The sequence below is a fragment of the Cervus canadensis genome, chromosome 26 (assembly GCF_019320065.1).
Source record: "Cervus canadensis isolate Bull #8, Minnesota chromosome 26, ASM1932006v1, whole genome shotgun sequence".
NCBI classification, from domain to species: Eukaryota; Metazoa; Chordata; class Mammalia; order Artiodactyla; family Cervidae; genus Cervus; species Cervus canadensis.
In genome coordinates, this window is record NC_057411.1 from 46,499,898 (window position 1) to 46,618,051 (window position 118,154).

At 43.7% G+C, this 118,154-nt stretch overlaps 2 protein-coding genes across 3 annotated transcripts; both read left to right on the forward strand.

Moving 5' to 3' along the window:
- The first annotated feature begins 17,866 nt into the window (after positions 1-17,866).
- On the forward strand, positions 17,867-25,607 carry FAM200B (family with sequence similarity 200 member B). Its single transcript, XM_043448263.1, is given in 4 exon segments — positions 17,867-18,096; positions 21,302-24,780; positions 24,782-25,383; positions 25,386-25,607. Coding segments are annotated over 3 exon segments (1,971 nt in total). The 5' UTR covers positions 17,867-18,096; positions 21,302-23,491; the 3' UTR covers positions 25,466-25,607.
- Positions 25,608-37,970: 12,363 nt separating this feature from the next.
- BST1 (bone marrow stromal cell antigen 1) lies at positions 37,971-68,522 on the forward strand. Of its 2 annotated transcripts, none has more exons than XM_043448285.1 (9): positions 37,971-38,317; positions 39,636-39,762; positions 42,494-42,629; positions 48,108-48,190; positions 52,323-52,399; positions 52,933-53,025; positions 54,751-54,837; positions 58,972-59,031; positions 67,359-68,522. In XM_043448285.1, exons 1-9 carry the CDS (start codon positions 38,124-38,126, stop codon positions 67,456-67,458), a joined length of 957 nt encoding a protein of 318 aa, XP_043304220.1. In that variant the 5' UTR covers positions 37,971-38,123; the 3' UTR covers positions 67,459-68,522. The 2 variants fall into 2 exon arrangements, with proteins under 2 accessions (XP_043304220.1, XP_043304219.1); XM_043448284.1 differs by lacking the exon at positions 67,359-68,522 and adding an exon at positions 63,873-64,012 and having other exon boundaries at positions 38,071-38,317.
- Positions 68,523-118,154: the final 49,632 nt, after the last annotated feature.

The following is a 118,154-nucleotide window of genomic DNA, read 5'->3' on the forward strand; positions in this document are numbered from 1 at the left end:
GAATTCAGCTGTTGCTAAGACTATAGTCATCAGTATACATGCATCTATGTTCTCCAGAGGAATCTTCTGAAGAAATCTGGGTCACAAGTGAATTAATTGTTCACAACCACACGCCACATCCTTTGGTCTGAAGAAAGAAGTTGACTCACTTTCCTTATGGCCAATTGCAGTCAGAATTGCATCAATTTCCTGTTGACACACTCTTTTCTTTAAAAAAAAAAAAAAAAAGAAAGAAACCATTTAACTATCTTGTTTCTGTATTGCAAATCGCTTTGGTTGATTTGACTTTTCAGATTTTAAATGTATGAGATTTGTTGTTGTTGCTCTGATGACACTGCGGCCTGTTAGGCAACGTGGTATTAATGGAGAAAATTCACCCAGTTCGTAACTAGATTAGGGTTTTAAACATTGGTAGTGTTTTCAGCTTATTAAAGCTGAACATTTTAATGTGAACATTTCAACAATACTAGTACCATTACAAATTGCAACTATTAATCCTGAAAATCTCATCTTAGCCTTAATGGTTAGAATCATGGTGTCATGCAAAGGGCACTTGACTACATTTCATAGTTCTTTGTCTCTTTCACTAAACAACTACAATGATCATGGACAAACTCGATAACTTTTATGACAATCTATGAGAAAACAATGTAAAAGTGCCTAGCATAACACTTGGCATATTGCATAGGCATTCAATATCTGTTAAAGTGAAAGGTTTAACAGACATTAAACAACTTAGTCTTCATAAATTACGCACTAAGTATATATTTGACCCTCCTGTTTGACATGTAGAGCTTTCCGTGGTAGCTTAGCTGGTAAAGAATGCACCTGGAACGCAGAAGACCCTGGTTCTACTCCTGGGTTGGGAAGATCCCCTGGAGAAGGGATAGTCTACCCACTCCAGTATTCTTGGACTTCCCTGGTGGCTCAGATGGTAAAGAATCCACCTGCAATGCGGGAGACCTGGGTTTGATCCCTGGGTTGGGAAGATCTCCTGGAGAAGGAAATGGCAACCCACTCCAGTATTCTTGCCTGGAGAATCCACCTGGACAGAGGAGCCTGGCGGGCTACAGTCCATGGGATCGCAAAGAGTCAGACATGACTAAGCGACTAAGCACATTTGACATGTAGATGTGGAAAGACTCATCATTACATTCATATGAGCCTAAGCAAAGTCTCATATTGCCTCTAAATACAAGTCAAAAGTCATAATATAGTGCTTTAAAAAACAACAGTTCACAAGCTAATTGTGGACTGAAACCAGCAAATCTTTTTCATAGAAGATGCCAGAGAAATTTACTCAGAGTCTGAGCAAGGAATATACCTATTGCCACAAGCACCATACTCAACAGTGGCCACTGTTATGAGAAAAAAAATTAATGAAGAGGATGTGATAAATAAAACAAGAATTGGTCAGGATATTTTGATTGCTGTCTTCTCATTAATTCCTGGTATAAGATGGTCAACTTAAATACACATTTGTCAGAAAATATATAGTATGGTATTTTTGAATTTGTAACTTGTAATATTTTAATCAAATGAATACAAATTGAACTTACGTCATATTTTTTAAGCAATAAGAATAAAGAATGATAAAGTGAAAACTGTTCAACTGCTGGATCTGGGGTGTAAAAACAATAAGGAAAAAAATAGTTATTTTAAACAGCAAATTTTGACCTCATTCACGACACCTTCTAAAGCAGAAAAAAAGTACAATACAAAAGATTATAATAAAGTTTTTTTTCTCTTTTTGGCTACTCCATGTGGCTTGTGGGGTCTTAGTTCCTTAACCAGGAATTGAACTTGGCCCTTGGCAGTGAAAGTATGGGGTCCTAACCACTGAACCACTAGGGAACTCCCATAATGAAGATAATTTAATATGTAGGTTTATTAAATTGTCAAAGATATTTTTAAAATAGAAGCTTAAAATCTTCAAAACTAAAAATCTCCTTGGATGCAACATGCTGAATTTATTGATAAGGAAAGGGGAAAAATACATCAAGATCCCATCTAAGCATTGTTAGTGATTAAGCCTTACTACTGTCATTAAAGCACACTGAGAGACAGAAACTAATTCACATGTTTTCTTACAGCATGTTTGGATATGGTGTGTATAAATTAAAATGTAATAAAAAATGCAGAGTGCTAACACAGTAGCTCATTTGTTTTACTACTGTGAAACACTTAGAAGCAATACTTACCACAAGTCCATAAAAATTTCAAAATCCAATTTGATGAAAATAAGCTGCATAACATTTTTAGTTTATTGGATATATACAGTAAGATCAGTTCAAACAGGATATGTTATGTTGTTAAAATATAACATCATACAAAATTGAATTAGATATATTTATTTTAGATAATATATTACTGGTAATATAAGTTTTAAAATATTTTTTATTGAAAATTTCAAATGAAAACAAGAATAGAAACAGTGGTATAATGAACATTGTCAGGCACCAATAATTATTAGCTTCAATAATTATCGACTAACATACAATATAACAAAATTCTGTTATCTGAATATGATTTTGGTAATTTCATTGAGGTGTTAAAGAACACAAGGATAGTTATTTTGATTAAATATTTAGTACTATTTGGTTGACTATTTTTTTCTAGTTGAAAAATAATTGTGATTTTGCAAACATTTCTGAAGACTATCTAAGTAATAACATGACACACATAAATGATATTTTCAGCATTCTCAATGAACTTTGTTTACAACTACAAGGATTTATTTCAACATATAAATGTGTTTAAAGGTTCCAAAAGGCATTACTGTCATGGCAGTAATCACACAAGATATTAGTACTCCCCAGTTTTTCACAACATATGGAAAACAATAAGATATGTTGAAAGAAAGATATATTTAGTGGGGGGAATCAAACTATTTTATTGTGGGACTTTAGGGGAAGGGTCAAAAGGCTGGGAAGATGAGATCCAATATCCTTCTCCAGGCCATCTGCCCAGCTTCTCAGCTGCTGAAATTGAAAAAAAAGATATTAAAAAAAATATTTATGTATTTGACTGTGCTGGGTCTTAGTTGCAGCATGTGGAGTCTTTAGTTGGCATGTGGGAATCTACTTCCCCATCTAGAGACTGAAACATCACTGCCGGAATTGGGAGTGTGGAGTCTTAGCCACTGGACAACCAGGCACATACATGAAGGAAAGATATTGTATATCTAATATTTCTGGCACAAAATTTTGTAACAGGTTTATGGAGGTATCACTGACATACAGTGAACCACACATATTTAAAATGTACAGTTTGAGGTCTTGGCAGAAGTATAAACACAAGAAGCTGTCACCTGAATAAAAATAATGAAAATCTTCCCCATCCCCAAGTCTCATGGTATCTTGGGTAAGCCCTCCTTCCTGCTCTTTCCCCTGCCCCTCCACTCCTGTCCCCACACCCCAGGCAATTAATGCTCTTTTTGTCTCTATCTCTTTAGTTTGCATTTCTGAGAATTTTATATAAACGGAATCATTTGTCTGACTTCTTTCACTCAGCATAATTATTTTTTAAACCCATCTATGTCATGGTTTGCTTCAATAGGTGATTCCTTTTTATTGCTGTGTAGTATTCCATTGTATGTTTTCTATTGGATACCAGTTTATTCACCTGTTATGGACACTTTGGTTATTTCCAAGTTTTGTTATTATAAAATGATAAAGCTACTGTGAACATTTCTATACAAGTTTTTGCATGGACAAATATTTTCTTTTGGGTAAATATCTAAGAACAGAATGGCTAAATCATTTGGGAGATGCTTCACTTTACAAGAAACTGCCAAAGTATTTTCCAAAGCGGTTGTACCATTTTACATTCTTTGTTGTTGTTGTGTTCTTCAGTCACTAAGTCGTGTCTGACTCATTGCGATCCCGTAGACTGTAGCATGCCAGGTTCTTCTGTCCTCCACTATCTCCTGGAATTTGCTTATTTCGTCTATTGAGTCAGTGGTGCTATTTAACAATCTAATCCTCTGCTGGCCCCTTCTCCTTTTGTCTTCAGTCTTTCCCAGCATCGGTATTTTCCAATGAGTTGGCTCCTCACATCAGATGGCCAAAGTATTGGAGCTTCAGTTTCAGCAAAAGTCCTTCCAATGAATATTTAGGGTTGATTTCCTTTAGGATTGACTTGTTTGATCTTCTTGCTGTCCAGGGGACTCCCAAGAGTCTTCTCCAGCACCACAGTTTGAAAGCATCAATTCTTCCATGCTCAGCCTTCTTTGTGGTCCAACTCTCACATCTGAATGACAACTGGAAAAACCATAGCTTTGACCATACGGACATTTGTCGGTAAAGTGATGTCTCTACTTTTTAATATGCTGTCTAGGTTTGTCATAGCTTTTCTTCCAAGGAGGAGCATGTTGGAATTTCATAGCTGCAGTCACCATCTGCAGTGATTTTGGAGCCCCCATAAAAGAAAATCTGTCACTGCTTTTACATGCTTTACTCCTGGCAATATTCTTTGTTCTGAAATCTACTTTGTCTAGTAACAATAGATATTTTAAATTTCTTTTAATTAGTGTTGCCATCATATATTCTGCAAAAGGACGTTGCAACCGATTCCAGCATTCTTGCTGGAAAATCCCATGGACAGAGGAAACTGGCAGGTTACAGTCCAAAGGGTTGCAGAGTCAGACATGACTGAAGCGACTTAGCATGCATGCAAACACTATCACATCTCTTTTTGCCTCCTTTTTAACCTACATGTGTCATATAAGCAGCATATAATTAGGTCTTGCTCTTTTATCCAATCCAACAATCTCTGCATTATAACAAAGGTATAGAGCCAGTGGTTCTCAGCCGGAGGCAGTTTTGCAGCCCCAGAAGAATTTGACGATCTCTGGAAATATTTTTTTATTTTTTTTTAAATATTTTTTTATGGAAATATTTTTTTAATATAGTACACTAACGCATATATATGGAATTTAGAAAGACGGTAACGATAACCCTGTATGTGAGACAGCAAAGGAGACACGGATGTATAGAACAGTCTTCTGGACTCTGTGGGAGAGGGCGAGGGCAGGATGATATGGGAGAATGGCATTGAAACATAGAAATTATCATATGTGAAACGAATCGCCAGTCCAAGTTTGATGCACGAGACAGGGTGCTCAGGGCTGGTGCACTGGGATGACCCAGAGGGATGGGATGGGAGGGAGGTGGGAGGGGAGTTCAGGATGGGGAACACATGTACACCAATGGCGGATTCAAGTCAATGTATGGCAGAACCAATACAATGTTGTAAAGTAAAAAAGTAAATAAAATAAATAAATGAATAAATAAAAATAAAAAACCAAACTAAACCTTCTAACTCCACCCAACAATGGGAAATCCTCTCATATCTCATTACTTTTGCTGGATGATCTATGTACTCCACAATGGGGAGTGAAACAGTAAAGCAGCTTAATGACTATGAACTGAAACAGTTATCTGTTGTGAAAGGAAAATATGAACTATTTGGAAATAAAGCTAATTGGTGACTTGTGAAAAAGATAGTAAGTAACATTTTTAAAATGTAAACGCCATTATTAGATGCAGGCAGTAAACTAGCAAGGCTGCAGATCAGTTTGCCAGAGTCTAGTGTGTTTTCTTTTGCCTGAAAGACTGGATTTGCTTTGACATTTCTTGCCTTACTCACAGATCTGCTAGTGATGAATTCTTTCAGCTTTTGCTGGAAAAAACTATTTTGCTTGTTTCTGAAGTATTTTCTCTGGGCATAGAATTTTAGATTGACAGGTTTCTTTCTAGTGCATTAGATAAGTTTGTCTACTGACTTCTCAACTGAATTATTTTCTAAATCTGATCTCACTGTCATGTTGGAAACAGTGCCCTTTTTCCCATTTTTTTTCTTTTTTTAAAAGATTGTATCTTAATCCTTGGTTTTAGGCAATTTGATTATGATGTGCCTTGGGGTAGTTGTTTTCCTGCTTCACATACTTGGGATTCATCAATCGCCTTAGATCTGTGGTTTTATAATTTCTGTCATTAAAAAAAAATGTTTAGTTATTTCTGTAAATAAATCCTTCAGGTTTCTTCCACATCTCTTCGTCTCCTGTTACAGGCATATTAGGCAGTGGTTCACAGCTCACTTGTTGGTCTTCTGCTTCTGGGCTTTATTTTGGATAGTTTTTATTGTAACATCTTCAGACTCATAAATCTTTTCTATAGTGTCAAACCTGCCATTAATCCACCCAGTGTTTTATATCCCACACACTATAGTTTTCATTTCTAGACGTTTGGTCTATCTCACATGTCTCTACTTAACTTTTTTAACATAGGGAATAGTTACAGTATGCTGTGCTTAGTCATTCGTTGTGTCTGACTCTTTGTGACCCCATGGACTGTAGCCCACCAGGCTCTTCTGTCCATGGGGATTCTCCAGGCAAGAATACCAGAGTGGGTTGCCATTTCCTTTGCGACCCCATGGACTGTAGCCTACCAAGCTTCTACAGGCAAGAATACTGGATTGGGTTGCCATTTCCTTCTCCAGGGGATCTTGCCAATCCAGGGATCGAAGCGAGATCTCCTGCACTGCAGGTAGATTGTTTACCATCTGAGCCACCAGGGAAGCCCCCCCAAAATAGAGGCAAAGTGTGTGCTCAGTTGCTCAGTCGTGTCTGACTCTTTGTGACCCCATGGACTGTAGCCCGCCAGGGTCCTCTGTCCTGTCCATAGGAATTTCCAGGCACGAATCCTGGAGTGGGTTGCCATTTCCTTCTCCAGGGGATCTTCCCGACCGAGGGATGGAACATGTCTCTGAGTCTCCTACTTGGGCAGGCAGATTCTTTACCTCTGCACCACTTGAGAGGTTACAGTATAATGCCTGCAAATTTTAACATCTATATCAGTTTCAATCGATTTGTCTCCTTACTGTGGGTCCTATTTTCCCACTTATTTGCATCTTTGGTAATTTTTGAGTGGATGCCAAGCAATGAAAGATTTACCTTTCTAGATGCTAGATATTTTTGCATTCCTTTTGCTCTGGCACATTAACTTGGAAACCATTTGGTATTTTTAGGTCTTGTTTTAAATACAAGGCTGAACAGTGCTCAGCCTAGGGCTAATAATTCCCTATAACTTGGCAAGACCCTTCTATGTACTCCATCCATTGCTCTGTGAGTGAGGTTTTTCCATTGTGTCTTGTGGGAACAGCCATTATTCCCAGCCCTCTTAGAGCTGGGGTCTATTGCTTGTAATACCTTCAGGTGGCCCTTTTCTTAGCCTCAGGTAAGTTCCTCACCTTTGTGCACTGATCAGTACTCATCTGAAAACTCAAGAGAGCAAGCATCTTTCCAGATTTCTAGAGTTATGTTTCTGTGCTGCTGACTCCTATTAGTCTGTGCTGCAAACTCTAGCCACTGTGGTTTCACCAGACTCTCAGCTCTCTCTCATACAACCTAGGGTCCCACCAAACTCTTCCTCTGTCCCCACAGCCGTGCTGAGCCTGGAGATTCTCTCAAGGCAGTAAGAGGGAGCAACCATAGAACTCACCTTGTTCATTTCCTCTCACTCAGGGTTCACATCCCTTATTGCCTGTTCTTCATTGCCTGGTGTCCAGTGTGTTTAACAACATTTTTTGATATATGTTGCCTATTTTTTTTCTCTTTTACTGTTTCTGGCATGGTTCAAATTTTTAACCGTTGTATCCCAGAAAAAAAAAAATTTTGATGCATTCAAGAAAACTATCCGGTTAGATTCATTTGCCTTCTAAAACTCTGGATCAGAAATTGAGTTGTATATACTTGGTAATTAAAGAACATGAAATATTACAGCTTAATTTTCATAGACACAAAAGATTAGGAGACATTAAATGTATGATTCTTTTTGATGAAATAAGACTGTCCACAGACTTCCCTGGTGGTACAGTGGTGAAGAATCCACCTGCCAATGCAGGGGATGCAGGTTCAATCCCTAGTCTGGGAAGATTCAGATGCCTCGGAGCAAGTGACCTGTGCCCAGTAACTGCTGAGCCTGTGGTCCAGAGCCCAGGAGCCGTACCTACCGAGCCCTTGTGCTGCAAACACTGTAGTCCATACACCCTAGAGCTGGTGCCCCACGAGAGAAAACCCTGCTCACTGCAAGTGGAGAAAGTCCGTGAGCAGCAACAAAGGCCCAGCACAACCAGAAAACAAATAAATTTTAAAAAATGACTGTTCATTGAAAAGCGGAATTACTGTAATACTATTCACTTTCAATATTTAATTCAATCAAAACAAAGCAGACAGAGTTAACCAGATATGTGGAATTGTTCTTCTGCATCTCAGACTGGAATGAACGTACAGTGTACTCATCACATTAAATAAAATATTCCTGATTTTTATCTGTATTGTGTTTATTTGGGATTATTTTTCTATGCTGCATTTAAATATTAGTGAAAATATGTTTAATCATAACATTTCTCCCCTACAAAGTAAAGGCATCATTTCATGAAACTTTTACTCATAAATCTTCCTTCCTCTTTATCAGCTCATTTCTACTATATTAGAAAATGATCAAAGTAATGGCTTAAATGATAAATTTGTCATGTACCTATAGTCACTGTTTTTGCAAATTCCCGTCAGTTCACTGAGAGTTATTGAAAAAGAAAGCGGTGAGCTTGCCACTGTCATCCACTTCTACTCATCAGAAAGATGAAGCAACTCAAGATATTTCAGTGAAGTGTAACCAGGCTTGTAGAAGATTTTTCGCATCACTAACTTCACAGCATCTGTTCGGTTATGTAAGCTTTAGAGGAATGTAACTTCCCTCTAGTTTTCACTTCCTATATTTTGTTACATAACTCATTTTCTTCACATTGGGGTGAACTTGCAGATATTTATTAGACAAGTGAAAACAAAAATGGAAAACAAAGTATATCGGTACAAAAAGAAAGAAAGTGAACACACACAAATTACTTAGGACTAAATAACCAGTGACTATTTTAGGCTATGGGCTTCCCAGGTGGTGCAATGAACGGTAAAGACTCTACCTGCCAGTGCAGGAGAGCTAAGAGACAGGAGTTTGACCTCTGGGCTGGGAAGACCCCCTGGCAGGAAATGGCAACCTGTGCCAGTACTCTTGCCTGGAGAATCCCATGGACAGAGGAGCCTGGCAGGCTACAGTCCATACGGTGGCAAAGAGTTGGATGTGACTGAGTGACTGTGTACGCACACAAACACACAGGCACACATTTTAGGCTATAAAGATTTTCTTACGTTCTTCCTATCCTGGGTTTACCAGGTTTTCAGGCTTAGGTTCCTGTTTAAGGCCCCTCTGACTATTGCTTTCACTCTCAAGTCTTAGCTATCACACTGGCAGCGAAAAAAAACAGAACCACTCACAAGAGTTGAAAGTTTACTACTGTGTATACTTTATACAGTTAGACATGTACTGTGACTTATCTTCTTAGTCACAAAATCTCTACTTGGAACAGGCAGAAACGCCATCCTGACCACTTCTGACTTTTTTCTGATGCATGAAAATCTTCAGATGAAGGTCTGCATACCTGAGGCGAACAAGTGAAAGGGAGTATTAAGTGGAAAAAAGCTCTACTTCTATTAAGTTAGTTGTTTGGCCTTTAGCAAATATTTAACTCTCTAGGATTTAGTTTCAGTTCAGTTCAGTTCACTCACTCAGTCGTGTCCAACTCTTTGTGACCGCATGGACTGCAGCAAGCCAGGCTCCCCTGTCCATCACCAACTCCCGGAGCTTACTCAAACTCATGTCCATTGAGTTGGTGATGCCATCATCCTCTGTCGTCCCCTTCTCCTCCTGCCCTCAATCTTTCCCAGCATCAGGGTCTTTTCCAGTGAGTCAGCTCTTTGCATCAGGTGGCCAAAGTATTGGAGTTTCAGCTTCAGCATCAGTCCTTCCAATGAATATTCAGGACTGATTTCCTTCAGGATTGACTGGTTTGATCCCCTTGCAGTCCAAGGGACTCTCAAAAGAGTCTTCTCCAACACCACAGTTCAGAAACATCAATTCTTCAGTGCTCAGCTTTCTTTATAGTCCAACTCTCACATCCATACGTGACTACTGGAAAAACCATAGCTTTGACTAGATGGACCTTTGTTGGCAAAGTAATGTCTCTGCTTTTTAATATCCTGTCTAGGTTGGCCTTAGTTTCCCCACGTGTAAAAACAGGAATATTAGAAATGAAAAGACCACAGAGGAACACATTTATAATCCTTAATCATATACATTAGGACACTGTTTTCACCTCCTGATATGAATGCAATAGAATGTTTACATGTTGTACTCAGTCATGTCTGACCACTTGCAGCCCCATAGACTGTAGCCCGCCAGGCTCCTTAGCCCATAGAATTTCCCAGGCAAGAATATTGGAGTGGGGGTGCCATTCCCTTCTCCAGGAGATCTTCGCAATCCAGGGATCAAACTCACATCTCTTATGACTCTTGCATTGGCAGACAGATTCTTTACCACTAGCACCACCTGAGAAACCCCAATAAAATGTTTATAAAACACCACATAAGTATTTTACCCCGATTCCTGAAAAAGAAAAAATTTTATTCTAGTCAATAATCTACCCTTAAATAGCAGTTCATGGGAAATATACTTGAAATGTACAGGCTGCGTGATACTATGAGGATGAAATCAGCTGCCAGGGTCCAGCCTCGGCAGGATCCAGGGGATACCCTCAGGATGAATGGCGTCAGCGAGAGAGAGAAGACATGTGAGACTAGCCTTGATAGGGCCAAGTCTGCGAGGGAGAGAGAGAGAGAGAGAGAGAGAATGACCAGACGGGGGTGTTTGCGGGGTCTGGCAGAGTCTGGCAATGCTTTATTTTTTACCGTGGCTTTTATACCCTAAATTAGTACATTACTAAGGGGAAGATAGTTTAACATTACATCAGCCTGTTCTTCACAAAACCAGGGTGTTTTCTGCATACTTCTTTGAGAGAGTCTTATAAATTTCTTCTGGCCTTGGGGCCTATTGACATTTTGTGACCTAGGTGAAAGCAAAGCTGTTTTCTGTAATCTATTCTTTAATGAACACAAAGGTCAGTCCTTTTGCAGAAGTTATCAGTTAAATTTATCTAAAAGGTTTATCACACAAAGACTCTGCAGCTCCGGTGAGGCAGCCCCTGTTTAGCATTCCTGGTTAAGATGAACAATTCTAAACTCTTATTTTTCTGAATCTTTAACTATAACCACTTGTAGAATAATATTTTTATGTTTTCTAATAGGGCTTCCTCACCCCCAAAGGGCTCTGTGCCTTATTAGGGCCTTTATGTAATCAGGTTCTTTATGCTGTTTTATGATTAGGGTATTATAAGCAATCATGCATATTAGTACCAAGGGCATAAGCGCATTTGCCAAACAAACTAAAATACCAGCAAAGGAGTTTAAATTAAAACACTCCTTTCACCCTGGATAATCTCATAAAATACCACCACCCGGGAAACTTATTGATTAAAGTTCTACATTGATTCTTATTTGGAAAGAGATCGGGGAAGGCCTTCTGCCTGTGTCACAGAAGTCTATTGAAGCAAGCATCAGAAAGACAGATATCATCTTTAAGGTGAGCACCGGGGGCAGCTTTTCTGAATCCCTGAAAACCTGATCCGCCTTGCCCGTCAGGTTTTCTCCCTCATGACCTTGTCATGGGTGGGATCTCGTGTGTCGGCTCCCGGCAATCAGCCAAATCCAGAATATGGGAAATTCACCTAGACAAATGACCCAATCTCTACCACAAATAAATGTCAATGAAAGAGAGGGGAAGAGAGCCTGTTATGTATTAAAAGAGACATAAGAAGTAGCAAATGAAATATACAGATAGTTTAGATCATAATTCAAAGAAACTGGTGTGAAACATAATTTTTTTTTTAGAAAATTAGAAAAATCTGAACACTGGAGCATAGATGAAATGAGAGCTAAGATTTGCTTTAAACTAAATCTAACTGAGTGGAGCGTGATATGTGAAATGTGTTCATGTGGCCTGGGTTGTGGGAAGAGAGAAGGAAGAGAAACAAAACTGGTCTCATACTAACAGTGGTTAAAGCTAGGTGTTGGGTTGTTAGGCTCATTTCACTATTCTCTTTGAAAATTTTCATAATATTAAAAATACATATGATTTTCACATCTATCAACTTTATGTTTATTTACCTAATACATCACTAGGCCTTGTTGAAGATATGGAATGCTCTGAACTAAGTGCAAAATCCTAAGAACACAAAAAGACCAAAAAAAGTAGTCATTAAAAACCCAACTGAGGGACTTCCCTGGTGGTTCAGTGACAGAGACGCCTCACTTCCAGTGCAGGGGGCCTGGGTTCGATCCCTGGTCAGGGAATTAGATCCCACATGCTGCCACTAAAAGTTCACGTCTTGAATAAAGATCCTGCATGCCACAACTAAGACCTGGAACAGTCAAATAAATCTTTTTAAAAACCCAATTGAACTAGCTAACAAGTGATAATTCTATAAATGTTAAGAAAATAAGGCACTGATACCTACAAAATTAATACACCTAATTAGCCTGAAGAATGATCTACCCATGGACCATCTTTTTTCACCTAAACTCCATCCATAATACCCCCAAATCCCTGGTCTCATATTAGAAATGGCTTTTTAAAAGGTTCATTAGTTTGAGTTGCCTTCAAAAGAATTTTTTTAAGTCTTTGGGGCAAAAACCATTTCCTATGCTTAAACACACCTAGCTCGATTCTCCACATTTGACAACTTCAAGAACATACACATATCAGTTGTTAAACAATTTAATTATGGGTGAGTGGGAGAGTGAAAGTCACTCAGTCGTGTCTGATTCTTTGCGGCCCCATGGACTATAGCTTGCCAGTCTCCCCCGTCCATGGAATTCTCCAGGCAAGAACACTGGAATGGGTAACCACTCACTTATTCCAGGGGATCTTCCCAACCCAGGGATTGAATCCAGGTCTCCTGCATTACAGGCAGATTCTCTACCATCTGAGCCACCAGGAAAGCCAATTTTATTATATATATATATATTTACTATCTTATATATATACATAATTTAAAACAAAAAATCCACTTACTGTGTGTGTGTGTGAGTTGCTCAGTTCTGTTAGACTCTGCAACCCCATGGGCTGTGGCCCACCAGTTTCCTCTGTCCATGGGATTCTCAGGCAAGAATACTGGAGTGGATTGCCATTTCCTTCTCTGGGGGATCTTCCCAACCCAGGGATTGAACCTGGGTCTCCCACACTGCAGCCAGATTCTTTACCAACGGAGCCACCAGAGAATCCCAAATATATATATATATATATATATATATATATATATAAAATTTGAAACAAGAAATCCAATTACTACAAGATATTAAGATTTGTTATAAAGCCATAATAATTAAGGGGTTTCCCAGGTGGTTCAGTGGTAAAGGATCTCCCTATCAATGCAGGAGCAGCAGGAGATGCAGGTTAGATGTAGAGTCAGGAAGATCCCCTGAGAGAGGAAATAGCAACCCACTCCCGTATTCTTGCCTGGAAAATTCCATGGACAGAGAGAAGCCTGGCGGGCTACAGTCCATGCGGTCGCAAGAGTTGGACATGACTGAGCACCAATGCACGTAGTATTAATAATTAAGACAATGTAATAATGGTCTAGAGATAGAGAAAAATCATAATTAGAATAGAGACCAGAAAGAGAACTGCATCGTAGGCAGACTTGATGTATGCCAGAGCTGCCAAAGACTATTCAATAAATAGGGCTAGGACAACTGTTATTAGTGAAGGGAAAAATGAAACTCTACATCCACCTCAAATCAAACATTAAAGAGAAAAATCAATTCCAGGTACATTAAGGATTGAAATGAAAAACATTCAGAAAAAAAGAATATATTCTTTTACTCTGGAGGTTAGGAAAAATTTCTTAAATAAGACATAAGACATGCCATTAAAGAATAAGTCTTACTTTCATTAAAATTAACTCCTACCCATCAGTAAGAAAAAAAACAGATAGCATAACAGAAAGGTGGACAAAGATATAACAAAAATTTTATTGATATAGAAATTTTAAAAATACATGAATATATTCAACTCTCCTTAGTTTTCAGGATAGTGCAACTAACATAAAAGTAACATTCCCTCTTATTCCAAGAGACTGGAGAAAGTCAAGTCTGACAAAACCAGGTTTGGGCAAGGATGTAGAATAAGAATTCTCACACATGCCAATAGGATTGTAAGTTGGTCCAAGCACTTGAAAATAATATTGGCATTACTAACTAAACTGAACTTATGCATAATCCCATCTAGCAATTCTAACTGTATTCATTTGCTAGGGTAGCTGTAACAAAAATGCTAAGACTGGGTGGTTTATTTATTTATTTTTTTGAGACTGAGTGGTTTAAAAACTGATTGATTTCCTCAGTTTTGGAGGCTAGAAGTCCAAAATCAGTTTGGTTTCTTCCCAGGCCCCTCTTCTTGCATTGCAGATGTCTTCTTCAAGTGTCTTCACTGGCCTTTCTTCTTTGCATGCCCATGTCAAGTGTCTCTCTGTATGTCCAATCTCATCTTCTTTTTTTTTTAATTAATTTATTTTAATTGGAGGCTAATTACTTTACAATATTGTAGTGGTTTCTGCCATACATTGACATGAATCAGCCTTGGGTGCACATGTATCCCCCATCCTGAACCCCGCTCCCCAATCTCGTCTTCTTACAAGAACAACAATCAGACTAGACTAGAGCACTCTCCACCAAAGGTCTCATTTTAATTAACTATCTCTTTAAAGACTCTATCTCCAAAGGCAGGCAATTCCTTAGATAATGGGAGATGTTGAGACTCAGGGCCTCAATCAAGAATTTTGGAGAATCCCAATTCAGCCCATAACACCACCTCTAGGAATATCAGCCAGAAAAACTTTTGTACATGTTTGAGAATGTTGATAGCATTTAGTTCATAATAGTAAACAACATAGCAGATAATTCAAATGTGTTGTCTTTCTAAAGCAAAATACTATATAGTAGTGAAAAGGAAAAGACTATAATTACATACAAGGGCTTCCCAGGTGGCACAATGGTAAAGGATCTACCTGCCAAATGCAGGAGCTGCGGGTTCAACCCCTGGGTTGGCAAAATCTCCTGGAGGAGGGCATGGCAACCCACTCCAGTATTCTTGCCAGGATAATCCCATGGACAGAGGAGCCTGGTGGGCTACAGTCCATGGGGGCACGAAGAGTCAGACACAACTGAGTGACTGAGCACACATAGCAACATGCATAAATCTGGATCATTCTTAGAAACAGTGTTAAATGGAAAAAAATTCCTTACAAAAGAATACATGCAAAATAGCTACATTTATAATAAGGTTAAAAAAAGCAAAGACACATTGCATATCTGGGGGATACAGTAGGTAACCTTATAATAAACTCTAAAGAAAAGCAAAGTAATGAATAACAGAAAATTCAGGATAGTGGTTTCCTCTGGGAAGGAAGGAGGGGGAGCACATTAAGAAAGAGACATGTGTGTGTGTGTTAGTCGCTCAGTCATGCCTGACTCTTTGCAACTCCATGGACTGTAGTCCACCAGGCTCTGCTGTCCATGGAATTCTGCAGGCAATACTGGAGTGGGTAGCCATTCCCTTGTCCAGGGGATCTTCCCGACTCAGGGACTGAACCCACGTTGCCTGCAATGCAGGTGGATTTTTTACTGCTGAGCCACCAGGGAAGCCCAAGATTACCTTGGTATTCTATCTATTAGTTAGATGTTCACTGATCATTGGAGGCCAACTGAGACCACTATGTTACCAACAGAAGCGATACTAACTTTGGCAGCTTTCAAGATTCTTTCTCTCCGCATGGAAATACTGGACCCAAGCAAATTCAACTCGCACACTGGGCATTTCATTCACCCTGATCAAAACACTTAAAATTGCATCCGGTTTCACACTAAGCTTTTGGGATACTTTAGAACACACTTGCTGATTCATGAAATAAACGGAGATGCAGCCTAGATGCTCACAGAGATAGCCCCAAGCCCTGAACCTGAGGTGCCCAGTGTAGTTGCAGGGAGAGGAGCTTGGCAGGGTCACTGCCCCTGTAAAGGCTCCACATGAAACAGACTCTGAAGGCTAAGCATACCAACTATTGTTGCTCTTTGCTTTTTTTTTTTTTTTTTGGTAAAGGTGAAAACCCTTCTAGATGTCCTTCAACTATCAACCCTGGTGCTCTGTGGCAACCTAGAGGGGCAAGATGGTGTGGGGTATGGGAAGGGGGTTCAAGAGGGAGGGAACACCTACCACTGATTCATGTTGATGTATGGCAGAAACCAACACTATATTATAAAAACAATTATCCTCCAATAAAAAAAAAAACAACAAACAAACAGGTACTAATACAATACAGGTCTTTCCTAAAAGCGAAGTGGCCTAAAGCAAACTTTTAAAAGTGGGGGAGACCTGTATTATCAACCTGAAAAATAGTTGTCTGGTAACAAAATGAACTCTTCTTTGCACTGACTTTTTTTGTGCCTAAAAACGTGTTCTGTTAAACTATTCACAGGACAGAAATGAAAAATATTTATTTGTATACATTTTCTATCTATTTGATGAAATGCAGATTTATCTTAAAAATCAGTGAACTGCTAACCTAGAGACACAAACCTAAAATGATTATTAAAATAAGTCTTCCTAAATAAGTAAACTCCTTGGAAGGAAAGGACCAACCTAGATAGCATATTAAAAAGCAGAGACATTACTTTGCCAACAAAGGGCCGTCTAGTTAAGGCTATGGTTTTTCCAGTGGTCATGTATTGATGTGAGAGTTGGACTGTGAAGAAAGCTGAGCCCCAAAGAATTGATGCTTTTTAACTGTGGCGTTGGAGAAGACTCTTGAGAGTCCCTTGGACTGCAAGGAGATCCAACCAGTCCATCCTAAAGGAGATCAGTCCTGGGTGTTCATTGGAAGGACTGATGTTGAAGCTGAAACCAATACTTTGGCCACTTCATGCAAAGAGTGACTCATTGGAAAAGACCCTGATGCTGGGAGGGATTGGGGGCAGGAGGAGAAATGGACGACAGAGGATGAGATGGCTGGATAGCATCACCGACTCAATGGACATGAGTTTGGGTAGACTCCGGGCGTTGGTGGTAGACAGGGAGGCCTGGCGTGCTGCGATTCATGGGGTTGCAAAGACTCGGACACGACTGAGCGACTGAACTGAACTGAAATAAGTAAACAAAGTAAATGATAGCTGTTGCTGTTCGGTCGCTCAGACCTGTCTGACTCTTTGCGACCCCATGGACTGCAGCACGCCAGGCTTCCCTGTCCATCACCAACTCCCAGAGTTTGCTCAAACTCATGTCCATCGAGTCGGTGATGCCATTCAGCCATCTCATCCTCTGTCGTCCCCTTCTCCTGCCTTCAATCTTTTCCAGCATCAGGGTCTTTTCCAATGACTCGGCAATTTAGAAAATCTCTATAATTCTCTTACAGAGACTGACAAAATTAGCATGCTCGCGTGTGGCCGAGTGGGGCGACCCGGCCGGAGGCGGCGGTTCAGCATCACCAGTCACCAACATCATCAATCACCAGCATCATCAACATCAATCTCGGTTCCGGAGCGGCTGCTGGGCCAGCTGGAAGGTCTGCTTGATTGGTACCAGCCTCTTCTCCGCTCCCATGGCGCAGGACCGGGTCGAGGCGAAGCCCGTCCGCGCTTGACAACAGCCAGAGACTGACCACCATCGGGGTCTCATTAGACGCTCGGGACTCTGGTCAGTCAGCCGCAGACAGCCGACCGTTCTGTTACCGCCGGAGCCTTCAAATATCTCCCGCGAGAAAAGGAACCACCGCGAGACAACCGCGAGAACAGGGCCGCCTCCTGGCTTCGCGCGTGCGCAGAGGGCCGAGCCGGTCCTCTGCCCGTTGCGGGTTGGATTTCTCTGGATGCAGAGGCGAGGCCGGAAGTGGTGTTTAGTAGGGAATGGGGGGCGAGGTACACTGGCGGTCGGCAGGTTCGGCGGGAGGCTCGCGGCGCTGGGTTGGAGGTGAGAAGGAAGAAAGGCGAACTCTGGTGGGAGTGATCCGGATTCGGCTGAAGGGAGACATTGCGGGGTTCGTTGGCGGGGGGCACGTTTCGGTTTTGCTCACAGGACGGATGGACGTCCACTGGAGGTAGGGAGCTGCGATCCGGGATCCAGGGGCAGTTGCTCTCCGGTCGGCTGAAGGGGTCAGACTGGGGTTCGTAGACCTTGTTAGCTCCCTTGAGATCTGGAGGAAACGGGAGTCTCCTGGGAAGAGGATTACATTCTAATCTACTTAAAGCTCATACCTGCAAAGTCCTCCTCTTAAGGTGAAATTGCTAATGAGTGCACGACAACAATACAGGAAACAAAAGGAGACTATCAGACAGAGACAGAGGGTAATTTTAAGTTACTGGTTATGAGACAAGCAGGCAGTGCCTTCAGGAAAGAATCACGCCTTAACCATCCTTTTAAAAAATAGGATGTTTTTTGACTGACACAGAGTAGAAGTAAAACTATAACCAATACGTGTGTACTCAACATCCAAGTGGAAAAATTATTATTATATATTTGAAGCCCTTGGTCTGCTCCATCCAATTCCATTCTCTTGTCTCTTGACCAAGGTCCCTCCCCTTTAAAGCACCTTTATGTTTTATTTTTTAATTACATGTATAGTGCTGTTTTGCATAGTTTTCACAGTCAGAAATGTGTATATCCTTTGGCAGGTTTCTTTAACTTAATGTAAGATTTGACAGTGTTGTGTAACTCTAGCTTATTCATTGTTAACATCTGAACAGGTGTGTTCCCTTGTATGAATATATCCACTATCCATTTTCTTGCTTTGTATTCCCAGCGCCTGGCACATTGTAAATCCTTACATGTTAGTTGAGTGGATAAATGCTGTGGCATTTGAGCTAAATCATAAAGAACAAATAGAAAGAAAAAAAAAAAGAACAAATAGGATTTTAAATGACTTAAGGCAAGAGAAGTATTCCAGGCACAGGGAATACCAGTCAGTATGAAAGCAGAAGTGTGAAAGTGTCCGAGGTATTTCAGGAACTCACGGCAGGCCCTGTAGGATTGTATGGAGATACCCGTTTAAATGATGTTATCCTGAAGAGATTGCACTGGTTCATAGCCAGTAGAGGTTTTTGAATTAGGAGCAATCTGATCAGAGCTGTATTTTTAGAAGATAGTACTCAGAGCACTATGGACATATGTCTAATAGGTAAAAATTCATGGCAGGTCATTAAAGACCACACCTGTCAGGCATCATCATAATGATCATTGCGTTAAGCGTGTAAGGCAATCATGCAGACCTGCTTAAAACCTTAGAACATTCTCCTGGTCCATTCACAGCACTTTGTAGAGGGTTATTTCATACCTTCTGTCAAGCTTGCAACATTTTCTACTTCAGACTCCCATTTAGTTGTTACCTTGTATCCTCTTTCGGTTAACAAAGGACTTCCACATGCTTTCTTCCTCACATTTATCAGGTCTGTACACTAATATACTATGTCTGCTGTTACTGTAGGTGAATTGTCTGAAGAGAGTGGGTAAGCCCTCTAGGAATACTTTTTGAATACAGCAGTATACACTGTTGCTCTGAAGCACAGCCGAATGGACTCCTAAAGAGGCTTTCCAGGTGGCACTAGTGGTAAAGAACCCTCCTGCTGATGCAAGAGAAGTGGGTTTGATCACTGTGTAGGGAAGATCCTCTGGAGGAGGGTATGGCACTTCACTGCAGTATTCATGCCTGGAGAATCCCATGGACGGAGGAGCCCAGCAGGTGGGCTACAGTCCATGGGGTCGACTGAAGCTCATATCATTCTGTAATCTCTTTGGGTCTTCCCTGGTGGTTCAGACAGTAAAGAATCCGCCTGCAAGGCAGGAGACCCAGGTTCAATCCCTGGGTCGGGAAGATCCTCTGGAGGAGGGAATGACAGCTCACTCCAGAAATCTTGCCTGGAGAATTCCATGAGCAGAGGAGCCTGGTGGGCTACAATCCATGAGAGTCACAAAGAGTTGTACACAACCGAGCAACTAACACTTTGATTTTCAAAGAGGATTGGGTTGAAATGAGAATGGTAAAAATATAAAAGAACAGAATGATTTAAAGACAGTAGTTTTTGTCTAAAAGAATTACTCATACCCATAATAATATAAATGAGAGATTCGTTTTTTAAAAATCTGTTTCTTATTTTCAGGTAGAGTGACGTGTTTGACTTTTTAAGATGAATCTAAATATAGTTTACATTTATGTTTTTATAAGCAATTTATTTTGAAATAGAATATTGTCAATCCAGTTTTAAAGGTCTCACTAATCTTTGTCTTACATATCACCAAATTGTTCAAATATAGTTTGGTAACTTATTTTTCACTGACTAATAAAAATAGAATGTCCATGGTACAGTTTACTACAGGTGTCATTCATTCTCTGATTTAACCTTTCAAATGCATTTATTGAGAACCTACCATGTGACAAACACTGTTCTAGGAACAGGTAGATAAAAAGATTCATTAGTGGAAAGTCACTAACCTGAAACTGTATCCCATGCCTCTATTAGTACACTGTGGTATATAAGATACTTTCAGCTACAAGTATTTGGTCACCTTAACTCTTGAAAGCCTCTCCTAAAGAATGGCTAAGCTAAATGCACAGCCGATTAAAGAGCATTATTGCTCTTCTTATTCATCAAAGAGATCCAGATGCAGTTGCTTTTCCAGCAGTTTAGTTCTGGTTTAACATGGTGATGCTGTCCCCCATACTTTGCCTCCATCTGGGAGGCATCTGCCAGAAACTCATTCCTCCTCCAAAGAAAAGCTTTGCCTCTTTCTCAGAGGAGGGTAAGATATTTTGAACATGTCATCTTTGGGGAGACATCTAAGGAAGACTAAGTCAGAAGCATCTACCAGACCCTGAATTCTCTCTCCCGTAGGTTGCTAAGTCGTGTCGGACACTGCAACCCCATGGACTGCAGCACACCAGGCTCCCCTGTCCTTCACTATCTCCCTGAGTTTGCTCAAACTCATGTCCATTGAGTCAGTAGTGCCATCCAACCATCTCATCCTCTCCTGCCCTGTTCTCCTACCCTCAGTCTTTCCCAACATCAGGGTCTTTTCCAATGGCTGACTTTTTAAAAATGAGCATCCTTGTTAAAAATGCATGTTTACAAACAGTGCAGCAGTCAGGTTCCTTAGTGTTTACCCAAAGGAGTGGAAAACTGTTGTACACAAAAATACTGGCAGCCCATGTTTATAGCAGCTTTATTCACAAATTGCCAAAATTTGGGAGCAGCTAAGCTGTCTTTCAGTAGGTGAATGTATAAATAAACTTATAACCAAATATTTTTCAGTGCTAAGAAGACATGAGCTATTAAGTCATGAAACTACCTGGAGGACCTTTAAATGAATATTACCAAGTGAAAGAAGCCAACCTGAGAAGTCTGTATACATGTAATTCCGACAGTATGGCATCCTGGAAAAAGCAAAACTGTGAAGCTGAGCTGGTTAAAAAAATCAGTGACTACTAGAGATCAGTGGGGGTAGGAAGGAAGGGAAGGATAAATAGACAGAGACACAGGGTTTTTAGGGCAGTGAAAATACTCTGTGTGATGCCATGTGATGGATACATGCCATTATTCATTTGTCATAACTCATAGGATGTACAACCCCAAGAGTGAGCCTTAATGTAAGTGATGGACTTTGGGTGATGGCGATGTGTTGGTGTGGCTTTATCACCTATAACATGTACCACTACTCTGGTGAGGGATGTCGATAATGGGGAAGACTGTGGATGTGGGGGCAGGGCTATGTGGGAAAAAATCTCTACCTTTTGCTCAGTTTTGCTGTGAACCTAAAGTTGCTAAGTTTATTACATTAAAAAAAATGTATTATACATGATATACTATAAGTCCCCTTCAAGTTTACTGTTAAATACAATTTAATGAAGTCTTACAGAAGACTGTCGCCAAGGCCGCCTCCCTCTGGCAGCATCTTTCTTGTTTCAAGGTCAAAACATGATGCCTCTTTCAAATATGGCATGATTTTTAAAAGATTAGACCGGAATAAATGCAGTGGTGACAGGCTGATGAAAACTGATGGCATGCAGATCATTCGTGGGCTTCCCTGATGGCTCAGCAGTAAAGAATCCACCTGCCAATTCAGAAGACCTCGGTTCAAACCCTGGGTTCGGAAGATCCCCTGGAGGAGGAAATGGCAACCCACTCCAGTGTTCTTGCCTGGAAAATGCCATTGACAGAGGAAGTTGATGGGCTACAGTCCTGGGATTGCAAAGAGGCAGACGTGACTGAGCACGAATGGAAGACTTTACCCTTCTTCCATTCCATTCTTATCCCCACCCCAAACACACACACAAAGTGGCATCACTTAATGGAGAGGTTTGTAAGGAAGTGCTGTATTATGCTGATAAGACCCAAATATCCCAAGTTGAAGAAAGCAACGCAGTAAGTACTTTGTAGATGGGCACAGTCAAAGTGAGCCAAGAGGAAATAACAGTTAGTGAATGAGCTGTGCTTCTCCATGGTCTGCTGTGTTCGGCTTTGGCAGTGTACTCTGCATCTGCTGGTACTGACCCCCAGGTCTCACATCATTTTTTCTCTCTCCCAGTCTTGGTTGAAGTGTTCTGCCTTTTAGAAATGGGCCTAAACCTGTATAACATGGTGGTGAGGAGAACTATAGCTTTTTGCTTCAACATTCATGACCTTGGATCTTGTAAAGGTCACTAGAGCCGGGAACAGTACTCCTCTGTCTTGTAATGTTTAATGTCATATTTCTGGTCTTATTCCCAGGTCAAGGGTGCATTCCAAGAAAGCTCTAAAGATATATCACCAGCTCCAGCCATATAGTTGACCTAGCCATGGAAAACCTTGTTGGAACCTTACTAGATCAAAGCATAATTTGCCATCTTAAAAAATATGCTTCCCATCAGAAAGTATCAGGAATAAAAATCTGAGATATATACCCACCACTTCAAGGAAGTTCCAGTGTCAGCCAACAGTTGAGCAGATCAGCTAGTTTCTTTGATCATCAAGCAGACGTAGTCAGGCTGCCAACACAACAGAAGAAAATGTCTCTGTGTCAGTATTTTTCATGTTATGTGTGGGACCCAAGGAAATCAATTTTGTGAGTCATGATGAACATTTAAAAAAAATGAAATATCAGAGTGCTTTGCATAAATCCTTTTGCCAGAATTGTGCACCTTGCAGGGAATACTAAGGTCAGTTTCAATATGTGAAAAGATATTTGTTGGAGGGGATATGATGAATATAGTGTCCATTGATTGCTTAAGAAACCGTTTTTCAATAATTTGTCCATTGATGTTTGGTTTTCATAACAAAACGGCTGATGTGCAGCATAGTTGTATATTATAACTTGCAACTGGATATAAAATCTGAGATGTTCAACTGAGATTCAGTTGTGAATTAAATGTTTTGGAAAGATGTTATCTAGGCTATAAATAGGTATACACACATACATACATATTTGAGTTAGTGGCAATTGTAACATTCAAAATTGCTTTTAAAATGGATCATTTCTTTTTTAAAAGAAAGAGGAATAATGAAGCAAAATATGCAAAAGCATGTTCAAGTTCTACCTCTGGATCTGGAAGTGTGACCAGTGACAATTATGAGAAAAATATTGACTCTAATCTGCAAACATCAACTGCATTTGAACCACATTTCAAAAGGAAAAAAGTCAGTGTAAGATGTTATAATGAAGATTATTTAAAATATGGTTTTATCAAATGTGAAAAACCCTTTGAAAGTGACAGACCTCAGTGTGTTATTTGCAGTAATATTGTTGCAAACGAAAGCTTAAAACCTTCAAAATTAAAAAGGCACTTAGAAACACAGCATGCTGAACTTATTGATAAGCCTCTTGAATATTTTCAAAGGAAGAAAAAAGATGTAAAGTCACCAACACCATTTTGTAGCTATTCTGCTGTCAGTGAGAAAGCCTTATTATCATCGTACTTGGTTGCATATCGTGTAGCAAAAGAGAAAATGGCTTACACAGCTGCAGAAAAAATTATTCTTCCAGCATGCCTGGATATGGTGTGTACAATTTTTGATGATAAATCTGCAGATAAATTAAAAACTATTCCTAATGATAGCAGGATAGCTCTTCGCATTTGTACAATTGCTGAGCATTTAGAGGCCACGCTTACTACTCGAGTACACTCAGGAATAGACTTTGCAGTTCAGTTTGATGAAAGCACTGATATTGGAAGCTGCACAGAACTTTTAGTCTATGTGAGATACACATGGCAAGGTGATTTCATGGAGGATTTTTTGTGTTGTTTAAACTTAACCTCATGCCTAAGTGAATTAGATATTTTCACAGAATTGGAAAAGTGCATTGTTGGTCACTATAACTTAAACTGGAAAAACTGCAAAGGAATCACAAGTGACGGAACAGCAAACATAACTGGGAAACAGAGCAGAGTAATTAAAAAGTTGCTCGAGGTGAGTAGTGCCACGTGGAATCACTGTTTTATACATTGTGAAGTGTTAGTGTCCAGAGAGATCCCACAAAATCTCATGGAAGTATTGAAAAATGCGGTGAAAGTTGTTAATTTTATTAAAGGAAGCTCACTAAACAGCCGACTGCTTGAAACCTTCTGTTCAGAGATTGGAGCTAACTATACCCACTTACTGTATCACACCAAAGTCCGCTGGTTATCTCAAGGGAAAGTACTAAGCAGGGTTTATGAACTCAGGAACGAGATCCACATTTTTCTCACTGAAAAGAAATCTCATTTGGCAACTATTTTTGAGGATGATATTTGGGTAATGAAACTGGCATATTTAACATATTTTTGGCATCCTTAATGAACTCAGTTTAAAACTACAGTGGAAAAACAATGATGTATTCCAACAGATGGAACGGATCCAAGGATTCCGAAAGACATTATTGTTGTGGCAAGCGAGACTGAAAAGCAACCATCCTAGCTATTACATGTTTCCAAGATTTTTGCAGCACATTGAAGAGAATGTTATTAATGAGAACATTTTGGAGGAAATAAAACTAGAGATACTGTTGCGTCTCACTTCTCTCTCTCAAACTTTTAACGATTTCTTCCCAGAAGAGAAATTTGAAACACTAAGACAAAATTGTTGGGTAAAAGATCCATTTGCTTTTCGAAACCCAGAATCAATAACTGAGTTAGACCTGGTGCATGAAGAAGAGAATGAATTATTGCAGCTCAGTTCTTCATTCACAATGAAGAATGATTATGAAGCATTAAGTTTATCAGCATTTTGGATTAAGATAAAGGAAGACTTTCCTTTGCTAAGTTGAAAGAGTGTCCTGCTACTATTACCATTCACGACAACTAGTTTGTGTGAACTGGGGTTTTCGGTCTTAACCCAGTTAAAAACAAAGGAAAGGAATGGATTCAGTGGTGCAGCAGAAATGTGGTAGCACTCTCCTCCTGTGTTCCAGACTGGAACGAGCTGATGTGCAGGCAGGACACTCCCCACGTTAAATCGTTTTGACCCGGTTTTTGTTTGCGTTTCATATATTGTGATCCTTTCCTGTGTTGTATTTAAATGTTAATATAGCAGTGTATGTGGTAACCTATGTTTTATTTTTGTTATATTTAAATACTAATAAAATCATAATTTTATGTCCATTGAACAGAAATCTAATGAATTTTGATTAGTGGACATGCACTCTTGTAGAGACATTTGGGATATGAAATGAAGAAAACAAAAGATCATTCTCCAGTGGAGCTTTAGTTCTGGCAAGGAGAGAAAGATGATAAATGTAATAAATACAACCTTTATAATATTTAGCAGATAATAAGTGCTATAGGAATGGACTTCCTCAGTGGCTCAATGGTAAAAAATCCCCCTGCAATGCAGGAGACAAAGAGACATGGGTTTGATCCCTGGGGTGGGAAGATGCCCTGGAGGAGGGCATGGCAACACACTCCAGTATTCTTGCCTAGAGAATTACATGGACAGAGGAAGCTGATGGGTTACAGTCCCTGGGGTCACAAAGAGTTGGGACATGACTAAGCACATGTGCAGTGCAACAAGTGCTATAGAAAGTAATAAGAAAGGTCAGGGAAGTATTTGAGAAGCAAATCATGAAGGACTGGACCATTATAGGGCCTCTGGGTTTTGTCAGTGACATGGAGAGCAATTGAAGGGTTCTGTGCAGGAGAGACGTGGTGTGAATTAGGTTTTCAAAAACTCCCTCTGACTTCTGTTTTGAGAATAGATTGAATTTAAAGATTGCCTCTTTAAAGAAGTCCTTCCTAATCACCTTAGTTTGGAACATTTTTTTATTATTCTTCCTTCTATTTCTTTGCTTTCTTGGTGGTATGTAATTTTTAATATTTGTATTTATTTGATTACTGGTTCTGTCAGTCTGCCACCTTGGAATGCATGCTCCATAGGAGCAGAAATTGTGTCCCATCTTGCATGATACATAGTAAGTAGATATTCCATTTACATCAGCTGAGGCACAAATGAATCCGTGATACCTATCACTTGTAACTTGAGGTCATATTCCCTGGAATAACTAATGTATGGCAAATTTCTTTGTCCTTTTTTACATTTAAATATCTGATTTGGGGGGACCTACCTGGTGATCCAGTGGTTAAGACTTCACCTTCCAGTGCAGGGGGTTCTGGTTCAACCCCTGGTCAGGGGACTAACCTTGTGGTTCAGCATCTGCCTGCAATGTGGGAGACCTGGGTTTGATCCCTGGGTTGGGAAGATCCCCTGGAGAAGGGAAAGGCTACCCACTCCAGTATTCTGGCCTGGAGAATTCCATGGACTGTATAGTCCATGGGGTCTCAAAGAGTCAGACACAACTGAGTGACTTTCACTTCACTTCAGGGGACTAAGGTCCCAAATGCCGCAAGGTGTGACCAAAATTTTTTGTAAAATTGGAGCTTTGTCGGATTAGAAGTGTTCCCAAGCAGCACTGATTTGATGTTGCTTCCTCACATCGTTGCTGAAAATGAAGCAACTTAATTGCTTAACAGGTCTTCCTCAAACTGCTTTCAACTTCTGCCCCTCGTATTTCCTGACTCCCCTCCCCACCTGTTTCTTTGCAGCCTCTCCTAGCATTGTTGTAATCTTTGGAGATTTTTTAGATTTTTCTATTCTGTTAAAAGTAATAGACATATCCCTTTTGGGTGCTTTAAGTTGGAAGACAATTCTCCATGAATAGTTCACATTTCTGCACAATCTGAATCCTCTGAATAGAAGTATTTGGATTTAAATTAAGAATATGCGTGTAAGGGAATATTCCAGGATGGTGAGACTAGAAACATCCTTCTTCCCAAGGAACATCCCTGGGAAGTAAAGGTCAAGTCTTCTTACTTCCCTGGAGACATTTGCTTGCCTTCCAAGAGTAATAATGAGTAATCTCTTTGTGGAGAAGGGTAGGAAGATGTACCAGTAGCCCCTTCAAACCCGTTTCCTGTGGTGCAAGCACTGCATGAAAAGCTAACACCTACTTCCCTGATGGCTCAGACGGTAAAGCGTCTGTCTACAATGAGGGAGACCTGGGTTCAATCCCTCCGTCAGGAAGATACCCTGGAGAAGGAAATGGCAACCCACTCCAGTACTATTGTCTGGAAAATCCCAGGGACCGAGGACCCTGAAAAGCTAACACCTGCAGGAACTGGAGCATAGGCAGCGACCCCACAGCGCTGATCTGGCTCCCCGCCCCCCCCCCCTTTTTTTTTTCTTGCTATAAGTAATAAGTTGTATCTCTGACCCAAAGGTCTTTTATCTTTATGACCAACATGTCACCTCTGCAGTTCACGGGGTCACAAAGAGCCAGACACAACTTAGCGACGGAACAACAATGTCACTTCTACAAAATCCCTTTTACCGTGTGTGACAACATACTCACAGGTTTCAAGGATTAAGACTTGGCCATCTTTAGTGGGAACCATTATTCAGCCTATCACAGTCCACCCCCAGTCCTCACAGACTCTTATACGTCCCACATGAAAAATACGTTCACCTATTACAGGGGCTTCCCAAAATCTCAGCCCATTACAGCATCAACTCAAATCTCATATCTCATCATCTAAATTATGTATGGGTGCACTTCTGGGTATAACCTATCCTGGAGCAAAATCTGTGGACCTGTGAAATTAGAAAGTAAGTTTGTGTTCCAAAAATAGAATGGTGGGACAGGCATAGGGTAACAGATCCTTCCTCATTCAATAAGGGAGAGAATGAAAGAAAAGAGTCAGTTGATCACCTGTAAAGTCCACCTAGGCAAACTCCATTAGAAGCATAGAAATAACTTCATGGCTCACGCCTCTGCCCCCTGGACTCCTGATTCCACTCTCTGGAGCTCTCCACCCTTGAAATCATCTTATGAAGAGTAATACAGCTCTGTTGTCCACTGCCTGTTTTCTGTCTGTAGAATTTTGGGAATCTGGCAGCATTTACAACTTTGTCCCTTGGCCCTTTTCATCCAACCTGACTATATTTCTGTTGGTACAGCAGTCTCATAAATGTTGTGGGTGATAAACTCACTCTGTCAGAAGAGGCTACTCCACAGATATTTCCTGAACCACTTCATTTTTGTTTCTGGCTTCTGAGTCATAGAACCCTTCAAAGAACCCTCTATGGACTTGAATCTGCTAACCTTCTGTACTTCCCAGTTCAGTTCAGTTCAGTCGCTCAGTCGTGTCTGACTCTTTGCGACCCCATGAATTGCAGCACACCAGGCCTCCCTGTCCATCACCAACTCCCAGAGTTTACTCAAACTCATGTCCATCGACTCGGTGATGCCATCCAGCCATCTCATCCTCTGTCGTCCCCATCTTCTCCTGCCCCCAATCCCTCCCAGCATGAGGGGCTTTTCCAATGAGTCAACCCTTCGCATGAGGTGGCCAAAGTACTGGAGTTTCAGCTTCAGCATCAGTCCTTCCAATGAACACCCAGGACTGATCTCCTTTAGGATGGACTGGTTGGATCTCCTTGCAGGCCAAGGGACTCTCAAGAGTCTTCTCCAACACCACAGTTCAAAAGCATCAATTTTTCAGCGCTCAACTTTCTTCACATTCCAACTTTCACATCCATGCATGACCACTGGAAAAACCATAGCCTTGACTAGATGGAATTTTGTTGGCAAAGTAATGTCTCTGCTTTTTAATATGCTATCTAGGTTGGTCATAACTTTCCTTCTAAGGAGTAAGCGTCTTTTAATTTCATGGCTGCAATCACCATCTGCAGTGATTTGGGAGCCCCAAAAAATAAAGTCAGCCACTGTTTCCACTGTTTCCCCATCTATTTCCCATGAAGTGATGGGACCAGATGCCATGATCTTAGTTTTTTGAATGTTGAGCTTTAAGTCAACTTTTTCACTCTCATCTTTCACTTTCAGCAAGAGGCTTTTTAGTTCCTCTTCACTCTCTGCCATAAGGGTGGTGTCATCCGCATATCTGAGGTTACTGATGTTTCTCCTGGCAATCTTGATTCCAGCTTGTGCTTTTTCCAGCCCAGCACTTCTCATGGTGTACTCTGCATATAAGTTAAATAAGCAGGGTGACAATATACAGCCTTGATATACTCCTTTTCTATTGGAACTAGTCTGTTGGTCCATGTCAAGTTCTAACTGTTGCTTCCTGACCTGCATATAGGTTTCTCAAGAGGCAGGTAAGGTGGTCTGGTATTCCCATCTCTTTCAGAATTTTCCACAGTTTATTGTGATCCACACAGTCAAAGGCTTTGGCATAGTTAATAAAGCAGAAATAGATGTTTTTCTGGAACTCTCTTGCTTTTTCAATGATCCAGCAGATGTTGGCAATTTGATCTCTGGTTCCTCTGCCTTTTCTAAAACCAGCTTGAACATCTGGAAGTTCACGGTTCATGTATTGCTGAGGCCTGGCTTGGAGAATTTTGAGCATTACTTTACCTAGCGTGTGAGATGAGTGCAATTATGCAGTAGTTTGAGTATTCTTTGGCATTGCCTTTCTTTGGAATTGGAATGAACACTGACATTTTCCAGTCCTGTGGCCACTGCTGACTTTTCCAAATTTGCTGACATATTGAGTGCAGCACTTCCACATCATCATCTTTCAGGATTTGAAATAGCTCAACTGGAATTCCATCACCTCTACTAGCTTTGTTCATAGTGATGCTTTCTAAGGCCCACTTGACTTCACATTCCAGGATGTCTGGCTTCTAGGTGAGTGATCTCACCATCGTGATTATCTGGGTCGTGAAGATCTTTTTTTTTTACGGTTCTTCTGTGTATTCTTGCCACCTCTTCTTAATATTTTCTGCTTCTGTTAGGTCCATACCATTTCCGTCCTTTATTGTGCCCATCTTTGCATGAAATATTCCCTTGGTATCTCTAATTTTCTTGAAGAGATCTCTAGTCTTTCCCATTCTGTTGTTTTCCTCTATTTCTTTGCATTGATCTCTGAGGAAGGCTTTCTTATCTCTCCTTGCTATTCTTTAGAACTCTGCATTCAAATGGGAAAATCTCTCCTTTTCTCCTTTGCTTTTCCCTTCTCTTCTTTTCACAGGTATTTGTAAGGCCTCCTCAGACAACCATTTTGCCTTTTTGCATTTCTTTTCCATGGGGATGGTCTTGATCCCTGTCTCCTGTACAATGTACTTCCCAAGCACTAGCAAAAGTCTATCCACACTTAAAATGGTTAAGATGATAACTTTAATGTGTATTTTACCACAGTTAAATTTTGAATTAAAAAAAAAAAAAAGACAATACCTCACCAACCACATCATTGGCTAACTCTCCAGAGCATCCTTTCCTAACAGTGAATCTCTTAACTCCAGCATTATTTGCAATCTGCATAGTCTAAGACTTTCCCAAATAAAATTCTGCTAACTTTTTGTAACAGTTCTCTCCACCTTTTTCTTTCACATTTTACCAAAGGCAACAAGGAGAAACCAGGTCACACCTTCAAAACTTCTCTGGGAAATCTCAACCAAATACCCAAATTTGTTGCTTACAAGTTCTGTTTTCTGTATAATTTATAGGACACAGTATTACTATTATATAAAAGAACCCCCTTGCTTCCAATTTCCAAAAACATATTCCTCTTTTCCTCCTGAGACTTTATCAGCAGACACTGATATTTCTTTTTTTTTTTTTTTTGGCTGTGTCACATGGCATACGGGATCTTAGTTCCCTGAGCAGGGTTCAAACTCATGCCTCTGCAGTGGCAGCTTGAGGTCTTAACCACTGGACCACCAGGGAAGTCCCCCAAACCCACATTTCTACTAACTGTGTGTTAACGGCAATCTAGGATTTTCTATCATGTTCCTCAAAATTCTTCCAGCTTCTACCTGTTACCCACTTCCGAACCACTTTCATATTTTTAGCATTTGTTACAGTAGAGTTGGCAGAGTTTGGAGCCAGAAAAAAATCTTTCTTCCAATGATTGAACTCACCACACTCCTTCTCCAATTCCACTTCTTCTTTGGGGAATGCTCCTGGCAGACTCTGGCCAAGATTATCCAGAGGTAAATGCTCATGATGTCCCTCCCAAGCTTAGTCTTGGATCTGAAGACAAAGGGAGGCAGAAAGACAGACACTTCAGAGACCAAAACCTCTACTCACTTCCTCTTGCTGCGGTAACAAATGACCACCATCTGAATGGCTTAAAACGACATGGATTTATTATCTTTTGGAGACAGAAGTCCAATGATCATCTCATTGGACTAAAGTCAAGGTGTCAGCAGAGTTTGTTCCTTCTGGAGACCCCAGGGAAGAATCTGTTTCCTTGAGTTTTCAAGCTTTTAGGGTCTTCCTTCATTTGCTGTCTCACAGCACCTTCCTACATCTTCAAAGCCAGCAGCAAAGCACCTTCAAATATCTCTCTGCTTCCATCACCACATTGCCTTCTCTCTACGATTGTCTTCACTTATGAATCTATTGGACCCATCCAGATGATCCATTATAATCCCTCCATCTCAGGATCCCTAATTTAACCACATCTGCAAAGTCCCTTTTACCATGTAAGCTGATGTAGTCATAGGTTCCACAGGACTAAGACAGGGACATCTCTGTGGGACCATTACTCAGTTGACCACAACTGAAAATATACACAAGGAACAAATAAGACAATGATAAGCATTTAAAGGGGCTTCCCAGGTGGCACTGGTGGTAGAGAATCTGCTGGCCAATGGAGGAGACAGAAGAGACATGACTTCCATCCCAACTCTTAGATCAGGAAGATCCCCTGGAGTAGGAAATGGCAACCAGCTTCAGTATTCTTGCCTGGGAAATTCCATGGACAGAGGGGCCTGGCAGGCTACAGTTTATGGGGTCACAAAAGAGCTGGATGTGACTGAATGACTGAGGACAAGTATTTAAAACATTCATTGAAAAAAAAAATTCATTGAGAGGACATTATGAAACATTCAAACCTTCAAATCCATTCTCTCTCTTGCTTCATCCTCCAGCAACCAAAAACTTCAACCAGCAAAAAAGACAAAATTTTCAATAGGGAAGTTCAGGAATTACTGAAAGCATTTGTTGTTCAAGAGGACAAAGTTCAAATTAGTACTGTGTCCAAGATCTTTAAGATATAAAATATGATCCTGGAAAGTCCCTGGTGGTCCAGTGGTTAGGACTCCATGCTTTCACTTCTAAGGGCACGGGGCCAATTCCTGGTCAGGGAAATAGATTCTGCAAGCCTTAAGGTAGGGCCAAAAAAAAAAAAAAAAAAATATGACCCTAACTTTTTTAGTCAGATCTCAACCTGCACACTACTTATCAGTGAAAATAAAATCTCACCTTTTCTAGAGAAGCCCCATGCTTTCCCATTGTTCTGCCTTTGCTCAGGCAATTGGTTCCATCTGAAATCTCTTTTCTCCCAATTCTGTATATCAGCATTCTCTTCTTTCTTCTAGAACTTCATATAAGGAGAATGATAAAGTATGTATTCTGTTATGTTTAGCTTCTTTCATTAAGCATATGTATATTTTTAGATTCTTCATTGTTTGCTCCTTTGTGTCATTTAGTTGTATTTTATTGTAGACTACATCACAATTTGCTTATTCTTTTCTCGTTGGGTATCTGTGGTGTTTAGGGACTACTATGAATTAAGCTGCTATGCATATTTCATGTATAAATCTTTCAGTTCAGTTCAGTCGCTCAGTCGTGTCTGACTGCGACCCCATGGCTGCGGCAAACCAGGCCTCCCTGTCCATCACCAACTCCTGGAACCTACTCAAACTCATGTTCATTGAGTCGGTGATGCCATCCAACCGTCTCATCCTCTTTCATCCCCTTCTCCTCCTGCCCTCAATCCCTCCCACCATCAGGGTCTTTTCCAATGAGTTGGCTCTTCGCATCAGGGGGCCAAAGTATTGAAGTTTCAGCTTCAACATCAGTCTTTCCAATGAACACCCAGGACTGATCTCCTTTAGGATGGACTGGTTGGATCTCTTTGTTGTCCAAGGGACTCGCAAGTGTCTTCTCTAACACCACAGTTCAAAAGCGTCAATTCTTCAGTGCTCAACTTTCTTTATAGTCCAACTCTCACATCCATACATGACTATTGGAAAAACCATAGCTTTGACCAGATGGACTTTTGTTGCCAAAGTAGTGTCTCAGCTTTTTAATACACTGTCTAGGTTGGTCATAACTTTGCTTCCAAGGAGCAGGCGTCTTTTATTTTCATGGCTGCAATCACCATCTGCAGTGATTTTGAAGCCCAAAAAATAAAGTCTGACACTGTTTCCACTGTTTCCCCATCTATTTCCCATGAAGTGATGGGACCAGATGCCATGATCTTAGTTTTTTGAATGTTGAGCTTTAAACCAACTTTTTCCACTCTCCTCCTTCACTTTCATCAAGAGGCTTTTTAGTTCCTCTTCACTTTCTGCCATAAGGGTGGTGTCATCCACATATCTGAGGTTATTGATATTTCTCCTGGCAATCTTGATTCCAGCTTGTGCTTCTGATGTACTCTGCATATAAGTTAAGTAAGCAAGGTGACAATATACAGCCTTGACATACTCCTTTCCCAATTTGGAACCAGTCTGTTGTTACATGTCCAGTTCTAACTGTTGCTTCTTAACCTGCATACAGATTTTTCAGGCGGCAGGTCACATGGTCTGATATTCCCATCTCTTGAAGAATTTCCCACAGTTTATTGTGATCCACACAGTCAGAGGCTTTGGCGTAGTCAATAAAGCAGAAATAGATGTTTTTCTGGAACCCTCTTGCTTTTTTGATGATCCAGTGCATGTTGGCAATTTGATCTCTGGTTCCTCTGCCTTTTCTAAAACCAGCTTGAACATCTGGAAGTTCATGGTTCACATACTGTTGAAACCTGGCTTGGAGACTTTTGAGCGTTACTTTGCTAGCATGTGAGATGAGTACAATTGTATGTTTGTTTGAACATTCTTTGGCATTGCCTTTCTTTGGGATTGGAATGAACACTGATCTTTTCCAGTCCTGTGGCCACTGCTAACTTTTCAAAATTTGCTGACATATTGAGTGCAGCACTTCCACATCATCATCTTTTAGGATTTGAAATAGCTCAGCTGGAATTCTATCACCTCCACTAGCTTTGTTCATAGTGATTCTTCCTTAGGCCCACTTGACTTCACATTCCAGGATGTCTGGTTCTAGATGAGTGATCACACTATTGTGGTTTTCTGGCTCATGAAGATCTTTTTTGCATAGTTCTTCTGTGTATTCTTGCCACCTCTTCTTAATATCTTTTGCTTCTTTTATATCCATACCATTTCTGTCCTTTATTGAGCCCATCTTTGCATGAAATGTTCCCTTGGTATCTCTAATTTTCTTGAAGAGATCTCTAGTTTTTCTCATTCTAGTGTTTTCTTTTATTTCTTTGCATTGATCACTGAGTAAGGCTTTCTTATCTCTCCTTGCTATTCTTTGGAACTCTGCATTCAAATGGGTATATATTTCCTTATCTCCCTTGCCTTTAGCTTCTCTTCTTTTCTCAACTATTTGTAAGGCCTCCTCAGACAACCACTTTTCCTTTTTACATTTTTTTTTTCTTGAGGCTGGTCTTGATCACTGCCTCGTGTATCATGTCAGGAACTTCCATCCATAGTTCATCAGGCACTCTTGTCTATCAGATCTAATCCTTTGAATCTATTTGTCACTTCCACTGTATAATCATAAGGGATTTGATTTAGGTCATACCTGAATGGTCTAGTGGTTTTCCCTGCTTTCTTCAATTTAAGTCTGAATTTTGGAATAAGGAGTTCATAATCTGAGCCACAGTCAGCTCCTGGTCTTGTTTTTCCTGACTTTATAGAGTTTCTCCATCTTTGGCTTCAAAGAATACAATCAATCTGATTTTGACATCTGGTGGTGTCCATGCACAGAGTCTTCTCTTGTGTTGTTGGGAGAGGGTGTTTGCTATGACCAGTGCATTCTCTTGGTAAAACCCTGTTAGCCTTTGCCCTGCTTCACTTTGTACTTCATGGCCAAATTTGCCTGTTACTCCAGACATATTTTCATTTTTTTCTTTGGCAAATACCTAGTAGTAGAATATCTTCCTTGGTGAGCTGTCTGCTCATATTTTAAAAGCAGATACCATTTTAAAATTTGGGTGGTTTTTATTATTTTTGAGTTGTTGAATTCTTTCTAATTTCTGGATGTAAGTGTTAAAGCAGTAGTCAGCATTTACATTATTGTGTCTCATGAATATTATTCATAGCTGAGCTTAGAGTATTCTGTGATTATGTTTTTTTCTTGTAAACTTACTTAACTGAGAGATAATAATTGTCTCCCTTCTCCCAAGTTTATTTGGTTCGTATTCTGTTAACACATACATTTGTAATCATGGTTAAATTATCTGCAAGATGTATAAATCTCTCAATGCATTCAGAAGCATTAGTCAATACTTCAGGTGATTTCTTTCGCACTGTCTGTCGTTTTCTCTGTTTTTGTTTTTTTTTTTTTTCTTGGAAACATCCTTCCTAGAGCTGTCAGCACAATGAATGGAAATGGCTTGCTCTCAAGTTCATCTCTGAAATTTCATACTCTTGAGATTTATCCTAAAGACTTCCAGAGAGAAAGTCAAATAAACAGGATTAGGAAAATGGCCTTGGCTCTTTCAACAATAATATAGACATCAGAAAACAATGGCGCACTACCTTCAAAATTTTGAGGGAAAATGATTTTCAACTTAAAATTCTCTCCAACCAAACTCTCAGTGAAGTGTGAGGGTAGAATAATGCCATTTTACATTATTATGCAAAAGTCAAAAAATTTAGCCCCTATGGCATCTTCTGAAGATGCTATTGGAAGATGCGATCTAAAAAACAAGAAAGAAGACAGGAGATCTAGGAAACAGGACATCAACTCAAGACAGAGGAGAACCAGCATCTTCCTGGACCACTGCAAGACAACTATGCAGCAACTTGAGAGCAGTGAGCTCAGATTGGGACAGTAAACTGGACAAGAAAGGATGTTTCCAAGAAGCAAAAAGAAAGAGAGCATGAGACACCTGAAATATTGACTGATGCTTTAAAATGCATTGAGGGATTTAAGAGTCTGGTAGAGAATTTGACCATAATCATAAGTGTACATATTACACCAAGTAAACAAATAAGCCAGTGGTGGGGAATGGTGGGAGAAAGACTGCAGGCAGCAACCAAGACCCAGTGTAGCCGTAACAGTAGTAAGTGTTAGTCGCTCAGTCGTGCCCGACTCTTTGCAACCCCATGGACTACAGCCCACCAGGTTCCTGTGTCCATGAGATTTTCTAGGCAAGGATGCTGGGGTGGGTTGCCATTTCCTTCTCCAAGGATTGAACCTGGGTTTCCTGCACTGCAGGCAGATTCTTTACCGACTGAGCTACAAGGGAAGCCATAATAAAAATAAATAAATCTTAAAAATAAAAAAAAAAAAAGACTTGCCTAAAGAAAGATACAGAAGGCTGTATTTTTCCTCCCAGTGTATTTGGCTGCAGTAGGTCTTTATTGCAGCATGAGAGATCTTTAGTTGCAGCGTGGGAGATCTTTAGCTGTGGCATGCAAACTTTTAGTTGCAGCTTGTGGGATCTAGTTCCCTGACCAGGGATCAAACCCAGGTTCCCTGCATTGGGAGCATGAAGTCTTAGCTGCTGAACCTCCAGGGAAGTCCTAAGGCTGCCTTTTGAGGATATGTGGAGTTAAAGTTCAAATTTCCTTTTCCACAGTGGGAAGTCAAAGATACTATCCAAGACGGAAACATCAAGAACAGCATATAGGTTTATTATTTGGAAATGTGGAAGTCAATACCAGGGGAATAAAAAAAAACCTGCTGAAAAAATTTTAAATGCTTATTTCTGGAAAGTGGAGTTCAGTTAGGAAGGGACTGGACAGGAGAATGAGGGTTTTGATTAAAACTTCAAAAACAAAAAAAAGAGATTAAAATAAAACTTTAATAATGTAAATGCTGTAAATTATTAAATGTAAATTTAATAATGTAAATTATTTACATTAAAAGTTAAATTTATTAAATCTAAATTTAATAATGTAAATTCTAGAATCCTCCCACCCTACCTCTCACAGACCTCCCACGTTTATTACATGTCTGCCAGACACTCCGTTCAAAGCTATCATCACCGAGGGACTGAGGACTTGGCCCTCCACGTGGAGTTCTGCTAATCTTAGCTCCCTGCACTGATATCTCAGGAATTCTGCACCTATCTGGAAAGGAGTCTGTAACATTGGACAAGTTACTTAATTTCCCTGAAGCTACTCACCTGTGAATGGGAGTGATAAATATAGCCCAGAGAGGCATTGTGATAAGGCAATGAAAAATATGCACTCAGAGGGCTTGGCACTTTGTAATAAATAATAATTATTTCCTGAAAGCAAATATCATTCACTTATTATTGGGCCGTCGAGAAAGAGGACGTCTTTGAAAGCTGTCGGTGTGAAACTTGGAAAAATCTTCCCTTGGGGGACTGAACTCGTCCCACCCCTTCTCCAACCTGCTTGCTTCCTGGGAGCTCCCTCCCGGTGGACTCCGGCCACGGTTAGCTGAGGGCAGTAGTCCTGCCCGGGGTGATGTCCCAACTCGGTCCCGGAGCTGAAGCAGAAAGGGGGGGGACAGGAAGTGAGCGCGGGTGCCGATTGGGCTAAGAGCGCGGCGCGGGGGCCGCTCAACCGGGCTGGGAGGGGAGGGGCGGGTCCCGGAGCAGAGTCGCCCGAAGAGCCAGCGATGGCTGGCCCGGGGAGCGCACGCGGGGGCCGCCCGCGGCCGGCGCTGCTGCTGCTGCTGCTGCATCTGCGGTGGCCCCCGGTCGCCGGCGCCGCGGGCGCGCGTTGGAGCGGGCCGGGTACCACCCCGCACCTGCAGAGCATCTTCCTGGGCCGCTGCGCCGAGCAGACCGTGCTGCAGAACCCGGAGCTGCGGTGAGCGCGGCAGGGGGCTGGGGAACCGGAGGGGGAGGGGGGTGGGGGAAAGGGGTAGGGGGTGGGACACAGGGGGAGGGGTGGGATAAAGGGGGGAGGGGTGGGATAAAGGGGCAGGGGTGGGATAAAGGGGGGAGGGGTGGGACACAGGGGGGAGGGGTGGGATACAGGGGGGAGGGGTGGGACAAAGGGGGGAGGGGGTGAGACAAATGGGGAGGGGTGTGGGGTGAAGAGGGAGGAGGTGGGGAATCTACTGGGTGCCTGAGTGCGCTGTTGGGGTCTGGAGGTGAGTCGTGTGTGTGTGTGTGTGTGTGTGTGTGTGTGTGTGTGCGTGTGTGTGTGTGTGTGTAAAGATGAAGAGGAGGGTGTGTTTGGGGGCTGGTGGATGAGGATGAGGCAGCGGTGTGTTTGGATCGCAACCAGCTTAAAATTTAAGCAGAATGCTCAGACCCAGGAACGTGGTCTCCAGCTGGAATTCCCGGAGCCCGACTCCTTTGGGAGTTCACATTTCACATCTCCTCATTTACAGGCCGTTTAAAAGTCTGAGTCTCTCTTGCCAGCACTGTGGTTCGTAGTAATTTTTGTTCCTTCTTGGGAGACACCTTTTCAGTTTTCACAAGGCCCCTTTCTTGTGCCATTTGTTTTTATTGAGACGCATTTTAGGCAAATAAAAAAGAACAGAGAGTAACACAGGGAACACCCATGTTATTCACTGCCCAGCATGAGAAATACCAAGGTAGGAAAAGGGTGGAAAGTGTTTTTGGAAAGCCAGGCGGGACTTAGGAGTTGCTGCACGCTCTGTAGGTCATGCTTCCTGCCTTAGTGGGAGGTGGAATTTTTCCACACTTGGTCCTCACTCCTGATTTTATTAACACGAGGTCCTGCCTGTCCGCCTGATCTCACCTGGCCTCCAAGCGCAAGATGGACCTGTGTCTAAGTGAAGGGGCACCTAAAGCCAGGAGCCCATGTGATTTATCAGAATTGTCTCCTTCTAGCTACCTGCATTTTCTGCCATCTCTGTGAGCCTGTTCTAAGTTCCACGAGATGTATGTGGCACCTCTGAAAGACACTTCCACTGTCAGATTTCTAAATCCATCACCAAAGTTATTTTTCTTCCTCTTCTGAACTGGGGTCAACGCATGAGTCATGGCAATTTCCTGTCTTTTTTGTATGCCCACTTCTGCAGTGCTGATATTTGACAAAATCGCTCATAAAAAAACTTGGAGAGAGAAGAGGAAATGTATCACACTGGAATGTAGTCTTTAAAAAAAAAAACAAAAACCAAAAAAACCCCAAACAAACATGTGCTTTTCTGCAGGGACAAGAACTGCACAGCCATCTGGGAAGCCTTTAAAGTGGTGCTGGATAAGGATCCCTGTTCTGTGCGCCCCTCGGATTATGACCTTTTTATTAACCTCTCCAGACACTCCATTCCCAGAGACAAGGTAACCCTGCCTTCGGACTCTGCTCTGCTTCATCAAGCAGCCAACTCCCAAGGAGTGCCAGTCGGCTGGTGGGAAGGCGACTCTGTCTTCACTCGTGCCCCTGCGTCCCCTCCCTGTCGTGGGCAGAAGGAGCTTTCTTAAGTCAAGAATTCAGTGTAGGAACCACTAGAACATCAGGGTGTCACCACACATTTCCTGCGGGACCGCTACACCTGGCCAGTTCTGAATAGTCTCCATCCTAATCTACCCCAGAGGCTTGAACCTTGAAGACTTCAGAAACACCCCCTCTCAATATTCTTCCAGGAGACCAGTCCCTCCTCTCATCAGGCCTTAAGATGATGTCCATTCAGGACCAGTTTCTTTAAGAAACTGGTTAACATGTACACAAGTGGTTTACATGTGTGCATCCTGTCTGCACTTGAATCCCTAATACAGTGGAAGTAAATGAAAACATCCTTGTAAACTGCTTGTTTAGAACAACTCCTTGAATTTAGAGAATGCTAGATACCATTTTTATTTCTCTGACATAAATTCTTTTTTTCTTAATGAAGGGCATATTTATTTTTGACATAAAAACTTGATTTTTTTCATTGTAAAGTCATGTAGTACTGATGTTTACAAATGAAAACATCTGACTGTTTTTTTGTTTTTTTTTTTTTTTAGGTAGAGTCAGGTGAATGGAACTGGGAGGTTCAAATGTATAATAGGCTGAAAACATGCTTTTTGAATATATGCTGCCATTTGAATCTTGCAGTCATTCTGTCAGTGAAAAGAGGAGCTGTTACTGTTTTTTCTTTCTTTTTGGCTGCACTGTGCAGCATGAAGGGTCTCAGTTCCCTGACTAGGAATCAAACCTGCAACCCCTGCAATGGAAGTGCAGCGTCGTAGCCATGGGACGGCCAGAAAAGTGCCTGCATGCATGCGTGCTAAGTCGCTTCGGTCATGGCTGACTCTTTGTGACCCCATGGACTGTAGCCCACCAGCTTCCTCTGTCCATGGGATTCTCCAGGCAAGAACACTGGAGTGGGTTGTCATGCCTTCTCTAGGGGATCTTCCTGACCCAGGGATGGAGCCTGCATCTCTTAGGTGCATTGGCAGCTGGGTTCTTTACCACTAGCATCACCTGGGAAGGCTCAGGGGAGTGCCTGGGAGCAGCTATATTTGTTCTCCTTTCTCATAGACTTTGAGACTCATGAACACTGAGCTACTCTTATGTACCAGGCATTGTTCTCAGGGTTTCAGATGCAATAGGGAACACAGTCTGCCCTTGGGTACCATCCAGTCTAGACCGAGACCCTGGTTGGGATACTAAGGATATGATGGCGTGATGAGGGGAATATTGTCATTTGTGTTATTAGTGTCTGAAAACACTGTAACTTTATAGGAGAAAACTATAAAGTATAATCTAAAAGCAATGTGTTTTTGAGGCACCTTACCCTTTAGGAATCCATCTGTGATTATACGTCATCTTAGTCACAGCTGTGAGAGAAGAGAAAGGGTTCATACTCCCCATTTTCCATGTGTGGAAACTGAGGCACAGGGAGATGACTTAGCGTGTTCATGATCACACATTTAGGGTGTTACAGACCCAAGATTCAAACCCAGGTCCCTTGATTTTAAAAAAATCTATCATTTTTTAAGTATTAGAAAATGTAAGTACGTGTGTGTGTGTGTGTGTGCGCGCACGCTTAGTCACTAAGTCATGTCCAAATCTTTGTGACCCCATGGACTGTAGCCCACCAGGCTCCTCTGTCCATGGGATTTCCCAGGCAAGAATATTGGAGTGGGTTACCATTTCCTCCTCCAGGGGAATCTTCCCAACCCAGGGATTGAACTGTGTCTTTTGCATTGGCAGGCGGATTCTTTACCACTGGCCCACCAGGGAAGCCTATATATATGTATCTACTTATCTACTTTGTTTTTACTGCTGGGAAAATATTTCTTAACATTTACATGTTACCCTTGCAATAAAGGGAAGAGAGCTGGTGTGCATTAATCACTCAGCCACGTCCAACTCTTTGCGACCCCATGGACTATAGCCCACCAGGCTCCTCTGTCCACGGGTTCTCCAGTCAAGAATACTAGAGTAGGTAGCCAATCACTTCTCCAGGGGATCTTCCTGACCCAGGGATTGAACCCAGATCTCTTGCATTACCATCGTCTGAGCCACCATCTAAGCCATCAGGGAATACCTATCTACTTTTTGTCACTGCTGGGAAAATATTTCATTAGCATTTGCATGATACCCTTGCAATAAAGATGTTTGCTGGTGGCTCAGATGGTAAAGAATCTGCCTGCCATGTGGAAGACCCAGATTTGATCCCTGGGTTGGGCTTCCCACGTAGCTCAGTCGGTAAAGTATCTGCCTGCAGTGTGGGGGACCTGGATTCAATTCCTGGATAGGGAAATTCCCCTGGAGAAAGAAATGGCAATCCACTACAGTATTCTTGCCTGGAGAATCCGATGGACAGAGGAGCCTGGTGGGCTACAGCCCATAGGGTCACGAAGAGTCAGACACGACCAAGCAACTAACACGCACCTGCAATAAACAGAAGAGAGTGGGCAGCCCTCCCCAAGGGGGTCAGTAAAGACAAAGACAATATTTGCCTGTCATAAGGCAAGTCTCAGTTGAATGAGAACTGATTGTCCTGAGTTGTCTTCATGATGCTGTGCCTGAAGGAATCTGTTGTGATTTTTTTAATGTTTTCATTTTGTGTTGATTTTTCCTCAGTCCCTGTTCTGGGAAAACAACCACCTCCTCGTCACCAGCTACGCAGAGAACGGCCACCGCGTTGTGCCGCTCTGCAACGTTCTGTACGGCAGGCTCGGAGATTTCTTGAACTGGTGTCGACAGACAAATGCCTCAGGTGAGACTTCTGCATGTATCACAGGAAAAGTCAGTGTTCCTATCTACTGTGGGGCTTCCCTGGTGGCTCAGCTGGTAAAGAAACTGCCTGTAATGCAGGGGACCCTGGTTCTATTCCTGGGTTGGGAAGATCTGCTGGAGAAGGGACAGGCTGCCCACGCCAGTATTCTTGGGCTTCCCTGGTGGCTCAGCTGGTAAAGAATGCACCTGTCGTGCAGGAGACCTGGGTTTGATCCCTGGGTCAGGAAGATCCCCTGGAGAAGGGAAAGGCTACCCACTCCAGTATTCTGGCCTGGAGAATTCCATGGACTGTATAATCCATGAGATTGCAAAGAGTCGGATACGACTGAGTGACTTTCAATGCACTTGCCGTTTTTGTTAAATGCTTTCATATGCATTTATCTCATCTGATTGCCCTCAAATCCTCCCTCCCAGGTAAAGTGGTCGTCATCATCATAATAATTAATAACAGTAATAGAGAGCATCCATCTTTGCTAGGTGCTGTTCTAAGCACTTTACATATGCAGTATGTTCCCTACATATGAACGAGTTGCATTTCAAGAGTGTGTTCGTAAGTCCAATAAGGTAAGCTAGGTACCCGACTAACACAATCAGCTACATAGCACTGTACTTTTCACACAAACAATACATAAAAAACAAACACAAGAATAAAGAAAACATTTTTAACCTTATACTACAGTACCTTGAAAAGTACAGGACAACAGCTGGCATACAGGGGCTGGCATCCAGTGAACAGGCAAGAAGAGTTACTGACCAGAGGAGGGGGAGGAAGTGGGAGATGGTAGAGCTGAAAGGTTGTCAACAGTCGGAGACAGAGGGCGAGCTGAGATTCACTCGCGCCCGTTGTTGACGGTGCAGGTTCTGGCTCCTTGCTGGAACCAGATGCACACCCACATCTTTGAAAGTTCGCAACTTGAAGCTTTGTAGTAGGGGAGTTACTGTATTAACTCATTGAATCCCTGCAATGGCCCCGTGGGATAGTCCTCTCCTGATTCCTGTTCTGACAAACGAGGAGACTGAGGCACAGCAAGGCTGAGACGCTAGCTCGGGAGTGCGCAGCATTGTTAGCAGCAAAGTTAGACCGTCTGATTTCAGTCCTGCGTGACTCTATCTCACTATCCTCAGAGAGGTAAACTGAAGCTGAAGGCAGTTAAATGACTTGAGGAACTGGGGCCAAGATTCACCCCTCTTCCCACTGGTTCTGAAACCACTCCAGACCACTAGCAGATATTTTGAGATTCAAATTGTCAACTGAAAAAGAAAATGCACAGTGTTAGAGCGGCAAGTCAGTTTCCTGTAGGGCAGCATGAAGACTATAGTCTGGGAGACAGCATTTCAGATAGCGCTGAGAAACTGCTCTAAAGAGGCAGTGGGGAAGGTCAGTGTTACATATGATTTTGGTGAAGGGGGTGTGTACAGTCAGGCACTCACTTTAGCAAAGACTGGCTGCTAGTCACAAGGAGCAGACATCACCACAAAGGATTTTAGTGCTTTTCTAGGTACGAGGAGATGCAAGAATTGGGTTCGTAAAATCTCTTGAAAATATCTGTCTGAGGACCTGTTCTGCCAGTTTTTCCCAGAGCACAGAGCGCCTCATTTTTGATCTCCACCCTAAACTCTTTTCAAGAGGTGTTGAAGGGCAGCAACTGCAGTGGCTCATGATTTATCCTTGTAGAGGTGGATGGCAAGTGCCAACTTGTAGTTGGAGAAATCGCAATGAAAGTTAAAGTCACAGAAGCCAACCTGATGGTAATGCAGATACTTCTTATTCATTGACTCCTGCTGGCAATAGAGTGGTCTCTGCCCTCAGGGAGCTTGTAGCCTTGGTGGTCGGTGGGAGGTTGTAGCCTTGGTGGTACGCAGGGGCGGGGCATTTAGTCCAGAGAGATGTGCTCTGAGGCAGGAAGGACTGGCCACTCAGGAGTAAGCAGAGAGAGACACCAGCATGGATCAGAGACTCCAAAAGCTTCCCAGAGGCTCTTAGCTCTCTGTGAATCTTATACACTGAGCAGGACCAAGGCCAGCAAGGAAGTGGGTGCAGGGAGGTGGTCCCTTCGTGAAGACTGGAGATTCTTCCTCCCTGGGTATTGGAGTCACTTTAAAAGTTAACTTCAGTTCAGTTCAGTTGCTTAGTCATGCCTGACTCTTCACGACCCCATGGACTACATCACCCCAGGCCTCCCTGTCTGTCACCAGCTCCCAGAGCTTGCTCAAACTCATGTCCATCGAGTTGGTGATGCCATCCAACCATCTCATCCTCTGTCGTCCCCTTCTCCTCTCGCCTTCAGTCTTTCCCAGCATCAGGGTTTTTTTTCCAAGGAGTCAGTTCTTCACATCAGGTGGCCAAAGTATTTGAGTTTCAGCTTCAGCATCAGTCCTTACTGATGGGTTAACTTACTGTGTATAACTTATGGGTTAACTTACTATATATAAGAGTTAGCTTACTGTGTATAAAATAGACAACTAACGGGAACATACTGTATAGCTCAGGGACCTCTGCTCAGTGCTCTCTGGTGACCCCAATGGAACGAAATCCAAGAGCGTAGATATATGTATACATGTAGCTGATTTAGTAAAGAATTCACCTGCAATGTAGGAGGCCCAGGTTCAATTCCTGGGTTGGGAACATTCCCTAGAGAAGGAAACAGCAACCCACTCCAGTATTCTTGCCTGGGAAATCCCATGGACAGAGGAGCCTACTTCCTACAGTCCTTGGGGTCACAAAGAGTCAGACGCGACTGAGCCACTCACACACACATAGCTGGTTCACTTTGCTGCAGAAACTAACACAACATCGTTAAGGAAACTATACGCCAATAAGATTTCTCAAGAAAATTTAAAAGAAATGTTAACCTAAGCTCAGTTCTGTTTGTCCTCCATTCATTCATCCATCCATGAAGTTCGTAGAGTACTTGCTCCACGCCAGTGTTTGCTCTTCTAAGCACTAGGAACACAAGACAGAATAAAACCAGCAAAATAACACCTCACCCTTACAGGGGTGAAGATAAGATCATAAATAGGCAAGTGATAATTTATAGTCTGCCAAACGATTGAAGGCTATGGAGAGAAATGAAACAGGGAAAAGAGGGTAGGGAGTGCTGGCTGGTGGGGAAAGGGACATGCAGTTTTACTTGGGCCCAGAAAAGGCCTCACTGAGAGGCTGGTATTTGAGTAGAGGCCTGAAGGAGATGAAGAACATTTCCTCATGCAGGGAACTGTAAGTGCAAAGGCCCTGAGATGGGAGTCTGTCTGGCAGATTCAAGGAACAGAAAGGCAGGCAGTGAGTGAAGAGGCAAGTCGTCAGCTACTAGGCTAGGGGAATAAAGGGCATGATGGCTCAGGACACTGGCTTTCACTTTGAGTGAAATGGGAAGCATGGCAGGGTACAGATCAAATGTCTGTGGCCATTCTTCCAGTGGACTGTGATCAGGAGGCTGCAGTTTGATTATCCTGCAGAGGGTGGGGGAGGCTGAAGGGGGAGCGTGATGGAAACACTGAAGAGAGGGAGCTGTTACTGAGTCACTCAGTCGTGTCCTATTCTTTTGGACCCCATGGACTGCAGCACGTCAGGCTTCCCTGTCCTTCGCCATCTCCCGGAGTTTGCTCAAATTCATGTCCATTGAGTCAGTGATGCCATCCAACCATCTCATCCTCTGCTGCTCTCTCCTCCTTCTGCCTTCGATCTTTCCCAGCATCAGGTTCTTTTCTAATGAGTTGGCTCTTTGCATCAGGTGGCTAAGGTATTGGAGCTTCAGCTTCAGCATCAGTCCTTCCAATGAATATTCGGGGTTAATTTTCTTTAGGATTGACTGGTGTGATCTCCTTGCAGTCCAAGGGACTCTCAAGAGTCTTCTCCAGCACCACAGTTTGAAAGCATCAATTCTTCGGCACTCAGCCTTCTTTATGGTCTAACTCTCTCATCTGTACATGACGACTGGAAAAGCCATAGCTTTGACTAGATGGAAGAGAGGGAGACTGTGGTATAATAGAAATGAATATTTGGTCTTGGTCCCCTGGTTTCTGGCAAGGCTCTTGAAAACCTTGGCTTCAGGAGTGATGAGTGTCTTGTATGGTAATGCGATGACAGTGGTTGGGAGCTGCTAAGTAACTTTTGCTGGGGGCTGCTTGCCAAAAACACAGAGGCATCATTAGAAAGCTGGAACTTTCAACCCCATCCTCTGTCCTCTGGGAAGGGGAGCAGGACTGGAGATTGGGCTAATCACCCACGATTGACTCAGTGACACCTACATCATGAAATCTCCATAAAGACCCCTGTCTGATGGGGTTCGGGAAGCCTCCAAATTGGTGAGCACCTTAAGATGCTGGTGCACCCAGAGGGGATGAGGAAGCGCCGTGCCTTTCCCTTCAAGATGTTCACACGGTGCCCTGCTTGGTTCTCCCTGGAATGAATTGTCAGTGAGCACTTTCTCCTTTTTTTTTTTTTAATAGAGTAAATGGGGGACAAATCCCATTTTATAGCTGCTGAATTTCACACTTAAAATTTTTAAATGCGGTACATTTTAACATTTTGAATATTTTAAATGTTATAAAATTTCTGCTTTCTGGCTAAGGACTGTTATTTTCTTGGTCTGTTTTTCTTGTATTTACTTCCAAGACTTGTGCTACTTGCAGAAGACATTTCTCCCAATAAAGCAAAAAAAAAAATATATATATATATATATATATATACATGTTATGCATATACATTTAAAATATTTATAATTTTAGTATGTGTATAATTTATAATATAATATTATATAACTTTTGGATATATATATATATATATATATATATATATGTTGGAGTAGGAAATGGTAACACACTCTAGTATTCTTGCCTGGAAAATTCCATGGACAAAGGAGACTGGCAGGCTACAATCCATGGGGTCACAAAGAGTCAGACACCACTGAGTGACTGAGCACACACACCCACATCAGTATATGCACCACTGACTAGAGCTCCAGCAGAGAAATACCCCAACTGTTCAATTCTCCACCTTCTTCACATTTGTGTGGAGCAGAATGACAAATATCTTCTTATCAGGGGTTGGATGTTCCTCACCAGGCTTCTTGTGGTCTAGGTAGACAGAGCTATGAATTGTAAGCCCATACACATTCTATAGAAAGCAGTTCAATATATTTTGTGGAGGGACTTCCCTGGTGGCCCAGTGGTTAAGATTTTACCTTCCAATGCAGGGGATGTGGGCTTGAGCCCTGGCTGGGGAAGGCTCAAGATCCCACGTGCCTTTTGGCCGTAAAGCCAAAATGTAAACCAGAAGCAATAGTGTAACAAATTCAATAAAGATTAAAAAAAAATCCACATTAAAAAAAATCTTTATATGTGTACCTATAGTGGACCCAGCAAATATTTTCAATAAATCCCTTCCTGTTTTTTTTTTTTTTTTCCCCTTCCTGTTATAATCCTTGAAATGAAATGTGTCTGTCTGTTTTCCCTGTAGGACTCGACTACCAATCCTGTCCAACATCAGAAGATTGTGAAAACAACCCTGTGGATTCTTTCTGGAGAAGCGCATCCGTCCAGGTAATCCTAGGATGCGCGGCTGGGTGGCAGAGCAGGTGTGGAACCTGGGAAGAGGGGGCCGGAGTGTTCAGAGGCATCACTGAGGAGGAATGGGCCATCGCCTCATTCCTTAATTTCCACGAGTCTCACTTTCTGCCACGTTCTGATTCAGCCTCTCTGCTCCATAAAGGCGTGAGGATTTAAGAAGCTGAAATGCTTAATGCAGTGCCTGGGGCAGAGAAAATATTCTGAATGGTAGCTTCAGATGGGGATCTTAAACAGTCGTTATTATTACTGTTGTGTCGCGGTTGTTAGTATTTCAAACCAATGTGATGTTGGTTGTGATGTGAAGTGGTGTAACCCCTGCTTTATGGGAGAACCTGGGATGCCTGAGATTTATATGTGGGGTCAGAAGCATCCAGAAGGCTGATATTCTTGGGGAAGGAGATGATAGGAGACCAGAGATAAACTCGAGGCGCAGAAAGTGAAAGTGAAGTCGCTCAGTCATGTCCGACTCTTTGCGACCCCATGGACTGTAGCCTATTAGGCTCCTCCACCCATGGGATTTTCCAGGCAAGAGTACTGGAGTGGGTTGCCATTTCCTTCTACAGCAGATCTTCCCGACCCAGGGATCGAACCCGGGTCTCCCACATTGTAGGCAGACACTTTACCGTCTGAATCACCAGGGAGGTCCCATGGTCCCCTAAAGGCCAGTCTGTTTCTTAGAGAATATCATAAGCAGATTTAATAGTGATCAATAGCTAGAAAACACCAGTGACTGCAGCTTACATTTGCTGTCACCAGCATTAGACCAAAGATTCCAAATAAGAGGGTGACATTTTTAGATCAATGCCCGACAAAGATCAGTCAACTGTTAGCTGCATTGGCTAGGAGTCTGGTGATGTCCGGTCCTGCCACCGAGCCCCTTTCAGGATTATCTATGTCCCTTTTGGTCTCATTTCCTATCCTGGATCACCAGGTGTCTACCAGGGCCACTGTTAATCAGGGCAAGAGGCACTTTGGTCAAATCTTCCGCTACAGGGAGAGTTTGGAACTAAGCAGAGGGTGGCTCCCGACAAAGGAGTTCTTCTTCCTCTCTCTCCTGCCAGCTTCGGGGAGCCCTCGGTCTGTGCTCACTCCCCACAGGTTCTGCCTGGAGTGCATACTCCAAGGGGTGGGCTGCCTGAGCCCCTCATTGAGGAGTGGGGGACTGCGTGTGGCCACATCATCACCTGAACGTGGGGTCCTAATGACCACGCAGGGGTGACGTCAGCATCGTATGCAGAGAAACCCACGTGCTACCCAGTGGACCTTCCCCATTTCAAAGTGTGCTCCAAGCCACCTCTGATTTAAAATGGGAGTCTCATAACCATGCTCACCCTTTATGGCTGGAGAAGGAATTGGCAACCCTAGTGTTCTTGCCTGGAGAATCCCATGGACAGAGGAGCCTGGCGGGCTGCCGTCCACGGGGTTGCAAAGAGTGGGACATGACTGAGTGACTAACACACACACAGACATTTTACAATTATCCTCAGATAATCCTCACATTATCCTCAGAACATGCTGGGGAGTCTGAACATGAAAAGAGATAGTATAACATTGATATACTGATGAGGAGAGGATCTGAACCATGGCAGAGAAATATGCCATAAATAGTAATATCATTTTAAATAATTTGATCATCACAGCACTCCTATGAGTAGAGACTCTTACTACCCTTGTTTTACAGATAGGGAAACGAGGCCAAGAAACTTAATCAGACTAATTACTGAGCTAATAAGTGCAGCAACCGGAGACCATGACTTCATACAGCCTCACTGTATCTGCCTTTTTCTTTTTTTTTGACTGTGTCATGCGGCATTCAGGACCCTAGTTCCCCGACCAGGTATTGAACCTGTGCCCCCTGCAATGGAAGAATGCTGTCTTAACCACTGGACCACCAAGGAAGTCCTGGCATGCTTTGTTTTAATGAAAAAAAAATTATCACTAGTTTAATAGCTGCTCATGATAAAGAATGACAAATTATAAAATATATAAAGAAAAAAACTAATCATTCACATTCCTGCTACCTAAGAGCAAATCGTTGGTCGTCAGACCTTGGCATCTGCAGGTTTAACCTCGAATGTTCGCATATTTGGAAGCAGTCTGAGACAGGCGTGGTGGCATGGAGCAGTGTTGTGGCCGGTATTGGGCGGCCAGGCTCTCCTGGTGGCTCAGACGGTAAAGAATCCACCTGTGATGCAGGAGACCAGGGTTCGACCCCCGAGTCAGGAAGATCCCCTGGAGAAGGAAATGGCAACCCACTCCAGTGTTCTTGCCTGGAGAGTTCCATGGACAGAGCAGCCGGGCAGGCTACAGTCCATGGAATCACAGAGTTGACACGGCTGAGCAACCAACGCTTACAACTTAACACTGCCAGAGAACAAGCCCAGCCTTGCGTATCTCAGATCTGCGCGACAGCCCCGCCCTGCTCCACCTTCATCTGGAAGAAGCATTTTATCAGGGAAATCATATGCTCCAGTAGTGTGCTGAGCAGCAGATTGGGGAATTTCTCTGGCCCTGTCTCTGCCTTCGGAATTTCGGGGGTTGACTCATTCCCACACTTCTGCCCATTCATCTTCGTGTTTTTCTTTATTTATTTGACTCCCCTGAGTCTCAGTTGTGACAGGCAGGATATTTTCAAGTTGCAGCACACGGGAGCCAGGTCCCGGACCCGGGATCGAACCCTGGCCCCCTGCACTGACGGCGCAAGAGGCTTAGCCGCTGGACCACCAGGGAAATCCCCGCCCATTCATTTTGAACGGAGTTGAGCGCAAGCCATGCCCTGTCCATCTGTCTCACACTTTGCTCTGGGTGTAAGCGCTTCTGGGGCTATGGCCAACCTTCTGTAGGCTTTTACTGGCGGCTGGGTCGTATTTCAGACGTGTGAGCGCCATGATGAACTTACCCTTCCCTCTGGCTGACTGTTTCAGATTGGTTACAAACCGTGCTGTGGAATAACTCTCTGTGCTCCAGGGGATCCTTCCTGATGTTTCCTGAGTATTTCTGGCTCATCTTCCGGGCATGTGTTTTGCATTCATTCTGTCTCTTGAAGTTACTTCTGTGAGACTTGCACTGGCTAATAGGATGTGAGTAGGAGTGACTGCGTGACTTCTGGGTGCCTGGGTGCGTGCCAAGTCTCTTCAGCTGTGTCCGATTTTTTGCGACCCCACGGACTGTACCCGCTAGGCTCTTCTGTCCATGGGATTCTCCAGGCAAGGATACTGGAGTGGGTTGCCATTTCCTCCTCCAGGGCATCTTCCCGCCTCCAGGATCAAACATGAATCTTCTGTGGCTTCCCCATTACAGGCAGATTCTTTATCACTGAGCCACTGGGCAAGGCTTGAAGAACTGGTCTGTGGCTTGCCACTTTTTCTCTCCCTTCACTGATAAACTATCCACATCTGCAGATATGGAGACTTCAAGTTGGGTCCCAGAGCAGGAGCATATGTAGGAAAACCCAAACCCCAAATCCGAAAACCGGTGATACACATGTAGCATATGCATGAAATAAACCTTTCTTGTTTAAAGCCACTGGGATTTGTGAGGCTGTTTGTAATGGCAGCAGCATAAGATAGTGTACACTGGTTGATCCAGGGTTGGAATCTGATAGTGTTTTTGCATTATTTTATTTTTTAAAAAATAGTTCTTTATTTATTTTGACTCTGCTGGGTCTTTGTTGCTGCTTGAAGGGGCTTTTCTTTAGTGGCGGTGTGGGAGTTCTCTTTGCAGTGGTTTCTCTTACTGCAGAGCCCAGGCTCTAGAGCGTGGGTTCAGTAGTTGGGGCTCATGGACTTAGTTGCTCGGTGGCCTGTGGGATCTTCCCAGACCAGGACCCATGTCCCCTGTATCTGCAGGCAGATTCTTAACACTGGACCAGCAGGGAAGTCCTGTATTGTTTTATGATGGTAGATCACAGGCATGAGGTTTGCACATTTCAAAGCAATTTGCTTCCCAAGATATGCCCATTTACATCCCTTCTAGCTCTGTGGAATACCATATTTATCACACCCTTGTCAGTATTGAGGATTGTCAATTGAAAAAAACGGTTGACTATTTCATAGGTGAAAAATGGTGTCTTGGCTAACTCAAAATGTTTGTTTCTTTTTTGCAGTATGCAAGAGATAGTTCTGGGGTGATCAACATCATGCTAAATGGCTCAGAGCCAGCAGGAGCCTATCCTGTAAAAGGGTAAGAATTCGAGCCCTAGCATATATGACAAAGATGCCAAGATGTCTTTTAATTGAGGCTTAAGAGGATCATCCCCATATTCCAACCTAGTGCTTTTGTAAGTTCAGCTGGAGCACAACCATTGAATGACCTGGACATCAGAGCCATGTCCATACCTTTATACCACTAACAGCTGAATGCACGAATGCAATAAGTAACCTAAAAATTAAAGCTAAAAAGTAACCCCCAAAGGGCTTCCTTAGCGGCTCTGTGGTAAAAAAATCCACCTGCCAATGAAGGAGACGCAGGTTTGATCCTTGAGTCAGGAAGATCCTCTGGAGAAGGAAATGGCAATCCACTCCAGTATTCTTGCCTGGAGAATCCCATGGACACAGGAGCCTGGTGGGCTACAGTGCATGAGGTTGCAAGATGTAGCAACAAAATCACCACCAACAACAACCCCCAAGAGTGTTAAAAGTAATGTGTAAATCAACTAACAATGATATAGGAACAGTGTCATATTGCTTTAGGACTTGACAAAACATGTTTCTCAGTTTTTTTGCAGATTTTGAAATTCCCTACCTACAGAAGGATAAAATCACACGAATTGAGATCTGGGTGATGCATGAAATCAGAGGACCCAAGGTGTAAGTTATAGTGCTACCGGTGATGGTCATGGTACAAACATGCTTTTCTTGGATGTGATATGATCTGGTCTGAGTTACATGTATGTTTCTGGGGAAGCCACTGTCTTCTCTGTTTATAGTGTGGTGGGCAGAGAAAGGCAAAGGCTTGACTTTCTGGAAATGCCACGAGTCAGTCCGGAGCCCAGAGAGAAAGCCTCCTTTATCCAGAGACTCCTCTTAGGCTTTCTGAGTGACCAGGGCAGTGTCGGATAGGAGAGGGCCTCATGCATTGGTGTGAGACAAAGCCAGTTTTTTCTCTCTGTCATTGGAAGTCCGAAAACCTCACCAGGAGTTCTCAGAATGGACTCATGGACTATGTAATGAAGACATTCTTTTCAGAGAACAACCAATTTCATAACTGGGTCTCAGATAACTGGCTGAGAAAGCTTTTAAGATCCATACTTTTCTGGGAAACCACTGGCTCAATGGTTGCATCAGCTCAGATATCAGTGCAAGCTTGAAGTCATCCTTTTTTTTTTTAAACTTTTTATTTTGTATTGGGGTACATAGCCGATTACGTGTTGTGATAGTTTCAGCTGAACAGCGAAGGGGCTCAGCCATACATGTACATGTATCCATGTAGTGTCAATGACACTGAAATGTCGGGCTGAACCTTTAACAACAGGGGACTGCTTTTTATGAATTATGGTCCGACTGTAAAAAGGAGCCCAAGCAGGAATTTAAAAAAATAATGGCAAAGAGGTACATACGTGGACACACAGACCTGGGCAAACTCAGATTAAACACGCATTGAGCAGCAGAAATGGATTGTTCCGTTTTCAGTCTCATCGGAATAAATAGGTTTAAAAAGTCTAAAGTGATGTACATCATCATGTTAGCAGCGGTTATCGCCAGTGATGTGAGATTTAGGCCCCCCTTTTGTTTATTTGAGTTTTCTAATATTTTTTGACTTTGTATGTATTTTCTATTTCCATCTGAAGATTGACTTAATTCACTGTGGGTTGGATAAGGGGGCAGTCAGCTTGCTCGGAGCCCGAGCCCAGCGCGGCGTGTACGCTGCGGCTGGGCTGCGCCCTGCAGTCCACCGCGCATGCGCTGGCGCGGGCCTGGGGATGGATGTGCGTGAGTCGCAGGCTTTGGAAGAAAGCTGAGCACCGAAAAATGGATGCTTTTGAACTGTGGTGTTGGAGAAGACTCTTGAGAGTCCCTTGGACTGCAAGGAGATCCAACCAGTCCATCCTGAAGGACCTGGTGTCCATTGGAAGGGCTGATGCTGAAGCTGAAACTCCAATACTTTGGCCACCTCGTGCGAAGAGTTGACACATTGGAAAAGACCCTGATGCTGGGAGGGATTGGGGGCAGGAGGAGAAGGGGACGACAGAGGATGAGATGGCTGGATGGCATCACCGACTCGATGGGCATGAGTTTGAGTAAACGCCGGGAGTTTGTGATGGACAGGGAGGTCTGGCGTGCTGCGATTCATGGGATCGCAAAGAATCGGACACGACTGAGCGACTGAACTGAACTGAACTGAACTGAACTGAAGGTTCAGAGCATCTCCACGTGGGAGCGGCGGCTCGAGTGCCCGCAACACTGCTGGGTTCAGAGAATCTGCCACGTATTTCTCCAGGGAGGAGTAGATCTCAGTAGCGCGTGGCCAGGATAACTTTTCATTAACACGGAAACAGCTTCTTTTATGTGTGTGTGTCTGTGTTTGCGTTTCAGGGAATCCTGTGGAGAAGGCAGCGTGAAGCTCCTGGAAGAGAGGCTGGACAAGATGGGTTTCCAGTACAGCTGTATCAATGACTACCCGTAGGTGGCGGATTGTAATCCGTTGTTCGGTCACTCAGTCGTGTCAGACGCTTTGCAGCCCCATGGACTGACTGCAGCAGGCCAGGCTTCCGTGTCCTTCACTGTCTCCTGGAGCTTGTTCAGATGCACGCCCCTCAAGTCTGTGGCACTGTCTAACCCTCTCATCCTCTGCCGCACCCTTCTCTGTTTGCCTTCCATCTTTCCCAGCATCAGGGTCTTTTCCAAAGAGTCGGCTCTTCACATCAGGTGGCCAGAGTATTGGAGCTTCACCTTCGGCAACGGTTATCAGTGCGTAGATTGAAAGAAGAAGCAGGGGGCTGTTGGAAAAGTGTTTCAGAGGTCAGCCCCAGAGGCCACGGAACTGTGCCTTCCTGTTGTCGCTGGATCTGGGTGCTGGTGGTGCTTTCCGGCTAGAGTTCCCCCTGACCCGCCCCCCGCCCCACCCCACTGTCCACAGCCGTTTTTAAGGATGCTTACAGGATGGACCGCAGCCCTTTATCATTTGTGAGTGTCTGGTTTCCTCCTCACTCGCTTCCCTGCATGGGGAGTCACCTCCCCCCGGGACTGTGACCCTTGCTTCTCTGGATGCCACACTACCTGTGATTTGTGTTAAGGGGAGTTTGAGATACTTACAGAGAGATGCTTGGTGGCTGTGGACCAACTGAAAAGTCATCATAGCTACCATTTATCACGGACTTTATGGGCCAGGTACTTCATATACATGTAGTCAGAGATCATTTCAAGGTACTCCTGATTCTTGGAAATGTAAGTAAGTTTGGCTCAAATTCTGGGACGACTGAAAGCCCTCACCCGGCCTGGGAATTCCTTACCTATTGCTTCCTGCTTCTCCTATGTATCAGCACCTGAGTTTGCAGTCCTGTTTGTTTCCCCAGGGGTTGGAGTCCAACACTTCAGTGACTCAGGGGCTTTCCCGAAGGTTTGTGAGTGCGGCAGGGTGCGCGTTACATCTGCAGCCTTTACCAGCGCCGGTGACTGTCCAGCTGGCCCTGCCGCCCTCTGGCCTTCTCAAAAGGGACCTGGTGACCTTCCCACCTGAGCAAAGCCCCCAGAAGTGTGGGTCTCCCCCTCCTCAGGCCTCCCCCCAGGAGAACAGGCCTATTCTTTTCCCACAGCTTGAAGCTGGACTGTTTTCCTCGTCTATTATTGCTAACGCTCTCAGAAGACTCTGAAGTTAATTAGGTGTTGTCATCACCCTGTTTTGAACACAATGCAAAGCACATACTCTTGTTTTGGAAATATAATCTGTGTTCAGAAAAAAGCAGAAACTGTAAGGATCCAGTTGGATGAATTTTCCCCAGGTCACTGTACACGTGTACCGGGATTAAGAGGCAGAGCGTTACCAGCATCTCCGGTCTCTCCTTGGTCTCCCTTTCAGGCTCCCCATCTGCCTGTAGTAGGAACCACTCTGGACTTGTAAGATCATAGATTCGTTTTGTCTGTTTTATATAAATACATATCTGCTTTCTATAAATATCCCCTTTTCATGAATGGGTAAATGAAAGATCAGAGAGGTTAAGCGAGTTTCCCAAGGTCACCACTCCCTGACACAGCTGAGTTTTGAACCCATCACTGTGTGACCCTGAAGCTTCCCCCTTTTCTTTCTACTCTAATATTCCTCCTTTCTTACAGCATCAGCTTTTTGTAAATTAAATAAAAGGCAATTCTGATTTAAAATAGCTCAGGGATAGGGGAAAAAAAAAGCATGGCTAAAAATCCCACAGTTATGACCTTTTGCTTTGGCCCAGGGACTTCCCCGAGGAGGCTGTCTTTTTACAAGTCATCAGGTCAAGTAGGGGCCCAGGGTTGCCTTCCAACTCACAGCTGTGAGCCTCAAGGTCTCAACCTGCTTTTCCTGAGTCACGTTGCCCCACCAAAGCTGGCCCCAGGCTCTGCCCTTGCATGCCTGGCTTAGCATTTCTGTACCACCCGTGGGCTGTCTGTGTTTTGGGGTTTTATTGCTCCTGGGAGCTCGGAGGAGATAACAACAGGCTTAACACAGGGTGAACAACCAGGGTTAACAGATCAGACTCAAGCTCAGATGTAAGTGAGAATCCCCTGCCCGTTAAATTTCAGGGGACACTGACCTCTGTGCCACGGTGGTCGAACTTTCTCCCCAAGTCTTGCAGATTTCGGCAAGGTCTTTGTTCACAGCCTCTCGTCTCCTGTTTTCTGCTTTGCACTGTATTGACCCACACTCCGTGAAACTCAGTGCATTCTGGTGGGAGAAGCGGGGAGGCATGACAGCAATACCAAGCTACTTTTTAAAAATTATTAATTATTTTTTGGCAGTGCTGGATCTTTGCTGCTGTGAGGCGGCTTTCTCTCGTTGCAGCCAGCAGGGCATTGCTCTCTAGTTGCGGTGCTGGGGCTTCCTTTGTCAAACACGGGCTCCAGAGCGCAGGCTCAGCAGTTGGGGTGCTCGGGCTTAGTAGCCCTGCACCATGTGGAATCTTCTGAGACCAGGGATCGAACCCATGCCCCCTGCATTGGCAGGCGGATTTGCAACCAGTGGCCTGCCAGGGAAATCCAATAATAGACTACTCTTGTTTAAAAAGTAAAATGTATCTGAACGGTGTCCACTGAGGCCTAGAGAGTCCTGGGGTGGGTCACGTAGCATGCCATAGACAGAATGCATTCCTGTTCTTCCCAAGTGCCGTCCAGGCGCCCTGTGATGGCTGACAGCCTCTCCTCGCTGCCTCTCACTGCCACCAGGCTCCCGTCTTCACCGCTACTGTTCCCTTCCTCCTGGCTCTCCTGGAACCCACATCCTCTCGCCTGGTGGTAGCCACGCGGTCTGGGAAACAAACTCACTCAGGAGGACGGTGCAGACGGTGGAGTGCAGTTATTACACCGCGGGCCCCAGGCAGGGTCTCCTCTCAGCCAGGGACCCCGACCAGTTCTGTGAAAACCTTACACACCCTAAGTGTACGTGCACAGACCCACCTCCCCAAATTCCCTGAAGCTCGTCTGAACAAAGGAAAAGAAAGATACAATCAAAGTTAACCCGTGATTCATGTGCCTTAAGTCTAGTTAGTTAACAGTGGACAATTATCTATAGGCCTGTGGTCATACCCAATAAGCATAATAGAATGTATGGTTCTATTCCGTTAGGCAGACAATCAGGGTATTCTTCTAGGTGACGGAGAGCCCTGGGGCTCTTCCTTCTGGGGGCCTGGTTTTCCAGTTGGTCTCTCATTTCCATAGATTCAGGGCATAGAGCTCCAAGTCCACAGTCCGGCCCAGGATGGAGTCCTGCTTTCAAGATAGAGCCTGTTCTGTTTCCTCCTTCAGCCATACGGTGCAAGCAGTTAGCTTTCTTCCCTGAAGCTGAGGCACGAGCCATCACCCACATGCTTCAAGTTCAACCTTCTGCCTAAAGTTCTTATCGACAGATTTTCCAAGCAAAGTTGTACGTCTTTACAGAAGTGGTCCATGCCCAGGCTTTGGAGGGGAGGTTCAAGTTCAGCTCCTCAACTCACACTGTGAGAAGAACTTGGGCACGTTCCCCTGGACGGCCTTCTCGGCTGTAGATCGCAGATAACAATTTGTTGCAGTCCAGCTGCTCAGGTGTGTTGGACTCTTTGCAGCCCCACGGACTGCACCACGCCAGGCTTCCCTGTCCATCACCATCTCCCAAAGTTCGCACAAATTCATATCCCCTGAGTCTGTGATGCTGTCTAACTATCTCATCCCCTGCCACCCTGTTCTCCTCCTGCCTGCAGTCTTTCCCAGCATCAGGGTCTTTTCCAATGAGTTGGCTCTTCGTATCAGGTGGTCAAAGCATTGGAGCTTCAGCTTCAGCATCAGTCCTTCCAGTGAATATTCAGGATTAATTTGCTTTAGGATTGATTGGTTTGATCTCCTTAGTACCTGCTTTGGTCAGTTGTTGTAAGGAGGGAATGACATCATCTATGTGAGATATTTAATACATAATCAGATTTTCTGGTACATAGTAAGTGCTCAACAAATGCCAGCTAATATTTTTGAAAAGAAACTGTGTCCTTCAAGGTCAGAGACTTTGTATCTCCAGTACGTTGCAGGTTCCTCATAAACGTATGATGAAGGAAAGTCACTTGACTCATCCCTTAAATATTACTTCTTTTCATTTTGCAGACCAGTGAAGCTCTTACAGTGTCTGGAACACAGCACTCATCCTGACTGTGCCTTAAGTTCGTAAGTAAATGTTTAACCTAACTTCCTTGCTTCCTGAAGATAGCCAGCCCTTGCTATTCAAAGGACGCTGGTGGATCACAGTGTCATTTTATGCCCACTCCCTGAAATGCCCGGCTGCAGAGTAAGGTTGGAACTTGTGCACTGCCCTGCTGTCCATCTCTGCGCTGCTGGGTCAGTGAAGGTTTGCTGAGCATCCGTGCAGCTCAGCTGACCCCCGCATGTCCCATGGGAGCAAGTCCAGTCCGGCTGCACCAGCTGCAGCACGAAGGCTGGACCTGGGGTGGCAGGACCACCTTTTAATATTTACTTCTGTGGACCTCAGAAATGAAAGCTATTTTACCAGCAAAAGTGGGTTTATTTGGGGGGACCTCCCTGGTGGTCCAGTGGTTAAGACTTTGGCTTCCAATGCAAAAGGTGTGGGTTCGATCCTTGGCTGGGGGGTTAAGAGTCCCCCCTTGCTTCGTGGCTTAAAAACCAAAACGTGCAACCGAAGCAATGTTATAACAAATTCAATAAAGACTTGAAAAATGGTCCACACCAAAAAAACCTTTTTTTTTTTTTAAAGAAAGTGCATTTATTTGGGACTAGTAGAAGAATTGCAGTTTGGGACAAGCAAGCTATAGCAAAAACTACAGGCAATACTAGAGTGGTAGCCTTTCCCTTCTCCAGGGGATCTTCCCAACCCAGGGATCGAACCCAGGTCTCCCACATTGCAGGCGGATTCTTTACCAGCTGAGCCGCAAGGGAGGCCCAGCAAATGAAGGAGAGGGGTGTTATTTTATAGAGAAGGAGGAAGCTGGGAAGGGGTGTTTTGAATGAGGGTCCGTCAGAGAAAAGGTGATGACAGTCTCTCTTTGGCTGAGTTGCCGGGGTAGTCAGTTCCTTACAGAAGACGGTGTGCACGTCTTTCCTGCTGTGGCCTCTAACTGTTTTGCTCCTGTCCATGGTTCTTCTTTTGAGGTCTGTAGTTGACAATTCTTCTGTAATTGTTGTGCCTGGCCCTGCCTGAGAGCGCCCCCTTCTGGCCTCCTGACTCCATTTTAGGGGTGAGGTTTCCCTTGACGAAGTTTCACGTTTCTTAATCCTGATATGTTTTAAAATCATATTGATTCATGTCAATGTATGGCAAAAACCACTACAATTTGTAAAGTAATTAGCCTTCAACTAATAAAAATAAATGAAAAAATTAAAAAAAAATACACACACACAAAAAATATTAGACTTTTTGAAACGATGATGCATGTGCATAGGATGAAATTCAAAATTACAAAAGGGCAGAAAAAGTGAAAACTCTTTCTTCCTCTGTTTCTAGTTACTCAGTTTCTGTGTGTGGGTGTGTGTGCTCAGTTGGGTCCGACTCTTCACGACTCTATGTAGCCCACCAGGCTCCTCTGTCCATGGGATTTCCCAGGCAAGAATACTGGAGTGGGTTGCTATTTCCTTCTCCAGGGGAGCTTCCTGACCCAGGCATGGAACCCGCATCGCTTGCGTCTCTTGCATCGGCAGCCGGATTCTTTACCACTGCGCCAGCTGGGAAGCCCAATTTCCTTACCCAGAGGCAACTACTGTTTCTAGTTTCTTTTGTGCCCTTCTAGAATATTCTGTGTTTGTTAGAACACACAAACACACAGATACAGACACGTTTCTCTTTTTCATTTCATACAAATGATGGTAGACACAGGACCCTGCAGCTTGCTGTTTTCACATATTGGTATCTTAATGTCATCCCCCTTCCTGTAGTATTCTATTGTATGTATGTCATGATTCTTTTTTTTCTTTTTAACACGGGAGATACTCTCTCTTTGTTTGGAGTATAGCCTATTAACAACGTTGTGATAGTTTCGGGGGGACACCAAAGGGACTCGACCTCACAGATGCATGTATCCATTCTCCCCCAAGCCCCCCTCCCATCCCGGCTGCCACATAAAGCTGAGTAGAGTTCCATGTGCTATTCAGCAGGTCTTTGTTGGTTCCACTTTTTTTTTTTTTGGTTCCACTTTAAATATAGCAGTGGCACATATCATGATTTAGCCCATTACCCATGGGTGGCCAAGTAGACCGCTTCCAAAAGTGAAAGTGAAGTCGCTCTGTCGTGTCCGACTCTTTGCAACCCCATGGATTGCAGTCTGAGAGGCCCCTCTGTCCATGGGATTTCCCAGGCAAGAATACTGGAGTGGGTTGCCATTTCCTTCTCCAGGAGATCTTCCCGACCTAGGGATCGAACCCGGATCTCCCGCTTTACCGTCTGAGCCACCAGGGAAGTCTATTATTAACAGTGAAGATGATGATTTCTTTTTTTAAAATTAATTTATTTTCAGTTCAGTTCAGTTGCTTAGTCGTGTCTGACTCTTTCCAACCCCATGAATCGCAGCACGCCAGGCCTCCCTGTCCATCACCAACTCCCGGAGTCTACCCAAACTCATGTCCATTGAGTCGGTGATGCCATCCAGCCATCTCATCCTGTGTCATCTCCTTCTCCTCCTGCCCCCAATCCCTCCCAGCATCAGGGTCTTTTTCAATGAGTCAACTCTTCGCATGAGGTGGCCAAAGTATTGGAGTTTCAGCCTCAGCATCAGTCTTTCCAGTGAACACCCAGGACTGATTTCCTTTAGGATGGACTGGTTGGATCTCCTTGCAGTCCAAGAGACTCTCAAGAGTCATCTCCAACACCACAGTTCAAAAGCATCAATTCTTTGGCGCTCAGCATTCTTCACAGTCCAACTATCACAATTTATTTTAATTGGAGGCTAATTACAATATTGTGGTCATTTTGCCATACATCAACATGAATCAGCCGTGGGTGTACAGGTGTCCTGACCTGCCTCCCACCTCCCTCCGCACCCCATCCCTCTGGGTTGTCCCAGAGCACCAGCTTTGAGTGCCCTCCTTCATGCCATGAACTTGCACTGGGCATCTATTTTACATATGGTAATACACATGTTTCAGTGCTCTTCTCCCATATTGTCCCACCCTCGCCTTCTCCCAGAGTCCAAAAGTCTGTTCTTTACATCTGTGTCTCTTGCTGTCTTGAATACAGGGTTGTCGTTGCCGTCTTTCTAAATTCCATATGTATGCATTAATATATTGTATTGGTGTTTCTCTTTCTGACTTACTTCACTCTGTATAATAGGCTCCAGTTTCATCCACCTCACTGGAACTGACTCAAATGCATTCTTTTTTTATAGCTGAGTAATATTCCATTGTGTATATGTACCACAACTTCCTTATCCATTCATCTGCTAATGGACAAGATGATTTCTTTTCCTCTACTCCCATTTCCTCTAAGTAATTTCTGTCAGCATTTTGGTCCATTTCTGCCCAAACATCTCAGTACACACCTATGTTACCAGACACAGATGTGAGTTTGTTCATCTGTTTGTTTTTTATTCGGTCTTATTTTCATTTATTTACTTGCCTTTTCAGAAAAGTTACTTATTTTTAATTGGAAGATAATTGCTTTACAATATTGCGTTGATTCCTGCCGTACGTCAGTGTGAATCAGCCATAGATATACGTATGTCCCCGCCCTCTTGAGCCTCCGTCCCACCTCCCACCCCATCGCACACCTCCAGGTGGTCGCAGAGCCCCGGATGTGAGCTCCTCATATAGTAAGTTCCTGCTGGCTGTCTGTCTTACCTCTGCTGATGCATCTGTTTCCGTGCCACCCTCCCAGTTCGTCCCCCCTCCCCTTCCCTGCTGTGTCCACAAGTCTCTTTTTTTTTTTTTTCTTCCTTTTTTTTTTTTAATTTATAGTCTTTATTTATTTATTTATTTTTTCAGTGGGTTTTGTCATACCACAAGTCTCTTCACTGTGTCTGCATATCCATGCTGTCCTGCAAATAGGTTCCTCAGTACCATCTTTCTAAATTTCATACATATGTGTTAATATATGATAGTCATTTTTCTCTTTCTGACTTACTTCACTCTGTGTAATAGGCTCTAGGTTCATCCACCTCATTAGAACTGACTCAAATGCCTTCTTTTTCATGACTGAGTAATATTTTATTGTATATATGTAACAGAACTTCTTTTTCTATTCATCTGTCAATGGGTGTCTAGGTTGCTTCCATGGCCTAGCTATTGTAAATAGTGCTGTAGTGACCATTGGGTTGCATGTGTCTTTTAGAATTGTGGTATGTGCCCAATAGTGGGCTTGCTGGATCATCTGGTAGTTTTATTCCTAGTTTTTAAAGGAATCTTCATACCATCTTCCATAGTGGCTGTACTCGTTTGCATTCCCACCAACAGTGCAAGAGGGTTCCCTTTTCTCCACACCCTTGCCAGCATTTATTGTTTGTAGGTTTTTTGATGATGGCCCTTCTGACTGGTGTGAAGTGATACCTCATTGTAGTTTTGATCTGCATTTCTCTAACAATCAGTGATGTTGAGCATGTTTTCATGTACTTCTTGACCATAAGTCAAAAAGAGAAAAACAAATATCGTATTTTAGTGCATATATTGTGGAATCTAGAAAAACAGTACAGATGAACCCCTTTGCAGGGCAGGATTAGAGACACAGATGCAGAGAATGGACGTGTGTGGACATGGTGGGGGAAGGCGGGGGGAATGAATTGGGAAATTGGGATTGACTTGTATACACACTACCGTGAATGGAATGGCAATGAAGGAAACAAGAGTTTCACATGATCAGTACCTGCACGTGTCCCTGGAGTGGCTGGCGAGGTTAAGGCCCTCCCTGCAGTGCTCTGCTCGTCACTCCCTGTGAATTAGGCATGCGTGTTTTTGAGGCCTCTCACAGGAAGGGAAAGAATAAACGAGGGCCTGGGTCTTCACTTTCCTCTCCTGAGAATGAAATCCACCCTCCTTTCTCTGCTTAATAGATATCTCAAAGGCAGCACATCCCAAACTGGACTCCTGAATCTACGCACTGTGTTGGGCCGAGTCATGCATCTAAAGATGTGTAGGTCCTAATCCCTGGAATGAGTGGATTTTACTTTATGTTACAAAAGGGGCTTTGCAGATGTAAGAACGTAAGGATCTGGAGATGGGGAGATAGTTCTGAACTGTCCCGGTGGGCCTTGTGTGTAATGTAAGTGTCCTGACAAGAGGGAGTCAGAGGAGGCTTGGTTCAAGAGGAGCCGAAGGCCTTGTGGTCACGGAAGCAGAGACTGGAATCCTAGCACAGACAGCCCGTGTCCAGCTGTCCTCAGCCCCATGGACTGTAGCCCACCAGGCTTCTCTGTCCTTGGGATTTCCCAGGCAAGAGTGCTGGAGTGGGTTACCATTTCCTTCTCCAGGGGATCTTCCCAGTGGTGCACTTTAAAAATATATTTTTAATTAATTAACCAGCTTCTTGGCTGCACTGGGTCTTTGTCACTGCGCCTGGGCTGCTCTGGTTGCGGCGAGCAGGACTTGCTGTGGGGCTCTTCTTGCCGAGGAGCACGCGCCCTGGGCGCATGGGCGCAGTAGATGTGCTGCAGCAAAGTCTGTAACACACACGGGCGTCTGTTTAAAAAACAAGTTAGAGAAAGAGTAGATGGTTTATGTCAGTTATACCTCCATAAAGCTGGGGGTGGTGGAAAACCGTGTAACAATACGGAAAAATTCTCACAAACAACTAAAGTAAGAAATGTGGAGTAAACAATCTTATTGACTTATAAGTTAATGGCCAAAAATTCAGTGGATAGTGGATAATCTGCAGGATTGGTGAGGCTACGAGGAAGCAGACATATTCGTGTTACTGACATAAGGGCGTGCTGTGTCAGGCAGGGTTTGAAGGAGAAAATCAGATTTCTCATCTTGGCCCCAGTTTACTGTTCAAAATGTATTCCCCTACTCTGGCCTGGCCCTAGGTCACAGAGGTAGGAGAGCAAATTTCACTTGCTTAGGAATAGTGGAGAAAAGGACTTTTCATCTGAAGAAATTCAGAATCTAACGAGCAGTTGTTGATATAAAGCCAACTTATATTACTTTTGTGGTAAGTTTAGTAACAATCTGTATTTTTCTGATATTTAACTTATTTATAACATTTTAGAGGATTTGGCATGTAAGAATAACTCTTGGAATAGCCCTGCGATATCAATATAAATTTAACTTTTAAATAACTGATTTTTTTTTCCCTTTTTTTTCATTTATTTTTATTAGTTGGAGGCTAATTACTTTACAATATTGTAGTGGTTTTTGCCATACACTGACATGAATCAGCCATGGATTTACATGTGTTCCCCATCCTGATCCCCCCTCCCACCTCCCTCCCCATCCCATCCCTCTGGGTCTTCCCAGTGCACCAGCCCTGAGCACTTGTCTCATGCATCCCACCTGGGCGTAGACCTAGGATTTTTAGTTGAAAGTTATAAGAGACTTTTACTTTTTTAAATCAGTCGTTGTTTCTTTTCATTTGCTAAGTTGTCTCTGACTCTTTGTGGCCCCATGGACTGCAGCATGCCAGGCTCCCCCGTTCTTTAAATCAGTACTGGAATGTTTAAGAGAATTAAGATTAAAGTTTATACATTTGTTAAATTTACTAGCATCAAGTATTTGAGAAGATTATGCTCACTTGAAGTCACTTAACAATATTTTATAAAGAAAATGTAATATTTTAAAATGTAAGTTTAAAATAATCTAACCTAAAATAACTTGAGCTTAAAATGTCCTGGGAATTAGAATAATTTTTGAAGTCCCCTTAGAAGTTATTATCAGAGTTCATTTGGCTTTTAAATTAGAACAAGACTATTCATAAATTAAATAGAAAAAGTGTATGGGAAAGTCAAGATTTTGAATTTATTAATTTAATAGCTAGAATTAATTTTTAAAACCAAAGTAACTGCAAGTAATGTGTTTTTCCCTCTGCATAAATGCTGTCCTCAAGCACAACCCCACTTTGGCCTGAAAAGCTTAAGCTAAACGTGTGACAAGTCAGTGCGGAGAACGTGGACCCAAACATGTAAAGTGAAAGAAAACAAAACTATATTTCTGTTTGTGCATGATATAGAATGTAAATGGTAGAAATGGATCTGAGATGATAAACTAACAGTGATTATTCCTTCTAGGGAAGGGAGTGAGAACTGGGAAAAGGTGACAGGAGACCCACTACTACTGTGCTTAGTTCTGTATTATTTTATTTTCTTAAAAAGTAAGAATAAGTTTATCTCTGTCTTAATAGGTTAATTATTTAAAAGCAAAAACTAATCAGTTTTGAATGAACGAAGTCTAGAAGAGGAACTGAATCAGGTTGCAGTTATAGAAAATGTCCAGCAGGCGGAGCCATAGTACACTTTTGTGGACTGCTGGAGATTCCTTCAGCGGAAAAAGGGGTGGTCAGCCCTCACGTGGAGTAAGCAACAGTAAGCCACTAGTAGTAGAGCCAGGGAATAAAGACGTCAGATTGTCTCATAATTTTAAAAACGTTATCTTTGATTGCTTTCAAGGAATTCATTAGTTCTGTTTTTAAAAATCTGGAGGTCAGATCCTAATCACTATGGCCACAATCCTGATTTTGGCCAGAGCCTCTCTCAATGTCTTTACGTCATAACTGGTTTTTCATCACCAGTTAAACTCTAATGGAGTAATACCCATCAGTAGATATTACTGAACTTGGGTAACTTTATGGTGCATCCGTACAGTCAGAATTCACCCAGGAGGAAGGATGAGTACTTCCATAGGTACCAGTATGGAAGCATGTCCAAGATGTCGTGTTGGGTGAAGAAGCAAACTGTAGATTCCATTTGTGCTTAGATGAAAGGATGTGTTAATATATGTGCATGCATGTGGGAGTGTCCTGAGAGGACAGCTCAAACTATCAAGAATTATCTCTATGCAAAGTGGGAATAGGGAGGCCTGGGTGGGGAAGATCCCCTGGAGGAGGGCATGGCAACCCACTCCAGGATTCTTGCCTGGAGAATCCGCTGGACAGAGGAGCCTGGCGGGCCCCAGTCCATGGGGTCGCAAAGAGTCGGACATGACTTAGGGACTGAACAACAAAGGAGCTTTTACTTTTCACTTTGTGAATTTCTGTGCTATTTATTTATCTTGAATTTGTTTATTATTTTTGGCTCTGCTGGGTCTTCCTGCTGTGCGTGGGCTTTCCCTAGTTGTGGAGAAGGGGGATCACTCTCCAGCTGTGGCGCTCAGGCTTCAGTGGTTGTGGCTCACGGTCATAGCTGCCCCACGGCATGTGGGATCTTCCCGGAGCAGGGATCCAACCTGTGTCCCCTGCGTTGGCAGGCGGATTCTTAACCACTGGACCACCGGGGCAGTCCCTTTCTGTACTATTTAGAGTTTCCTGTAGGGTGCACGTGTATTTTCAAAAGTAGGTGTCACCCATCAATACTGACTTTTTTTTTTTCTGTTTTCTTTTTAATTTGCAGGGCAGCAGCATCTACTCAAAGGGAAGCCTTTTATGCAGAACAAGGTGCCTACTTCATCTTTCCTCTCTTAGCAGTGTTCACTTCAGTTGCTCAGATGTAACTAGAAACTCAGTTTTGCTGCCCTAAGTGGCCCGCAGACCTGCCCTTGCCCAGTCATCCTTGTTCTGTATACATCAAGTGGTTCCGTTGTCTAAAGAAGCTTCCTGCTGGGAGAGCAATGTTCTGAAATGATTGTGAGTGATATACATGCTCAGGATTTCAGCAATATCTAGTTCTATTTAGCTGGTTAAAAACAACTGCATTAGAACAAAGTTAGTTATTATTTTCTTATTTTCATAATACAACGCACTGAGACACAGACTGTCTTTTACGTAAGCAAACATTTTAAGAAAATTTTAGTACAACTGTGTACATATTTTCATATATTCTTATACCACCAGCAGGGCATACTGCCTGTTTGTTGAATCTTCATATTCAAAGATGTTTGGCAGGCAAAGAGCTATGTATGAAGATGTCCATTTAATGGTTATTTATAATGAGGGGGAACTAAAAATTCTAATAATAGGGAACTCTTTGCATATGGTTTACTATATCTGTAGGATGGGCTATCATTCAAATAAGAAAAGTTACACTTATCAGTCCAGCTGTCCTTCATCCAGTGAATGGAGGTGCTAACCTTGGTACGGTGGAATACTACGCAGCAGTAAAAGTGACCAGCTATGGATAAATGAAGCTGTGTGAGTGAGTCTCAATTGCATTGTGCCAAGCGAAAGAAGCCAGACCAAAAGGCTACGTACTATATAATTCTATTTACAGGACATTCTGAAAAAACCAAAATTATAGGAATGGAGTACTTTTCAGCCTCAGCGTTAAGACCTGAGAGGGCACTAACTAAAAAGGAGCCCTGCAGGGGCTTTAGTGGGAGTGACAGATGGTTCTGGGTCTTCCCTGTGGTGGTGGTAACAGGAATCTATGTGTTTGTCAACTCTCCTTCCAGTTTTTTTCAGAATTGCCTGCAAAGGAGTCATTTCATTGTATATAAATTATTTTCAAAGAACATTTCATGCCATATAAAAAATGTCAATGATAAGTGTAAGACGTAGGACATAAAATTGTTTCTCATATGATCCATTTGTCAAATAAAATACAAATGTAACACATCAATGTCTGTGTATTACCTATTCATACTTAAATGAGTGAATCAGACCAATCAATCCTGAATATTCACTAGAAGGACTGATGCAGAAGCTGAAGCTCCAATACTTTGGCCACCTGATGCAAAGAGCCGACTCACTGGAAAAGACCCTGATGCTGGGAAAGATTGAAGGCAGGAGGAGAAGGGGGCGACGGAGGATGAGATGGTTGGATGGCGTCACCGCCTCGACATGAATTTGAGCAAACTCCTGGAGATGGTGAGAGGCAGGGGAGCCTGGTGTCTGCAGTCCGTGGTCACAAATAGGCACGACTTAGGAACCGAACAGCAAGATGAACGAAAGGAAGCGTTAGTCGCTCAGTCGTGTCTGACTCTTTGCAACCCCATGGACTGTAGCCTGTCAGGCTCCTCTGTCCGTGGAATTCTCCACGCAAGAACACTGGAGTGGGTTGCCATTTCCTTCTCCAGAGGATCTTCCCGACCCAAGGATCGAAAAGAAGCCCAAATGCAGAGCAGTAACCGCTGCAGAATGGTCTTTTCAGTGATTCCTATTCTTGACCTTTGACCTTTTGTGTTTTCCAAATTTTCTCTAATAAGCTCACATCCCTTTTCTAATCAGGAAAAGAAAAATAAACCCGCTTCTGTGTCTGGTCATTTAACGCAAAACACATTTCCAGAAGAGGAAAACAAAACCAGAAGTTGTCACGAACACTTCTCTGTTCTTGCTCCTTATTTTTTTCGCAGAGATCGGGTGTGGGAGGTTCAGATGTGAGAACCAGCGTAATTTGATGCCCCGGTGCCCGCAAGTGGTAACGGGAGCTTTCACTTTCTGTCATTTCCTGTAACCCTGCGGAGAGAAAAAGAACTGCCCATCGCAGGCAGAGCTGGTCCTCGAATGTGCTCATCTGAGAGCAGGGCTCACTCTTCCTCCTGACTCCACTCCAGTTTTTTGTAAACCCTTGCCCAGAGTCTGACGGTCATGGTGTATAACATGTGTTTACAGTTCAACCTCGTGCGTCTCTAGAGAGCAGCTGAGATGCTGCCCCGGGCCTGTCTCACTGGCAATGATCGCAGGTCTCCTAGTCAGCTCCCTGTGCTGCCCGTCTCTTTCTCCCCTGGCTCCTCCTCATCGCCCACCACTACCCCTCTCTCGTGGGGTCCACACCCTCATCCACCCCTCCCCATTGTGCTCTCTCCAGGGTTCAGGAGAGGCCAGGTTCCTTGACGATCAATATCAGTCAGCTTTATCACCATCATCATCACCGTCTTCGTAAGCTTCAATATCATCACCATCACCATGCCCAGTATTTCTTGAATTCTTACCAAAAACCAGTCATTGTTGTTCTGCCCGTAGTCCGAGTCCCCGGTCGGGAAAGAAGACTCCTCGAAACAATGCAACTCGCAATAGGGGAATTTATTACTGACTCGAGCCAGGGCCTCCCGCCCTCACCAGGTGTGTGAGGACGAAAGGCCAAGAGCCCCAGTTCTCTCCGGTATTTATTAGCTCAAAATAAGCAGCAGGTAGTTGGTGCAATCGGATTGGTTACACAGTGGGTAGTTGGCGCAAGCTGATTGGTTACACAGTTGCAAGGTGATTTTTGTTGGCCCAACGTGGGGCTTTCAGCTTTCCCCTGATAGGTTCCCTTTTCTCTGGCTAGGCATATGTTGATTGGCTGGCTCCAGGAGGCCTGATTATTATGTTACCCTGGGAAACCAGGCCTACTCCTAATCTAGGCTGCCTGCCATGGCATTAGCTGTGATAGCCTCACAATTGTTATCTACTTTAATAATTCATATAATTCTCACTACTCTCCTCATTACTCTCTCATAGTATCTCATCCCCATTACTGTCTAATCTTTGCAGATGGAAAAATCAAGGCTTGATAAGGTTAAATCACTTTTTTCAAGGTCGCCCAGCTAGTCATGGAGGGGAAGTGTTACAGCTAGGTGGACTGACTCCAGTTGGTGCGCCTTCCCATCTGCTGCACTAAATGAGTCCCCAGGAATGTTAAAAAGCAAAACAAACAAACCAAAATCTTGGATTCTGTTCCAGAAACCTCTGAACTCACTCTCCCTTCTTGTTTCCACTTTCTTAGTCTTCTTAGATCTCCAGCCCTACATTCCACCTACTGTTTATGTTTTTGCTTCTCCCTTATACTTTGACACGAGAAATAATCTCTCTTGTCTTAAACTGGGCTCCCCTTTTTTCTACACTTGCATCTGTCCTCCTCACCTCAGCACACTTAAGGACACTTTTCAGGGTAACACGCCTTCTATCACTCCTTCCCAGAGCAGACATTGTTGGACCACTATTCAGACCACCTGAGCCCTGTAGGTGGGAATTAGACTTACAGCTCGAATCCTTCCAGGTTTGCAGGTGAGCGTGTGGAATTACCAGCATCAAGGTGTTTTCTTGCTTTCCATAGCTGAGGCTCCGTGGGTTTTGGAGAAGCCTGGTATGGATGGTTGAATCTTGGGGTGTTTTTTTCTTTTTATAGAAATGTTGAATGCATGTATCCTTTGTCATGAAATACCAGGTTATGGATGTCTTACTTTAGCTCCAGAGAATACATCTGACCAAAGTTTTATAGAAGAAAGAGACAAAAGGAAAGAAAGAAAGAAGGAAGAAAGAAAACCTTCTGTGTAGTGTTTCACACTTCTGTCCCAGTTCACTCACCATAACAACCCACATCCCGTGACAAGAAGTACAGCATTATGAAGAGAGCAAGCTTGCCAAAGCGACTTTTGTTCCTAGTTCAGCTTTGGCATTCATCCTTTGTCCTTCTTTGTGTAGGTCCCTGAATTTTATGATACCTCGCTTCCCTACCCAATGAGCTCTGGTAGGTTTCCAGATGGAACCAGACCTTACCAGTTATCTTAGTACTGAGGATTATCACTTGAGTTACCACCTCTTCTCACCATGTCCAGCAACAGTAGGTTAGACAAGTGTCCAAACAACATAAATCTGGTCAACCAGAAGGAAAGACAGACATTGTGATCCACGCAGTTACACAAGGACGCATGCTCAGAGAGGCCCATGCTTAGTCTAACGGCTCTGTCTTTAAATCCTTAATTTTTGGATAAGGAACTCAGCACTTTAATTTTTCACTGGGACCTGCGAATTATGTAGCTGGTCCTGAGTGGAAGGAAAGCATTCCGAGACAGAGCGGGTCTTGGTCTGTCTAAAGTGGCCCTGTTAATATGTAAGAAACAGGTGATAGAGGCTCTGACCGTATTCAGTCTTGGAAAGCAAAGCAGACTTGGCTACAGGCTTCCAGGGCTTGGAGTAGAAAATGGCAACCCACTGCAGCATTCTTGCCTGGAGAATCCATGGACAGAGGAGCCTGGCAGGCTACAGTCCATGAGGTTGCAAAGAGTCGGACACGACTGAGTGACTGAACATATACATTCCAGTGTTTAATGGGAGCTGAAAACACCCCTGTTGGCACCTCCTGATCATATTTCATGTGCCTGGGAAATTTTTTACCTTCTAAGTCCCACGTCCCCAAGAAAGAAGCTAGTAGCAGGGTTTCCCAGTCTCCCTTGAAGCCAGGGTGCAGACACGTGACTTGTACTCACTGGCCAGGTACTCATGCATGAGACTGCTCTTCAGGGGACAGAGAGGTGAACGTGGAGATGTGGCTGGAGATTTAGCCTGATTAGAGGGGAAAGGCATCAAGGGTGGGGCGATACTGGTGTCTCAGGTGATGCAGGTTGCTGTGACTGAGCTCAATGGCTCTGCTGGAGGGATAGACATTGCTAATTTGGGTGTGGCTCCAGGTTGCTTCCATGGTAGTTCAGTTGGGAAAGAATCTGCCTGCAATGCAGGAGACCTGGGTTTGATTCCTGGGTCGGGAAGATCCCCTGGAGAGGGAATTGGCAACCCACTCCAGTATTCTTGCCTGGAGAATCCCATGGACAGAGGAGCCTGGCAAGCTACAGTCCTTGGAGTCTCAAAGAGTCGGACACTACCTAGCGGCCAAACCATCACCACCACCAGGGTGGCATAGTCTGGAAGCTCCATTCCCTGGCTTTCCTGGAGACTCTATTAATATGAGTGCTTTCTGCTTAAGCTGGAGTGGATTCTGTTGTTTGCACCTGAGAATCCTGACTGACAAGCTCCCAACTCTAACTGAAGCCCTCTCCAGCCAAAGGCGAAGGGGAGGGATGCCTTGGCTCACCACGTCTGCACATTTGGGAAGCTTATGAGGTTGTTATTGTTGTTATTTTTTAACCTTTTATTTTGAATTGGGGTACAGCTGGTTAACAATGTTATGATAGTTTCAGGTAAACAGTGTAGGGACTTAGACATTCATATACCTGTATCCTTTCTCCTCTAGAATCCCCTCCTTATGAGGTGTCTCGGTGATGAAGGAGGGGATTCTCATGTGAAACGGCAGCTCTCGCCAACATGGTCGGTGTTGGATGGACTGCCTTGTCTGGCCTAGGCAACTTCCTGCTGCCTCTTGCTGTACGCTTTCTTTCTAACCTGAGGTGGTGGACCACAGTGTTAAATCCATCACTTTACACTTCATCTGCTTGTGCTTTGAACCACCATCTCTTCTTAAGTGAATCTCACTAACTCTCCTGTCCCTCCTCTGTTGAAAATAAAGGTTACTGCCTTAGTCCATTTGGGCTGCTGCTATAGCTAAATACTACAGACTGGGTACACGCCAAGTCGCTTCAGTCGTACCCAACTCTTTGCGGCCCCATGGACTGTAGCCCACCAGGCTCCTCTGTCTGTGGGATTCTCCAGGCAAGAATACTGGAGTGGGCTGCCATTTCCTCCTCCAGTGGATCTTCCTGACCCAGGGATTGAAGCTGCATCTCTTAGGTCTCCTGCATTGGCAGGTGGGTTCTTTACCACAGGCACCGCACCAGGTAACTTAAAAACTGCAGAAATTTACTTCTTATAGTGCTGGAGGCTGAGCAGCCCAAGATCAAGGTAGCAGAAAAGTGTTCTGGTGAGGGTCCTCAACCTGGTAGATAAGCCAGAGCATTCCTGCTGTGTCCTCACATGGAAGGGGGAGCTAGGGCTCTCTCTGGAGCCTCTAAGACACTAATCCCGTGTGTTGGGGCTCCACCTTCAAGGCTTACATGTCCCCAAACCATCACTTCAGGTGTTAGGATTTTAATGTTTTGGGAATGAGTCTGGGGGTGGGGGGACAAAAACATTTAGAACACAGCAGGCACTAATGCCCAAGTCCACTCAGAACACGTCACAGCTCATCAATCCTGCATTTTACCCCTTCTCCTTAGAAGAGTCAACTCCACCCACAAAGCAGTCTGGCTGTCCCTCTGTGCTCAGAATGCTCTGACCCTCTGCTCCACACCTACGTCTTTGCCGTTTATCTCCTGCCCACCGTTTGGATCTCAGCTTAAGGCTCGCTTCCTCCCCGAAGCTTTCCCTGACCTCCGTTCCCCGTCTAGGTCAAGTTCCAAGTTCTTTTCCTTATTTTACTTTGTAATTATACATTTGTCAATATCAATATTGATTAACATCTGTATCTGCCCTCTCAAAAGCCCAGGGACCTGTGCTGTGCTTAGTCGCTGAGTTGTGTCCGACTCTTTGTGACCCCATGGACTGTAGCTCACCAGCCTCCTCTGTCCATGGGGATTCTCCAGGCAAGAATATTAGAGTGGGTTGCCATGCCCTCCTCCAGGGAATCTTCCCTGCCCAGAAATAGAATCCAGGTCTCCCACATTGCAGGCGGATTCTTTACCAGCTGAGCCAACAGGGACTAGAGGTGGCATGAAAAGTAATTAACCATCACTGTGTCACACGGCCTGACCAATCAGAGCAGACACCAGATGTCCTAATCAGGAAAGTCACTAGCATTAGCAGCAGCAGCCATTCAGGGATGGGGTTAACTCTGCTCATTGTATCTTCAGCCTCTGGCCCAGTGCTTGACACCTAAAAGATGCTCAGTATGATTTCCCTGGTGGTACAGTGGATTGCAGCCACGAAATTAAAAGACACTTACTCCTTGGAAGAAAAGTTATGACCAACCTAGACAGCATATTAAAAAGCAGAGACATTACTTTGCCAACAAAGGTCCCTCTAGTCAAGGCTATGGTTTTTCCAGTAGTCATGTATGGATGTGAGAGTTGGACTGTGAAGAATGCTGAGCGCCAAAAAATTGATGCTTTTGAACTTTGGTGTTGGAGAAGACTCTTGAGAGTCCCTTGGACTGCAAGGAGATCCAACCAGTCCATCCTAAAGGAGATCAGTCCTGGGTGTTCATTGGAAGGACTGAGCTGAAGCTGAGACTCCAATACTTTGGCCACCTGATGTGAAGAACTGACTCACTTGAAAAGACCCTGATGCTGAGGAAGATTGAGGGCAGGAGGAGAAGGGGACAACAGAAGATGAGATGGCTGGATGGCATCACCGACTCGATGGACATGGGTTTGGGTGAACCTTGGGAGTTGGTGATGGACAGGGAGGCCTGGCATGCTGCTGTTCATGGGGTCGCAAAGAGTCGGACATGACTGAGTGACTGAACTGAACTGAACAGTGGATAAGAACAGCCTGCCAATGCAGGGACATGATGAGTTCAATCTGTGTTCAACTACTGAGCCCAAATACTGCAACTACTGAAGCCCAGGAGCTTAGAGCCTGTGCTCCACAACCAAAGAAGCCAGCACAACGAGAAGCCTGTGCACTGCGGGGAAGAGTCGCCCCCATCCTGTGCAGCTAGAGAAAACACTCATAGCAATGAAGACCTAGAGCAACCAGAAAGAATGAGACGATAAATTTTAAAAAGATGCTCAGTAGCAATCCCCGTGAGTAAATGATTGTTCTCTGTTCTTCATCCTAGATTTGCTCCACAGCTTTTTCGGACCTAAGGTGTTGGACCCGTTGTGACTTCCTAGCCTGCCCTGACTCAGGACACGGACTCCAGTGAGCCTGGCCTCCTGAAGCTCCTGGTCATGCTTTCCAACTTCCAGGCCCAACAGACACTCGGGCACCTGGTGGAAGAGTGAATGCCTTCCTTCAATCCAGGACACTCTGGGGGCCATGGTGTGATGGGACACCTGCTCGAGAGGGAGCAGAGGGGGCTGGGAACACGGTCAAGCTCAGGATGGGTTAAGTAAGCAGAGTATGGCAAGAAAGATGGCAGAGAAACAAAACCAAAGAAGACCTGGAATGATGTAGAATGTTTACGGTGCGGCCACGGCTATGAATCGTAAGAGTGATATCAGTGTCTTAGAGAGGCTGTGCCCAGCTGGGCTTCCCTCTTGGCTCAGCGGGTAAAGAATTGGCCTGCAGTGCAGGAGACCTGGGTTCAATCCCTGGGTTGGGAAGATCCCCTGATGAAGGGAAAGGCTACCCGCTCCAGTGTTCTGGCTTGGAGAATTCCATGGACTGTACAGTCCATGGGTTGCAAACAGTTGGACATGACTGAGCGACTTTCTCTTTCACCCATTGGGCACCATCAGACCAAGGACTTGCCATAAGCCAGACGTGTCCTGCTGGCTCACTCCTTATGTCTCGAATGGGTTGGTCTCTCTGTGCTGATATCCCTTCCTGCTGATATCCCCTTAGGCCTCAGGGCTTCCCAGATGACTCGGTGGTAAAGAATCTGCCTACCAACGCAGGCGACTGGGGTTCAATCCCTGGGTCAGGTAGATCCTCTGGAGAAGGGACTGGCAACCCACTCCAGTCTTCTCGCCTGGAAAGTCCCATGGAAGGAGGAGCCTGGTGGACTATGGTCCATGGGATCACAGTCAGACACAGCTGAGTGACTGAGCATGCACGCATACGCCTTAAGCATTACCTTGTGGGGGAGCAAAATTTTCCTCCCTGAAATGTCTCTTTAGCATGTGGATTATTTTGAGCCGAAAAGAATCAAGACCCAAAAAGTCAGGAAGAAACCTTGAAATTCCTCCTAACTGCCTAAAAGAATTTAGATGGAGGGGGTTCTCTAGAATAGAGCTATCACCAGAGATATCCACAAAGATCTGGGCTCAGTGTGGGTAGGGGAACTCGACAGGGCTTAGAGATCAGAGCCCACTCTGTGACCCACTGTCTCTGCGTGACCCACTGTCTCTGCGTGACCCACTGTCTCTGCATGACCCAGCAAATACGCATTTACCAGACATTTGCTTGGCTATTTCCTGTGAATTGCATTTTTACCCTTTGAGGTTCCCAACCACTACCCCGCACATCCTCTTTCATCTTTAGCTGAAGATTTTATTTAAAGTGAAGGCTTCAATTCCTTTGGTGAGTGCCTTAGTTTATCTGGGCCTCTCCCATGTATACTAAAGAAAGTGAAGTTGCTCAGTCGTGTCCAACTCTTTGCGACCCCATGGACTGTAACCTATCAGGTTCCTTTGACCATGGGATTCTCCAGGCAAGGATACTGGAGTGGGTTGCCATTTCCATCTCCAGGGGATCTTCCTGACCCAGGGATCGAACCCGGGTCTCCTACATTGCAGGCAGATGCTTTAACCTCTGAGCCACCAAGGATATATACTAAACTTCTGTTTGATTGTCTCCCGTTACTCCGTCTCGCATTGATTCAGTTCTTAGTCTGACCAGAAGCATCTAGAAGGGTAGAGGAAAATTTCTTCCTACCGACAACCTCCTGAGTCCTCTGGTTCCTCTGCCACCAGGGCCTTGGTTGTTCTTTGCTGCCCCAGCCCCTGTGAATTTTCCTGACATGGTCCATCTGCTCTGTCTTGTCATCACTGGGACTGTGGTTTTTTCTGAAGACTTACGCATCATTTCCTCCCTGGCTCAGCCTCGACTGGGTAAAGTGGACGCTTCATGTGTGGCTTTAATGAGAAAGTAGACTTGTGAATGAACTGGCTTCAGAGAAGAAAACACAGGGTGGGTGACTCTTTGATTTTCTTTTAATGTAAATTTTGTTGGAGGAGATCAGGGATGGTACAAGGGAAGATTAAAAGCATCGTGTATCACTTTTCTTTCTTTTTTTAAAAAAACCTTTTTATTTTGCATCAGAGTATAAGCCGATGCCCTGGTGGCCCGGGGTAAAGAATCTGCCTGCAATGCGGGAGAGGCGAGTTCGATCCCTGAGTCGGGAAGATCCCCTGGAGGAGGAAATGGCAGCCACACTAGTGTTCCTGGAGACTCATGGACAGCCTGGGAAAACTCACGGACAGAGGAGCCTGGCAGACTGCGGTCCATGGGGTCGCAAAGAGTCAGACACGACTGAAGCGGCTGAGTATGCAGGCAAAGCCAATTAACAACGTTGTGATAGTTTCGGGCGGACAGCGAAGGGACTCAGCCATACACACATATACACACACGTATACATACACACACACACACACATATATACACACACACACACATGCATATACATATACACTCAGCCATACATACATATACACTCAGCCACACACACATATACACTCAGCCATACATACATATACACTCAGCCACACACACATATACACTCAGCCATACATACATATACACTCAGCCACACACACATATACACTCAGCCACACACACATATACACTCAGCCATACATACATATACACTCAGCCACACACACATATACACTCAGCCATACATACATATACACTCAGCCATACATACATATACACTCACACACGCACACACATACATATACACACACATAATACACATACACTCAGCCATACACACATATACACTCAGCCACACACACATATACACTCAGCCACACACACATATACACTCAGCCATACATACATACACACACACACACACACACACACACACATACACACATATAATACACATAATACACAGATGCTTACACACATACACATACATACATACACACATAAACACACACATACATGCATACACATACATATACACTCAGCCATACACACATATACACTCAGCCATACACACACACACACACATGTGCACACACACAAACACACACACACAGACACACATACATACATATACACTCAGCCACACACACATATACACTCAGCCATACACACATACACTCAGCCACACACACACACACACACACACACACATACACACACACACATACATGAGCATAAACACACACACATATACACACATATAATACACATAATACACAGATGCATACACACATACACATACATACACACATACACACATGTGTACATGCTCCCCCCCACCCAGGCCACCGTGTAACACGTACATACACACACACAAATACACACACGTGTGTGCATGCTCCCCCCATCCAGGCCGCCGTGTAACACGTACACACATACACACATACATACACACATACACACACACGTGTGTGCATTCTCCCCCCATCCAGGCCGCCGTGTAACGCTGAGCAGAGGCCCCTGAGCTGCACAGTAGACTCTGGCTGGTTATCCATTTTAAATAGAGAAATATCATATGACATCCCTTATATGCGGAATCTAAAAAGAACAATAGGAAGGAAATTATTTACAAAATGAAAACAGATTCACATACTTAGAGAACACACTTATGCTTGGGGGGCGGGGGGATGGGGAGAAGGGATAGTGAGGGAGTTGGGGTTGACATGTACACACTGCTGTATTTGCAATGCATATTTATGCTCTACTTTAGTGAAACGTGAAATGTGTGATATACTCTAGTGTGGGTGAGGGGAGCAGGAGGGAGCATGACAAGAGGTGTAAGAACTTGGGGTTCCTAGAAAGGAAAAGAAAGACCCCTCCTGACTTCCAATTCAGCTTGTCTCAGGGCCAGCCGGTTCCTCAGGCTAATCCCACGGAAGCCGGGCCAAGGGCATCTATTAGGCCGGGCTTGGAGAACACAGCGTCCACTGCCTTTGGGTTGCCTGGGTAACCAGTGGGTTCGCACAGTCTCTCACAGCACGCTGATCTGTGACTCCATTACATGCTGTCATTTTGAGCTCCGTGGAAAAGAAAGGGATTTATTTTTTTAAAAAAATAACATTACTTTTTCTGAGTACAAAAAGGACAACGGCTCCCTTGAAAAACTTTGAACGATACAGAAAGATTAATGTAAAAGGCAATATGTGCCTTCTGTCATATTATATGCAACATAACAGATTTTTCTCTATGTGTATTCAGACACATTTGTTGGCCTGGTTGCTAAGTAGTGTCTGACTCTTTGTGACCCCATGGACTGCAGCCTGCCAGGCTCCCCTGTCCTTCACTGTCTCCCAGAGTTTGCTCAAATTCATGTCCATGGAGTTGCTGATGCCATCCAACCATCCCATCCTCTGTCATCCCCTTCTCAATCCTGCCCTCAATCTTTCTCAGCATCAGGGTCTTTTCCAATGAGTTGGCTCTTTGCAACAGGTGGCCAAAATACTGGAGCTTCAGCTTCAGCATCAGTCTTTCCAATGAAAGTTTAGGGTTGATTTCCTTTAGGATTGACTGGTTTGATCTCTTTGCAGTCCAAGGGACACATGCTCCTGTTTCTTGGCTGTTATTTGACAACTGAGAGCAGGACCATTTGACTGCAGATTCTAGGCTTTTGACATGTTAAAATGCTGATTTCAAACAACTGCTGATCCACTTCCCCCCAGCCTAACTTGTACAGAGGTGCCAGAGAAAGCATCCTAAGAGAGGATCCCGATTTCATGATCCCCTAATTAAGATATTACAGGAAACTGGGACCCAGAGGATGGTCATGTCTCAGATCTCAGGTGAGTCCTTGGGGTGGGCCGCCAAATGTGGATACTTGGTTTCATGCACAAAATAATTCCAAAGTGAGCCAAAGTAAAGTTAAAGCAGATCTAAAGCAGATTTATTCAAGGAGAAACACATTCCATAGACAGTGTGGACCATCTTAGAAGGCGAGAGGCTCTGAAATATGGCATGGTCTGTACCTCACCAGGCTCCTCTGTCGCTGGAATTTTCCAGGAAAGAATACTGGAATGAGTAGCCATTCCCTTATCCAGCGGATCTTTCTGACCCAGGGATTGAACCCAGGTGTTCTGCATTGCAGGCATATTCTGAACTGTCTTAACCACCAGGAAAGTCCCAGTTTTTATGGGCAGGATTATTTCCTTGGAAGGAGAGCTATAACAAACCTAGAGAGCATATTAAAAAGAAGAGGCATAATTTTGCCAATAAAGGTCTGTACAGTCAAAGCTGTGGTTTTTCCAGTAGTCCTGTATGGATGAGAGAGTTGGACCATAAAGAAGGTTGAGCACTGAAGAATTGATGCTTTTGAACTGTGGTGCTGGAGAAGACTCCTGAGAGTCCCTTGGACTGCAAGGAGATCAAACTTGCAAGGAAATTAACCCTGAATATTCACTGAAGGACTGATGCTGAAGCTGAAGCTCCAATACTTTGGCCACTTGATGTGAAGAGCTGACACATTGGAAAAGACCCCGATGCTGGGAAAGATTGAGGGCAGGAGGAGAAGGGGACGACAGAGGATGAGATGATTGAATAGCCTCACCGACACAATGAACACGAGTTTGAGCAAACCCCGGGAGATACTGAGATAGTGAAGGACAGGGATGCCTGGCATGCTGCAGTCCATGGGGTCGCAAAGAGTCAGACGTGATTGAGCGACTGAACAACCACAATGCACACAGAACACTTCTGGTTGTCAAATATGTGGATTTTTTCCCACACCAAGCAATTCACTGACACCAGCCGTGTGTCCTACAATTCAACTCAATTCAGATGCTACCTACCTGCATACAGCCTCAGATTCCACAGGTTATGGGCTCAGTCCCACAAGACTGCCCTCCACTTAGTCCCCTTCAGAGGCCTGTCCATGGCCCAGGTTTGTTTCTGAACCAAAGTTGGGTCTGCTCACCCACCGGCAGTGAAGACAATCTACTGACACCAAGTTGTGAAGGAAAGTGCAGCATTGGTTGTAATATGCCAGACAAAGAGTCCAGGACAGGTAGTGCTCAAAAACCCAGAACTCCCCATGGGTTTGAGCAAAGTAGTCTTACAGGCCTGGTTGGGGCGGGGGGGGGGGCGGGGTCACAGAGTATGTGGCCAGCTCGTGCACAATTCTCTGATCCGTTGATGGTGACATAACAGATCAGGGTCATAATGATAATTCACATTATCAGTCTTCAGGCTCCAGGAGGCCTGGGGGCTATGCGCTCAGGGTCATCAATTAATTAACATCTTCCTCTGTTAGGAAGGGGGTTTTAGGATCTGAAAAAACAACTCAGAAAATGTGCATCAGATACTGTCACCATGAACTTCAGTTCAGTCGCTCAGTCGTGTCCAACTCTTTGCCACCCCATGAACCACAGCATGCCAGGCCTCCCTGTCCATCACCAACTCCTGGAGTTTACTCAAACTCACGTCCACTGAGTCGGTGATGCTATCCAACCATCTCATCCTCTGTCGTCCCCTTCTCCTCCTGCCTTCAATCTTTCCCAGCAGCAAGGTCTTTTCAAGTGAGTCAGCTCTTCACATCAGGTGGCCAAAGTATTGGAGTTTCAGCTTCAACATCAGTCCTTCCAATGAACATTCAGGGCTGATCTCCTTTAGGATGGACTGGTTAGATCTCCTTGCAGTCCAAGGGACTCTCAAGAGTCTCCTCCAACACCACAGTTCAAAAGCATCAATTCTTTGGCATCCAGCTTTCTTTATAGTCCAACTCTCACATCCATACATGACCACTGGAAAAACCGTAGCCTTGACTAGACGGACCTTTGTTGGCAAAGTAATGTCTTTGATTTTTAATATGCTGTCTAGGTTGGTCATAACTTTCCTTCCAAGAAGTAAGTGTCTTTTAATTTCATGGCTGCAGTCACCATCTGCAGTGATTTTGGAGCCCCCCAAAATAAAGTCTGCCACTGTTTCCACTGTTTCTCCATCTATTTGCCATGAAGTGATGGGACTGGATGCCATGATCTTAGTTTTCTGAATGTTGAGCTTTAAGCCAACTTTTTCACTATTCCGTTTCATTTTCATCAAGAGGCTCTTTAGTTCTTCTTCACTTTCTGCCATAAGGGTGGTGTCATCTGCATATCTGAGGTTATTGATATTTCTCCTGGCAAGCTTGATTCCAGCTTGTGTGGTGGGGGTTTTAGCATCTGAAAAAACAGCTCAGAAAATGTGCAGCAGATACTGTCACCATGTCCTTCAGAGAGGAATGAAAGCAGAGGGTATGGGAGGGGGAGTCTGTCCCGGGAAGGCCCACCAGGTCCTGCCGAGGTTGTCACCTGTGCTTCTGTTGCCGTTGTTCAGTAGCTCAGCCACGTCCGACTCTTTGTGACCCCATGGACTGCAGAAGCATGGACTGTGCTTCTGACTGACCCCATGGACGGCAGAAGCATGGACTGTGCTTCTGACTGTGGCTGTAGGCCAGAGTTTCCCACGACCTCCTCTTTGTAAAGCCGATTCTGGCCTCTGTACCCCGACACTGAATTAAACCTTGGGGATGGTTTTGGGTGAAGTAGAAAAGAATGGCTTTATTGCTTTGACAAGTAAAGGGGGCTACAGTGTGCTAATGCCCTCAAAACCGTATGTCCCAAGTTGGAGAAATTTTATGGTAATTATCCAAAGAGGGCGTGATCAGCTCATGGACATTCTTCTGATGGATTGGTGGTGAGGTAAGTAGGAGTCCGCATCATCAACCTTCAGGTTCCAACTGGTCTGGGGTCTACATGCTTGTGCGTAGCATCTGTGGTTAGTCATTCACTTCTCCTACCTGGAGGGAGTTTCAGTATCTGCAAAATAAGTCAAAGATACTGATTATTGTGTGTACTGATGGAGAAGCAGGACCTTACCCCAAGGCTGCCCTATTGTTTCTCTTGAGTGTTTGTTTTTCCTGGTCTCACATCCCCTTCCTTTCCTAATGAATAACTGCTTTAATCTGTCCAGTGGAACTCAGGGAAGGTCATAGAAGCTGAATGAAGCCTATTTCCCATGATAAAAGAAATGAAGGTCCCAGGAAGGCTGTGTGCCCATGAGCTCCACAAGGCCCAAGCCCCACAAAGCTTGGTATCATTTGTGATTAGTTTGCCAAAGTGGGTCACATAACTCAGGAAACCTGCTCACAGATGATCATTTAATAAAAAGGCTGTGACTCAGGAGGGCCCCCCCAGTGGCCCAGTGGTAAAGAATCTGCCTGCCAATGCAGGCAACGAAGGTGACGCAGGTTCAATCCCTGGGTCAGGAAGATCCCCTGGAGAAGGAAACAGCAACCCACTCCAGTACTCTTGCCTGGGAAATCCCATGGACAGAGGAGCCTCGTGGGCTACAGTCCATGGGGTTGCAGAGTTGGACACGACTTAGCAACTAAACAACAGCAATAAAACTCAGGGACAGCCAGATGGAAGAGCTGCAGAGACAGGGGACAGGGGAAGGGCATAGAGCTTCCAAGCTCTCTGCAAGCCCCACTCTTCCCACACCTCCACGGGTTCAACAACCTGGAAGCTCTCCTTTGAGGTTTTTATGGAGCCTTCCTTACCTCGGCATGATTGATTAAATCGTTGGCCATCAGTGATTGAACTTAAACTCCAGCTGCTCCCCTTTCCCCCTGAGGTCACCAGTCCTCCAGTCCTGGGGTTAGTTCCCCTGGCAAGCAGCTCCCACTCTCACCTAGGGTCTTTCTAAAATTCAACTATTAACATAACAAAAAACACCTTTACTGCCCTCCTCACTTAGGAAATTCTGAGGGTTTCAGGAGTGCTGTTGCAAGAACAGGGATGAAGACCAACTATATATTTCTTATCAGAAATCACAGTATGACAGGGAGCCGAGTGGGGTCGCTGCCCAGCACCATGGCTAAGAGCAGATCCTGTGAGGTGTAAATGAAGAATTGCCAGCCATCAGTAAACAAAGGATGTTGCAGCCATCAAACCATCACATTATAGCCATCCTGTCTGTGAGGAAGCTCACAGAAACAGGATGTTTGCCATCAGCCCCCGCAGCCACTCCCCCACCCCACCCCTCACCCCAGGGTTGTACCCCGAGGAGACTCGAGATGAGAGTTACAGGATGCTGGCCTCAGATAGCTGGGGTGTCTACCAAAGGAATGAGTTCTGTGAGCCCAGACTTTTGCGTCTTCCTATACATAGAAAATTGCTAATTTCCTTAACTTGAGGTCACTGGACTTTTTAATTAATAGTAAACTTTTGATGTTTGGACTACCTGGTTTTTGTTGCAGAAACTCCCATATAGCCTGGCTCCTCCCTTACCTCTTTGGAGCAGCCCCTTAGAGCTATCTGAGATCATGTGTCCCAGGCTGAAGACCTCAGTTTTCTTTGCCAAATAAAACATAATTCTCAACTTTTAGGTTGTGCTTTTGTTTTTTTTTCGTTCAACATCAGTTCAGTTTAGTCACTCAGTCATGTCTGACTCTTTGCGACTCCATGAACCGCAACACACCAGGCCTCCCTGTCCATCACCAACTCCCGGAGTCCACCCAAACTCATGTCCATTGAGTCGGTGATGCCATCCAACCATCTCATCCTCTGTCGTCCCCTTCTCCTCCTGCCCTCAATCTTTCCCAGCATCAGGGTCTTTTCAAATGAGTCAGCTCTTCACATTAGGTGGCCAAAGTATTGGAATTTCAGCTTCAGCATCAGTCTTTCCAATGAATATTCAGGACTGATTTCCTTTAGGATGGACTGGTTGGATCTCCTTGCAGTCCAAGGACTCTCAAGAGTCTTCTCCAACACCACAGTTCAAAAGCATCAACTCTTCAGCACTCAGCTTTCTTTATAGTCCAACTCTCATATCCATACATGATACGGGAAAAACCATAGCCTTGACTAGATGGACCTTTGTTGACAAAGTAATGTCTCTGCTTTTTAATATGCTGTCTAGGTTGGTCACAACTTTCCTTCCAAGGAGCAAGCATCTTTTAATTTCATGACTGCAGTCACCATCAGTCAACATAGGTCTGGCTAATCCTGCCTTTATCACTTGCTCGCTGTGTGGCCCTGGGCAGATCATGTACATCTCTGGGTTGCATCACCTTGCTGTAGACAGAGGTTATAGGTACTCAGAATGAAATGAATCCATGTGCGTAAGAACCCAAGACAGTGCCAGGCATGTCGTAGGTAAGCACTGTGGAAGTGTTAGCTGCTAGTGTTGTTATTGAGACCGGAGGGAAGAGGGCAGGGCACAACTGTTAGAATGACACAGTCATTGCAGATACCACATAAACTGGCTGGAACCAATGAGGTCCAAGATGGCGGAAGATTCAGCTTCCATAGACCTTGAGCCTCCTTATACGTTCATTGTGATGCCTCAGCTTGCTAAATGACACACCCACAGGCACCATGACAGTTTCAAGGCCAAGGCTAAAAGGCCAAAAAGTGGGCTGTGATCCAGTTCCTGAAAATCCCTGCCTCTTCCCCAAATAGTTGGGATAATCTTCCCATATAATAGCTTATGGAATGGCCCAGCCCATTAAAAACTAACCACCCCATGTTTTGGGGCTTTTTGCCTTCTGAGATAGTCCACACTCTGTCTTATGGAGTGTGTATTTCCCTAAATAAACCTGCTTTCCCACATAACTCTGGGGGCAGAGCCACCCCCATGCCTGCCCACTTATACCCCTGACAAGCATCCTATATTAATAAATCTACTTCTTGCCTATCATGTTGCCTCTTGCTAAATTCCTTCTGTACTGAGACATTAAGAACCTGAGCTTCAGTACATCCTGGCACCAAGTAAGTGGTTCTAATTAAAAGACAGAGGGTTAGAGTCCCACCCATGTGTTCAAGTGCCAATCTGAGTTTTGGCTGGTTTCAAGTCCCAGTCTGAGGTGTGCACTTTTGTTATTACTACTAGAGATGTTAGATAATTATTTAAACACTCTCTACCAAGACAGTACTTTCTAGTGCAGTCCAGGAATTACTATGCATCAGGCACTGTGCCAAGCATTTTCATAGATGCCCCATTTAGTCTTCACCTGCCCCATGAGATCAGTTCTTTACATCCTGTTTTGCAGAGGCGAAACTGTAGAAGCAGAGAGTTTCCATTACAAGGCTAAGACCTCTGAGAGTTCCTCCTGCCCTGGGCAGGGAGGGTGGCAGCCAGTCTATTCAGAAGTGTGACGCACCAGCTCTGCTTCTTCATGAACTGACATATCCAGTGCCAGCATCACACCTGGCGCTTAGTACATGCTTAGTCCGTATCTGCTGAATGAGTGAATGAAGACTGGCATTAAACCACAAATGAAATGCTCGTGAACAGCCCCAGAGCACAAGACTGGGCAGGCACGTGTAGGGACTGAGTATTTGTCTTTCCTGTTCGGCTCTGGGTCTCCATGGTAACCACCCCCAAAACTGGTTGTTTTCTCTCTAGTGTGACATACTTGATACCAAGCGACTTTTGGAACCTGAAGAGGACTAGTAGAAACTATGATGGTGAAGATTGTTAACCACAGACAATAAAACAGGCAGTTACTCTATCAGCAAAATGGGTTTGGGGGGTGGGGTGGGGAGCAGCAGAGAATTACAAGTTGGGACCGGCAACTACAGTAACCCTATGGAAATCCAGTAAAGCGAAGGAGAGGAAGCTCTCTGGTGGAGGAGAAGGGGAAGCTGGGAGGGACTGTTATAAACAAAAAGTCCATTGGAGGAAATTTGGAGTTCGAAGTATGGTGGCTTTTCATTGGCTGGGTTGTTGCTAGGCAAAAAGGAAAAACTTTTCTTTCTTCTGCTGGTGGTAGTCAAGTAGTGTCATTTGCTGCGGGAGATGCAAACTACAGTTTCTTCCTGTTGGGATCGGTGTGGACTCAAAGTGGTACTGGTGTGAGAATGCCCCGCTTCAGCCCTCCTGACTCCATTTTAGTGAGATTCCTGTTTATTAATTTTCACAAGATACTGACAGCTTATGCGTGCATGCTAAGTCACTTCAGTCATGGCCGACTCTCTGCGACCCCATGGACTCCAGCCTGCCAGGCTTCTCTGTCCATGGGATCCTCCAGACAAGAATACTGGAGTGGGTTGACGTGTCCTCCTCCAGGGGATCTTCCAGACCCAGGGATCGAACCCAAGTCTCCCGGATCTCCTGTACTGGCAGGCGGGTTCTTTACCAGTAGCGCTTCCTGGGAAGTCCTCAGCAAGTCCAGAGGCACAAATGCCTTTGACTTCCACAGAAAGGAGACCAAAATCTCCAGGGGCCCTGGCTGAGTTCGGTCTGTGTCAACGTCCCTCAAAAACTTAAGAAGCAACAGGACAAAATAGAAGCCCAATTTGAAAAGGAATTTCCGAACTTTGAGATAAAACGGAATGTTTATGAGCCCTTCCTCGCTAGGATACTAAATCTATATGGTGCATGTATCACTATTAATGTCACGGAGGGACGTGCCCAAAGGTGAGGAAATAAGATGTAAAACAGAGAGGACCTGAATTCTGAAGCATGTGATGATGCTGGTAAATAAAAAAGGAGGAAAGAGAATGGGAAAAAAAATCCCAAAAAATCTCTGAATATTGGTTGATTCTTCCCTGGTGGTCCAGTGGGTAAGACTCTGCCTGCCAGTGCAGGGGACACGGGTTCAATCCCTGGTGCAGGAAGATCTCACATACCATGGAGTGACTAAACCCTTGGGCCACTACTACTGAGCCTGCTCTCTAGAGCCCACGAGCTGCAACTACTGAAGCACCCTAGAGCCCGTGCGCCTCAGACAGAGAAGCCACTTGCAGTGCAATGAGAAGCCTGTGCATTGCAACAAAAAGTAGCCTCCACTCGATGCAACTAGAGAGCCCGCGTGCAACAATGAAGACCCAGTGCGACATAAATAAATAATTTACAAAAACCCCAATATATTGGAAGGCAAAAAGACTTTGATTGAAAACCACAACGATCCTCTTCGAATGATCTTCAAAGATGTGAAGTAAGAGTGACTACATCTTGGCCGGCTGATTGGTTGCCTGTCTGAAATTCTCCTTGAACACAAACTTTACGGACTAAACTGGCTTCCTCCCCCACTTTGTGCTTCTTTATTCCAGCCCAGAAAACCAATCAACAGTGAGTATTTCAAAATGAAGTTATAGAAGCAGATTGCTGAAGAGAAAACCAGCTTTCTGGACTCCTTGCTTCTTGAGATAATGACAATTGAGGTTTACAAGGGTGCCAAGGGGATATGATGAATAAAGAGTGTCACCTAGATGAGAATTCAGGGCCCCACTCCACATTGGACAGTCCAAAGCAGGGCTGAACCAGCCCTGAATGCTATTCTTCCTTTTTTTTGACGTCTTTCCAAAATTCCTCCGTGCCCCAAAGTGGAACTCGTGAAAATGAAACTTCACTGAAGAACTTGTGGTTGCTTGAACTTACTTAATAGGCTTTGGAAACATAGAGTTCAGCTTTACACTTATACAAGGAGACTTGTGGCGCTAAAGACAAGGGCAAACTCAGACACTGAACGGGCAAGCAGGACTTAACTATTGTGGAGACTGGGAACCTGTCTGTTTAAAACCTGGCCAGGATTCTGAACCTCCACTTAACAACCAGTGAAGCGGGTGGCAGGATCAGCATGATGCTAATTTCAACACAACTATTCCTTACTTATAGCCTTATGTTTCTGTGACTTTTTGGTAGAGTCTATCTCAAAATATTCCCCAACGATGAGAAAGGTGTATGTATTCAATCACCTTACTTGGAATTTCAGGCAGGTCATTTTTCCCCCCCAAAATATGGATTGAAGCAGGTTCTCAAAAGCATATTGATTTGTTGCTCTGTTACTTTGGTCCTTTAGAATTCCCCATTGTCATGTGGCTATTCAAGGGTAGCTGTCAAAATTACCCAAACGCTTCACTGAAATGACTTACTTGTTTGAGAAAAGTACATGCTGAAAAGTCAGTCTGAGTGTGTGTGTTTCTGCTCTGTGCAGAAATAGATAGGGGTTAACTTGACTTCTACCTACTGCACCTGCATGATTTTATGATAGAAATGCGACATGATATCTCTAAGATGGTACCTTGTAAAGCTTTACTATTTGGGAATAGTTGCTTCACAGTTAAAAGCTCTTGGAAGAACACATTATGCTTCTTTGGATTGGGTTCTGGGTGACACAGTGACCTGCACAGAATTATAATCAGAATGAAGTTCTTGTTTACCACCGCTGCTGTTAATAGAATTTAGGAAGGATGGCAGGAGGCAGGGAGGGAGAAAGACTCTCCTGACCCTGATAATTAAACTGGGAATTGCTCTCTCTCTTTCTATATATGTGGTGGAGACACAGGGTGTTTTGGGATTGCAGAGTCAGGACCTAACCCAGTGTAGCATCAGGAAAGGAAGGCTTCCTGGAGGAAGAGACTTGTAAGTTGAGATGGGAAAGATAAGGGCTATTCAGCCAGATGAGAGCTGGGAGCATGAGGAGATGCATTGGAAGCATTTCTAGGCATGGAGACTAATATATACAGGTGTTTATGTCCTCACCTTATTGAGTCTGTCTTAAATGTTTGCAGTTAATTTAACAAATTTATACTACTCAGCCAATTTGTTGTTTAGCACGTGCTAAGTCATGTCTGACTGTTTTGCATCCCCATGGACTACAGCCTGCCAGACTCCTCTGTCCATGAGATTTCCCAGCCAAGAATACTGGAGTGGATTGCCGTTTTCTTATCCAAGGTATCTTCCCAACTTAGGCTCAAACCTGCGTCTTCTGCATTGGCAGGTGGGTTCTTTACCACTGAGCCCCAGGGAATCCCATTAATCAGTTCAGGTCAGTTGCTCAGTCGTGTCCAACTCTTTGTGACCCCATGGACTGTAGCCCACCAGGTTCCTCTGTCCGTGGGATTCTCCAGGCAAGAATAGTGGAGTGGGTTGCTGCACCCTCTTCCAGAGGATCTTCCCGACCCAGGAATTGAACCTGAGTCTCTTTTGTCTCCTGCATTGGCAGGGGGGTTCCTAGCCACTAGTGCCACCTGGGAAGCAGGCAAAGAGGTGAGGCTAGGCAAATTAGGCAGGGAAGAGTGCTGAAACGTTCTGTCTGCACCCTTGATAACCTTCATGAAAAGTCACAGTGGTACACATGGAAGCAAACCTAAATGTTCATCCAATGGTTGCTTCCTCCGATGGATGAAGATGTGGTACATATATACAATAATGAAATGTTACTTGGCCATCACGAAGAATGAAATAATACCTTTTGCATGAACATGGATGGATCTAGAGAGTGTCATACTAAGTGAATTAAGTCAAAGACAAATATCATATGATACCACTTATATGTGAAATCTAAAAAAAAAAAAAGATACAAATGAGCTTGTTTACAAAGCATAAACAGACTCATGGACTTCACAAACAAACTTATGGCTACCAAAGGGGAAAGGTAAGGAGGGATAAATTAGGAGTTTGAGAGTCACATTTAAGCGCTACTGCTGATATATATAAAATAGATAATCAGCAAGGACCTTCTGGATAGTGCGGAGAACTCTACCCAGTATTCTGTAGTAACCCACGTGAGAAAAGCATCTGGAGAAGAATGTCTGACTGAATTACTCTGCAGTACACCTGAGACTAACACAACATTGTAAAACAACTGTACTCTAGTATAGAATAAAAACTTAAAAAGTCACTGTGATAGATGCCCAGGATCTCTCAAACTTAGAAAGGGCTCACACCATAGTGTGGGTGGGGGCAGGTAAAAACTGACGACATTATGGAGAGTCTGGGTGTCAATGGCCCATGGGGGTCACATTTGACCCAACACTTGCCCTTATGCAACCCAAAAGCCACAAGGAGGTTTTACATTTTTAAATAGTTGAAAAAAAGCCAAAGAAGAACAATATTTCATGACAGGTGGAAATAACATGAAGTTCAAATTTCAATGTCCGGAAGTAAAGCTTTAGTGAAACCCAGCCAAGCTCGGTTGTTTATGCACTATGGGCGGCTGTTCCTGGGCTGCTGCAGCAGAGCTGATTAGTTGCAACAGAGACTGTATGACCAGCAAAGCCGAAAGCACTTATTACTGGGCCCTTCGCAGAAAAATGGGCTTCCCTTGTGGCTCAGCTGGTAAAGAATCTGCCTGCAATGTGGGAGACCTGGGTTCAATCCCTGAGTTGGGAAGCTCCCCTGGGGAAGGGAAAGGCTATCCACTCCATTATTCTGGCCTGGAGAATTCCATGGACTGTATAGTCCACGGGGTGGCAAAGAGTCAAACATGACTGAGCGACTTTCACTTCACTTTGCACAAAATACTTTCTGGGACTTCCCTGGTGCTCCAGTGGTTAAGAATCTGCCTTCCAATGTGGGAAGGCACAGGTTCAATCCCTGGTTGGGGAACTAAGATCCCACATGCCAAGGGGTTGCTACACCCCAGTGCTGCAACTAGGGAAGCATACACATAGCAGTGAAGACCCAGCACAGACAAAAATGAAAAAGAAAATCCTCGCCGACCTATGACCTGAAAGTCTGAGGATGTCAGTAGCCCTCATCCCCGCACTACGCTGGGAGAAGTACAGGCGGTCTGGTTGGTACACGTTGGCTACACCCTCTCCTTCCTTCAGACACATGATGCAAACATGATATCACATTTCCTTCCAACACCTTCAGCTCTGCCGTCTTCCACAGCTGAGACAATTCTGGAACAAGCAGTTTCTCAAGGAGGAGAGAAAGAAGGTCTTTCTTTGCTAGGCTTTTGTTCAGTTGTCTTCCCTCGAGAACTTGAGAATCAGGGAATCCCTTTTATTACTTGTGCCCAGTTAAGTTGTTTTATGCTTAAGTTAAGCTGATGCTTTTGAACTGTGGTGCTAGAGAAGACTCTTGAGAGTCCCTTTGAGCTACAAGGAGATCCAATCAGTCCATCCTAAAGGAGATCATTCCTGAATATTCATTGGAAGGACTGATGCTGAAGCTCCAATACTTTGACCACCTGATGCGAAGAACTGACTCATTGGAAAAGACCCTGATGCTGGGAAAGATTGAAGGTGGGAGGAGAAGGGGATGACAGAGGATGAGATGGTTGGATGGCTTTACCGACTCAATGGACATGAGTTTGAGTAAGCTCCGGGAGTTGGTGATGGACAGGGAGGCCTGGCGTGCTGCGGTCCATGGGGTTGCAAAAAGTCAGACACGACTGAGCGACTGAACTGAACTGAACTGCGGTTAAGTTGTTGACTGACTTAACAATGTAGTCAGAAGTTGCTCTGACTTTCCTTAAAAGCAGACCCAGTGACAGAAACTAAGTCCAGGGTGAGTCCCAAGTCAATTTGGGAGGGGCTGGCAGGAAACACTGGTGAGGAAGTGGGACGTGAGTCTGTGAGTGCAGGAAACCAAACCAGGTTATCAGGGGAGTGGCTGCGGACAGCGTAGATGATACTTCAGAGTTTCTGCACCTGAGGTAGGAGGAAGGTGAGACGTTTTTCTGCCGGTCAGTCATGAGTGGCGGACTGCTCCCAAGAGCATGTCTGCTCTATGCTGCGGTGGCCAGTGGTGGCAGGAACGGGGCTGGGACAGAGATGCTGGCAGTGCTACGCCCTTTGCCCTTTTGTTCCCAAGCCTGTGCTTGGGCAGTGGCACAAATACTAACTCTCTGGCCTGAGACCTGTGACAGAAGCTGCCAGTGGTAAATTATATTGGTGCATTATTACAAAACCAAAGTGTACATGTGGACAGCAAAACAAACTTATCAGGGAATTATTGGAATTTTTTGAAGAATTTAGACCCACTGGTTTTGAAAACTGCTGCAACAATCCAAAGCAAATAGCCACAGGCTTAGAGCTAAATTTAAAGATTGCTACAGTGGACAGAAAAAGACCAATGTGCTCATGGGGGAGAATGGATACATGTATATGTATGGTTGAGTCCCCTCCCTGTTTATCTGAAACTACCATAATATTGTTAATCGGCTACACCCTAATACAAAATAAAAAGCTTCAAGTTTGAAAACAATAAATTAGAAAAAAAAAAAGCGAACAATTTGTTTATATGAAGTTTCAGATGAAACAATGTAAGAAACAGTTTTAAAGCTTATTTTTCCTTATAATTTAAGATACAATGGCATGCTGCAGTTCAAGGGATCGCAAAGACTCAGACAAGACTGAGCGACTGAACTGAACTGAACAGTGAAAGATTGAATGGAGGAGCATTTAGACTTAGGTTCAAACCTTGAAGCCACTTCTGGTTTGTTGCATATTTGCTACAAGTTATGGAAAGGTCCATCTAGTCAAGGCTATGGTTTTTCCAGTGGTCATGTATGGATGTGAGAGTTGGACTGTGAAGAAAGCTGAGTGCTGAAGAGTTGATGCTTTTGAACTGTGGTGTTGGAGAAGACTCTTGAGAGTCCCTTGGACTGCAGGGAGATCCAACCAGTCCATCCTAAAGGAGATCAGTCCTGGGTGTTCATTGGAAGGACTGATGCTGAAGCTGAAACTCCAGTACTTTGGCCACCTCACGTGAAGAGTTGACTCATTGGAAAAGACCCTGATGCTGGGAGGGATTGGGGGCAGGAGGAGAAGGGGACGACAGAGGATGAGATGGTTGGATGGCATCACCAACTCGATGGGCATGAGTTTGAGTAAACTCCGGGAGTTGGTGATGGACAGGGAGGCCTGGTGTGCTGCGATTCATTGGGTTGCAAAGAGTCGGACATGACTGAGCAACTGAACTGAACTGACTGAACTGATAAACATATCTATTTGCTACTGAAGATTAAAACAGCACATCAAAAATTTTTATTATAATTCAACACACTGTTCTAACAGTGCTCTGGTCAAGCCACTCCATGTTTTCTTTATATTCTTTCCACAAGTTTGTTTGTTTCATTTGTTTCAAATTCTTGATGTTGGGTTTCATCTTACAGGGAACTTCAGGCTTGTGAAACAGGCATTACCTGAGACTTATTAGTACTTCTTTGTGTCAAATCAAAGTGGAACTAAAGCATATTCAAATCATTTCAAGCGCAAGCTGCATAGATTCCTCATAAGTTAACTGTGTGTGAAAAAATGTTAGTCGGTCACTCTTGTCCAACTCTTTGTAATCCCATGGACTGTAGCCCACCAGGCTCCTCTGTCCATAGTATTCTCCAGGCAAGAACACTAGAGTGGTTGCCATGCCCTCCTTCAGGGGATCTTCGCAAGCGAGAGATCAAACCCACATCTCTTATGATTTCTGCATTGGCAGCCAGGTTCTCTACCACTGGGAAGCCCTTTCTGTTTTCTAACTGTTGACTAAAAAATATATATACAACTTGAGAGTTTTGAGTTAAGTTTTATTTGGGGCAAAATGAGGACTGCAGCCTGGGAGGCAGCATCTCAGATAGCTCTGAGAGGCTGCTCCAAAGTGGCAGTGGGGGAAAGTCAATATATAAGGTTTTGGTGAAGGGGGAGTTCAGTGCCATGAAGCACTCATTCTACAAAAGGTTTTTGAGGATCCGATGTGAAGGGATTTAGTGCTTCTCTAAATATGAGGAGATGCAAGGATTGAGATCATAAAATCTGTTCCTAAAAACATCCAACTATCTAAAGACCTCTCCCACCAGATTCCCTGGAGCACAGAGGGCCTCACTCCACTCTGAACTCCCTCAGGGGGTGTTGAAGGTCAACAGCTCTAGCAGCATGGGGTTCAATCTCCGTTGAGGCAGATGGCAAATGCCTTTGTTGTTCAATTCTTGGCAATGCTCTTGGTAAGTGACAATTTGTAGTTGACATAACTAAGTTCATTTGTACCCCTTCTTTTAGATTCCACATACAAGCACTATTATATGATATTTGTTAAAGTGTATTATTTTTACTATTTGACAAACTCTTTGCCACAAATTTTAGGTAAACATTTGGCCATCTGAGTGAGTAACCTTAACATAGTCCATTTCCCAGAAACACAATTTGGATCCAACTGTTCTTTTATTCAGTTTTATTCCGTTGTTCCTTCGCCATTATCTTTAATACCTCCACTATAGTTGGCTTCAGGTCAAACAACAGGGAGGGAACACAGCCCTGCCCTTCAACAGAAAATTGGATAAAGATAGACTGAGCATGGCCCCACCCTTCAGAACAAGACCCAGTTTCCCCCTCAGTCAGTCTCTCTCATCAGGAAGCTTCCATAAGCCTCTTCTCCTTACCCATCAGAGGGCAGACAGAATGAAAACCACAGTCACAGAAAACTAACCAATCTGTTCACATGGACCACAGCCTTGTCTAACTCAATGAAACTATGAGCCAGGCCATGTGGGGCCACCCAAGACAGATGGGTCATGGTGGAGAGTCCTGACAAAACGTGGTCCACTGGAGAAGGGAATGGCAAACTGCTTCAGTATTCTTGCCTTAGAACTCCATGAACAGTATGAAAAGGCAAAAAGACAGGACACTGAAAGATGAACTCCCCAGGTCAGTAGGTGCCCAATATTGCTACTGGAGATCAGTGGAGAAGTAACTCCAGAAAGAATGAAAAGATGGAGCCAAAGCAAAAACAACACCCAGTTGTGGATGTGACTGCTAATGGAAGTAAAGTCTGATGCTGTAAAGAGCAATATTGCATACAAACCTAAAATGTTAGGTCCATGAATCAAGGCAAATTGGAAGTGGTCAAACAGGAGATGGCAAGAGTGAACATTGACATTTTAGGAATCAGCGAACTAAAATGGATTGGAATGGGTGAATTTAACTCAGATGAACATTATATCTACTACTGTGGGCAAGAATCCCTTAGAAGAAATGGAGTAGTCATCATAGTCAACAAGAGTCTGAAATGCAGTACTTGGATGCAACCTCAAAAGCAACAGAATGATCTCTGTTCACTTCCAAGGCAAACCATTCAATATCATGGTAATCCAAGTCTATGCCCCAACCTGTAATGCTGAAGAAGCTGAAGTTGAATGGTTCTATGAAGGCCTACAAGCCCTTCTAGAACTAACACCCAAAAAGATGTCCTTCTCATTATAGGGGACTGGAATAAAAAAGTAGGAAGTCAAGAAACACCTGGAGTAACAGGCAAATTTGGCCTTGGAGTACAGCATGAAGCAGGGCAAAGGGTAACAGAGTTTTGCCAAGAGAATGCACTGGTCATAGCAAACACCCTCTTCCAGCAACACAAGAGACGACTCTACACATGGACACCACCAGATGGTCAACACCGAAATCAGATTGATTATATTCTTGGCAGCCAAAGATGGAGAAGTGTCAGGGAATGTTTGACGGGAGGATTCCTACGTGCTGTCTCTCATGAGTCCTTTGTCCCTCTTCAAGCGGAACAGCACGCTGCTCCCAGGGACTGAGGTCATTGTGTGAGGCAAGCATGAGTCTCCTTTAGCAAACATTCTCCTTAGGACAAAATGGCTTAATCTCCTTCCCCTTACTTGAGATATAGATTGTCTCCTGACCTTGTGACTAACGTTACCCCTTGTTCCCTTGGTAACGGTTGCTGTACATTTGGTTTTCTGATCTCTATCATTCCCGAAAGAAGTTTCTTGTACTGCAGCCTATATATACTCATAGAAAAATCATTTAAGCACCTTTGCTCCATCAGAGCTTAGGTCCCCGGGTCTTTTTTGTCTCTCTCTCTCTCTCTTTCTCTCTTTCACTTTCTTATCGTCGACTCCGCACCACAAGGTTCCGGTCCATTAAAGGACCCCAACAAATGGCGCCCGAACAGGGACTTGAACCCTGGACCCTCAGATATCATTAATATCATTCTAGGTTATGAAGTCCTTCCTTTACGTATGGGCCCAGCAGAATTATGTATAAACGTTAGTCGACAAACTTGGGCTTTCGTCCTGCCTCCAGAAAAGGATTTTCAGACACTACTTAGATTATTTACTGCCCTTTCTTTGTCAGTAAACCATGTTTATACTACTGAAACTTTAGAGAAAGAATTAGGGAAAGAACAAAGAACAACATGCCAACGGTTTACTAATAAGAACTTTAAATATATTCCTGTTCACTGGGACAAATGTCAGGCCAAACCAGGAAAATTAATGTTTATAGCTAATCATATAATTGTCAATTGGGGACCCCATAGTATGTGGTTATTGAACTGCTCAGATGATATTAACAATACTATGTATGATTATATTACTCAAGTAACATGGAAGGTTACTAATACTACAATAGAACATTACCATGACAGAGGACTTCTTGGCTAGCTTGATGATGGAATGGCCCCCGCCTCGTCCTCGAATCATCCTTGATAAACAGATTGGGCCTAAACAATGGGACATCTGAAAACTTGCTGCATACACTGAAGAACTTGGGACTTGGACCAGACATTCCACGGGGACCAATCATAGCTATAGCAATTATTTCTTTCACTATAATCAATCATATTTTATACAAGCCTATGTTCCACTTCCTTTTGTTGTAGCTATAAAAAATTTACAATTCAATAAGACTATACGTTTTGTAACTTGCATAAATTGCAGATTATATACTTGTCTTAACTCCTCTATTTCCTTAAGATATGATTCTCTTTTAATTCTTTGATCTCGATGTAGTCTATGGTTACCAATAAATCTCCAATGGCCCTGGGAAGAAGGTCCCATGGCTGGATTTGCTTCCCGGTTGCTTACTAAATTGCTCTAGCGATGTAAACGATTCATTGGATGGCTGATTTTTGGCATTATAGGATTAATAACTATTTGCACCATTGCTGTCATCACTAGCGTTACTTTACAAACCTCAATTCAAACACATAATTTTATCCAAAATTGGACTAAAAATGCTTATAATATGTGGGCCACTCAGTCTCAAATAGATGAAGATATTCAAAAAGAAATACAGGAACTGAAAACAGCCATCGAATGGGTTGGAGATCAATTAACAGATGTACAAAAACAGGTGATGCTAAAATGTGACTGGAATTCTACTCAATTTTGTGTTACTCCTGTTCATTTTAATAATAGTACCTACAACTGGGAACAAATCAAGTTTCACTTACAAAACATACATGATAATGCCTCTCTGAATGTACAATTATTACAAAAAGAAATATGTAAAACCTTTTCTAATAATCTTCCCTCTTCCACTAGTATGAGAACTTTAGCTATACAATTGGCTAATCAATTATCTGGGCTAGACCCACCTAGATGGTTTCAAAGCCTTACTCATAGCATTGGGTCTAGAACTATAATTTTGGTGATTGTCTTAACAATTATATTTGTTGTCTACTGTTGCCTTCATGCAAAGATTGTCAAAACTAAACAAACTCTGATGGTCAGAACTCTTCTTACAAATATTATAAATAAATAAGGGGGAATTGTCAGGGAATGTTTGACGGGAGGATTCCTACGTGCTGTCTCTCATGAGTCCTTTGTCCCTCTTCAAGCGGAACAGCACGCTGCTCCCAGGGACTGAGGTCATTGTGTGAGGCAAGCAAGCATGAGTCTCCTTTAGTAAACATTCTCCTTAGGACAAAACAGCTTAATCTCCTTCCCCTTACTTGAGATATAGATTGTCTCCTGACCTTGTGACTAACGTTACCCCTTGTTCCCTTGGTAACAGTTGCTGTACATTTGGTTTTCTGATCTCCATCATTCCCGAAAGAAGTTTCTTGTACTGCAGCCTATATATACTCATAGAAAAATCATTAAAGCACCTTTGCTCCATCAGAGCTTAGGTCCCCGGGTCTTTTTTGTCTCTCTCTCTCTCTCTTTCTCTCTTTCACTTTCTTATCGTTGACTCCGCACCACAAGGTTCCGGTCCATTAAAGGACCCCAACAGAGAAGCTCTATACAGTCAACAAAAACAAGACCAAGAGCTGACTGTGGCTCAGATTATGAGCTCTGTATTGCCAAACTCAGACTTATATTGAAGAAAGTAAGGAAAACCACTAGACCATTCAGGTATGACCTATATCAAATCCCTTATGACTATACAGTGGAAGTGACAAATAGATTCAATGGACTATATCTGATAGAGTGTCTGATGAACTATGGACTGAGATTCATGACATTGTACAAGAGACAGAGATCAAGACTATCCCCAAGAAAAAGAAATACAAAAAAGCAAAATGACTGTCTGAGGAGGCCTTACAAATAGCTGTGAAAAGAAAAGAAGCCAAAAGCAAAGGAGAAAAGGAAAGATATACCCATATGAATGCAGCGTTCCAAAGAATAGCAATGAGAGATAAAAAAAAAAACTTTCCTCAGTGATCATTGCAAAGAAATAGAGGAAAATAGTAGAATGGGAAAGACTAGAGATCTCTTCAATAAAAGAGATACCAAGGGAATATTTCATGCAAAGATGGGCTCAATAAAGGATAGAAATGGTATAGACATAACAGAACCAGAAGATATTAAGAAGAGGTGGCAAGAATACACAGAAGAACTGTAGAAAATAGATCTTCATGACCCAGATAATCACGATGGTGTGATCACTCACCTAGAGCCAGACATCCTGGAATGTGAAGTCAAGTGGGCCTTAGGAAGCATCACTGCAAACAAAGCTAGTGGAGGTGATGGAATTCCAGTTGAGCTATTTCAAATCCTAAAAGATGATGCTGTGAAAGTGCTGCACTCAATATGTCAGCAAATTTGGAAAACTCAGCAGTGACCACGGGATTGGAAAAGGCCATCCCTAAGAAAGGCAATGCCAAAGAATGCTCAAACTACCGCACAATTGCACTCATCTCACACACTAGCAAAGTAATGCTCAAAATTCTCCAAGCCAGGCTTTAGTGATATGTGAACTGTGAACTTTCAGATGTTCAAGCTGGATTTAGAAAAGGCAGAGGAACCAGAGACCAAATTACCAACATCCATTGGATATTGGAAAAGCAAGAGAGTTCCAGAAAAGCATCTACTTTTGCTTTACTGACTATGCTTAAAGCCTTTGACTGTGTGGATCATAACAAACTGTGGAAAATTCTGAAAGAGATGGGAATACCAGACCACCTGACCTGCCTCCTGAGAAATCTGTATGCAGGTCGAGAAACAACAGTTAGAACTGGACATGGAACAACAGACTGATTCCAAATGGGGAAAGGAGTACATCAAGCCTGTATATTGTGACCCTGCTTATTCAACTTATATGCAGAGTATATCATGAGAAACACTGGGCTGGATGAAGCACAAACTGGAATCAAGATTGCCGGGAGAAATATCAATAACCTCAGATATGCATATGACACTACCCTAATGGCAGAAAGTGAAGAAGAACTAAAGAGCCTCTAGATGAAAGTGAAAGAGGAGAGTGAAAAAGTTGGCCTAAAACTCAACATTCAGAAAACTAACATCATGGCATCTGGTTCCATCACATCATGGCAAATAGGTGGGGAAACAGTGACAGAATTTATTTTTTTGGGCTCCAAAATCATTGCAGATGGTGACTGCAGTCATGAAATTACAAGATGCTTGCTCCTTGGAAGAAAAGTTATCACCAACCTAGATAGCATATTAAAAAGCAGAGACATTCCTTTGCCAACAAAGATCCGTCTAGTCAAAGCTATGGCTTTTCTAGTAGTCATGCATGGATGTGAGAGTTGGACTATAAAGAAAGCTGAGTGCTGAAGAATTGATGCTTTTGAATTGTGGTGTTGGAGAAGACTCTTGAGAGTCCCTTGGACTGCAAGGAGATCCAACCAGTCCATCCTAAAGGAAGTCAGTCCTGGGTGTTCATTGGAAGGACTGTTGTTGAAGCTGAAACTCCAATACTTTGGCCACCTGATGCAAAGAGTTGACTCATTTGAAAAGACCCTGACATTGGGAAAGATTGAAGGTGGGAGGAGAAGGGGATGACAGAGGATGAGATGGTTGGATGGCATCACCGACTCGATCAACATGAGTTTGAGCAAGCTCCGGGAGTTGGTGATGGACAGCGAAGACTGGTGTGCTGCAGTCCATGGGGTCGCAAAGAGTCAGACATGACTGAGCGACTGAGCTAAACTGTTCTTTTATAAATCAATGACTTTTGTATCATCATATCTGTCTCATGGACCTGTCCAAAATTTTAGAATGAACGTTGTAAGATCTCTATGTCTGTCTTTGCTTAAGGATGTCTTTGGATGTATGTTAGAAATGCATGCATTTTTTGTTACCTCCAGATGATGTTGCTGGTTCTTTAATGTTTTGTTTTCCAGATTTAAGGAAATATTTTTTCTTTTCTCTTAAGCTGGTGGTCATTTTCCACCCACTGACCTCCTCTTTATGCCTTGACTGTCAGTCCCCACTTGTCCATGCTCTGTTCAGTTTGGAGTCAGCTCTATATCAAGGTCTCTTTCCCCCTATTATAATTGTTCTTGATTAAAATTTGCCATCTCCATTTTAACTTCTGTTACATTAACTTGGCAAATTGTACCTTTGTAAAAAGAAACAGAAAGTAGAAAAGGGATTGCCAGGGGTTAGGGGGAGGGAAAAAACAAGAAGAGGTTGGTAAAAGGGGTACAAATTTTCACTTTTAAGAGGACTACTGTCTGAGATGACTATGGTTGAGAACACTATATTGAGTAATTAAAATTTATCAAGAGAACAGAACTTTAATGTTCTCACTAGGAAAAAAAAAGGTAAATTTGTGAGGTAATGGTATGTTAATTAACACAAAGGGGGGAATTCCTTTACAATGCATATGTATATCAAATTATCAAGTATGTCAAATTATCACTTTAAGTAAGCAACAATTTGTCAAGTATACCTTAATATAGCTGAAAACAAAATCACAGGAGAATCTTACCAATGGAGAAGGCATTGACTCAAATCTGCACACCTAGCCTTGCCCTTGTTTACTGTTTTCCCTAATAATCTCCTAGAACTATCTCCTCCACACCTTTCCCTATTCAGGTGGAATTTAATCCTGAATGCCTAATCCTCTCAGGGAGTTACTCAGTCTTCCCCTGTGTATCTGTAAAGTGTGCATGAGGTATGTGCTGTGTGTGTGCTAAGTTGCTCTGTCTTGTCTGACCCTTTGTGATGCTATGGACTGTAGCCCGCTAGGCTCCTCTTTCCATGGGATTCTCCAGGCAAGGATTCTGGAGTGGGTAGCCATTCCCTTCTCCAGGTGACCTTTCTGACCCAGGGATTGAACCCATGTCTGCTGTGTCTCCTGCATTGGCAGACAGATTCTTTAGCTCTGAGCCATGGGGGAAGCCATACCTGAAGTATAGATGTTAATAAATCTGTTTTTTTTTTTTTTTTCTGTGTCTCTTATTACAGATCCTTCAGTCAAGAACTTAAAGGTGTTCTTATTTTTCCTTCTCTGCATCTGCTTTTAGCAGTGGGGAGGAGGGAAAAAACTCCGTAGAGTCAGTTTAGCCAGAATGCCCCCTATTCTTGATGTCCTCTGGGGGTCATTTTCCACCGACTGACCTCCGCTTTATGCCTTGACTGTCAGTCCCCACTTGCCCATGCTCAGTTCAGTTTGGAGTCAGCTCTATACCAAGGTCTCTTTTCCCCCTATTGTAATAGTTCCTGCTTAAAATTTGCCATCCCAATTTTAACTTCTGTCTGCTTCTGGTTTTCTTTGAACTCAGTAACATCTGGAAGTACGACTCTCCTTCTCCCCAAGATTCACTGGCCATCTCTTTTTTTCTCCTGAGTTTATTCATTTAACTGTTTATTTCCAACTGTGCCGCTTCCCTTCACTTACTGAGGAAATATTTTCTTTTCAAAAGTTTTTTTATTGTGGTACAGTTGATTTACAATGTTGTGTTTGTTTCAGGTGTAGATGGAAAGTGAATAAGTGATACAAATACATCTCTCCAGGGCTTCCCTGGTGGCTCAGTGGCCAAGAATTCACCTGCCAAAGCAGGAGTCCCAGGTTTGATCCCTGGGTGGGGAAGACCCCTTGCAGGAAATGGAGACCCACTCCAATATTCCTGCCTGGAAATCCCATCAACAGAGGAGCTTGGCGGGCCATAGTCCAAGGGGTTGCAAATGAGTCGGACACAACTTAGCAACTAAACAACAACAATACGTATATCCACTCTTTTTTGGATCCTTTTCCCATCTAGGTCATTACAGAGTATCAAGCAGCGTTCCCCATGCTATAAAGCAGGTCCTAATTAGCTGCCTACTCTATGTATAGCAGTGTGCATATATCATTTCCAATCCCCTCATTTATCCCTCCTGCTCTCTTTTCCCCCCTGGTAACCATATACTTGTTTTCTACATCTCTGATTCTATTTGTACCTTTTCTTTTCTTTTTTTTTTTTTTTTTTAAGATTTGACAAATAATATTTTCTATTCAGAAGGGGAAAAAAGCAACACTTCAGAGGGAAGGTCATGTTGGTCCAGGAAGGGAGGAGTGTTGAGTAGACTAAAAAATACATAGACACGATGCTCACCATTTCCTTTGTCATATGGTGCTTATTTCCTTGCTTCTCTCTTCTCATCACAACACAGAAAACCTAGAATTTTTCATTTTTCACAGATCATCCCAGTTCATCTCTTACAAGAACTCATGGCAATGGGGAAGGGTGGCTTGTGCAAGACCAGAAGGTGAATTGCTGTCAGTTTATAAATATGCTAAAAAGCTTCAGTTCTGTCCTTAGAGAAAGTGAAAATGTTAGTAACTCAGTCGTGTCCAATTCCTTTGTGATGTGATCCCACAGACAGGCTCCCCTCCTATGGGATTCTCCAGGCAAGAATATTGGAGTGGGTTGCCATTTCCTTCTCCAGGGAATCATCCCGACCCAGGGATTGAACCTGGGTCTCCTGCATTGCAGGCAGATTCTTTACCAACTGAGCCACCAGGAAAGCCTTAGAGAAGTGGGGAACTATTGAAGGTTAAAAAACTCAGACAAGGGAGATGGATGATTAGATCTGTGCTCTGGTCATTAATTCATCCAACAAATATTGTGTGTCTATAACTTTCAGACACTACGTGCTATGATTACTTCAGGGAGCAGATGAAAATCCACACCTTCTTGGAGTGCCCTTCTGGTAGGTGGGGGAGATAAACAATAAGTAGCTTTTATAAAGAAGTAAACTGTATTTTAGAAGGTGATATATGCTATTAAGAAAAATACATAGCAGGATTTCCTTCGTGGTACAACGGGTAAGAATCCATCTGCCAATGCAGGAGTCAAGGGTTCAATCCCCAGTCCGGGAAGATCACCCGTGCCGCTGAGCAACTAAACCTGCGTGTCACAACTATCAAGCCTGTGCTCTAGGGCCCGGGAGCCACAGCTGCTGAGCCCATGAGCTGCAACTACGGAAGCTCGAGTGCTCTAGAGCCTGACTCCTCAACAAGAGAAACCACCGTGATGAGAAGCCTGCAGCCCCCAACCAGAGAGTAGCTCCCGCTCTCTGCACCTGGAGAAAGACTGCAGGCAGCAATAAAGGCCCAGTGTAACCAAAAATAAACAAAGGTTTTTAAAGAGAAAAGAGAAATACAGCACAGAGAAGTGTTAGAAAGAGTTGGGCTGAAGGTTGTGGTTTTGTATAAAGAAGTCTGGAGAAGCCTCCCTGAGAAGATGTTATTTGAATAAAGGTTTAAAAGCATAGAGGGATTAAACCAAAGAGGGATCTCTGTGGAAAGGAACATTTCAGGCAGGAGCAGCAGAAGCACAGGCCTTGGCAGGGGTCGGGGTTGGGGGTGGTCGGAAGTGGGGAGCAGTGTCTGAATTATTCCAGGGAACCGAGGAACAGGAACACAGGAAATGGGGAGGCCAGGATGGTGGGGTCAGTGTGATGGAAGGACAGAGGCCAAACCAGGCTGGATCTTGCAGGCCATTTTGCAGACTTTCTTTGCAGTGAAAAGCAATTGGATGCCCTCTGGAAAGAGCCTTCTGGCCATAGCATGCTGATGCCCCAAAATACTGGTTGAGGATGCAGATCAAATATCCATCACTAAGAAGGTGAAGTGCTATCCTGGTTTCGTCTGGCAATGGATTACTCTCCACCTCTGAGTCTTTGAAACAGTGTTGTATCTAAAATACATGACAGCAGAAGCCAACACAACATTGTACAGCAGTTATCTTTCAATTAAAAAATAAAATAAAACACACCACGCTGTACTCTTCTTCTAAAATGTCAGATTACCTGTGTTGGCACTTTCCTCAAATCTGTGTCTGTCTCTGGGGTTCAGATAGGTCTAGGCTGATGCCATGGGTCTTTTGGAAGTTCACTGTGGGATTATCAGATAACAAAGGAATTCTGGAGAAGAATTAGCAAGTCATCACTGTATCCATAGTGAAGACTGTGTGTGTGTGTGTTTGTGTGTCTGGACATCAAGCGTCCCAGCTGATCCATGATAGTGCCGATTGGTGTCCTTTGTCCTGGTGTAAGTATTGAACAGCCACCCTCTCTGCTAGGGAGAGCCTCAAAGAGAGGAGACTTGTGAGACAGAGAGCCAGGAGTAGCACTGTGGGGGGACCCAGCCCCTTCCCACCAAAGAGTGACCCAGCTGGGGTGTTGAGAGGGTGACAGGCAGGAAGGCCAGGGGTCTCCAAAAGGAGGAAATAGGCTGCAAGCATCAGACATGTTTTTATCTCTCCTTAAGTGGCAGGAGGAAACAAACTACAAGTGTCGGATTTTTTTTCCTTCTCTATACAAAATTAAAAGGAGGTTTATCTTAAAATTCTGTGTTGCCATGATGACACCTGCTTTCACTTGAACTTAACTTTTCTCAAATCTTGAGCTAACCAATGCGTTTTTCTTATGGAAATGTTTTTGTTAAACTGTGTTAATGAAACTAAGTATTTGCTTCGGACTTTGCCTTTCTTCGAAATGGTTCCACCCAAGACTAACTTTTTTCTTTTCTCAAATCTTGGGCTGATACTAGCTCAACAAACCAGTATTCATATCAGTTGTTTTATGTCTGGGGGATGTCTGGCATGGGGGATGTGCCATCCTATCTCGAAAGTGCACATTGAGGGAGAGGGGCCTGGTGAGCCTCCGTCCGCCTTGAGGGGCCTCTCTTTTTTTTTTTTTTTTTTTTTGAGGGGCCTCTCTTATCTGGTTAACAGACGTCAGTTAGCTTGCTAAAACGAGCAGGGGGCGGGGGCACTCTTACGACTCCTTTCTGACATCTATGTCAGAAGCTTTGCCTGTCTCTTTTATACTTTCATAAAACTTTATTACACAAAAGCACTGAGCGAACAAGCCTCGTCACTGGCAGTGGATTGAATTCCTCTCCTCCAGAGGTCAAGAATCCCAGCATCTTTCATGGCTCAGCAGCAACCTTTCAGTATCACTGCAGGTCTCCTGCAGTGAGAGTGGCCGTCAAAAGCAGTAAACGCCGGCACATGTGTTTGTGATTTATGGTTTTCTCCAAGTATGTGTCCAGTAGCGGGATTGCTGCGTCATACAGGAGTTCCATTTTTAGTTTTTAAGGCACTTCCACACTGTTCTCCGTGATGGCTTTATCAATATACATGCTTACCATCTCTACAGGAGCGTTCCCTTTTCTCCACACCCTCCCCAGCGTTTATTGTTTGTAGTTTTTTGGATGATGGTCATTCTGACTGGTGTGAAGTGATACCTCATTGTAGTTTTGATCCACCTTTTCTCCAACAATTTGTGATGCTGAGCATCTTTTTATGTGCCTCTTGGCCTTAAGTCAGAAAGAGAAAAACAAATGTCATATATTAATGCATATATCTGGAATCTAGAAAAACGGTACAGATGAACCCAATTGCAGGTCAGGAATAGAGACACAGATGCAAAGAAAGGATGTGTGAACGTGGCAGCGGGGAAGAGGGGGTGGAATGAATTGGGAAATAGGGATTTATATAGACTACCTTGGGTAAGATAGACAGGTACTGGAAACCTACTGTATAGCACTGGAATCTGTACTCTGATGACCTAAAAGGGTGGGATGGGGGTGGGCGTGAGGGAGGTCCAAGAGGGAGGGAATATATATACATATATAGCTGATCCACTTTGTCATTCAGCAGAAACTGTTGCTGGCCAAAGTCTTGGCTTTCTCTGCCCACCAAAACTGAATAAAAAAAATGCAGAGACAGAGTTTGGAGGAAAGAGAAAGGGGACTTTAATTCTCAGATAGTGGAGAGGGGCACACAGTAGGTTCATGCCTCAAGAACTGTGCCTCTCCCTGCAGGAGGAGTCTAGGGGCTGATATAAGATGAGGGCTTGCAGTCAGGAGTCAGTGATGAGGAACAAAGGTGTTAGGATCTTTATTTCTTCCTCTTGGCTTGTTTCAAAGGCAGTCATAGTGTCAGTAACCCAGTCATTGAGTCTGGTATTTCGGTGGTGGCTTTGCTGCCTTGCTTCTGATATGTAACTACAAGGGGAAGGGTGTTGTAAGGGTTAACACCAGATGCAGGATGTATTTATCATAGAGTCAAAGACAAACAGGTGTAAAGTGTAGCTCCTGCAGGCTTCAGCTCAGTTCAGTTCAGCCACTCAGTCCTGTCAGACTCTGAAAAGGAAACTTAGCTATAGACATGCAGATTTAGGAGCAGTTCAAGTTAAAAAAAAAACCAAAAAACTGTGAACTTTTAGGCCTGTTCATCATTCTCTTTATCGTCTTTGTTCTCAGGAAACGGAAAGAAAACCTTATTCCTCTTTTTTTTGTCCTTTTCACTGCAGCAAAACTAACACAACATTGTAAAGCAACTATACTTCAACAAATTAAAAAAAAAGAAATCAATGATGGGACAAACTCAAACTGCCTTGCAAGCAGAACCAGTCTGCATCCCTCAGGGTCTTAGCAGGACCCAGATAAACACACTCAAATTTTGATAATTTGAAGAGGGTTTAACAAAGGACTGTTTACAAAGGTATTAGGAAGCATCACTACAAGCAAAGCTAGTGGAGGTGATGCAATCCCAGCTGAGCTATTTCAAATCCTAAAAGATGATGCTGTGAAAGTGCTGCACTCAATATGTCAGCAAATTTGGAAAACTCAGCAGTAGCCACAGGACTGGAAAAGGTCAGTTTTCATTCCACTACCAAAGAAAGGCAATGCCAATGAATGTTCAAACTATTGCATAATTATACTAATTTCACATGCTAGCAAAGTAATGCTCAAAATTCTCCAAGCTAGGCTTCAAAGTATGTGAACTGAGAACTTCCACATGTTCAAGCTGGATTTAGAAAACGCAAAGGAACCAGAGACCAAATTGCCAACATCCATTGGATCATAGAAAAAGCAAGAGATTTCCAGAAAAAACATCTTCTTCTGCTTCACTGACTACGCTAAAGCCTTTGACAATGTGCATCACAATAAACTTTGGGAAATTCATAAAGAGATGGGAATACCACACCACCTTACCTACCTCCTGTGAAATCTGTATGCAGGTCAAGAAGTAACAGAATAGACATGGAACAATGGACTGGTTCCAAATTGGGAAAGGAGTGTGTCAAGGCTGTATATCGTCACCCTGCTTATTTAACTTATATGCAGAGTACATCATGTGAAATGCCAGACTGGATGAAGCACAAGCTGGAATCAAGATTGCCGGGAGAAATATCAATAACCTCAGGTATGCAGATGATACCACCCTTATGGCAGAAAGTGAAGAGGATTTAAAGAGCCTCTTGATGAAGGTGAAAGAGGAGAGGGAAAAAACTGGCTTAAAACTCAACATTCAAGAAACGAAGATCATGGCATCCAGTCCCATCACTTCATGGCAAATAGATGGGGAAACAGTGGAAACTGTGAGAGACTTTATTTTCTTGGGTACCAAAATCGCTGCAGATGGTGACTGCAGCCATGGAGTTAAAAGACCCTTACTCCTTGGAAGAAAAGCTATGACCAACATAGACACATATTAAAAAGCAGAGGCATTACTCTGCCAACAAAGGTCCATCTAGTCAAAGCTATGGTTTTTCCAGTAGTTACATATGGATGTGAGAGTTGGACTATAAAGAAAGCTGAACACCAAAGAATTGATGCTTTTGAACTGTAGTGTTGGAGAAGACTCTTCAGAGTCCCTTGGACTGCAAGGAGATCAAACCAGTCAGTCATAAAGGAAATTAATCCTGAATATTCATTGGAATATATTCATTGGAAGTTCCAATATTTGGCCAACTGATACAAAGAGCTGACTCATTGGAGAAGATCCTGATTATGGGAAAGATTGAAGGCAGGAGGAGAAGAAGATGAGAAAGGATGAGATGGTTGGATGACGTCACTGACTCAATGGACATGAGTCTGAGTAAGCTCCAGGAGTTGGTGATGGACAGGGAAACCTGGTGTGCTGCAATCCATGGGGTCGCAAAGAGTCGGACACGACTGAGTGACTGAACAACAAAGAAACACTGACTGAAGGGACCAGTGGATGAAATGACTGCAAGAATCTTGAAAGAAAGTGTCCCATAGAGAGGTCAGCAGTAACCTTCTGTCAATGAATCGAGCAGGTGAGAGGCCGTCTGTAAGGAGTGAGCCAGCTAGGGCAATGGCTGCAGTCTGAATGCTTGTGTGCCCCGCCCCCCCCCCCCCCCCCCCCCAGTTCATATGTTGAAATCCTAACCCCCAAAGATGGTGGTATTAGGAAGTGGGGCTAGTGGGAGGTGCTTACACCATGAGGGTGGAGCCTGATGAATAGGCTCAGTGCCTTATGAACGCGATCCCAGAAGTCTCTCACCCCTTCTGCCATGGGAGGACACAGGGAGAAGGTGCCCTCTGCGGACCAGGAGGATGGACATCGTCGGAACAAGGACACACTGGTGCCTTCATCTTGGGCTTTCCAGCCTCCAGAATTGTGAGAAAGAAATTTTTGTTGTTTAGAAGCTACCCGATCTTTGTATTTTGTTATAGGAGCCAAATGGGCTGAGACAGGAAATGCACAGCTTTCTCCTTCCTCCCTCTGGGAGAACCAGCTGGGGCAAGATGGGGGCAGAGAGCCAAATGGAGGCAAATGGAGAATCTGGGGGCCAGACTAGGGATGTCCAGTCCTCAGGCCCTTCAGTACATGTCACCGATGGGAATTGAGCCGGAAAGGCAAGTCCTGACAGAAGCCACAGACTGTGGCAGCCTTTATGACCAGAGGTGAAATACTCCCCATGAAGACTCACGGAGAGGGTGAGGTGGAGACGCTTGGAAAACAGCTGGTATTGTGCAAAACACACGGAGGCTTCAGAAGGTGCTGAGATAGAGATTGTTGGGGTTATGGTGATCCCACTGTGAACTCTGGCATCAAGGGACTCAGGGAGATGAGCATGTGTAGCTTGGAAAGATTTCTGAATTCCAAAATAGTCTTGGTCATGCACACATTTAGCAGGGCTGCTATCTAAGAGCACTTCAGTCCGCCTGCTCTGTTCTCAGGGTTCCCGGGGTCAGCGCCGAGGAGCCAACGCGGGAGGAAGGATGTTGTCATCCACTCTGTGTGGTTTTGAATCATATGAAGAAACAACAAAGGATGCAGCTGCATACACACTTAATTTTGTTCATTTCTCATCTGGAGGCTGATTTGATAAGCATGCCTGATAAGATGAGAAACACATGCTATCCTAAGTGTCCCTTTTTCTAGCATATTACAATGTGTTTTAAAATATGTTGGGTGATTGTTATTTTATTTCCAAAAAGGCAGTACATACCCATGGCTCAAAAATAAAAACAACATAAAAAGCCTCACTCCCAGCCTTGTCATCTGTTTCATTCCCTCCCTTTCAGTCTGATAACCATTTGCTTCTTTGTGGAAATACAGGCACATAGGAAGAAATATTATTGCTCCCTATCTTTTCTTATACAAATGAAAGTGTTCAATACACAATACTCTGTATCTTGCTTTTTTCTGTTTCCTAACATATCCTAGGGGTTACTTTGTCTCAACACATGGAGTGATTCCTCACTATTTTTTAAAAAACAGATATTAATACATAATATTCCATGGGAGAGATATTTTAATTTATTTAACCCATTCCCTGTTGGGAATATCACTTGGCTCATTGGCATTTATTTTCTCTTATTAACAAGGTTTCAGTGAGTATTCTGGTATACTTGTCATCTCTTATGCGGGCAGGGATATTTGCAAGATAAATTCCTAGAAATGGAGTCAATGGAGTCAAACACCCTACCCTTCTACTTCCAAAGAAACAAGCTTCTTGATTATTTAAAAGACTCCAGCTTTTAATTCCAATGGTCTAAAAGTTTCAGTGACAGAGGTAATGCAATCCAAGAGCCAAGAATTCATCCACCAGGCAAGTCTTGTGTTGACTGATAGATTCTCTAGCGTTCCAAAGACTGAAAAATCTTTCATTCCTAGCAACAGCAGCACATGCTTCAAAATTTCATGGTAAAATCGGTATTTACATTGCAAGTAACCATGGACTTTGAAAAAAAAAGTAAAACAAAACACAACAAAAAATCAACCACACCATTAACAATAGCAACCAAATGTGAAAAAAAAGTCACTTTCCAATGTTTCTGTTAATACACAGCAAGGTGGATTTGTAACCGAGCAGAGCCCTATGTGGGCTTCCCTTATAGCTCAGTTGGTAAAGAATCTGCCTGCAATGCAGGAGACCTGGGTTTGATTCCTGGGTTGGGAAGATCCTCTGGAGAAGGAGATGGCAACCCACTCCAGTATTCTTGCCTGGATAATCCAATGGACAGAAGAGCCTGGCGGGCTACAGTCCATGGGGTCACAAGAATCAGACACGACTTAGCGACTTAACTACTACTAGAGCCCTATGTATGGACCCTTCCCAGGACAGACAACCCCCATGTCCTCGATGTCCTCTGCCTGCCTCTTGTTTGCAGAAAACCTTTAGCTTCCTAGGCTTTCCCCAAGTTCCAAAGAATAAGTTTAATGAGAGACATGAGAAAATGTGGAAACCAGAAAACATTCAAGCAAGACAAAAAAAAAAAAAATTAGCCATTAAACAAAGGATCTTTAGTTCCTCCTCAAGGGCTATAAATAATATTCTCAGCCACATCCTTTGGGCTGTTTTGCAGATACTAAAACCCCCACCAGGTGGAAAAAGTTAACTCTGTGCTACCCAGAGACACATAGACTCCAGACTGGTTAGAACCAGAAGGTTGATGATATTGACTCCCAATGACCTCACCATTAAGAAGTCAGAAGAATGTCCTTGAGCTGATCATACACCCTGTAACTCTCTCCCTCAGCCTGTCCTTAAAAACCTTTCCCTGAAAGCCATGGAGGAGTTTGGGTCTTTTGAACATTATCCACCCAGATTCCTTGCTTGTTGCTGACAATAAATGCTGTACTTGCTTTCACCACTGGTGTCAGAAGACTTGGTTTTACTGTGCAAAGATGAATGGACCCAAGTCTGGCTTGTAACAAATGGAGGGAAGTTTCTCTCATAAAGGAAAAACACAAGAAAGCCTGGCCATTTAAATGTTGTGAAGATAGACTGGGCAGTAAAACTTAACCATTAAAAACCCTCAGGAGAAAAGTGGGTTTAGCTCCATGAAACTCCCATCTACCTGAAAACTTCTCTTACAGACCTGCAACATTTGTCTCAGCCATTTTTGTTTGTGGTCAAAGGTTTGTGCCATAAGGCAGGGCTCGGGTTGGGATGTATTCAAAAAAATATATTGAATCTATATTTTGCAGTACAAGTCACACCCAGGAAGTACACTCAACCATTCTCTGCAGCTAAGTGGAAATGTCTCGAGAATGTGGTGGCTAGGTTAAGAAAGACTGAGAAACATTTTGACTTGGAATGCGTTATGCACCTCCTGGCCTTGTGAAGATGGTGTCCTGCATGGAAGGTGAATCTTTTCGGGTTGAGTCAGGCATCACCATACACTTGGGTTATTGTAGCACTTAAGGTGTTTTGTGCTGTTATTCCTGCTGGTGACCTTGGAGGGTGAGGTTTAGAGTGATTTTCACAATGTTTTTGTGTGATGTAGAATTATGCTGTGGCCAACCAGGTCTCTTTCCATGATGGTCAGTCTTCAGAGTGCTTTTCTGGGCCCAAGATTAGACACCAGTTCTGCTACGTCTCTATCTTGTGACCTTAGCTGCAAGATGGAGCTTCTCCTGTCTATCAGAGGACAAAGCCCATAGCTCCAGGACTGCTGTTAATAGTGGTCCTCCTGATAAAGAAAACATTGCACCTTCTCACCACCCCTTCCTGTTAACATTACAAGAATTACTTTTATTTATGGGAAATTCATTATAGAGTAAATGCTTAATTTTAAAAAATCTGACAACACCATCATTTTTTTTTTTTTTTTTGGCTATACAGTAGGTCCTTGTTGGTTATCCATTTAAAGTATAGCAGTGTGTACATGTCTATCCCAAACTCCCTAACTATCCCTTCCCCCAATCCTTTCCCCTGGCAACCATAAGTTCATTCTCTGAGTCTGTGAGTCTCTTTCTATTTTGTAAATTAGTTCATTTGTATTATTTCTTTCTAGAGTCCACATATAAGGGATGTCATACAATATCTCTCATCTCTGTCTGACTTACTTCACTCGGTATGACACTCTCTAGGTTCATTCATGTGGCTGCAAATGATGTTATTTCATTCTTTTAAATGGTTGAGTAATATTCCATTGTATATATGTACCACATCTTCTTTATCCATTTCCCTGTCAATGGACATTTAGGTTGCTTTAATGTCTTGGCTATTAGAATCAGTGCTGCAATGAACATTGGGGTTGCCTGTATCCTTTGGGTCATATTTTTCTCCAGATATATGCCCAGGAGTGGGACTGAAGGGTCAGGTCTATTAGTTTTTTAAGGAACCTCCACACCGTTCTCCATAGTCGCTGTACCAATTTACATTCCCACCAACAGCAACACCAGCGTTTTGGTTCACGATGTTTAATATCAATTAAAGGTTTGAATAGGTATAAGGTATTTGGTGCCATTTCTCACAATGAACCAGAACACAGTGTTTCCCACCTGAGCCATGTGCTGTCCATCACGTGGTGTCCTGGTCCTCCCTGTGGGGGTGTCACGGGGTTCAGTCTTCGCGGGGCTATGTTCTTTGACAGTGTTGTGCACAGGAGTCCGTGCCTGGAATGCAGTTCAATGCCATTCCTACGAAAGGAGTCCATGCTTTGAAATGGATGGGTCTGAAGTTACTTGGTGGCCTCTGCCACCATCACGGTTCTTAGTTATGTAAAACAGAACTGTCTCCCAATAGTGCATCATAGGATATTAAGTTCCAACATCGCTTGGAGGGTGAAGGAATTAGGAAAGAATCAGGAGTAATATCCAAATGACATCACTGGTCCAGGAGAGAGCCTACTGCCCAGATCTCTGAGCAAAGGAACTGGAGCTTGGACCACGGATGTGCAGTCTAAGAGCTGACCAACAGGACGTCCCTGGTGGCACAATGGATAAGAATCCACCTGCCCTTATAGGGGACATGAGGTCCAACCCTGGTCTGGGAAGATTCCACGTGCCACTAAACCTTTACACCACAACTACTGATCCTGCCCACCTAGAACCTATGCTCCACAGCAAGAGAAACCACTGCAATGAGAAGCCCATGAACCACAGGGAAAAGTAGTCCTGCCTTGCTGCAGCTAGCCAAATCCTGCACAAAATAGTGAAGACCCAGTGCAGCCAATAGATAAATACATAGAAAAGAAAAAAGATCTGACTAACAGAATCCCCATCAGCTCTGCGGCAGAAAGTCTGAAGTTATCACACTCAGTTTCCAAATCTATAAAGTGAGTAATAGCAAGAATGCCTACATCACGGAGTTATTTTCAGAATTTAATAACTTAATATGTGTAAAGAGTTTGATACTGAGCCAAACGTGGTTCTGTTTGCCCACATGCAGCAAAGCCAACCTACTGACACTGGTTGTAGTGAAGGAAAGTAGTGTTTATTGCAGGCGCCAAGCAAGAAGAACCGGCAGCTTATCCTCAGGAGACTCAAACTCCCTGATGACGGTCAGGGAAAAGTCTGTAAAGGCAACATTTGGTGGGAGGGTTGCCACTTGTGGATTTTTTTCTGATTGGTTGGTGGTGAAGGTAAGGCAATGACATTTTGAGAGTCTCAGTCATCAACCTTCTGGTTCCAACCAGTCTGCAGTATCTGTCCTTGTGGTCATCATCCTTCATCAGGATAGGGGTCTTATTTCTGGGAGGACAACTCAGATGTCTATCAGATTGTTATGCATCTCCCTTGAGGATAACTAGAATTCTGTTTTATTGCTGATCTGTTGTTATTACTTTCCTTGTTTAACCACTTTTCCTCTGTTTCTGCATTTCCTCACTTCCCTAATTAGTAAGTGCTTAAGTCTGTTCTTTGAAACTCAGGGCAGGCTTAGGAGACTGAAGTCTTTTTCTATGAAGAACAGGGGACAGAGTTCCCTCCTTTTGTGCTTAGGAGGGCCCTACGGAGTCCTGCTTTGTTTCAAGCCCAGTATAGAGTGTCCGCATAGTAAATGCTTCCTCTTCATTTCTTCCTCTTCCCCCTTTTCCTCTCTTTTTTTCATTTTTCTCTGCCTCTGCCCCCTTTCTTCCTTCTTCCCAACTCCTGAGTGATAAGAAGTGGAGTATAAATAATTCTGGGACTTCCCTTGTGGTCCAGCGGCTCAGACTCCACACTTCCAATGCAGGGGACCCAGGTTCGATCCCTGCTCAGAAAACTAGATCCCTTTTGCCTCAACTATGAGTTTGCACACTATAACAAAGATCCAAGATCTCATGCGCTGCAGCCAAGACTCAGCGCAGCCAAATAAATAAATAGACATTTTAAAAATAACAAAAAATAAACCATTCTGCTTATGGAAGTGATTTTCTTTGTTTCAGGGCCAGAAGGAGCTACAGGGTGCAAGTGCCCAAAAGCCACTTTTTCACTGGATAGTATCACAAACTAATAAACACTGAACACACCTCTCTCTCCATTTCTCTCCCCCACACCCTGCCCTGTTTCTCCAGCGACATCAAATATGAAATGAGCTGGTTCATATCAGATTCAAGAGAGGTGAGAGGACGCTGCACCAGAGAATGTAAAAGACGTGGGGGCAGGTCTTCGTTTTTTAGCATCTCTGTTGAGACATATTTCACATACCATAAAATTAATCCTTTTTAAGGTATTGATATGAAGGCAAAAAGTAGTATGAACAACAGCACAAACAACTCCTTGTTTAACCAGCAGAGAATCGAAGGCACCTTTGTTATCTAATCTTTCTTGGGCTCAGGAGTTTGGGCATGTCTGTTATGCGGCAATGCTTTTTGCAGTCTCTTTGGCTTTTTGACCAATGGTGCTGATAGATTTTTAATTATATTTCTGTTTACAAGTTCTTCTGCACTGGGAACCAAGGTTCCCAGAAGACTTTGTCACCAGGTACCTTGGTATTCTGCTAGCATGGATCTCTTGAGTCTGGAATGAAGACAAAAAGGAAGTCATCGGTTTCCTTATATATAGGCAATGGGTAATGTAAACCTGATAAAAATAAACCTTCTATTTTCCAGTTGTCAACCTAAAAGAAAAATTCACAACAAAAGAGTTGTGAGTTAAGTTTTATTTGGGGCAAAATGAGGACTGCAGCCCGAGAGACAGTACCTCAGATAGCTCAGAGGAACTGCTCCAAAGAGGCAGCAGGGGAAAGGTCAGTCTATATGAGATTTGGGTGAATGGGAAACACATGCAATCAGGCACATATTTTCCCAGAAGGTTTCTACTAGTCTCATGAAGCTCTGCTAGTCATGAGGAACATTCATCACCATGAAGGATTTTGGTGCTTTTCTAGATATGAGGAGATATAAGAATTGGATACATGAAATCTGCTCCTGAAAATACCTAACTACCTGAAGACCTGTCCTGACAGTTTTTCCCCAAGCACAGAGTGCCTCTTTTTTGCTCTCCACCCTGAACTGCTTTCAGAGGGTGTTGAAGGTTAGCAACTGCAGCAGCTCATGATGTAATCCTTCTAGATGTGGATAGCAAGTGCCCACGGCAAGTGCCAATGTGTAGTTGACACAGCTACGAAGACATCCCATCCTTGGGAAGGCAGGTCAATTTCAATACCACGGTAAGAGGGTTAGTTTCCAGATTGTTTCTGGCCAATCAGTCCAACTCAGGGTCCATCCTGGTGGTGCATGCATTGCTCAGCTGAGATAGATTCCAGTGTTGAGGATCCTGGGAGGTTGGTAAGATGTATGGACCGGAGTCTCCTCTCTCTTTTTGGCCTTTCCTGAACTCTTCCAGGTGGTGGTGGCTTATTAGTTCTGTGTTTCTCACCAGGGCCTCCTGTTGTAAGATAACTCATGTAAGTGGTTACTATCGAGGTTACTACCAGGGAAGTCAGGGTTGGTTAATGGGTCCCCTAACAAAGGTTAGGGAGGTCAGTCTTTGTAGTTGCTAACATTAGGAAGATCTGAAAAGTTGGTGACGAGGATTATGAGAGGCTTATATCAAAACTGTAGGCTTCCCTGGTAGCCCAGTTGGTAAAAAAAATCCACCTGCAGTGCAGGAGACCAGTTCAATTCCTGGGTCGGGAAAATCCCCTGAAGAAAGGATAGGATACCCACTCTAGTATTCTTGGGCTTCCCTAGTGACTCAGCTGGTAAAGAATCCACCTGCAATGCAGGAGACCTGGACTCGATCCCTGGGTTGGGAAGATCCCCTAGAGGAGGGCATGACAACCCACTCTAGTATTCTTGCCTGGAGAATCCCCATGGACAGAGGAGCCTGGTGGGCTACAGTCCATGGCGTCACAAAGAGTCGGACATGACTGAGTGACTAAGAACAGAACAGCATAGCACATATCAGTCTTGTATTGACCTGGGAATGTGATAACAGATCCAACAATTGCTTAGATTGTGTTCAGTAGCTATACTTTGTGACAACTTTATACTAAAGAATTTTCTTTCCATCATATATACTGGGGCAAGAGACATCTAGAAGTAAAACAGTAATTTTTGGTTTAGATTGGGAGACATACATTTGGAAAACAGTTCAACTGAACTAGTAGGATGGATCATACAGGCCTGGTCCAGACCCATGAGTTATAGCTATCTACTACTGTCTTATTCTAGCCTTCTTCTCA

Coding starts and splice junctions, on each gene's coding strand:
- BST1 (XM_043448285.1), top strand. CDS start 38,124: ATGGCTGGCCCGGGGAGCGCACGCGGGGGCCGCCCGCGGCCGGCGCTG. Junction 52,400..52,932: donor GGAGCCTATCCTGTAAAAGG/GTAAGAATTCGA, acceptor CATGTTTCTCAG/TTTTTTTGCAGATTTTGAAA. Junction 53,026..54,750: donor GAAATCAGAGGACCCAAGGT/GTAAGTTATAGT, acceptor TTTGCGTTTCAG/GGAATCCTGTGGAGAAGGCA.